Below are 116,821 nucleotides of genomic sequence, written 5' to 3'. Positions count from 1 at the left end.
GCATTGAAGAAGGAAATGGCAACCCACTCCGGTATTCTTGTCTGGAGAATCCCAGGGATGGGGTCGCACAGAGCCGGACACGACTGAAGTGACTTAGCAGCAGCAGCAGCAGGGTCTCAGACATGACCATGTAACCAAGTCTCATGTTTCTCTCCAGAGGTATATTATACATTTACAAACATTCACACATTTCAAAAACAAATATCAGAAAGCACTACATACTCTTCTTCCTGGTCTCCCTGGGTTACACCTTGCTTTTTCATAAACAATATACCATAGAGATTGTTTCATTATCAGATCACAGAGAGCTTCCTTGTTCTTACAGGCTGTGAAAGTAACCAGTCATCTGCTGATGGACAGACAGACTTCCTATTGTTATAAAACCATGCTCCCTGCAGAGATAATCTGCATTATTGCCCAGTTATTGCCCAGTTCTTGCCCAGTTCTCATGATTATTAACTGGTAAAACTTGGGGAAATTACTGATAACCACTTGAGCCTCAGTTTCTTCCTATAAAGGCGTTATAACAGCAAGCAACTTCAAAGGGTTCTTACTACAATGAGAAAAGATAATTCTGATCAAAGGCTGTGTGTTAACAGTAACCTTGCTAGATATCGCTAAATTCCCCTCCATAGTTATATTGATTTGCATATTCACCAGTCTTGCACAAAATTGCCAATTTCCTCATTTCCACCCCGCCCCCGGCCCACTGCCCCACTTAAGGCCACATTGTCCAAACTGGATTTTTGCCTCAGTGTCAATTTAATTTGCTTGTAAATTGAGCCTCTGGGGGATGGGGGGAATGTGAAGCCAGGTGTAGGGAGGATGGGGGATCTAGAGCCCTGAAGAGATGGAGGATTCAGAAGCCCAGAGGGTTGTTTTCCAAAGCCTCCTTGAAGGGGTTAACAGGGACCTCACTCTGATTTCCTGTAAACCATGCTCTTTTCCCGGCCATGCCCCCGTGGGGAGGCATGGAGAAACAACAAACTTGGCCTCTGTCTGATCTGATTGCGACATGCTTTCTTTGGAAGAGGAGGAGGAGGAGAGGGAGGCAAACACTTGCTTACTCTACAGAACTGGGGTTCAACTTCTGAAACTGAGATGTAGCCACCTGCCAGGATCCTCCACTCCCCAATACTTTCTTTATCTTTCTCTCCTGTCCATCGGCCAAAATATTCACCCGGTTTCCTGGTTCCGTTATAGGCTTAAGCCTTAGGGCTCTGTGATTTGTCAAGAAATCAAGAATTTGAGAAGGAATTCCTGCTGACCTCACTCTCCCTGTGAGGTTGCCTGCCCCTCCCTCAGAGCCTCAGTTAGTCCATCTGAACAATAGTATTGATGGCAGTTCCTGCGGCTTTGTTTTTTATTTTTTATTTTGGCCACACCGTGCAGCAGGCAGGTAGGATCTTAGTTCCCCCGATCAGGGATCGAAACTGCCCCCCTGCATTTGAAGCGCAGTCTTAACCACTGGACTGCCAGGGAAGTCCCAGTTCCTGCTTTTTTGACAATTAAGAGAACCCAGATGCTGTGAGACACAAGTTTGATTCCTGGGCTGGGAAGATTCCCCTAGAGGAGGGCATGGCTACCCACTCCAGTATTCTTGCCTGGAGAATCCCATGGACAGGGGAGCCTGGTGGGCTACAGTCCATGGCGTAGCAAAGAGTCGGACACCGAGTGACTGAGTACACACAGATGCCTTGAAGTCCTGGGCTTGGAGGGAAGGCTCATGCCCACAGCGATGGAGGTCTGAGAAGGGTCCTACCCATGACATCCAGGAGGTGACCGGAGGGATGGAGGTGAAAGTGAACCAAGGTCTCCTGGGAGGGAAGGAAACCAGAGGAATTCTTCCAGGCTTTCTTCAGGGGAATGGATATTTGCATCCAGAAGTTTGGGAGGGGGATGATGGGAAAGATAAGCCAACAGGGGAGAAAGAGAAGGAGGCACTCCTGGTGTGGACCCAGGGGGAGCGAGGCTGCCTGGGCAGGTTCCAAGTGGAATATCTAGGAGATTTTTTTTTTTTTTTTTGGCCATGCCATACATCTTGCAGGATCTTAGTTTCCCGACCAGGGAACAAACCCAGAACCCCCTGCACTGGAACCCCAGAGTCCTAACCACTGGACCATCAGGGATGCCCCTCTAGGAGACTCTTACACAAACAGAATATGTTCGCTTGTTGTTGTTTAGTCCCAAAGTTGTGCCAAACTCTTTTGCAACACCATGGATTGTAGCCCACCAGGGCCTTCTGTCCATGGGATTTCCCTGGCAAGAATTCTGGAGTGAGTTGCCATTTCCTTCTCCAGGGGATCTTCTTGGATCAGGGATTGAACCCAAGTCATTTGCACTGGCAGGTGGATCCCTTGCCACTGAGCCACCAGAGAAACCCAAAATATTTGTTATTTATCTGAAATACAGATTTAACTGGGCATCTTGTATTTTGTCTGGCTACCCTAGCTAGGATGCAAATAGAATGGGGGGGCAGAAACGGGCGTCATTTCTGAGTGACGGGAGCCCAGGTGCCCCTCTCCCCTTCAGTCCCCTGCATTTGCCTTAGTATTGTTATCTCCTGGCTGCACCCCACCCCACCCTTTCCCCACACAGGCGTGGCCACATCTGGGAGCAGCGGACATCCATCTTCCTCACCCTTCACTCCCGCCCATTCCAGGATGGGTGCTACACTGCTTTCTGGGAATTTCTCTCCAGGACTCAGAGCCTGGACCCACCTCCACCTCCCCCACCAGGCTCCCCCTTCTCCCCTACTTGTTACTCATTAACTTGGGTTAACCTTGATCTGATGGAACCCATCCATTTGCCCTCTGGCTCCTTTCCCCCACCTACTCATGCATATGCAAGCAGAGACACTAGGGACCCTCTACCTTGGGGGATGCAGGGACCAGGGGTGTTTTGTTTTTTTTTCCCTTGAACGTGCCACTCAGCTTGAAGGATCTTAGTTCCCCAACCAGGGATTGAACCCAGGCCATCAGCAGTGACGGTGGAGTCCTAACCACTGGACCACCAGGGAATTCCAAGCCAGAAGTTTTGACTCCAGCTTTGCCTTCTCTCAGCCTCTGTTACTCATCTTTAAATTAGACATTGCAGCTACTGAACTTCCCTCTGAGTTTTGGGTGACAGCACATATCATCAGGCAAGCTAGTGCTCAGACAGGCGCCCGGCACTTGGTGCATGCAGGATGTACTTGAACTGTATTTTTATTTTTACTAACACCTGCTTCTCCTCTCTCTTGCCTTATTTCAGTGACAGCCCCTCCAGGCCTCCAAACCTGAGTTCCCTCTTCCTCCCTCTCCCTCATCCCCTGTAATCCTCCCTGGGACCCCTTGGTTGTCTCTCCCCATCCATCCTTCTTTCCACCCCTGTGGTCCCTGGCCTCCTTGCTGTAAACTTACCTCTTCCAGGTCATCTAGTCCATAGTAACTGGGGATTTTTTTTTCCTTTGGACTCATGGTACAGCATGTGGGATCTTAGTTTTCTGACCAGGGATTGAACCTGCACCCCTCAAACTGCAAGTGTGGAGTCTTAACCACTGAACCACCAGAGAAGTCCCTGAGGACTTTTTTCTAAAACACACCTTTGCATTCCTTCTACAAAATTATGATGTGTAATACCGGAATGTATGCTAGTGACTGTGAACCTCTCAGTGGCAGCATCTTATTGATTTTATGCATCTTAACTTTGCACATCTTGTTTATTCTGAGTGCCTTAGGTGCTATTGTTGTTGTTTAGTCGCTCAGTCCTGTCTGACGCTTTTGCGACCCCGTGGGCTGTAGCTCACCAGGCTCCTCTGTCCGTGGGATTTCTCAGGCAAAATTTTGGAGTGAGTTGCCAGTTCCTTCTCCAGGGGATCTTCCCGACCCAGGGATCGAACTCAGGTCCCCTGCATTGGCAGGTGGATTCTTTTCCACTGAGCCACCGGGCAAGCCCATTAAGTGCTATTACTATCCCCATTTTACAGATAAAGAAACTGAGGGCTTTGGCCACTTGGTTAAGAGCCTCTAGCTGGTAGCAGCTAAGATTTGAAGCAGGGAGGTGGGCTCCAGAGTTTCTGATTGCTGCTGTAACAGATGATCACAGCTCTGGTGGCTTGAAACAATGTGCTTATTATCCTACAGTTCTGGAGGGCTGAAGTCTGAAATTGAGGTGTCAGGAGGGCTGTGTTTCTTCTGGAAGTTCTAGGGGAGAATCTGTACCAGGGCTATTCTGGCTTCTATGGGCTGCCTGCACTCCTTGGCTCATGGCTTCTTCTATCTTCAAAATGCATGACTCTAGGGACTTCTCAGCAGCCCACTGGCTAAGACTCTGCGCTCCGAATGCAGGGGGCCTGAGTTCCTAGTTGGGGAACTAGATCCCACAGGGAGCAAATAAAAAATCCCGAGTGCCATAACTAAAGATCCCACATGCTGCAACAAAAATTGAAGATCCTGCTTGCTGCAACTAAGACCTGGCACAGCCAAAACCCAAAACAAAACAAAACAAAACTCAACCAAACAAAACACCCCACATCACTTTCCACCATCACACCTCATTCTCTGATCCTGACCCTCCTAGTTTTAGTCACTGAGTCGTGTCCATTTCTTTGCGACCCCATGGACTATAGCCCACTAGGCTCCTCAGTCCATGGGACTCTTCAGGCAAGAATACTGGAGCAGGTTGCCATTTCCTTCTCCAGGGGATATTCCTGACCCAGGAATTGTACCTGGGTCTCCTATTTTGCAGGCAGATTCTTGACCATCTGAGCCACCTGCAAAGTGCCCCCCTCTTACAAGGACTCTTGTAACAACAATGCATCCATCTGAACAATCCAGAATCATTCCTCATTCTAACAGGCTTAATTGAATCACACCTGGAAAGTGCCTCTTGTCATGTAAGGGGACGTAGTCCCAGGCTGTGGGGATTAGGGAGGAGACAACTTTGGAGAGTCATACGTCCTAACACACATGAAGAATAAAACATCATCCCTAGACAACCAAGTCCCTCATTGCTTTAAACTCTTCTTGGCTGCTGTGGGCCCCAGCATAAAGTCCAAGAATGTCTGCCTGTCTTGAGGTTTCTGCCAGTTGCTCTTGTCCGCCCCCTGACTCCCGCCAGACCTGCAGAGGAACTTGCAAATTGTTCTGGGCATCGCCTTACTGCAGAATTTCCTCAGCCTGCAATGCCTTCCCACTTCCTTCTTTGTCTGGCTGGGCTATATATATTCATCCGGGCCCTAGCTGGACCTGTTTCCGCTTGCAGAAAGCCTTGACCCCAGCCTGATTGCCTCCCCCTGGCCCGTCCATGCCTGCGGTCCCCACCGAGGAATATTTCTCAGGGCTCCAGCAGAGGTTCTGAGTGCTCTAGATGAAGGGCGAAGTGGGGCAGAGCAAAATGCATCATGGGCGCCTGCCCACAGGTGTGCACAGGTGCACCTCTAACCTGCACTCCTTGAGGTTGGGGGACATTCCCAGATGGTCAGGCTGTGTTGCAAGGCACTGTGCTGAGCCAGATTCCCATCCTGATGTGTGATACTCAGCTCTCTGGGGTCCCCATTTTACATGAAAGGAAACAGAGAGGTTAAGCTACTTAAGAGGCTGCACAGCAAATGTGGGCAAGGTCAAGAGGCTTGGGGGCAAGAGTCTGGGTGCAGAGCCGGCAGTGCATACCATGCTAAAGGGCAGCTCTGGAACCAGACTGCTGATGTTTTGAGTCTTGAGCCTTCCAACATTTTGCTGTGTTACCTTGGGCAAGTTAAACAGTCTTTCTGTGCTTCATAAGCTTTTCTAGAGTTAAAGACCCTGGAGGCTTTAGACTAGGGTGTGGTACACAGCACTCAGCCTGAGTCACCTCATTTCAGTTCAGTTCAGCCGCTCAGTCGTGTCTGACTCTTTGCAACCCTATGGACTGCAGCATGCTAGGCACCACTGTCCATCATCAACTCCCCAAGCTTGCTCACACTCATGTCCATCGAGTCAGTGATGCCATCCAACCATCTCATCCCTTTTCCTCCTGCTTTCAATATTTCACAGCATCAGGGTCTTTTCAAATGAGTCAGTTCTTTGCATCAGATGGCCAAAGTATTGGAGCTTCAGCTTCAGTATCAGTCCTTCCAATGATTTCCTTTAGGACTGACTGGTTGGATCTCCTTGCAGTCCAAGGGACTCCCAAGAGTCTCCCCCAACACCACAGTTCAAAAGCATCAATTATTCAGCACTCAGCTTTCTTTATAGCCCAACTCTCACATCCATACTTGACTACTGGAAAAACCATAGCTTTGACTAAATGGACCTTTGTTGGCAAAGTAATGTCTCTGCTTTTTAATATGCTGTCTAGGTTGGTCATAGTTTTTCTACCAAGGAGCAAGTGTCTTTTAATTTCATGGCCGCAGTCACCATCTGCAGTGATTTTGGAGCCCCCAAATATAAAGTCTCTCACCATTTCCATTGTGAGAGAAATTTTTTTACAGTATGAAAAGGCAGAAAGATATGCCATTGAGCCACCATTTTTCCCTCCCCTCCAGCCTTTGCACAGGCAGTCCCCTCATCTGGGCCTGTGCATCTCTTCTTCTCTCTGCTCACCTCTGACTCCCCAGGCTGGGTCAGGACCCTGTGCTGGAAGCAGATACTTAAGTGTTGGGATTTGGGGTGGACTGTGGTCACTGCTGTGCCCTGTGTGGGGCGGGCACGCAGTGGTGGCTCAATTGATATTTATTGAATGTGCAAAGTAACGGGTACTGCAACCTCAACTCCTGCCCCCAATCCCACCCGGGGTCTCTCAATTCCAAACAGCCTCTGCATGCGTTCTCCAACCCCCCCCCCCCCCCCAAAAGGCAAGAAACCAGGGTAGCAAAACAAATGGGTTATTATTGTACAGCTGCAAGTGGGGGGGGGGTGGTCCCGGGGTGGGGCCAGGGTGCTCAGCATCTGTGGGGGAAGGGGGCTGTCTGTCGTCTTCTGAATGGGCTCCAGGAACTCTGGTTCCAGGATGCTGGGTGCCCTGTGAGCATCGGCCCCCTCCTCCCCTCACGGTCTTTGGGAGAAGCCGGAGCGGGGAATGTGTGAAGAGACGAGGAGGAAGAAGGACGGACTGTCCGAGGTGGAGACCTGATCACAACAGCTCCCGCCCGCTGGCTGTTTTGTTGACTTTGGACAGGCCTTCCCGGAACCCAGAATCGGTCATTCTACAGGCAGAGTAAGGAGGTGGTCCAGGAGCTGAGGGGAGCCAAGTCTCACCTTCGAAGCTCACCACGCCCACTCCGAGCCTCCCGGCCCCGCCCAGATCCCACCCACCTGTGCTTTCAGCCTGGCCCCACCCCTGCTGCCTAGGCCCACCCACTCAGCCCCACCACATCCACCCCAGAGCCTCCTGGCCCCGCCCACCCAACCCACAGCCCGGCCCCGCCCCCTCGCTGCCGAAGCTCAAAGCCCCACCCACCCCAGCCCTAGGGCTCACACTTGCTCCATCTGCATTTCCTCCTCATCCTCCTGGGGTAGCTGCAGGTACGGGTTATCCCTTGCGGGTTGGAACTTGTAGCCCGTGAGCACGAAGAAGGCGAGAGTGGAGCCCTCCACCAAGAGCTGGGAAGTTTGGGAGGCGGAGGTGGGGGGTGGGTAGGGGGAACCGACGACAGCCGACTCCTGAGCACGGCCACCCTAACCCCTCCATCTGCAGTCCCTTGAAGCCCGGCTCCGGCGCCCTCCACCGATAATTCCCCGGCCCCCACCCTAGGCGTCCCCAGTGGTGCCGGTGGCCTCATCCCCTCAGGGGTGGAGGGGGCGCAGTGGGAGTGTCAGGCACACGCCCCCTGCCTCCCCCGCTGCTGTCCGGCTCAGCCTCCGCCCCTCCCGGGGCCTCTGCGCTCACCTGGTACAACCACTGCCACTGGAAGGGCACGACCACCCGCAGCAGGATGGCGATGATCCGTGTGAAGTAGATGTAGCAGATGACCTGCAGAGACGGGGTGAGACCACCGCACCACTGGGGCTGCCTGGGGCGGAGGGCAGGGGGGCTGGGCGCCAGGGGACTGCGGATGGAGGGGTTAGGGTGCGCCTGCTTGCTACCGAGCTGGCTGTCCCCCACCCCCGGCCCCCCGAATGTCCCGAGTGAGCACAGGATTCCTACCATGACATAGTAATGCCGGAACAGCTTCAGCTTGGCCAGGTTCACTGCCACTGAACGGTGGACACAGAGAGTTGGGGGTCAAGGGAAGGACTCTGGGGGCAGGGGCAGAGGGAGGACATTTGGGGGCAGAATGTGGAGGGGGACGTGCAAGGGAAGGTAAGTGGGAGGAGAAGTGGTCGGAGGCGGGGATGGGAGGAGCATCCGCGGGTCAGCAAGAGGGACCAGCAGCCAGGCCAGGGCCCCGGGCACAGCCTCACCCTTCCCATCAGTGCCAGACGCGTCCTGGAGATGCCGAATGGACCTGGGACGGAGTGAGGGACACAGGGGGCAGTCAGCACTGCCCCCGCCCGTGCCCATGGCAGGAGGGGCCCGGTGGGGGTCCTCACCAGACCACGGGGAAGAGGATGGTGCCACAGCAGATGAGATCCACCAGGAAGAGGATTTCCTTCCAGATACCGTAGTCACTGGCGCCCTCCTCACGGGACTCGATGACAATGTAGGCCACGTTGGCCAGGACCTGCAGGGCGGGGGGCGGGACAGGTGGGCAGGCGGTCTGGGCTTGTATAGCCATGCTCACCGGCTCCGCCCCTGGGGCCTCCCTAGGCACCTGCAGTGGGATCACTATCCCGAAGATCTTCTTCTCCTTGTCCGACAGCACGTACTTGACGAAGGCCCAGCCGGAGCCGATCAAGGCGATGGTGATGAAGAGGAGGGCACCCTTCAGCCTGGTGGAGGGAGGTAGGAGGTGTGGTGAGACGCTGGAGGCCCAGACGCTGGAGGCCCAGCCCTCCCCCGACTGCCTCCCCGCCACCTTGCCCGGCAGAGAGGGGCACTCACAGATGCGTGATGTAGTGCATGACAGCGAGGCCTTCGATGGGGTGGCCCTGGCTGTTGATGAAGTAGTAGTTGATCTGGAGGTGGGTGGACGGATGGACAGTCAGGCAGATGGACAGGGGAATGGGGAGGGTGGATGGATGGTGGTTTGGGAACATGCACAATCACTGTTGGATGGATGACCAGGAAGGGGACAGGAATGGACGGTTCCAATCAGGATGGCGAGTGGAGAGAGAAAGAGACAGTCACAGCCGTGACAATGGAGGGAAGATCATAGTTGGACGGATGGACAGTTAGACAATCGACCTGGTTGACAGTCACAGCTGGACCCACGGACAGTCAGACTGGAAGGTGGGCCATCACAGCTGGACAGAAGGGCTGGATGGAAAGCTGGCCACAGTGATATAATGGATGGATACTCGGATGGACATATGGAACTCTCCAGCCCAGGGTCTGCAGGGATTTGGGGAGTGGCTTGTAGGGGCTTTTTCCTGGCCCCAGAGACTCCAGCCCACCCCGCGCTGTTCCTGGCCCCAGACTCTCACACTGTGGAAGAGAAGAGAGATGCTCTTGGTGAAAGTCAGGGCTGCCATGAGCCAGTGGATCTTGAAGACGTTGTACCTGGTGGGGGAGGGGAGATGAGGGACAGAAGAGAGGGGGCATTGGTCAGGGGCAGGGGTGGGAATGTGGGAAGACAGGAGGTGGGGGACCCCCAGGGTCAAGGGCATTACGTGTTCTTGCAGAGGATGGACACCCAGAAGATGCCAGCGCCCAGGAAGCAGGCGGACATGACCATGTACAGCTTGAAAAGAGGGATTTCCGCCGCTGACAGGTAGCCCTCGGGGTTCTTCTCCCGGATCATTACCTGGCGAGGGAGCAGTGGGGGAAAGGGGGTTGCAGGCTAGCTCCAGATGTGCTGGGCCCTGAATGTGAGTCTCCAGGTTCCGTTCTCTCATTTCTGATCCTCAGATTTCCCGTCTCCCTGATGCACATGGGGTACCTGGCCTGCAGCGAGGGCTCCATGAACCCACTGCCCTCCCCCTCCGCTCACCGTGATGTCAAACGGCTGCTCCCGGCCAGGCACCGAGTTGTCACAGTTGTGGAAGTTGAGGTTGTACTGGCCTTCCTCGGCCCTAGAGCCAATCACTACATGAAACTGAGAGGCAGGGCAGACAGAGGGGAGGGGGGACCTCAGCTTGGGGGCGACCCCACTTTGCGGAGGGGAGGGGCTGCAGGCATGCCCGGACACTCACACTGAAATTGTAGGAGTTGTTGAGGTGGCCCAGGCCCAACACCAGCTCCTGGTCCTTCCCACTGACACCCTGAGGGGGACAGAGTGCCTCCATGGAATATCAGCTGCCACCTATGGGGGCGGGGCCTTCCTCCCTCCTGCCCTGGCTTCCCATACCTGCCTGTCCCCTTGTGACCCTGTGGGTTTCGACTTGGCCTTGTCGGGTGCAGCAGTGGTCCCTGCTGGGGAAACAGGCGAGATCAGAGATGGACAGATAGCAGAATGATGGGGGGATGTGTGGAGCACCCCTGCCCACCCATTCCTCCCAGCCCGACTCACCGTGGTCCACCTTGGGGGTGACCATGTGCTCTGACTTCGGGAGCCCTGGTTCGGAGGGCGATTCTGGGAGGAGCCCGGCAGAGATGAATAGCTTTTTCTGCTCCCCATACTTTCGCACCTGGACCCTGGAGATAATGTGGGGAGGCTGAAGGCTGAGGTCGGGCATACCAGCTGTGCTGAGGGACTCAATGGCCACTCGGGTCCTCAGGGTCTCCTCTCTGGGGGGGCTCTATCAGTGGCCATCAAGTGGCAGCCTTTGGCCACCATCCATCGAGATGGCTGCCACATCCCTGTGTTGCCAGCACCAGGGATTATCTGTCACTTCCCATGACACCGAGTCACTCATCCTACTGAAGTACACCTTATTTAATAAGAAAATGCTGTCAGGCTTCCCTGGTCGTATGTGCATGCTAAGTCACTTCAGTTCTGTCCAACTCTTTGGGACCCTAAGGACTGTAGCCCTCCAGGTTCCTCTGTCCATGGGATTCTCCAGGCAAGAATACTGGAGCGGGTTGCCATTTCCTACTCCAGGGGATCTTTCTAATCCAGAGATCAAATCCACCTCTCCTTCACTGGCAGGTGGCTTTTTATCCACTGTACCCCCAGGGAGGGCTGCCCTGGTGGCTCAGTGGTACAGAATCCACCTGCCAAATGCAGGGGAGATGGGTTCAATCCCTGGTCTGGGAGGATCCCCTAAGCCAGGGAACAGCTAAGCCCATGCACCACAACCACTGAGCCTGCGTTCTAGAGCTCACCTGTCGCAACTACTGAAGCCCAAATGCCCTAGAGCCCGTGCTCTGCAATTAGAGATGCCATAGGAATGAGAAGCCAGAGCATCTTGAGTAGAGAGAGAGTAGCTTCTGCTTGCCACCAGTAGAGAAAGCCTACGCGCAGCAACAGAGACCCAGTGCAGCCAAAAATAAATAAATAAATAAAATTTAACAACAACAAAAGTGAGTGGCTTTCTCCAAAGCCATCAAGGTTCTTTCTGGCTGGTTCTCATTCCACCTGATCAGCTCACATGGGTATCACAACAAGGGACACCCCAGTGATGGATCTTTAGGGTAGACCCCGTACTCACTGCAGATCCTTGGTGTTGATGAGGAAGAGAACCAGGAGGCTGCTACTGTTTTTCCGGAGAGGACACTCATGGGAGTCCCGGTTCTGGAGGGTGGGCAGTAGGGAGCTTTGGTTACCCCCACCCACTGGTCCAGTCCCACCCTGCCTCCCTTCCCATCCCCTCCTCCTTCCCCGGGGCAAAGGTGAGTCTCTCCCTTCCTCTCTGGGAGAGGACAGGGGCCTTTGAGTTTCAGAGGCCGACAGACAACCCTCCCCTTCTGCTGCCTCTGCCCCTCCACCCTCCTCTCCGCACTTCCACCCCTACCACTCACTGAGTAGGAGCGAATGCTGCCAGATCTCACCCGGGTCAGACTGAACCCCACCTGGCAAGTGGAAAGAAGAGACTATGAGGTGAGGGACACCAGCAGGGACCTCTATCAGTGGCAATAGACACATAACCTCGAATTTCCTTAATACTTACTCAGGGGGAGATCCCGCATTCACTGATTTTCCCCACTTGCCCCCAGCACCCCAATCCTCTTCCTTTAACTCCTAACCACTTGACTGGGATGTCATTTCCTCCAAGAGACCTTCGCTGGCTCCTCCCCCCCACTCCCCACAATTTTTAAATGATGATGTAAAAAATAAATAGAATGTTTATGGCTGCCAGCCTTGGGCTCTGGAATCCAACACACTTGGATCTACATCCAAGCTCTGGGACTCTGAGTAAGCCACATACCTCTGAGTCTGTACAAACACCTGAAAAATTCGGTTTACAGGTGTAATATTTTCCCAGGAATCCTGAAAGGTGGCTATGACAGAACAGACTCATGGAAATTGATTTGCAGTGTATGGGTACCCAGCGGGTGTTCAATAACACCAGCCTCTTATTTTGACTGCACGAACTGGGGCTGTCCCATTCACTAGTAGGCTCCCCTCTCGCCAGTTCAGTGCCTAGCACATATAGCCTGAGAAATTATTCCTCAGTTACAGATGAGCAAATAGAAACCAGAGAGACCAAAGGACTTGCCCAAGATCACAAGGGTGAGGCAGAGCTAGGATGTGACTCCAGAATTGGGGGGGAGGGGGGTGGGCTCAGAAACTAGTGCACCTCTCCCTCCTCCAGCAAATTCCCCAAAGCCCCTCACCAGCGGGGCCTTCTCTTCTGTATTTTGGCATCCTAGCCTCAGGAGGCTCAGATCCACCTCCAGGGAGCCGTTGGTGTAGAAACCAAAGCTGTTCAGTTGGATGTCTGCTCGCTTCTCCCCCTGCCGGAGACCAAGGAAACAGAGACAGCTCAGACTTCCCACCAGCCCAGCCCCAGGGCTCTGGCACGAGGTTCCGCCAAGGGCTTCGGCCCTCTTCCCGGTATCTCTGTATTTAGGATAGGTTCAAAGGGTGACAGGAGAGGAAGAGAAGGTCACCCCTGTAGGCCATGACCCCAGACCAACTCCAGGTAAGCAAGAATGGCTCGGCATCCTCTGGCCACCATTCGGAGAGTCCAGGAAGAGAAGGTCTGGGATACGTGGAATTCTCCCTACGAGGTGAGCATAACCCGTAAAGCAGAGTTACGCATCTTGGTGGAGCCTGGCTCTCACTTCTCGGAAAATTTTTAGATTCCAACTGAGTCCCCAAGATCCCAATTAGTACCCCCATTCTAGAACCCTCAGGGACTTCCCTGGGCGGCGTCAAGTGTTCCTAGCAGCCCCAAAGCGATCCCAAGAATTAAAAAGCTTCAGAGTCCTGGGTCCCCAGAGGTGAAGCCCCACCCCCTATGGGCAAGGGACGACCCCAGCGCCGCAGGCCAGGCAACTTCAAAAGAACCACTGAGGGGGATCCTCTGGCGAGACCACTCCAGGCCTGAAGCAGGGGGCGCTGGGCCTCTCCATCCCGCAAAAGGAGCGGGGGAGGTAGGACGAGACCACTCCAAGCTAGGGGCTTCTCCGGGCCAAAGGTGCGCTCCGCACCCCAGACCGCCACGCGGTGGGACTCACCGTCAGCGTCAGCCGGTGAATGCGTCCAGAGGAACCGCCTAACAGCAGCAGGAGAAGTAGCCACGGCCTCCATTCTGTGGGGCTCCCACGACCGAGCCCCCTCCTCTCGCTCACTGCCATCTCTGGAGTCACCGCCTCCCTTGACACCGCCTCTGACGCCCCCAGGCCCGCCTACCGGTAAGCCAATCGCCGCACGGTGGGGGCCGACCCGTCCGCTTTTTGAGCCCTCCCAGCCAGTCACCGATGGCCTCTTTTCGCGCCCGCCCCCTGTCAGACACCAAATAGACAGCACTAGTCCCGAATGGGAATGCTAGTATTGTTTAACCCCGCCTTCACGCCCACCAATCACTAGAAAGATTGTCCCGGATGTAAGTTGATAAACAGTTCATCCAACCAATTGTGATGGATCTGATATCCTACCCTGAAGCGGAATTCCTCCACCCACTCTTAACTGACAGATCCGTTCAGAACTACATTACCCAGAACGCAAGGTTGGAGGGTGTGGGGCAGCAAACAACTCAATGGGGGCATTCAATAAACTACATCTCCCAGTATCCCTAAGGACAGACTTTCCCTTTCCCCCCCTGGGGTTGTGGCTCCCAGCCAAAGTTCAGGCTTTTGGTAAACACTTACATTTACTAAAGTCTGTCTTGTTTTCCTAATCTTGCTGATCCACCGAGAGGCCAAAACCTGGTCCCAAGCTAAATCATGACCCTGGAGTGACCTATGATCCCGGACTGAGTTACCAGGCTTAGGTGGACGCTTCTATCTTGGAGTGAGGCCACTGGATGGAGTCCCATCCCCAGAATCCAGGACAATCTTGATTCAGGCTGAACCCCAACACCAGGCTGAGCGCCTACCTGCAGCTGAGCTCTGACCTCAGCTGAAACGCAGCTCTGCCTTCCCCTTCAACTTTCAGCCTATACTGAGCCTTAATCTCAGGCTGAGTTTACACCTAGACAGATCTCAGATAAAGACTGCCCTGACCTCAGATTAGGACAGACCTGTGGACTTTCGTTTGGGTCCCAGGCCTTCGACTGGTGGCTCACCCCTCTCCTAAACCTCCGATCCCAGTCAGGTCCCATCCCAATTGTGGTGCCCACCTGGGATGAATCCCAATTTCAGTTGAGACCCTAACTCCCAGGCTGAGCCGCTGAGTTCCAGACTCCAGGCTGAGTTTCTGACTCAATCTGACCCTCTAACCTCTGGCATGCATGCTCAGTAACTCAGTCGTGTCCGACTCTTTGTGACCCCATGGACTGTAGCCTGCCAGGTTCCCCTGTCCATGGAATTTCCCAGGCAAGAGTACTGGGGTGGGTTGCCATTTCCTTCTCCATCTAACCTCTGGAGCCCAAGTCTATTTTACAATTTGAAGTTTTCTAACTCGGAAGCCACCAGCAGGTGGGGCCAGGTCCCTGCAGAGCTGTCTGTCCCAGTGTGGGTTACTGGAGCTATCTATACTTCAAGACGTGTTGTGTACTTCTTGTGTCCTGGAAGACCGGGCTCAGAGCCTGACTTGTCAGAGGGTCTAAAGCCCTTAGCCCCAGCAGGGCGACTGTCACCTCTGTAACCAAAGAGAAAGAACCAAAGGCAGGATAGGATGGGAGTGGGGGGAGGCTGCTGTTTGTATCTCTCCTCTTTCATCCCAGTGCCTCAAAGGGATTAACAGTGTTGAACTGACTTTTATGAGAGAGGTGACATACTTCCAAGCCCAAGAGTTCGAGGAGCAGGGGAGTGGTGGAGTAGGAATCCTAGGGTCTGTGCAAATTATTTAAACCTGATTGGGCCTTAATGGATGAGACTGGGAAACGGGCAGGTGCAAGCTCAAACTGTACGGGAGCCGAGGAAAGGCCTGGGCCTGGCGCCCCAAGGACAGACCGTCCTCAGTTTCCCGGCGTAGACTTTAGGGAGGGAGGCAGGATGCGGTGGGGGCGCTAATGGACCCGGCCTTGGCGGAGGCGCGTCCTGGACAGGATCGAAGTCCTCCCATCCGCCCTGTGGCCGGAGGGACCAGACCATTAGTGGGACGAACGTAGACGTCTGGAGCCAGGCCGGCCCTCAAGAGCGGGGTGACCTCAGTTCTCGCTGCTATGGAGTTGGGGGGAAACCTCTTGGGTTGGGGTTTTAGTGTCTTGGCCCTTTAATGAATGGTTGAAAGGAAAGAGGAAAAGAAAAACCGTCCAGGGCGGGGCAGGGATGGGGTGGACAAAAGGGTCCCAGGGGATTTGGAAAGTGGATGGGGGTCCTTTAAGGGGTCCGTCCAGTGGCGTCTGGTGGCGCGCATTCCTTTAAGAAGGGGCGGGGCGTCCGTTGGGCCCCGCCTCCTTGGAGGGGGTCTCGCTTTCAGGGGGCCGCGCTAGGGCTCCCAGAGTGCGGGGGCGTGGCAGAGTGTATGGGGCGTGGCAGAGCCTGAAGTGGGCGGGGCCTTAGCGGGGCGGGGTCGGGCTCCTAGCCCTGGGCTGAGTCTCCCGGCGGCGGCGGGCGGCAGGGACCGGGTGCGGCGGAGGCGTCGGCCGCGGCGGGAGCAGCATGGATTGGGGCACCGAACTGTGGGTGAGTCCGTTCCGCTTGACTCCAACTTCCTCCCTTCCTGGGGTCCAGACCCACGATTTGTCCCTGCAGTACCCCAGCGGGATCTCTGCGCGTTCCCTTCCACCGACCCCTGGAATCCCCTCTCTCCGCGGAGTTTCCCAGGGCGGTTTAGGACGCCCCTGAGTGGAGGGCGACCTTTCAGGAGCCACGTAGGGAAACTGAGGTACGGGGTTCATAGTGAGGAGGGTAGAAGTCCTGGGACCAGGCCTGAGCAGCCGGGAGAGGTCACCTATTTTGAGCGCCCTGACTGGGCCGGCGGCTTATCTTACGGCCCCTGGGTCCCTGCCCGCCGTCCGCCTGTCCGGCTGGGGCGGGGGAGGGGGCCCTCTGGCCACTTCCAACCCCACGTGGGACCTGGAAGTCCAGACCGCCCTCACGTCGCCTCTGATCTACAATTAGGGCTTGGGACGCTGTAGGGGGGAGGGGGCTGCGAGCCTCGGCCTCAGCCACCTCCCCCAGCCCTCCTTAGGTATTGGGAGGGGCCGCCACCAATCGCCTCGAACCTGTGCCCTGTAAGCCCCAGAATTTTTCCCCCCTTTCCTAGCCGGAACCTCTGACCCCGCCTCTTTCTGGGGGCGGTGGCACTCCTGGGTTTCTGGGTGCCCTGGGTTAACTAGATCGTCCCCCCCCCCCCCAACTCTGGGATTTCTTTTGGAGGTAAAGTGGAGTCAGTGAGGAAAACTGAGTCGCCCCTGGGGGGACCCTGGGAAGCGTGGGGACCGGGGGAACCTGATGCCCGCGCTCCGACCATTCTGGGGCCCCCCCAAGCTGCAGGGAACCTTGCCCCTCTGGCCCTGACTCACGCCAGGCCGGCCGGATTTTCCGGAATCTGGGGGGGATTAGGGGACCTGGGGCAGGGGGAGTGGCCTTGCCCCATTCCACACCCCTCCTGGGCGCCTGGAGAGGGGACCCTGTAGTCCGGCTGGGGCCCCGCCCCAGTTCTCTGGCCCTTCCCGGGAAGGGGAGGGGGTTCCCGCCGGTTTCCTGCCTCCCCCCGCGCCGCTCCGGGGCGGGGCCGGGAAGCCACTCCTTCTTGAAGCTCGGAGCCGGGAGGCTCCCCTGCCGCTGGGTTGGCAGCTGTGGGGTCCCCGGGTCCTGACCTTGGTCCTCCTAATCTCCCTGCTAGGATCAGTTTGAGGTACTTGAGAGGCACACGCAGTGGGGTCTGGACCTGTTGGACAGATACGTGAAGTTCGTGAAAGAGAGGACGGAGGTGGAGCAGGCTTATGCAAAGCAGCTGCGGTGAGACCCTAGGGTGGCCGCGCCCTGGGGTTAAGGGGAGCGGTTGGAGGACTGGGGGCTCAGCCTTCCTGCCTCTCTCCGTAGGAGCCTGGTGAAAAAATACATGCCCAAAAGACCTGCCAAAGATGACCCTGAATCCAAGTAAGAACGAACACCGGATGGATACAGGGCTAGATTTGGGAGGACAGGCGGTATGGGACCCACTTCCTCTCTCTCTCAAGCTGGGCTCCCTGCAAACAGATCCCTCACTTCTCAACCCAGTTCCACCTAGAGGCAGGAGCTTGGATGCAGGAACCGAATTACCTGGCTTGGAATTCTAAATCCACTACTTTCCAGCTGAACTGCTTTGGCCACTTGACTTCTTTCTTAGCCTCCGTTTCCCTTGCCTATTAAATGGGAGAGGCTCCCACAGTTATTAAACGAGTGACTCTGGGCCAGTGACTCATGGTGTGAGCCTCGGTTCTCCTCTCCTGTGAGTTGGGGATGACGATGTCCTTGTAGGGGCTCATATGAAGATTAAGATAGTGTGTTAAAACAATGCCTGGCCCATTTCACTTTATTCTAGTTCCAGAAACCCCCAAAGCTCTAGAAAGCAAAAGATTTTCTGGTCGCTTGTTTGGAGGCAATCTCAAGACCTGAACTGACATGAAGTTAATTAAGTTCTTTAGGGTCTTCTTGGATTTTATCTTCTCACTTATGTGAATACTAATGCTTCTTGCAAAAGCATTTATAGTACTTGATTATATGATGCTGCTACTGACCCCACGAGGGTGAAGCAGAAAGATAGTGTAAGCATCGCATCCCCTTTCTAAGACCTCCCCAAATTCTGAGAATTCTGAGTTTCTGTGTCCCCCTCCAGGGTTGGGGGTGTGGGCCAGAATTTATTGTTGCTTCTGGGGTGAATGTCTTGGGGCTCACGCTTTCTCATATGGAGGTGGGTCTGGGGGCATGTGGCTCCTGAGGGTCTTGACCCCCAGCCCCTGTCCCTCCTCCACCCCACCCCAGGTTCAGCCAGCAACAGTCCTTCGTGCAGATTCTGCAGGAGGTGAATGATTTTGCTGGCCAGCGGGAGCTGGTGGCCGAGAACCTCAGCGTGCGTGTATGTCTGGAGCTGGCCAAGTACTCGCAGGAGATGAAACAGGAGAGAAAGATGGTGGGTGATCCCTTCTCTGGGGCTTCCCAAGGGTCCCCTGACATCAGGGTGAGCCTTATCGTCCCCTCTTCCCATAGCACTTCCAAGAAGGTCGTCGGGCCCAGCAGCAGCTGGAAAGTGGCTTCAAGCAGCTGGAGAATGTGAGTCTGTGGGTGTGGAGAAGCAAGGCTCTGGCCCCGAGCAGCTGGGTGAGGGTTGTCGATTCACTTCGTCTGGCTTGGATCCCTCCTCTCCTGTGGGTTTCCAATCTGCCTGTTGTTCCCACCCCGACTCCCAGTTGCTGGGTGACTTCCCCCCAGTCCCTGAAACCATGGCGGGCGGCTCCTTCACTCTGGTTCTGTCCCCAACACAGAGTAAACGTAAATTTGAACGGGACTGCCGGGAGGCTGAGAAAGCAGCCCAGACCGCTGAGAGGCTTGACCAGGATATCAACGCCACCAAGGCTGATGTGGAGAAGGTGCCTGTGGGGTCTGAGACAGGCTTGGGGGTCAGGGGTAGGCAAGGCCAGAACTGGGCTATGACCCTCCCCCACCTCATTATTCCTCAGGCCAAACAACAAGCCCACCTTCGGAGTCACATGGCAGAAGAAAGCAAAAACGAGTATGCAGCCCAACTACAGCGCTTCAACCGTGACCAGTCTCACTTCTATTTTTCCCAGATGCCTCAGATATTTGATGTGAGTGCTACAAACCCCCAGTCCCACCTTCCCTAGAGAACCCCAGAGTTAACCAACTCCTACACATTTGTCAAAACCCCAGCTGTAATGCCCTAATCTTTAAATTGAAAAGGAGTTATAACCAAATAGTCAAAGTGTTCTCCGATTTTATTCAAGCTGTTCTTTCTGCCAGGGATGTCATTCTTTCCTTTTGTAAATCCTACATTCTTCCAAGCCCCAATTCTAACAAACCCTCTGAAAGATCTCAAATTTCCTTTCTGTTTCAGCCCTGTACTCTACTCTATCCCAACCCTGAGACTGGCAGTATCTGTGTTGGGTCTGCTTTTTTCTTGAAATTCCTGGCTCTGTTTTTTACTTAGTATATTTTTAAAATTAATTAATTAGGCTGCACCTTGTCTTAGCTGCAGCATGTGGGATCTAGTTCCCTGACCAGGGACTGAACCTGGACCCCTTGCATTGGGAATGCAGTGCCTTAGCCATTGGACCACCAGGGAAGTCCCTTCCGGCTTCCATTTTCACCTCCTTTGAGAAGCCTTTCCTGACTCCCTAGGCAAAGGGAGGGCCTCAAATTCCTCTCTGACATCTCCCTGGCCTCCGAAATTTCTCCCCTGACCACACTGAGCTGGAAGTCACTGTGTTCAATTCTGTGTTTTCCCTGCTCCTGGGCTTGGGGCTGTGGTCAGTGTGGGGCTCCATCATGTTCAGGAGGGAATCACTCTGCCACCAGCCCCTCGATCAATGCCCCTGAGAACTGTGCCCCGCCCCCCCCCCCCCCCCCCCCCATCTCTACAGAAGCTGCAGGACATGGACGAGCGGCGGGCCACCCACCTGGGGGCTGGTTACGGGCTCCTTTCAGAGACTGAGCTGGAGGTGGTGCCCATCATCGCCAAGTGTTTGGAGGGCATGAAGGTGGCCGCAGAAGCTGTGAATGCCAAGAACGTGGGTGCCTGGGCCTGGTAGTGGACCACGGGGGGCAAGCAGTGGTTGGAGGTGGTGTGCAGAAGTAGGAGTCCGAAGGCTGGGCCCCCAGTCTTACTCCTGATTGCCCCTCACCATCCCCAGGATTCCCAGGTCCTAATTGAGCTGCACAAGTCAGGCTTTGCCCGTCCGGGTGACGTGGAATTCGAAGACTTTAGCCAGCCCATGAACCGAGTGCCCTCGGACAGCAGCCTGGGTACCCCCTCCGATGGACGGCCAGAACTCCGAGGCGCGAGCCGCAGCCGGGCTAAGCGCTGGCCATTCGGCAAGAAGAACAAGGTGGGGGCCGGGGCCCTCAGGGTGGAGGGCTGGGTGTGAGTGGGGACAGCAGGGGCCCACACTGAGTCAGCCCCAGCCGCCGGGACGCTGAGTCCCGGGCAGGAATTTTCCTCTTGGCTGCTGGCCCGGGCTGGAGGGAAGGAAGGCGGCTGGGCCATTGGTCTGGGAGTCCCCTGAGGCTGGGGGGGCGGGGGTGGGGGGAGATTGACGGGGGAGGGCCTGTGGCGTCTGTCTGCTGCTTCTCAGGAGGCTGAGAGAAGAGACCTGCTTTGGGGTTCAGGGCTGGGTAAGGGCTTGGGACACCAGCCCTAGGGACTCCCCTTGAGTCTCTTCAACCCTCTGATGAGTCTTTGGGCCACCTACCCTCAGGCTGGTTTTTCTTGGGATTTTTGGCTTTCAGTGTCAGGCACATACCTGGACACCCTTGGTCTATACCTTTGACAACCCCCTCCTCTGCCCAGTTTATACCTTTGACTCCTGTTTCATACTTTCCATCCTTGTCAACATATACTTTGAATCCCCTAGCTTAAACCCCGGCTATAGCCCTTTTGGTATTTCATGACTTTGACCCTTCTCTTAGCTTGCCCTTGACATCTATGGCCCCATTTTCATCTGAGACCTTGATTTCTGCATGCCTCTCCCTCCACCTTCTAGACTGTGAGCTCAGAAAGCTGGAGGTGGGGGGTGGGGTAGAGAAATATGGGCCTCCCTGTGCCCCCAGGCTCCATTCTAGAAACTGGACATAGGATGCAAGGGAGGTGGGAAGTGTTGTGGGGGAGAGGGGGAGAGGTCTAGCCTTCTGGCTCACAATCTAATGCCCTCCCGCCACCTCCCAGATTTTTGTGTTGCTCTTTGCATGCATTTTCTGTGTGTGTGATTGTGCATCTTAAGTTGTGGTTTTCTTACTTTTTTTTTTCTTTCTCCATTTGGTTTTTTTTTTTTTTTCTTTTTTCTTTATTGCGTCCATCCGCCGTCCATCCGTCCGTCCATCCGTCTTTGTTCTCTACATCCTCCCGACCCTTCTGACCCATGCCCTCCCTGGCCCCTGCCGGTAGCCGTGCCCCCCACCTCTCTCCCCCCTGGGGGGCCCCCTGCCCTCGGCATTACCTAATGGACCCCCGTCCCCCCGCTCCGGCCTCGACCCCTTGGCCATACTGAGCGAGATCAGTAAGTCGGTCAAACCGCGGCTAGCATCCTTCCGCAGCCTTCGAGGCAGCCGTGGGGTAAGTGAGGCCTCTGGGGGAGGAGGAGGGGGCGGCCCCAGCCCGCCCAGCGGCCGGGTGGCGGGACCCTGGGCTCGCTTCCTGCCGCTGGCTGGGCCCCCTCCTTCCAAGGCCCCACCTGGACCTGCTTTGCTCTCTGCATGGCCTTGCCCCCCAAGAACCTTGGGCAGGGAGGAAGGTGGACTCGGTGTGTCTTAGGCCTATCTTAGACCTGGGAACTCAAACTCTGTGTTCCGGAACTCAGTCCTCTTCCACCTTGCAGACAGTGGTGACTGAGGATTTCAGCCACTTGCCCCCGGAGCAGCAGAGAAAGCGACTGCAGCAGCAGCTGGAAGAACGGAACCGTGAACTACAGAAGGAGATGGACCAGAGGTAAGGCGAGGGGCTGAGCAGGTAAGGAACAAGATGAAAGGATAAATGAATCACACTGAAATGGTACCCAAAGATCTCCTCTCTAACAAACCCCAGGCCCCAGTGGGTTTATAGGTGAACTGCAAGAAGGAGAAACAGTTACTTCCCACCTTATAAAAGTCATTCCAGGAAACAGAAAAAGAGTGAAAGGGACTTCCCTGGAGGTCAAGTGGTTAAGACTCTCTGCTGCCAATGCAGGGGGCACAGGTTCAATCCCTGGTCAGAGACTGAAGATCCCACATGCTGCCAAAAAGATTGGAAAAAACAAAAGAGTGAAAGCTGCCAGCTCATTTAGGAGGCTGGTGGAATCTCAGTTCCAAAACCAAGTTAGCAAGAATTCAAGAAAATAAAATTATGGATTTATTTTATTAACTTAACAGTCTTAGATTGCAAAATCCTAGCCAATCCAAGTTCAGCAATGTATTAAGAATAGTATTACATCATGTGGTGATGGTGATTGCCCAACTCCATGAATGAATTTAATGCCACAGAACTGTACACTTAAAAATAGCACAAATGGGAAATTTTATATTTTGTATATACCACAATAAAGAATAATAATAAAAAAAACAAACAAACAAAAATCATGATCAGTGGGGTTAGACCAGTAATGCAAAGATGGTTCAATATCAAAAACATCTATGAGTCTTATTCACTCCATTAATTGGCTAAAAGAAAAAAAGCATGTGGTTTTTTTTCATTTAATAACTCAAAAAACTTAAAATATTAACAATAAAAAAACCTGCCAGATTAAAAAAAAAAAAAGAAAATCTTTACTCACACTTTCCAAGCAGCAAGATTCTCTTCCCAGTCCTCTTACATAATAAGAGTGACGTTTGCCACTTGCAGATAGGCAGCCAAATGATATTTTGCTGTTTTGCACAGAACTCCTTGTACAAAATGGCTTTTATTGGTGTAAAGTTCCATTTGATTTGTTGTTCCTGAGTGTTTCTTTTTTTTTTTTTTTTAATTTTTGGCTGCACCTCGAGTAGCATCCTGGGTCTTCCTGGGTCTTCGTTCCCAACCAGGGATGGACCCCGCACCCCCTGCAGGGGAAGTGCAGACTCTTAGCCACTAGACCACCAGAAAAGTCCCCATTCCTGAGATTTTTATGACATTGGGGTTATGGGTGCATTTTCTGGAGTCCAAATGGACTGGCCTTTGTTCTAGCTCTTTGCAGTTTCCTCATCTGTATGCGCATCAGATATGCACATCAGGTATGCACATCAGATATGTGTGTAACGATCACCATCTGTATGTATAGACATGGAGGAAGCAGGGACGGGGGACTGATGATGATAATAATACCTAGCATTTGTAGAGTTTCTAACTCCTTACATGGATCATTAGAATTCCTATTTTCCTGAGAGACTGTGATACACATAGGAGACAATGTGTATCCTACCTGAGAGGTAGGATCCACATAGTTCTATTTACTGCTGTATTTCTAATGCCTAGAATGGGTTTCTGGTATGCCGTACGCACTCAGTGTGAAAATCTGGAAGTGTTAGTTGCTCAGTCATGTCAGACTCTTTGCGACCCCATGAACTGTAGCCCTCCAGCCTCCTCTGTCCATGGAATTTTCCAGGCAAGAATACTGGAGTGGGTTGCCATTTCCTTCTGCAGGGGATCTTCCTGACCCAGGGATCAAACCCGCATGTCCTGTATCTCTTGCATGGGTGGTTCTTTACCACTAGCACCACCTGGGAAGCCCCCTATATACACTACTACGTATAAAATAGATAACTAACGAGAACCTACTGTACAGCACAGGGATCTCAACTCAATGCACTGTGGTGGACTAAATGGGAAAGAAATCCAAAAAAGAGGGGATATTTGTATACATGTGAGCTGATTCACTTTACTAACGCAACATTGTACAGCAACTATACTCCAGTATAGTTATACTCCGGTAAAGGCACTGCTCTCATCTTCACAACACATATAGATACCATTATTCTCCTTTCACAGACAAGCCTACTGAGACACAGTTTTGGAACAACTAGGAAATGCCCGCTCTGGGATTTGAATCCAGGCTATGAAGCACTGGCTGAGCTCCCTGAAGCAAAGCCCATCTTTTTTTGTTTGTTAAATCACGTGGATTTCTTTCTCCTCCATCTGTCTCACCCTAGGGAGGCCCTGAAGAAAATGAAGGATGTGTATGAAAAGACACCCCAGATGGGAGACCCAGCCAGCTTGGAACCCCGGATCACGGAAACCCTGAACAACATCGAACGGCTGAAACTGGAAGTACAGAAGTATGAGGTCAGGGCAGACCCTGGGGAGAGGCGGGGCCGGCAGGCCTGGCTGAGTCACTGCCTGGTGGGGAGGGGGAGAAAGAGGGACAGGGAGGTGTAGGTGGCGGGGGCTCCAGCTGTTTCTCATCACGGCCTCTGGTGTACATGGGTGATCTCAGGAAACCTCCAGGCCCAGAGTGGGCTGACCCCAGAGCCTGGCCCTGGAGCTGAGTGTGCCGTCCCCTCCTTTCAGGCTTGGCTGGCAGAAGCTGAGAGCCGGGTCCTAAGCAACCGGGGAGACACCCTGGGCCGGCACACCCGGCCTCCAGACCCCCCAGCCAGCGCGCCGCCGGACAGCAGCAGCAACAGCAACAATGGATCGCAAGAGAACAAGGAGAGGTGTGCAGGGAGGCCGGGGTGGGTCTGTCCCCAGACCCCGGACCCTGGTAAGGGGTGCCTGTTCTCACTGCTTTGCCTTCTCCAACCAGCTCTGAAGAGCCCCCCTCCGAGGAGGGTCAGGACGCCCCCATCTACACGGAGTTTGATGAGGAATTTGAGGAGGAACCCGCCTCCCCCATTGGTCACTGTGTGGCCATCTACCACTTTGAAGGTATGGACAGTTTGGGTGGTACCTCGGTGACTTTGGCGGGGGCAGGGGGCAGGGGAGGGTGGCATCTGGGGCTGGGCTCTGTTGAGATCCGCCTCCAGCGGACCTGAGCCCACTGCCGCTCTGTGACAGGGTCCAGCGAGGGCACCATCTCCATGGCTGAGGGCGAGGACCTCAGTCTCATGGAAGAGGACAAAGGCGACGGGTGGACCCGGGTCAGGCGGAAACAGGGAGGTGAGGGCTATGTGCCCACCTCTTACCTCCGCGTCATGCTCAACTGAACCCTGCTGGAAGCGGGAAGAGGGGGGCTGTTGGCTGCTGCTTCTGGGCCACGGGGGGCCCCAGGACCTACGCACTTTATTTCTGCCCCCGTGGCTTTGGCTGAGACCTGTGTAACCTGCTGCCCCCCACCACCACCCCCTCACTCCTCTCCCCAGATGGACCCGCTGTGCCTTCTACCATTGATGTACATACTCATGTTTCGAATCTTTTTTCTTCCTGCCGCTCGGCTAGGGTCATTTTGTTTTATATAAAAAATGATGAAAAACTCTTGGAGTCTGTGGCTTATTAGCAGGTTTGGATACTGGGGCTGGATATTCAAACACCACCCTCCTTAAGGGCCATGCGGGGAATGAGGAAGCAGCAATGAACCTGGGTACACCTTGGACAAACTATGCCCCTTGCTGGGAGTCCAGTGCTTGTCTGTGACTCCGGGAGGGAGGAAGGTGCTGGATGTCACCTCTTTGGTGTTCCCTGCAGCTCACATCTGCTGAGCACCTACTGTGTGCCAGGCATTCTCCACCCAGGAGCTCATTCAAATGTTGAGTTTTCATCCCCATGATAACCTCTAGAAAGTACAGTCTCACTTTTATATTAAAACGGCACAGAGAGGTCAAGTGATCTGATAGAAGTCACACAGGTTTTAAAACACTTGAACTCTGGCTTTATACAGAGAGATCTTCAAGTTATCTTTAACATTAAGAGACACATGTCCACCACTTGTTGGGTAGGGGTGGGGTGGGGGGTGCAGAGCCTCCAGACATCTGGGTCTTCTAGTGTAAGGCAGGAGCTGCCCACTCCCAGGATCCACATGCCTTTTTAGGGTGCAAGGTGGGTTCTTGCAAACCGGTCCTCTCCTTCTGTGCGGCAGGGTGCAGTCCCCACTGCATTTGGCTGGGTGAAGAAACTTGGGCGGCTTCCTAGGTCTCCATCAGGGGTCCCCAGATGCTTGGGTATCCCAGCGTGAGAAGGGGGTTTGTGCTTTCAAGGGTCAGGCTCCAGGCGCTGCGAGAGGACGCTGAGGACGCGTTGGAACTTCTCAAGTCGTGTGGCCCATGGCGCCCCAGCCCCTCGGCTCCCCCAGAGCAATCTCTTCAAGAAGCCAGTGGTCAGGGCCTCTGTCAGCTCCGGGTTGGGCCGGAATCCTGGGGGCAAGACCAGGTGAGCTGGGGGTGGGGCCCAGGCACCTGCCTTGCTCCTCCCACACCTGCCTGGTTCCCTCTGGACTTTGACCCAGGAGGGACTCAGCCCCAGATTATCTTAACAACCGGGCAGGGTTAGCTGGGGAGGGGTCTGCAGGAGTTGGGGTAGGGGGGTGGCTGAAGGGCTTGGTCCATGTGGGCTCTGCCAAGGTGCATGGGGGCCAGTCCGTTCCAGGGGCCACATCAGGGCGCCCCCTACTTTAGGGGTAGAACCTGAAGAAGGAGCTGCCTTGAGGGTGGAATTTGGGGCCACCCTGCGCGACAAACTTGGGAGGAGGAGGTTGGGCCATGTTGGAAGGAGAAGGGTCTTAAGGACCCCCCAGGTGGGGGATTCCGGAGGCAGGGCTGCCCCAGGACAAGAGAGAAGTGTGGTTCTGAGTACAGTGGGGGCGCCATCCTGCCAGAGTGATGGTCTGAGTCATTTTGGAGGGAGCTGCGCATTCCTGCGGAGAACTGAGACCCTCTGGGGGTAGGACCTTCCCATGTGGGAGAGTGGGGGTGGGGCTCTGTGGGCATGGCTCTGAGGGGCAGAGGGCGCTGTGCCCATCAACGCTGCAGGTGGTGGTGGCGTGTGTGGAGGTGAGAACACCCCTGGGACCGGGGCCCGCCCAGTTTGGGTGGGACTCTGGGAGGCGTGACAGGAGTCTAGTCTCTGGCCCGGTGGGTTTGGGGGTTACCGCGCTGGAGCATGCAGGTTGTTTCTAAAGTGGGGATCCTCTGGCAACCCCTCGAATGGGAGGCGCTCACCTCGCAGGCGCCGCGCCGCCGCCTCGCGGAATCTGGGCGCGTCCCGGGCCGTCTGACGCGCCTGGTGCAGGGTGCGCAGCAGCCGCTCGCAGCTCTCGTCCAAGGGCCCCGGGAGTTCCTCACCCTCCAGCAGGCGCGCCGCGGGTGCCACGTGCGGCAGCGCCACCTCGCCGGGATCGCTGGGTCCTGTTGGGGGAAGGGTCTGGGCTGGGCTAGGGGTGGGGTGTGGGTCCTAGCGTGGAGGACCCAACATAAAACGGGGCCAGGGCACCCTAGGACAGGGCAGCGGGCGGGGCTTGGGTCAGACACGCAGGCTCGAGCCGGGACCGGAGGAGGGCAAGGTGTGGCCTAGAGCCGGGGCGGAGCCTAGAACAGGTCCGCCCAGGGATTGGGTCCAGGGCAGAGTCTCGCGTAGAGGGCGGGGGAAAGGGCGCGAAGGGCGGAGCCTCGAGTAAGGGGCGGAGCCTAGGACCGAAAGAGCAGGAGGCTCGAACGACCGAGGTGGAGCCCGGGAGAGAAGTAAGGGTTCGTCGCGAGACCGGGAGGCCAGAGCTTAGCGCATTGCTGGATGTGAGTCAGGGGCCGGGCCTAGGCAGGGGGCGCGGCCTAGGAGAGACCCAGGGGCGCGGACTAAGACACGGGCGGGCGGGGCTTAGGGCTGAATCCAGATTCTGGTTAGGCTTATCACTCCTCGAAAGCCGCCACTCACCGGCGCCCTCATTCAGCGATCGCATCAGCGGCTTCAGCTCTTGCTCAAAGGCCAGCGCAGCCTCCGTGTGGCTCCTTCTCAGGTGGCGCCACGTGCGTTCCAAACGCGACACCTGGAGGAAGAGACCTGAGCCCTATTTCCCTCCACTCTTCCCCATCACCGGCACTCCGGCCTCCTCCCTTGCTTCCCACGCACCTGGGGCATGAGCAAGGCGCCCATCACCGCGGCCAGTCCGGGCAGGTCCCCCACCGCCCCTGGCCGCAGCGCCACGGCCAGCTCCACCAGGCCCCTCAGGGCGCCCGCGCGTTCTTCCAGCGGCCCTGCGCAGCCCAGCACTGCCAGCGCCCCCGCCAACGCCAGCGTCTCGAGCCTGTAGAGGCGAAGGGCAAGGGTCTGGGGGCAGTGGGGAGGTTTGCGATGTCGGGGTGAGGAGGGACAGTCGGCGGCATTGCCCATTTCCCTCCTCCCTGGGGAACCGGGAATGGGAGGAGGTTTGAAGACCCTGGGGATTTCAGGTGGCTGACTCACCTCTCCAGCAATTCCAACCTCAAGAGATGCCCGTGGGGAAGTGTGAGCAGCTCCAGACCTGAGGCGACCCCCATGGCGCCCCGCTGAGCCTTGGTCACTCCTAGGACGCCTGTGGCCTGGCGATGGGGGGCGGGGGTAAGAGTAGGGACGTTAAAGGAGCGGAGTGAGTCTGTGGGTGTGAGGTGGGGTTGGGTCATGCCCTGGCTTCAGGCCCTACCTGGGGAGGGAAGACCTAGTAGGGGACCCACCTGGCAGTCTATCAATAGCAGGTGGAGAGCTGTGCTCCCAGGATGGTGTTCCAGGAACAGGCCACGGAGAGTGTGCAGGACTTCGGGTTCCAGAGGCCGATTCTGGGACCCCAGCAGGCAGGAGGGGGTGTCAGGGAGACAGAAAGAGACCTCAGCTTGCGGTCTTGCAAAACATCTGTCCTCCTCTTTCTCCTCCTCGGCTTCCCACCAGGGCACCTCTGACTCTGGGCAGCTGTGGGCAGGAGGTGGTCCTTGGACCCTGAGCACTCGGGGCACCAGCTCACAGTACGTTGGGGGGCGTCCAGAGGCATCAGGAAGCAGCAGTGAGGGTGTTCGAGGTGGCTTGGTTGGGGCCTTGGCATGAAGCTGCCCATCAGAGGCCCTGAGACTGTCAGCAACAGACCCTAAGGGAACTGGGGTCTTTAGTATCACGGGGTCACTACCTGTCCGAGGCAGGCCAGATGCAGGTACAGTGGAGGCTCCTGGGGGTCATACAAGAGGGGGAGAAAGAGGTACACAGAGAAAATAGCTCGCTGGGGTGATGGCTTCCTGAGCTACCAACTTCCTGGTTCCTGCACTCATTCAGCCAATAGCCAGGTATCCTAAATTACCTTGGTGCAGCTTTGAAGCTGAACAGCTTCACCAACATCAATGCTAGACACCTACCAATGGTCTGAAAATGAAGTTTCTCTGACATGGATGCAGCTCTGCCAATTCTGAATACTACATTTTAAGTCTGAGCTCTTCCTTTTTGCTCCTCTGATTGATGATGGTAAGCACTGACCACACAAAATTAAAATGAAAAAAAAAAATGTCACTCAAAATTCACAAAGTTACATATGCCTCAAAGAAATTGAATTTATCAAACTTTCAAATGACGTCTTCTGTTAAGTTTGTGGTATATTTACTTCTGAGGTTATTAACTTAAAACTGCACACAGACTTTTGGGAGACTATGTCTACTAAACATTTAAGTCGACCCTGTTAAGGGGGTTTAAAACCTCCCTAATGTTCCCATCTCACTCTGAATAAGGACCAAAGTCCTCCTGTTAGCCCTCACAGCTCTCACAATCTGAGCCTGATCTGTCTCCGACTTCCCTCTCACTCCCACTGTTTCTGCTACACTCTCTTCTTTTCGGTTCAGTGAACAGTTCAGACTCTTGTTCTGGTTCTAGTTCCTTTGCACGGACTGTTCTCTCTGACTGGGCCACTCTCACCCCATTATCCACATTGTTTCCTCCCTCCTCTCCTTCAAATATTTCTCCATGAGAAAATTTCCTAACTACTACTAAAAACTGTAATACTCCTTGCTCTGTCCTACTTTTAATTTTTAACCCAAAGCATAATTGATTCCCCTTCATGGATTACAGCCTTGTCACAGCAAAGGATTCACATGGATCACAGCAAAGGGGCTTGCATAACTCAATGAAGCTATGATCCATGCCGTGCAGGCCACCCAAGATAGATGGGTTACAGTGAAGTGGTCCACTGGAGGAGGGAATGGCAAGCCACTCCAGTATTCTTGCCATTAGAACCCTATGAACAGTATGAAAAGGCAAAAAGATATGACATGAGAAGATAAGCCCCTCAGGTCAGAAGGTATCCAATATGCTACTGGGGCAGAGTGGAGGGCAATCACTAATAGCTCCAGAAAGAATGTAACAGCTGGGCCAAAGGGGAAATGGTGCTCTGTTGTGGATGTGCCTGGTGGTGAAAGTAAACTTCAGTGCTGTAAAGAACAATATTGTATAAGAACCTGGAATGTTAGATCCATTTGTTGTTGCTGTTGAGTCGCTAAGGTGTGTCCAACTCTTTGTGACCCTATGAACTGCAGCACACCATGAGTCAAGGTAAATTGGATGTGGTCAAGCAGATGGCAAGAGTAAACATCGACATTTTAGGGATCAGTGAACTAAAATGGACAGGAATAAGCAAATTTAATTCATATGACCATTATATCTACTACTGTGGGCAAGAATCCCTTAGAAGAAATGGAGTAGCCCTCATAGTCAACAAAACATTCTGAAACGTAGTACTTGGGTGCAATCACAAAAATGACAGAATGATCTTGGTTCGTTTCCAAGGCAAACTATTCAACATCGCAGTAATTCAAATCTATGCCCCAACCTCTAATGCTGGAGAAGATGAAGTTGAACCGTTCTATGAAGACCTACAAGACTTTCTAGAACTAACACCAAAAAAGATGTTCTTTCGTCATAGGGGGTTGCAAAAGTAAGAAGTCAAGAGATACCTGGAATAACAAGAAAGTCTGGCCTTGGAGTATAAAATGAAGCAGGGCAAAGGCTAAGAGATTTGTCAAGAGAATATGCTGCTCACAGCAAACACCTTTTCCAACTACACAAGAGAGGACTCTATACACAGACATCACCAAATGGTCAATATGGAAATAAGATTGATTATATTTTTTGCAGCAGAAGATGAAGAAATTCTATACAGTCAGCAAAAACAAGACCTAGATCTCACTGTGGCTCAAATCATCAGCTCCTTATTGCAGATTTCAAGCTTAAATTGGAGAAAGTAGGGGGAAAACAGTAGGCCATTCAGATATGACCTAGATCAAATCATTTATGATTATACAGTGGAAGTGACAAATAGATTCAAGGGATTAAATACGATAGACACGAGTACCTGAAGAGCTATGGACAGAGGTTTGTAACATTGTACAGGAGGCAGTAACCATAACCATCCCAAAGAAAAAGAAATGCAAGAAGGCAAAATGATTGTCTGAGGAGGCTTTACAAACAGTGAGGAAAGAAGAGAAGTGAAAAGCAATGGAGAAAGGGAAAGGTATACCCAACTGAATGCAGAGTTCCAGAGAATAGCAAGGACAGATGAACAATGCAAAGAAATAGAGGAAAACAATAGGATGGGAAAGACTAGAGATCTCTTCAAGAAAATTGAGGTATCAAGGGAACATTTCATGCAAGAATGGACACAATAAAGGAAGGACAGAAATGGTAAGGACCTAAGGGAAGCAGAAGCTATTAAGAAGAGGTGGCAAGAATGCACAGAAGAACTGTACAAAAAAAAAGGTCTTAATGACACGGGTAACCACAATGGTGTGGTTACTCACCTAAAGCTTGACATTCTGGGGTGTGAAGTCAAGTGGGCCTTAGGAAGCATTACTACAAACAAAGCTGGTGGAGGTGATGGAATTCCAACTGAGCTATTTCAAATCCTAAAAGATGATGCTGTTAAAGTGCTGCACTCAATACATAAGCAAATTTGGAAAACTCAGCAGTGGCCACAAGACTGGAAAAGGTTAGTTTTCATTCCAGTCCCAAAGAAGGGCAATGCCAAAGAATGTTCAAAAGTGAAGTCACTCAGTCGTGTCCGACTCTTTGTGACCCCATGGATTGTAGCCTGCCAGGCAAGAATACTAAAGTGGGTTGTTATTTCCTTCTCCAAGAATGTTCAAACTACAATACAATTGCACTCATTTCATATGGTAGTAAGGTTATGCTCAAAACCCTTCAAGCTAGGCTTCAGCAGTGCATGAACTGAGAACTTCTAGATATAAAATCTGAGTTTAGAAAAGGCAGAGGAATCAGAGATTAAATCGCCAACATTCGTTGGGTCATAGAGAAAGCTAGGGAATTCCAGAAAAACATCTACTTCTGCTTTATTGACTATGCTAAAGCCTTTGACTATGTGGAACACAACAAATTATGGAAAGCTCTTTAAAAAACAGGAATACCAGACCACCTTACCTGTCTCCTGAAAAACCTGTATGCTGGACAAGAAGCAACAGTTAGAATCTTACTTGAAAGTGGTTCAAAATTGGGAAAGGAGTGAGACAAGGCTGTATACTGTCACCCTGTTTATTTAACTTATAAACATAGTAAGTACATCATGTGAAATGCTGGGCTGGTTGAATTACACGCTGGAATCAAGATTGCCGGGTAAAATACCAACAACCTCAGATATGCCGATGATGCCATTCTAATGGCAGAAAGTGAAGAGGAACTAAAGAGCCTCTTGATGAGGGTGAAAGAGGAGAGTGAAAAAGTTGAGTTAAAACTCAACTTTCAAAAAACAAACATCATGGAATCTTGTTCCATCACTTCACGGCAAACAGAAGGGGGAAAAGTGGAAGGAGTGACAGATTTTATTTTCTTGGACTCCAAAATCACTGTGGATGGTGACTGCAGCTATGAAATTAAAAGAAGCTTGCTCCTTATAAGGAAAGCTATGACAAATCTAGACAGCATATTAAAAAGCAGAGACATCACTTTGCTGACAAAGGTCTGTATTGTCAAAGCTATGATTTTTCCAGTAATTATGTATGGATGTGAGAGTTGGATCATAAAGAAAGCTGAGTGCCAAATAACTGATGCTTTCAAATTGTGGTGTCGGAGAAGACTCTTGAGAATCCCTTGGACAGTATGAAGATCAAACCAGTCAATCCTAAATGACATCAACCCTGAATAATCATTGGAAGGACTGATGCTAAAGCTGAAGCTCCAATGCTTTGGCCACCTAATGGGAAGAGCCAAATCATTGGAAAAGACTTTGGTGCTGGTAAAGATTGAAAGCAAAAGGAGAAGGGGGTGACAGAGGATGAGATGGTTAGAGAGCATCACTGAATCAATGGACAAAAATTTGAGTAAACTCTGGGAGACAGTGAAGGACAGGAAAGCCTGGTGTGCTGCATCCATGGGATCACAGAGTGGACACAACTTGGCAGCTGAACAACAATAACAAATTGACTCACTTCTGTTGTTCATGGTCCTTCATTCTCTAATAGGATGTGGGCTCCACTTGAGCAGGGATCTTTGTCTTTCTTGTTCATTGATGTATCTCAGCACTTAGTATAGTGTCTGACACACACAGTGAGGGCTCATGTTGAATGGGAGACAACAGGGCAGTCAGGACACAAGGGGAACTCCTCCTTTATGTAGGATGGTCAGGATTAGCTGCTTTGAGGAACTCCTGTTAGATGAGAAACAGTCAGTTAAAGGTTACGGAATGAGCTTTCCAGTGATGAGAACACCAAGTACAAAGGCCCTGAGGCAGGAACGAATGTACAAGGTTCCAGCAGACTGAACAACAACCACCAGCTCCTGAAAGGAAGTCTGTGTGGCCAGAGAGAGGAGGGGATGAGGGATGGAATTATTGGAGAGGTTAGCTATGGTTAGAGCATGGAGGGTTTCTTGGAATCATTGTAAACACATACTTTTAAGCATCTACAAAGTTCCTGTGTGTGTTTCAGTCACTATGACCAAGCTGAAAGCATCACCATCCTTTTCTCCCAGCAGGTTATCACCTGCCCGGTGTCACCTGGATAGTGCATGGCAGAGGAATTTCTGAGCTATGTCCTGTCCTGGTCCAGGGCCTTTACCTGGTCCAGGAGGGTCTTCTGGTGGCCGCCACAGATGCTCCAAACCTGCAGGCTGACTATCACTCCGCTTCCTATCCCTAGGGGACAGAGATAAGGGAGATATGTTGTCCTACTCTGAGCAGATAGTTAGATAGCACATAGCCTCCACCAATGCCCAGAAAACCTTACATCCCAGCACTCAGAACCAGGGGATCCCCCAGGGTGCTTGCTAACCCCAGGGAACACTTGGCAATGTCAGGAAATATATTTTTTCTTGCCACAACTAAGGGGTGGGATGCAGAGCATTCTACTGGCATCTAGTAGATAAGAGACCAGGGGTGCTGTTCAACAGCCTGCAATGCACAGAATGCGACACCGCCCCCCCCCCCCCCCCCCCCCCCCGCCCCACCAAGAATAATCTGGCTACAAATGTCAATAGTGAACAGAGCCGTCCACTATTGGAACACACAGGAACAGTGGTGGAGAACCCTGGGAGGGTGTTGGGTGTCTTCGGGATGTAGAGAGCCTGTGAATACCTGAGCGGCTCTGTGCGAGCCGGGCCATCTGGAAGGATGTCTTCACTAAAGCTGCGTCGAATTGGTCCTTGCCGCGGCACTGGCCTCGAGGCCACAGCCCCTGTGGCTTGGGACAGTGGACGCTGGCCAATCACATAGCTGCGAACCAGGGCAGGCAGGCTGGGGAAACGCTCATCCTCTAGCTGAAAGAGAGCTGTGGGCCGGCCTGGCCGGGGCCTCAGGGCCACACGGAGCACCTCGAAGTGCAGGGCTGAGCCCCGCCAGCGGCAGGAGATCACAGGGTGGCCCCCACGGGACTTGGACGCACGAACTAAGAAGTCACCATCTTGCTGGAGAAGGTCCTCGGCCTTCTGGGGATGGAGGATTGGGGGGCAAGGGGTTTACGCATGAGCACGTATCAGTAACTAATGGACTCTCCCGACCCCTCCCCCCGACGCAAGGAAAGCCACCCCCAGAGACTGGGTAGTTTTGAGCCAAACAATTTCTTCTTGTCTAGTGGACATACTTCTGCACTACATTTCCCAGGCTCCCTTGCGGTTAACCGTCGTGTGACAAGATCTGACAAATGGGATGTGGGAGGAGTGCTGTGGGCAATGGTCAGACCTGGCCCACGAAGTAAGTCTAGCAGAATCCTACAGGTTTCGTCCTGAATCTGTCAGTTGATGCCCTCAGAGCCCTGGGGGATAGCGGAGGCAGAAGACCGAAAGGGCTTGGGTCTGACTCCTTTTGAAGCTGTGCATCCTCTTAGACTGTGACATGAACTAGTCCTTAAATGTTGATGGAGTCATTGACAGCGTGGGGATGTTTGTTACAGCCACTAGCTCATGCTGACTAATGCAAGTTCCAACCCAGTGACATGTGCTGAGCTTGTTATGCAAATGTGGCTTTCAGAAAAGCCATTTGCTAGGTTCTTCCAAACAGATCATGGCCTTGAAATTCACCTTTGTAAAAATAGAGCACTATCATGCCAGCTATGGTGGCTGAAAACAGGGCCTGAGGGCCACAACATCATAGAGGGGCAAAGCAGAGCTGCTGATGGAGGCTGGGAACTGGAAAATACGTGCAAAGGACACTTGTATGGCCTTTATTATGTGCCAGGCACTGTTTTAAGTGTAAAATGCATGAGCTCACTTCATCCTTTACCAAGGATAAGAGGTAGGTACTATTATGCCCATTTTACAGATGGGGAAACAGAGGCCCAGAGACATCAACTACCTTGCTCTAGTTTACATCCAATATAAGTTGTAGGGATAGGATTTGAACTCAGGCTGCTTGTGGCTAAAGTGTGGGATTTTCACCATTAAGCTACACTGCCCATCATGATTTGATTAGATGTCTCAGGTCCTGGGACTCCTGAAGGTGACTCCTAAGTTGGAGATGAGAGTGAGGTGCTTTGAATTGAGAGGGAGATAGGACCCTGGCGGCCACAGGTGGCCTGGAATCCAGAGAGAGACACAGAGACAAGTAGGGCCACAGGGTGGTTTGAGGAGTCATTAGTACCCTTTTCAACTCCTGTCACCTTCTTCAACACCATCCCAAAGGAAGTGATAATTTAAAGATAAGAAGTGACATCCCACATGGACCAAGTTACAAAATAATCCTCAGCCCTCAAGCCACTCTTTCTGATAGATCTTGACCCGAAGACCCTTATCTGGGACCCAGGAGTCCCCAATAAGTCAAAGATGAGTGAGACTCCCCATCAGATGGTATGCGGTCCTGTGGGAGGTACCTGGCGGGACAGGGGGCCGTGGTACCAGGGTTGGCTCACAAAGTCCTCTCCGTCTTGTGGCACCTGCATGGAGCTCTCGGGGGCAGAGGGTGCAGGGGCTGTGCTTTGTACGTCCAAGAGGCCTCAGTCTTCCTCATCTGTAAAACGGGAATAATTATTCTTGCTTCCTGAATGGCTTGGTCAGACCTTTCATGTTCCTCATAGTTTGAAGACAACAGCCCACATCTTATCAAGTCATAAAATGCAATGCTCTCTATATATGTATAAATATATATAATATTTTAATATACAGCATGTTTCTATAATTATATATAAATGTATTTAAATATTTACATATAACATTTGTGTATTTTATATTCTAAATATAAATATATTTAAAATATATGTTAATATATATTTATATTAAGTTAAAGAAGTTACCCATAGTCAGATTATATATTTTTAATTATAAATTATATGAGTTATATTTGATATATATATCAGATTAAATTCAAGCTATGAGTAACTTTGGGGCTTCCCGGATGGCTCAGTGGGTAAAGCAGCCACTTGCAATGCAGGTGACACAGGAGACATGGGTTCGATCCCTGGGTCATGAAGATCCCCTGGAGTAGGAAATGGCCACCCATTCCAATATTCTTGCCTGAAAAATCCCATTGATAGGAGGAGCCAGGAAGACTACAGTCCAAAGGGTTGTAAAGAGTCAGACATGACTGAGTAACTAAGCATGAAATGAATAATTTATCATTTTTAATTAATTTATTTTTCAGTTGTGCCATGCAGCATCTGGGGTCTTAGTTCCCCAACCAGGGATCAAACTGGCACCCCCTGCTTTGGAAGTGAGCAGTCTTAACCACTAGACCACCAGGGAAGTCCCTAACTTTAATTTAGAATAGGCTCTGATTTCATGAAAACAGTCATGCAAATTCACTGGGATTCTTGCGAAGGAAGAAGACAATGATCTCAAATGTGATACAAATTTTAATGCAGATGACATAGTGTTATGTTTTGTAGAAATATAATTAACAAATTGACTCAAAAGAATATTTATGGGGCACCCACTCTGTGCCAGGAGCCCCTTCCAGGCACTAGAGACCTAGCAGTGAACAACATAGACCGAGATTCCTGCCCTTAGGCATCTTCTAGCTGAGAAGACAGAAATTAGGAAAATAAGTGAGTAGAAAAGGAAGCCTAGAATAGATCAGAGAGAACCAAGGGGAAAAATGAAACCAGGTATCGGATATGAAGATTCAAGCAGTGGAGTTAAGATTTTTCTATAGGGTGACCTGGGAAGGTCTTGGGAGTGGGTAAAGGTTGGGAGGATTTTAAGGGACCAAGTCAGGCGATTCTTTTAAAAAAAAAAAATTAATTTATTTATTTGGCTCCATTGAGTCTTAGTTACTACGGCATGAGAACTCTTAGTTCTGGCACTTGGGATCTAGTTCCCTGACCAGGGATGCAACCCAGGCCTCCTGCATTGGGAGAGCAGAGCCACTGGAGCACTGGGGAAGTCTCAAGCCGGGTGGTTCTTGGGGTGAAATAAATTCCAGGCTGGGGAGAATTAAATTTACTAAAACCCATAGCATCTCAGTGATCTGTAGGCACACTCAAGGATTCTTAGATTGTACAAAAAAATCTAACCCAGGCATGGCTTTCCAATAAGGTCATTTTCTGTACTCAGTCACTCAGTGGTGTCTGACTCTTTGCGATCCCATGGATTGTAGCCCGGCAGGCTTCTTTGTCTACGGGATTCTCCAGGCAAGAATACTGGAGTGGGTTGCCATTTTCTCCTCTAAGGGGATCTTCCCCACCCAGGGATCAAACTGTCTCCAACCAGATCCCAGATTACAAGTGAATTCTTTACCACTGAGCCAGTGGGGAAACCCATTTTAAAAGACCATTGAAAGGTCACATTTTTGTAGACAGGTCAGCAAACAGCAAATAGACATCTGCAGGTTTTCATATTTTGGAGCCAATCCACTTCCTTATTACTGTGATCAAACTTAGGACACGGACGCTCTAGGACTCCTTGATCATCGCACAAACCTCAGGCCCCATGTCTCTCAAGCATCTGGTGAAAAAACTGCTCTGGAAGAGAGGGAAGAGGGGAAGAGGGAGTGGGAGGTGGTGGTGGGGAAAGTGTCTTGCCTCCCCTGCACCCAGGGCCTTCTGGGCCTGGCAGGGTCTGCAGGGAAATAGCAGGAGGATTTTTAGGACCTGAGTCAACTGGGCTGAGGGCCTGAAAGGGCCAGGAAGTTCCCAGACTGGTCCGAGGTGACTTAAGGGGAGGTGACTTAAGGGGCGGGAGAGCTGAGCAGAGCTTTGGCTCCAGGCGCCACATACCTGAATACCAGGTGTGTCTCCTGGATACCTGTGCACTTCCTGTTTGTCAGCTGGGCCTGGCCTGGCCTGGCCTTGGTTTTAAGAGTCCCCTGACTCCAGCGTCCTCTGTCTGTCTTACGTGCCCTTTAGTGGGTGTGTAGGTGCATCACTGACTCCGGTTTGTTCAGGGGGAGCTCAGAGTGGTCACAGGACGGCCACAGGCCAATTAAGTCATCCACCTTTCCTGCATTGTTTGGAATAATTTCTGGGTATCTGGGCAGGAGAGAGAGGAAGGGGGCAGAAATCAAGAGAGGAGGTGGGTGAGAGGAAAGTTTGGGGAAAGAAGGGAGGGGATTATTCATTTTCTATAGACCATATACTCCTGCAGGGGGCAACCACTTGCACAAGACAGGGACACAGGTGGACACGGAGACTCAAACATGAGCAAAATACTGACTGGATGAATGGTTACTGTGTGCCAAGGAGAAACAGTGATGAATGAGACCAAGGTCCCTCCGGTGGAGGAGACACACAAAGCAAATAAGTGCACGATGAATGAAGAAGATATGTCTAAGGGTGAACAACGAAGGTGATAAGACAGGGAGATGTAAAGAGAGGCTGGCCGGGGGAGGCTACCTTAAATATGAATAGGTAGTCAGAAGGCTGTCTCCCACGAAGTGAAATGGGAGCTGAGATCTCAGTGACCGGGTGGTGGGCGGGGGTGGAAACAGTTAAGCAAAGATGTGAAGAAAGAGCAGTATAGGTGAGGGGTATACCGGGAGGGCAAAGGTGCAGAGTTTGCTTTTTATATTTTACGTTGTCAAGGAGGCAGGTGTGACAATGCTGTGAGCCACGAGCGAAGTGGAGAGCAGTGAGGTTAGGTAGAGACGATGCAGGAAACTGGCGGACCTCGAATTTTCGTCTCGGTGGGATGGAAGAGGAGCTACGGAAAGGTATGAAGTGAGAGAGGGCATGATCTGGCTTGTGGTTTAAAAAAATTGCTCAGGCATCGAAGCAGGGAAGCTGTCCATGTTGCAGAGAAAATACGCGTGGAGGAGAACGCCCAGGTACACGGACACGCATGATGCACAGTGACTCAATCAGGTGACCCTTTTTACGTTGGCGGGCGCGCATGGACAGACACCCAGATTCTTCCAGAGAGCAGGTGGCCCCACCTGGAAAAGAGAACTCCCTACCCCCACCAAATCTCCCGGTCCTGGCTCTGCTTGGGGCCCCTCACTCACCTGGGCCGGGACCCGCGGAGCTCGCAAGAACTTGGGGCCGGGCGGAAGCCTGAGGCTCTGCGTCTCCCGACCCCTCCCTCCCAGCCCCAGCCAGGTCCAGCCTTCCCCTGCCGCGCCCGAAGGGAACCTAGCGCCATCACCTGGTCCCGCCCACTTTAAACCCCTCCCCTCCAGGCCCCGCCCTTTCTCCTACTGTAACTTCTCGCCCCGCCCCTTGTTATCGCCCCGCCCTCTATAAATTTTCTTTTCGCTAACCACGCCCCCTTGGATGAACCTTCTTCCCGTAGGTCACGTTCCCCGGGGAACTCCTTCCGTCCCTACTAGTGGACCCGCCCCCTTAAACTTGCCCCGCCCCTTCATACTGACCACGCCCACCCATCTAGTCATCCCTCTTTTAGTCTTGCCCTTAGAGTCCTGTCCCTTTTTTCCGCTTAAGGCCACAGGCTGGTCCTAAGAGCCCCTGACCCCTTGCGACGGGGCAAGGGATGTCTCCTAGCCCCTCTGTTCCCGGCAAGGGCGGGGCGGCCCTTACGGGCTGTCTCACACGACCGGGAGTGGTGGCGGCTGTGACGTGGCAGAGTGCGCTTCCTCCAGACTGCCCCCCTGGGTTTCTCGGAAGGAACCCCACATTGGGTGTCGGGTTTGGGGAGAGAGATGCGGGAAAACACGACAGTCTTTCCCAGTAACAGACCGTTGGACTTTATCTAGACTCTGGCGGGACGTAGGGGGCAAACATTCAGGTGGTTTCCTAGGTGGAGGGAAGTAGGGGAAGGGGGCTTCCATCCTGTTGCCTGGAGACAAAGCGTGAGGAAGGTGTGTCTGGGGGATCTGGAACCAGAAATAGGACTCTCTGGCCAAGTTTTTTGAGGGTGCATAGTAATAGTAACAGAACTGAAAGCAGTAGCTGCAGCTAACATTCATTAAGTGCTTACTGTATACTTGTTTGCCCTGCCTCCACAATTCTATTTTTACATAGACCTCTCAATGAGATGGGTCCTATTTTCCATCACCCCATTTTCTAGATGCAGAAACTGAGGCATGGGCAACTAAGCCTAAGTTTGCCCAAGGTTGACTCAGCTTGTGATTGGCCGAGGTGGGATTCAAGCCTGGAGCCCCGGAGCTCTATCCTGTCTTCCTCTCATCTTTGCAGCCCCACAATCTCTGATCCCTACCGTATTTTAAACTGTGAAGTTTACTGTCACTCATGTTACAGATGAGGAAACTGACGCATAGAGAGTCACAGATGCCTAGGGAAGAAAGTTTTGGTGTCTGTAGAATCATAAATCTGGGAATTTCCAGGCTGGGCTTTCCCACCTGCCAATGTGGAAGAGACTTCAGTCTCAGGACAGACTGAGGAGTGTCTTTTCCTTGACCAGCCTGGTTTTGATGCACAGCTCGGTTATACCCAATGACGGTTTCTAGCGCCCCCTGGTGGTTACAATAATTTAAAAATCCCAGGAGTGGTGGGGTGGGGTGGGGGCTTGTAAGATAGAGGGGACTGAGGAGAACACTCCCAGTCTAGTGTGGTGGAGGTGGGGAGAGATCTCGTAGACCACATGATTTCAGGTAATGATAAGGGCTACAAGACAGCAGTTCAGTTCAGTCGCTCAGTATTGTCTGATTCTTAGTTACCCCATGGACTGTAGCTATGCCAGGCCTCCCTGTCACTCACCAACTACTGGAGCTTACTCAAATTCATATTTGTAGAGTCTGTGATGCCATCCAACCATCTCATCCTCTGTCATCCCCTTCTCCTCCCACCTTCAATCTTTCCCAGCATCAAGGTCTTTTCAAATGAGTCAGTTCTTTGCATCAGGTGGCCAAAGTATTGGAGCTTCAGCTTCAGCATCAGTCCTTCCAATGATTATTCAGGACTGATCTCCTTTAGGATGGACTGGTTGGATCTCCTTGCAGTCCAAGGGACTCTCAAGAGTCTCCTCCAACACCACAGTTCAAAGGCATCAATTCTTCGGCACTCAGCTTTCTTTATAGTCCAACTCTCACACCCATACATAACAACTGGAAAAACCATAGCTTTGACAAGACGGACATTTGTTGGCAAAGTAATGTCTCTGCTTTTTAATATGCTGTCTAGGTTGGTCACAACTTTTCTTCCAAGGAGCAAGCGTCTTTTAATTTCATGGCCGCAGTCACCATTTGCAGTGACTTTGGAGCCCCCCAAAATAAAGTCTCTCACTGTTCTCATTTTTTCTGCATCTATTTCCCATGAAGTGATGGGACCGGATGCCATGATCTTAGTTTTCTGAATGTTGAGTTTTAAGCCAACTTTTTTACTCTCCTCTTTCACTTTCATCAAGAGGCTCTTTAGTTCCTCTTTGCTGTCTGCCATAAGGGTGGTGTCATCTGCATATCTGAGGTTATTGATAATTCTCCTGGCAATCTTGATTCCAGCTTGTGTTTCATCCAGCCCAGCATTTCTCATGATGTACTCTGCATAGAAATTAAATAAGCAGGGTGACGATATACAGCCTCGACATACTCCTTTCCTGATTTGGAACCAGTCTATTGTTCCACGTCCAGTTCTAGCTGTCACTTCTTCACCTGCATACAGATTTCTCAGGAGGCAGATCAGGTGGTCTGGTATTCCCATCTCTTTAAGATTTTTCCACAGTTTTCTGTGATCCACACAATCAAGGGCTTTGGAGTAGTCAATAAAACCGAAGTAGATGTTTTTCTGGAACTCTCTTTTTCAATGATCCACTGGATGTTGGCAATTTGATCTCTGGTTCCTCTGCCTTTTCTAAATCCAGCTTGAACATCTGGAAGATCACAGTTCACGTACTGTTGAAGCCTGGCTTGGAGAATTTTGAGCATTACTTTACTAGCATATGAGATGAGTGCAATTGTGTGGTAGTTTGAGCATTCTTTGGCACGGCCTTTCTTTGGGATTGCAAATATTTGCTAAATGAATGAACGACATTATGGACATCTGTAAGATGATGGTGGGCAGAGCCATGGGATAAATGTCAAAGATAGAGCCAATTGAGCTTTGAACTATTCATTCATTCATTCAACAAATACTTGTGGAACATATATATATGCCAGGTGCTGGGGTAGTGGTTTTAACATAGACGCAAATTTCCAAATACACAATGAAAAAGTAAGCATAATAAAATATCAGGTTTCTGGAACAGTAGTGTTGTGAAAAGTGAAAGTCACTCAATTGTGTCCAACTCTTTGTAATCCATGGACTGTAGCCCACCAGGAGCCTCTGTCTTTGAATTCTCCAGGCAAGAATACTGGGATTCAGGGCTTAATGTGGGGGGAGGGAGTGGGACAGGGTGTGATGGGGTGGGGAATAAAGACTGTGATTTGAAATGGAGAGGTTTGGGAAGACTTCATGAGAAGGTGGCCTGGAGCTAAGATTTGTGGAAGATGAGCGAGCTGGCCATGGAGCTGTCTAAGGCAGAGGACCAGCACGTGCAAAGGCCCTGTAGCAGGACTCTAGGGCAAGATTTTGGGGTGACCTCGTGGGTTGGGGGAACATTGAGGAGGCCCTGTTTGACTGGAATAGAGCAAATGAAGGAGAGAGTGGAAGAGGTAAGGAAAGAGCCTTGTGGTGTACAGGCAGGACTTTTACTCCTAATGAGGGTGGGCTGTGGGACACAGTGGCTTGACTGGGGTGTTCATAGGCGCCCTCTGATGGGGCGGGGGTACAGACTGCGGTGGGTGAGAACGGGAGCCTGGGGATGATGTGGAGGAGACTGGTCCAGGTTAGCAAGGAGCAGGGCTGACCACGCAAGGAGGTGAAGGAGGGATGGGTGAGAAGAGGGTGTTTTGAGTATGTTCCTGAGGTGGTACCGCTCCTGGGTTGCATGCAGAGGAAGGCAGCGGGCCTCCGCCTAATGACCCTGTCCCCACGCCCAGATGCCCTGGTGTTAGCTGGTGGGCGAAAGAGAGGCCAGGTCCTGCTTGAAAGGGGGCTGGGCTGGGTCTGGCCGGCAGGTGCTCCCCCCGCCCCCACCCCACGGCTCCTCCCCCTCCACCCCCTCTCAGGGCGACAGTTACAGGCAAAAAAGAGGAAGTGGTAGCTAGCTAGCAGAGGCAGGCAGGCAGGCGGGCGGGCGGCGGGCGGAGGAGGCCGCGAGGGTGCGCGGACCGGCCTGGGGAGGCGGCGGCCATGGAGCTGTGGCGCCAGTGCACCCACTGGCTCATCCAGTGCCGGGTGCTGCCGCCCAGCCACCGTGTGACCTGGGACGGGGCCCAGGTGTGCGAACTGGCGCAGGCCCTCCGGGATGGCGTCCTTCTGTGCCAGCTGCTCAACAACCTGCTGCCCCACGCTATCAACCTGCGGGAAGTCAACCTGCGTCCCCAGATGTCCCAGGTGAGACGGGTCACAGGCGGGTCTGCCGGAGGGTGGGTGGTGGGAGGCACCCCAGGCTGGTACCCAGGAGGGTGATGCACTGCCGCTCTGGGCCAGCAGTGAAGAGAGGAGGCTGGCCCCCACTCTGGGCCTGGCCCGGGGGATATGTGGGGGTCCTAACACTGAAGATTCAGGGGTGCCCCCCTAAGGTTAACAGGAATGGGTTCCCACGTCTAGGCTGAAAACTGGCAAACTTGGGGTTAACCCAAGTCCAAAACCTCAGGCTGACTCCGCTGGAGATCTAGACCCCAAAAGGGACTTGCTAGGGGCCCAGAGGGGGCCCTAGGAATCTCCTGGGTGGCTGATAGGGCACCTGAGGTTTTGGACTCCCTTGACCCCACCACCCCCTGAGATTCTGGCTATGGGGGAAGGGCCTCCTCCTATTCCTTCCCCCACATGCGTCGCCTCCTCCTGGGCCCTGGGCCCCTTCCTTCCCCTCACATCTTCCCCTCGGCTTCCTGCCGGGGCCTGGGGCAGCATGGGAGGGTGGGGGGACTGTGCGTCTGGGACTCTGGTCTTCCTAGCTCTGCCCATCCCAAGAGGTACATTGAGTCAGGACCCAGTCCCAAAGAGCCCTGAGACTGGGTACCTGGGGTTTGGGGAAACCTAGAAATAGCTGCTTTTTCTCTGTAGGGATTTCTGCAAGGGCCCTGGGGTTCAGGGGGTGGTGGATTTGACTTCAACTTCTCTGGTTCAGGAAATATATTCAAATCCCTATTTGAATGCGGTTGGGTGGGGGAGGTCACTGGACTGGATTCTCTCTCTGTTGTACCTTCTGGTTCCCTCTGGCCTCTCGAGTGCTAGATGAAAAGTAATGTCTGCTGATGGTTGGTGGTTGGGGGTGCCCTGCCTGCCCTGGGGGTCTGAGGCAACACTAACCATCCAGCCCTCAGGTCCCATCCCAGGATGAAAGCCTTGTCTGGAGGTGCAGTGGGCTGGTGGTGGGGGACCCTTTCTGGGGATAGATGGGGGGGGCGGCCTGGGGCACTGCCTCTTTTCTGGGTTGAGATGCCACGTGCAGATGGGGGAAGGGCAGTAAGTGATCAGGGAGGGGTCTCTGGGGGTGATTCCTGGGTGACAGGCCCACTCGTGGGAGAGGTGGGTGGTCACCCTCCCTGAGCGGAGGCAGGCTTCCTGAAAGAATGAGGGAACTCCAGAGATCCCCCCACCCTGGCCAGCTGTTGTGGCCACAGGACATCCCAGTTATGCCTACATGTGTTTGCACACAGAAGGAAGTAACCCTTGGATCAGTCAGGCCTCTGACCTGTGGGCAGTCGAGACCCAGAGTGGCTTCAATAGCCGCTAATGGGAAAGTGGTTAGACCTAAGGATGAACTTCCATCCTTGCCTGCATCTTCCCTATAGCTGCTTTCTGATAAAGGGCAGCGAGGTGTGGCATTAACCTCTAGGAGGGCAGCTGCAGGGACTAATGAATCCTGATTTTCTGTGCTGGTCAATGCTGAGGACCCAGGTCTCAGTCTGGCCCTCCCGGAGCTCCCAGGCTGGGGGAGACAGACATTCCCTAGCCCTGTGTTGTCAGGACTGAGACAGAGGGAAAAAAATTCTGGGCTGCGGGCGCTGGAGCAAAGGCAAAACATTGCCTGGGGGAGTTGGGCTTAATGCAAGAGGGGGCATTTGTGCTGGGTTTTGAAGAGTGAGTAGAAGTTTTCTTATTGCTCTGACTCTGGTGCCTAGCTGTGTCAGACCCCGCAGTGGGCAAGGGTATTCCGTGATCCTCTCTGTCTGGGAGCTCTGGGCCTTCCTGCCCTGTGCATTTTATCTCCTTGCGAAGCACAATCCTCTGCCTTGTTCACAGTGGGGCCATGCGCGGGAAGCGAAAAGGTAGTCATTTTAAACCAAAGGGAGGTGCCCCAAGAACAGCCTCTTTAAGTTTGCAAGTTCCTGTCCGTCAACAGGTTTAAGCGAGGGCTATGAACTGCCAGTGAGGTATGGAAGGGCAGAGAGAGAAAAGGGAGTGCTCCTGATGGGGGTGGGATGGGCTGGGGGACACACAATACCATAAATAAAGGTGTGGAGCCTGGAATTAGAATGCTTCTCAGTTTCTCTCGTTTCCTCTTGAGAGTTCCTCTGCTTTTGTGCCACTCTTTCCTGGGTAGACTGGGAAGAGCATATTCGTTCATTCATTCATCCATGGTGCTGAGATAGTAGGATGAAAACACACACAAACCCCTGTTGTCAGGACTTCCCTGGTGGTTCAGTGGTTAAAACTCCACATTTCTACTGCAAGGGGACATGAGTTCGATCCCTGGTCAGGGAACTAAGAGCCCACATGCCGTGCAGCACGATCAAAAATAAATAACTAAAGTACTCCCCGCCCCTCCAAAAAAACACCCTGTGGTCAGAGAGCTGGCGTTCTAATGGGAGACACTGACAGCGGGCAAATAAGGCAACATATACATTGTCAGGAGCGGTAGGTGGTCTGGAAAAAGCGGGACTTGGGAGTGTGGGGCTGCACTTTCACATATGAGGTCTGGGAGGCTTCCCTGACGAGGTGACGTTTGAGCAGAGACCTGGGCAAAGTGAGGGAAGAGCTGGGTGAGTCTAAGGAAACAGAGGTCCTGGCAAAGGCCCCAAGGTGGGAGCAGGTCAGTGGCCACATAGTCGTGGCTCGGGGCAGTAAGTGGGCTGTGTGGGCATAGTTCATGGGTGAGGTCAGATTGAAGTGGCTCTCCATGCTGGATGGCCCCTCTGAGATCTGAGACCCAGAGACAGGACGATGTCATCACCGATGGCCACAGAGGTGGCCAGACACTCTTTGCTGTCTCTGGGAGCCCAAATTCTGGGTGGCAGACATGAAACTTTAAAGCTGAGGAAGTGGAGAGAAAGAGATGAATGTGACCGTCATTGTGGGAAAGATCCTACCAGGATGGGGGAGCTGATTATACTGGGAATGGGAGTGGTCACTAGAGCCAAGATGATGAATCTTTTTCTCAGTTCCTCCGCTGTGTGACCTTAGGCATGTTACTTAACCTCTCTGTGTTTCTGTCCCCAGCCAATAAATCCTGGCACCATCAGTAGAGGCAGGGAAGGGAGAGGGCGGGAGGGTTAGAACAGGAGGGGTGGGCTGATGCTGGAGGTGGTGGTGGTGGCTCGGAAGCGCCAGATCTGGGCTCAGATCCCGGCTGCACCACTTCCTGGTTTCACCTCTCAGAACCTCAGTTTCCCCATCTGTGAACTGTGGCTAAAAATGGCACCTTTGAGGGGAGGACTGTTGTAACATTTCATTACTGTTCAGTGTAGTGTCGACACCTGATGTGCTGTGCTGGGCTCAGTCGCTTCAGTTGGGTCTGACTCTGTGTGACCCCATGGACTGTAACCCACCAGACTTCTCTGTCCATGGGATTGTCCAGGAAAGAACACTGGGGTGGGTTGCCATGCCCTCCTCCAGGGGATCTTCCCGACCCAGGGATCAAATCCACGATAAACTCTCACTAAATATCTTCTTAGGAAAGATGAGGGAAAATGGGAGGGTTGGTAACATAGCATAACTTGTAGGAGCTTGGGTTAGGGTGGTGGTTCTCAAGTGGGATGGTTTTGCCTCCCCAGCAGGGGACCTTCGGCAGGGTCAGTCTGGGTTGTCACTTCTGGGAGCTGCTACTGTTATCCCGTGGATGGAGACTGGGGATGCTGCGCAACATCTGACAATTTCACATACGACAGAGAATTATCCAGCCCCAGTGTCAACAGTGGGATTCCTAGGTGGGGCAGTGGTAAAGAATCCGCCTGCCAGTACAGGAGATGTGGGTTCCATCCCTGGGTTGGGAAGATCCCCTGGAGGAGGAAATGGCAACCTACTCCAGAATTCTTGCCTGGAAAACTCCATGGACATAGTAGGCTGGTGGGCTACATACAGCCCATGGGGTCTCAAAGAGTTGGACAAGCCTGAACATGCATGCACCCAATGTCAACAGGGCTGACTTTGAGAAACCCTGTGCTGGGGGACAGACAGCCTGGTAGAATCTTTAAAATATTTGATTCTTTAGTTAAATAATATGTGTGTATCATTCAAAGTTCAAAACACGTAAAAACTGTGCAGAGAAAAATATAACCTCTGGCCGTCTTTCTCAGATACCCAAGTAAGTGACTACTTTTTTTAAGCTGACTGTATATCCTTATAGAATTTTCTTATGCACATAGAAATTTAGGTTCTTATTAACTATACTCCTCTCTTTCTGTGAAAGACAGAACATAATATCTGTATACCCTGCTTTCATCACTTTAATCATCACCTTGGTTGTCTTTCTAAATCAATTCATACAGTGTTCCCATTCTTTAAAAAAATGACTACAGCATCACTTCTTGGACTTTTGGCTAAGATCAGGTGTGAAAAATCGACTGCAGGATATTCTAGATTGTCCATTTACTAAACAAACTACTTGTATTGGGCTAACCATGTGCCAGGCATTCTTCTGAACTAGGGGCTGGCAAACTGCAACAAGAGAGCTGAATCTGGACCACAGCATGTTTTATAAATAAAGTTTTATTGGCACACACCAATGCCCATTTGTTTATGTATTATCTTTGGCCAATTTCCAGCTACAATTCTACATTTGAGTAACTGACAAAGAGCGTATCTGGCCTACGGTGCTGAAGACATTTACTATCTAGATGTTTGTAGAAAAAGCGAGCTGATCCTTGGTTTAAACACGTTTTACACATTGACTTAATCCGCACACTTCATCTGGGAAAACTGAGACACAGAAGTTAAGTCCCTCGCCCCAGGGTAACCAGCTTGAAAGCGACAAAGTCAGAGATTTGAACCCAGGCAGCCTGGCCCCAGGATCCTTACTCTTTTTTTTCTTTCCTTTTTGGCCGCTCTGTGTTGACACGTGGAACTTCCCCAATCAGGGATTGAATCCATGCCCCCTGCATGGACTCTCAACACCAGATCACCAGGGAAGCCCCTCAGAATCCCTTCTCTCTCTCTCTTTTTTAGAATCTTTACTGTTAACTTACTCTAAACTCAATTCCATGGCCCAGCTGGGCAATGGTGTATTTTACCATCACTCCTATTGCTGGGCACTTGTATTGAACGAGGCTCTTGTTCCTACACACTTACTATGATCAGTAATCTTGTCCATGAACTGTTTTTCGGCTCTTCTACTGTGTGACCTTGGGCATGTTACTTAACTTCTCTGTGCTTCCGTTTCATCTCTAAAATGGAGATAATAAGTCCTTATGTGAAAGTATTGTTGTGAAGGATAAATGAGTTACTGTCAAGAACATAGAAAAGTATCTAGTTATATATAAATGCTGTTATTGCAGCCAGATACATGAGCAAGTATATCCATGGGATGAATTCTCAGAACGGTTTCTTGGCTCAAAGCAGGTGAGTCTGTATTTTTGGTAGATCTTGCCAAATTGTTTTCTGTATGGGGTTGTTCCCATATGCATTGTTCCAGTTACGTTACCTCTAACAGTGAGAATGCTGGTTTCTTCATTGCCTTGCCAACAGTTGTTAAGCTTTTGGAGTCTTGTCAACTTGGGTGATAAACAAAGCTCATTGTGACTTAGTTTACATTTCTCTTAGTCTGAGACTGAGCATTCTTTCTTATCAGTTATTTTTATTTTCTTTCTGCAAACTAATATTTGTTCATATCATTTGCCCATATTTTTCCCTTCTAAGACTATTGCCCACCCCCCACCCCCGCCTTTAAGTTGATTTTTAGGAACTCTTTATATATTGAGCTGTTCTGAATTTCAAGTCAGGTACTTAGTAGCCTTGTGATCTTGGAGAAAAAAATGACTTCATCTGAGCCTTATCTACAAAATGGGGGTGTGGGCAGCATTTTTATCTCAGGGTTGTGTGAGGGTTCAGCATGATAATATAGGCTAAATTCTTATCATGGTGATTGACATATGATTGATATATAGCATGTAAATTAATGGGAGTCATTCTTTTTGCTAATTTGATTTCAGCAGAGAAGGCAATGGCACCCCCCTCCAGTACTCTTGCCTGGAAAATCCCATGGCCTGGTGGGCTGTAGTCCATGGGGTCACTAAGAGTCAGACACGACTGGGCGACTTCACTTTCACTTTTCACTTTCATGCACTGGAGAAGGAAATGGCAACCCACTCCAGTGTTCTTGCCTGGAGAATCCCAGGGACCAGGGAGCCTGGTGGGCTGCCATCTACCGGGTTGCACAGAGTCGGACATGACTGAAGTGACTTCGCAGCAGCTGAGCAGAGCTTGCCTGTAGGATGTGGTATAGGTCAGGGTGCAAAATGTTAGTTGCTGTAATGAACTGTATTTCTTCAGTGAATTGAAAGAATTTCCTTCTGGCTTATATCACAATCTGGTTTGGGTCAACTGGGGGATTACGAAAATATTTCTTCTTTGTATATATATATTTCTTTTATTTATTTCTTTATTTTTTGGCTGTACTAGATCTTAGTTTCTGCGCAGGCTTTTTCTCTGGTTTCGGTAAGCAGGGGCTGTTTATGGTGCGAGGTGGTGCGAGGCCTTCTGATTACTGTGGCCTCTGTTGCTGGAAACTCAAGCTCCGGGGCTTGCACGCTCCGTAGTTGTGGTCCTCAGGCTCTAGAACACAGGCTCGGTAGTTGTGGCGTACCAGCTTCGTTGCTTCAAGGCATGTGGGATCTTCCCGGACTAGAGATCGAACCCATGTCTTCTGCATTGGCAGGTGGATTCTTTACTACTGAGGTACCAGGGAAGCCCAGCCATTCTTTACAAAGTCTCTACAGGACCTGGACTCCTTCTGCCTCACGGCCCCACCCTCCCTGACACCCTTGGAGTCAGAGGGCAAGGAGGGAGTGATGGGGGGGGAACCCTGAGAGGTTTTCACGGACCAGACCCAGAAGTGGCACCATCCCTTCCATCCTTGTTCTGTTGGCCAGAACTTGGTTATGTGGTCCCATCCAACTGCAAGACAGGTTGGGAATGTAGTTTAGCTCTGTGCCAGGAAGGACAAGGAAATGGGTTGGATGGATATAGAGAAGGCAGTGACAGAGGACCCCTGGGTGATGTCTAGCTGACTTCAGCGATGTAGCTTTGGAGGGGGCTGGCTTTGAGGAAACCTCTGTGAGATGAGGAAGGAGGAGGACATGGACTAGAGCCATGGGGAAGGATTCAGCTGGGGACAGAGTGGGACCTGGGTACAAGGAAATCTCAGCCCAGTGGGTTGGCTTGGGTGGAAGACCTCATCTAAACATGCCCATTAGGGCTGGTGAGGATGGACGCCTGAGAGAGTCAATATTTGGTGCCGTGCCTTCTTTCCCATTCCATTCTGTTCTGTTCACTGACTTCCTTTCCGGGCCTAGTACCAGGAAATGTCACCCTTCAGGACTTCATGGAGGATGCTGGGAACCCCTAGCCCTTCCGTTGCTCTCAGCCCTGCCATGCATAGATCCCCTTGGAGCAAAAGGCAAAACCATCAGCATGATCCATAAGAGCCTATGCATTTGGTCTCTGCCCGCCTCTCAGCTCTCATCTCCTCCCTCACCCTACAGCCTGCAGCCACATGGGCCCCCTCACTGTTCTTAGAACTCACCAGGTACAATTCAGCCCCAGGGCCTTTGCACTTGCTGTCTTTCTCCACAAATCACTCTTGCCCTCAGATATATACCCTGGTTGTTCTCTTATCTCCTGAAGATTTCTTATCAGAGAGATTTCTGCTGATTTCTTTATATGAAACTGCATCCCCTGCCATCTGCCACCCCTCCCACCCCCACCACAACACCTTCCATTCTCTTCCCTTTTTAAATTTTCCTCTGTAATACTTAGTGGTCTTCCCAAGTGGCTCAATGGTAAAAGAATCTGCCTGCCAATGCAGGAGATGCAAGCTCGATCCCTGGGCTAGGAAAATCCCCTGGAGGAGGAAGTGGCAACCCACTCCAGTATTCTTGCCTGGAAAATCCTATGGACAGAGGGGCTTGGTAGGCTATAGTCCTTGTGGTTACAAAAGAGTCGGACATGACTTAGTGACTAAAGAACAACAAAGTAGTACTTAGCACTTGCTGACTTACATTGATTTTTTTTTTTTAACTTAAAAATATTATTTACTTATTAGGCTGTGTTGAGTCTTAGTTGTGGCATGCGTTGTGGTGCATGGGCTGACCCAGGGCACCGTGGACTCAGTAGTTGTGGGGCAGGGGATTAGTTGCCCTGCAGCATGTAGGATCTTCCTGGACGAGGGATCACACTTGTGACCCCTGTGTTAGGAGGCAGATTCTTAACCATTGGATCACCAGGGAAGCCCCAGACTTATCATAGTTTTTTAGCTTATTTGATTATTATCTGCTTCCCCCATTGGAATATCAGGGGAAAGCTTTTTGTCTGTTTGGTTCACAATTGTGTCCTCAGTTCCTAGGACAGCACTCAAAGCATAGTAGGTGCTTAGTAAAATTGTTGTTGGTGTTTAGTTGCTGAGTCATGTCTGACTGATTTATGACCCCATGAACTATATAACCTGCCAGGCTCCTCTGTCCATGGGATTTCCCAGGCAAAGAATACTGGAGTGGGTTGCCATTGCCTTCTCCAGGGGATCTTCCTGATCCAGGGATTGAATTCTCATCTCCCCCATTGGCAGGCAGATTCTTTATCACTGAGTCACTGGGGAAGCCCCACTCAGTAAAACATTGATCAGATATTCATTCATTCAGTCATTCAGTACAGGGGTCAGCACCCTGTAAACCGTCAGAGATCTGCCTCTTTTTGTAAGCAAAGTTTAACTGATACAAAGTCTTGCCCACTTGTCGTCACATTGTTTGTGGCTGCTCTGTCTCTGAGACCTACGACAAAGACTCTATGACCTGCAAAGCCAAAAAATACCAAATTAGTGTCTGTCTCTTTACAGAGTTTGCTGATCCATCTCTGATTTAGTAGGTATTTGTTGAGTGCTTATGACTAGTTAGTGGTATTTGGTAACCGGTGATTGAGAATGAATTACCTGAGATCATCCTGCCTTTACTAGTTCCAGGCTACATGACTTCAAGCAGTTGCCTCGGCTTTCTCATGTTTGGTTTCCTCATCCGTAAGATGGGGCAAATGAAGCCGATGATAAGAGCAATAATAGCAAAAATAATAATGGTGATGAGACTGCCACCCACCTCAGAGACATTTCTTTGTACTAGTTCTACTCACTGGGTGATGGAGAGTCTCACAATGAATGAGACACAGACCATATTGCAGCTCATGGAAACAGATGAGGAAGTAGGCAGTTATGACAGTAACACACTCAATGATGGGTGGGTGACACTCAGGGCATTGTGGGAGCAGAGAGAAGGGAAGTCCCAGAAACAATCAGGGTAGGCTTCCTGGAGGAGGTGACATGCCAACTGACTGTGGGAAGTCAGGGTATATTTTCAGGGACCGAAAGAAGTTCTGTTTCTCTCTTCCTAAAACTATTGGTGCCAGGAAGTGGGCAGGACCCGAGGGTATGTTGGATGGGCATATTTGGGTTTCTAACAATCTCACTATATTACATTCTGACGATCTGACTACCTTGCAGAGATGGACTGCCCTCCTCTGATATCAAGGATGGTGTTCTGAGACCTGGACTTTAAGAGGAACATGAAAGTCAGGTCCCTTGGGGGAACAGTGTTCTTTAAGAAATAAGGGATGTTCAGTTGGAGAAGTTTAAGGCTTGAGGAAATTCTGAGCTTAATCTGCAGAAGTTTCGAGCAAGAGTCTTAGATCTTGTGACAGAAAACCAACTGAAACTGGCTTAGTCAAATAATATTTATGACCTCACATAACTGAAAAGCTTGGGAGAGAGGCCTTTAGGTCCAGCTGGATCCAGGGTCTCGGCAATATCTCAGGAACCCTCCTGTCTCTACCCATTGCCCCCCATCTCTTAACTCTGTTTTCTTTGAAGTGTTTTCCTCCATCTTAGTCATTCTTTGCCCTCATGGAGGTAGATACGAGTGTCCAGATGTTCCAAATTTTTATTCCCACAATTCTGAGTCCAGTGGAAAATAAGAGAGTCTATTTAACGGCCCCTCAACCCCAGACCTCTCTTTCACTGGATGTGATCATTTGGGGGAGGGGGTAACATGTCCAATCCTGAACCCACTGCTGGGAGAATGCATGGTCTGCTTGATCAGGCCAGATCACACGCCCATTCCTGGCACTGGCGAGGGAGTCAAGTCTACCCAAAGGAACTAGACTGGGGGACGGGCTGTTTCATCCCGGGGAAATTGAGGGATGGTTACCAGAAAAGCAGGGAGAAGTCAAGAGGCAGTCATTCCATCAATGTTTATCTTGGTATCAAGTGCTAAACTGAGTCCAGAGTTTCTCAGTATCAGTAATGCTGAAATCGGTGTTTCATCCTCTGTCCTGGGAGCTGCCTGTGCATTGTGGGAAGTTGGGTAGCATCCCTGACCTTCACCCACTCTTCCCCCCTAGGGTGGGATCAACAAAATGTCCCTGGCCATTGCAAAATATACCCTGGGGGGCAGAATTGCCCCTGGGAGAACCACTGTTTCGGAGGGAGTGAGCTTCCTGCATCGGAGAGGTGGGAGGTGGGTGGGGGAGGGAGGTGAGTAGGGGAAGGTGGGTGGCGCAGAATCTAAAGAGAAATGAACAATTAATTACTGGCTGGAGTGAAGATGAGATTAAGAGCTTCTTCAAGTTAGATATTCTTTTATTTTATTATCGGGCAACCTGCACTGTGCTGATGACTGGGGTGATGGGAAAAAACACCACAGATTTCCTCTCTGCTCTCCTTGAGTTCGTGGCCTCATGGGAGAGAAGGTTGCCTGTGTTCTGTTTTCTGTGGCCGCTGTAACAAAGTCGCAAAAACTGGGTGGCTTGAAACAGCAGCTATATTGTCTCAGAGTTCGGGAGGGCAGTGGTTGAAAATCAAGGCGTCAGCAGCATCTTGCTCCAACTCCAGGCTATAGGGGAGAATCCCTTATTTGCATCTTCCAGCTTTGACTGGCTCCAGGCATTCCTTGGCCTGGGGCTGTGTTAGTCCAACCTCTGCCTCTATCTTCACAGTGACTGTGTCCTTTATGTCTGTCTGTCTGCATCTCATAATCTGGAATAATCTCCTCACCTTGATATCCTTTATGATGTTTTGCAAAGTCACTATTAGAAAAATTGAATCCACACCCTCTGCATTGGAAGCACAGGGTCTTTTTTTTTTTTAAATTAATTAATTTATTTATGCTATGCTAGATCTTTGTTGCTGCACAGGCTTTTCTCTAGTTATGGCGAGCAGACACTACTCTCTAGTTGTGGTACATGGTCTCCTCGTTGCAATGGGTTCTCTTGTTGGGGAGCATGGGCTCTAGGGTGCATGGGCTTCAGTAGTTGAAGCATGTGGGCTCAGTAGTTGCAGCTTCCAGGCTCTAGAGCACAGGCTAAGTAGTTGTGGGGAACGGGCTTAATTGCTCCGTGGCATGTGGGATCTTCCCAGGTCAGGGCTCAAACTTGTGTCTCCTGCACTGGCAGGCTGATTCTTTGCCACTGAGCAACCGGGGAAGACCACTCCTCCCCACTCCCCTTCCCGGGCCCTCTTTTCCAAATAACATCACATTCACTGGTGCCAGGGACCTGATGTGGATGTATCTGGGGGCTTCCTTTCAACCCCCTGCAAATCAATAAAACACAGTGGTAAGTGTTGCAGATGGAATAAATCGAGGTTCGGGATGCTGAAGAGCAAACAGAACAGGGTGGTCAAGGAAAGCTGAGAGCTGAAGAATGAGGAGCCAGTTCTAGGAAGCATAGGGCAGGGAGGAGAAAGCCTGTGCAATGGCCCTGTGGCAGGCAGATGAGAATGAAGAATCTGCTGACTGAAGAAGGTGAGCCAGTGAAGGGGGCGTGGAGGGAAATGATGCTTGGGAGGAAGGCACTTCACTGGAAAATGCTTTGGGACTGTGTATGGAATTTAAATGGGATCAGAAATCTTCGGAGGGTTTTAAGCTGCTCTATGGTGACCAGACTCTAAAGGCAATAGAGGTGGCAGCAAGGGAACCTGGGAGGAGGAAGCTGATGGAGGGGTTCCAGAGAGAAGTGATGGGGGCTTGGACAAGGAGCTGGGGACAATGCATCTGCCTCCCATTTTGAGGGGTTGGGCTGATCAGACTTGCTGACAGATTGGATGGAGGAGGGCTGGAAATAAATGAAAGGAGGAGGCCAGATGATGTCGGGCAAAGTTTGTAGCTTAGGGACCCACACAAATGGGGGTATCATTTGCTGAGATGGGAAGGCTGGGGGAGTTATAGCTTTTGGGGAGTTCTGATTGGGTCATCTGACCTTGGAGATGGGAGGCAGCCCAGTGTGCTGGTTAGTGCAGTGGTTCCTTTTTTTTTTTTCAGTCCTGACTAGGGATTGAACCTGGGTCACAGAGCAGTTGTTCTTAACTGGGGGTAGAGGTGAAGCAGCTCTGTCCTACCAGGGGACATGTGGCAATGCCTGGAGATGTTTTGGGCTGTCACTACTGGAGGGAGTGGTGTGGTTCTGTGCTGAGGGGTAGAGAACAGAGGTGTAGCTATTTGTCTTCTTGTGCCCAAGGCACAGGTCCGTATAGTCAAAACTATAGTTTTTCTAGTGGTCATGTACGGACGTGATAGCAGGACCATAAAGAATGCTGAGTGCTGAAGAACTGATGCTCTTGAATTGTGGTGCTGGAGAAGACTCTTTTTTTTTTTTTGGAGAAGACTCTTGAGAGGCCCTTGGATTGCAAGGAGATCAAACCAGTCAATTCTAAAGGAAATCAACTCTGAATAGTCATTGGAAAGACTGATGCTGAAGCTGAAGCTCCAAAACTTTGGCCACCTGATGTGAAGAGCAGCCTCATTGGGAAAGACACTGATGCTGGAAAAGATTGAGGGCAAAAGGAGAAGAGGGTGGCAGAGGATGAGATGGTTAGATAGCATCACTGACTCAGTGTACATGAATTTGAGGAGACTCCGGGAGATAGTGAAGGACAGGGAAGCCTAGTGTGCTGCAATCCATGGGGTCACAAAGAATCGGATTCAACTTAGCAACTGATCAATAGCAAGAATGCCCAAGATAGCTGCCCAATTATCAGTTGTGCTAACACCTAGAAACCCTGTTTGAAGGTCATGGACTCTGGTTGCCTGGGTGTCTGGGTGCCAATCCTGACTTTGTGATCTTGGATGAGTTGCTGAACCTCTCTGTGACTTGGTTTCCCCCCTTTGAATTGGGGGTAAGAATAGTACCTACCTTATAAGGTTGTAGTGTCAAGTGACCAGAAGGATGTAATGTCAAGAGACCTAAAGAGGAAAGTGTATTTATATCCAGGTCTTGGTACTTGGAATTTTTTTTTTTTTTTTGGTAAATCTCCATCACCTGTCACTTTGATAGTTTGTTAATTCTCACTAAAGTGTGAATGACTGGTAGTCATAAATTCCTCTTTCCAGGAGAACCTGTATCCTCCTTGGAAGCTGAAACCCTGTTGTAAATTAATTAATTAATGATTTATTTTGGCAGCACCATGTGGCTTGTGGGATCTTAGTTCCCTGACCAAGGGTTGAACCCAGGCCACTAGCAGTGAGAGCGCAGAATCCTAACCGCTGGACCACCAGGGAACTCCCTAGGTTTTGGTACTTTGAAAACAATAATTTTAATGAAGTGGATAGGAATAGATTCAGAAAGTATAATGAATAACAACAGAAACAGGTCTCACTAACTGAGCACTTACTTATTTGCAAGTGTTGTTCTCAGTACTTATGACTTAGGTACATCCGTGTTTCGGTTATCTGTTGCTGTGAAATAGACCAGCCCAAACTAAGTGATGTATGTCAATAACTATGTTATCCTTCTCACAGATTTAGTGAGTCTATGGTTCAGACGGGGCGTGGTGATGATGGTCTGTCAGCTCTGTGAGGAGAAACCTTGAACATTTGGGGGCTGGAAGCACCTGGAACTTTCTTCACTCTCTTGTGGGAGTGCCTCGGCTAGGATGACTTGAAGCTCTGCTCCGCTGGAGCTCTTGCCTGGAAAATTGACATGTGGTCTCTCCATGTGACTTGGGTTTCCTCACAACATGGTGACTGGGCTTTCAAAAAGGAGTGTGGAGAGAGAGCAAGTGTTTCTTAGAAACCAAGGCAGAAGCTGGAAGGTTTCTTCTGACCTAATTAGGAATCCTATGGTACCACTTGGCTGTATTCTTAGTGATAAGCAAGTAGCTGAGATCAGCCTAGATTCAAGGGGGTGGGGACACAAGCTCCACCTCTTGAGGGGGATTTGACAAGTCACACTGCAGAAGAGCATGCTGGATGGTGGTATTTTTGTTGCCGTCTTTGGAAAACACAGTTATTAATAATTTCGCTGAGTCTTGTCCGACTCTTGCGACCCCATGGACTGTAGCCCGCCTGGCTCCTCTTTCCATGGGATTCTCCAGGCAAGAATACTGGAGTAGGTAGACGTTCCTTTCTCCAGGGGATCTTCTCAACCCAGGTTTCCTGCATTACAGGTAGCTTCTTTTACTGCCTGAACCACCAGGGATGCCCGCTACTAAGGTAACCCAGACAGTAGTCACAGACTGAAGGAAAAATAGGAGGAGGCAGTAGGACCAGGACCCTGGGGTCAGAACCACTTAACAGGAGCTAGACCTTCAGGCTTAAGCTCTCTTCAGGGAGCTGAGACCATGGAGGAGATATATTTGCTGCTGGAGAGGCAGAACAAGAGGAGAAATACCCTGGCTTCTCTCTTCCTCCCACCCTCTGGTCTCCTGCCTGGGCCTCGCATTGGCTAGAACTACCTGGAAGGAAGGGTGCAAAGACACCTGGGAAATGCAGTTCCCTTTGATACAGAGCCAAGTCAAGGAAGGACAGGTAGGATCTGAGAGCAAGCAGGCTAATAACCCTCATAGACCCTGAGCAAGTGACTGCCTCTTTGAGCTCAGAGTGTTATCTCAGCTCCAAACCTTTGGCCACCTGATGCAAAAGAGCTGACTCACTGGAAAAGACCCTGATGCTGGGGAAGGTTGAAGGCAAAAGGAGAAAGGGGTGGCAGAGGATGACTCTTAGATAACATCGCCAACTCAATGGACATGAACTTGAGCAAACTTTGGGAGAGAGTGGAGGGCAGAGGAGCCTGGTTTACTACAGTCCTTGAAAGTGAAAGTGAAGTCCTCAGTCAACTCTTTGCGATGCCATGCACTGTAGCCCACCAGGCTCCTCCGTCCATGGGATTTTCCAGGCAAGAATACTGGAGTGGGTTGCCATTTCCTTCTCCAGGGATCTTCCCAACCCAGGGATTGAACCCTGGTCTCCCGCATTGTAGGCAGACGCTTTACAGTCTGAATCACCAGGGAGGTCATTGGGGGGGGTCACAAAAGAGAAATGACTTAGTGACTGGACAGCAACGAAGTGTCTTAGTTAAAGAGAGCTCCTCCTCTTGCTCTTTGCCTGAGAATCAATGATAAGCAATACTTTTCTTTCCAGTGGCAGGGCTCTTCTAAGCTTTAATGGCTCTGCTGCTTTTGGACTTTTGTTCACTCTTAGATCAAACCCAGATCTCGTTTCTTAGGACTCTCCTTATCACATGCCCCCAGATTAATCGTCTTCCTTCAGATAACCCATCAGAGATCTGCCTCTATGATTACTTCTTCAGCTTCCTCAAAGTTCCCTCTCATCGAGGAAGAACACCCACAGTGCTTTCATGACTCCTCAAAGGATGGGGTTTCCAGAACTTCTCCCTGGGGCTGGCTGTCTTGTGCTTATTTGCTTGGGAGACCCAGAGTGACCCCCAGATGTTTGCAGCATCTGAGTAACCCAAGAGATGTAGAGCTGTTGCCTTCAAATCTTAGCTGTGATTGAGTGGGGGACCAGGAGAGAGTTGGAGAAAATGTTTCAAAAGACATCGATTATTTGTACTTGGGACTTCCCTGGTGGTCCAGTGGTTAAGGCTTCACCTTCCAATGCAGGGGGTGTGAGAGGGTTTGATCCCTGGTCGGGGAACTAAGATCCCACATGCCCCAAGGCCGAGAAACCAAGACATAAAATAGAAGCACTGTTGTAACAGATTCAATGAAGACTTAAAAATGGTCCATATCAAAAAAATCTTTTTAAAATGTTAAAAAAACATCATTTGTACTTCCCTCACAGGGACTCTGGGAGATAACGGCAGGATGGTGGGATGCTGCCATGGTAACACTTGCCCCATTTCCCTCACGTGGCCCCAGTTTTGGTAAATCAGCATCGGATACCACCCGTGGCTCACTCCCTCCCACTCCCCCTTTCTCACTCTGCTCCACCCACACTGGTCTCCAACCTCTTCCTTCAAAGCCCCAGGCAGGGTCCAGTCTCAGGGTCTTCGCACTAGCTGTTCCCTCTTGCCTGGAAGGGTTTTCTTCCAGACACCTAACCAGATTATTCCCTCCTTCAAGTCTTTTTTTTTTTTTAATTTAAAAAATTCTTCTTATTTTTGGCTGCTCTGGGTCTTTGTTGCTGTGCGCTGGCTTTCTCCAGTTGCAGCAGGCAGGGGCTCCTCTTCGTTGTGGTGTGTGGGTTTCTCGCTGCGGTGGCCTCTCTTGTTGCAGAGCACGGGCTCTAGGCACGCAGGCTCAGTAGTTGTGGCTGCCCCGAGGCATGTGGGATTCTCCCCGACCAGGGATCAAATCCGCGTCCCCTACATTGGCAAGTGTAATTCTTAAACACTGGACCACTAGGGAAGTCCTCCTACAAGTCTTTATTCAAATGTCACTCTCTCAGTGAGCCTTCTCTGGCCCCTTCATTTAGAATGGCATCCCTTCCTGGCATGCCCTAAACCGTTATCCTACTTACGTTTCTCGCTTAATATTTACCACCTGCTAATAAGCTATATGAACTCCCCAGGTCGTGCAGTGGTAAAGAACCCACCTGCCAATGCTGGAGACACAAGGGACATGGGTTCCATCCCTCGGTCAGGAAGATCCCCTGGAGAAGGGAGTGGCAACCCACTCTAGCATTCTCGCCCAGAGAATCCCCATGGACAGAGGAGCCTGGCGGGCTACAGTCCATGGGGTTGCAGAGAGCAGGACATGACTGAGCACGCATGCACACATACACACACACCCACAAGCTATATACACACTCATGTAACACATTTGTTGTCGGTCTCCTGCCAGAATGTCAGCCTCATGGAGGCAGGGATGTAAATCTTTTTTTTTTTTTTTTCACAACTGTATCCATGGCATTTAAACCAGTGTTTGGAACATAATAGTTGCTCAATAAATATTTCCCTAATCAGTGAATGAGTGACTGAATGATCAGAGATTCCTTTCATGCTATTCCCTTTGCCTGGAACACTTTGCCCCCACCTCACACTCTAAAATAATATTTATAGTGAGTCCCCTACGTACGAACAAGCTCCATTCCCTGTAAGTCTAATTTTTTCATGAGTCCAACAAAGTTAGACCAGATACCCCAAACTAACACAATTTGTTATATAATGCCGTACTGTAATAGGCTTATAATATTTTTACATAAGTAGTCGGGCTTCCCAGGTGGTGCAGTGTTAAAGAATCTGCCTGCCAACGTGGGAGCCACAGAGATGCGGATTCGATCCCTGAGTCGGAGAAGATCCCCTGGAGAAGGGAGTGGCAATCCACTCCAATATTCTTGCCTGGGAAATCCCATGGACAGAGGAGCCTGGTGGGCTACAGTCCACGGGGTCACAAAGAGTCAGACAAGACTGAGCGGCTAAACAATGACAACTGCTTGGTGTCTGCCTCGCTACTAGACTGTAAGCTCTGTAGGAACAAGGTTCTGTCTGTCTGAGCCACCTCCCAGCCCCAGGATTTGGCATACAGTAGGCATTCAATACATGGTTGCTGACTGAAAGTGTGGCCCTGACTGTTGGGTAGGGGATAGAGTGGAGATTCGACTGGTATTTTTATTTCCATGGTGACGATGAGGAAACAGAGGTACCGGGGAAGTGCAGTGACCCATCCAAGGCCCTTCAGGTTGCAGTTGGCTTGGCTGAGAGTCAAACCCTGTTTGTCTGATCCCCTGTACTGGTAGTGAGATGCTGAGTGCCTGCTAGAGTGGGTGGGGAGGGGATGGGGAGAGAGATGCGCTGGAGTAGGGAGGGTTTTGAATGCCAGGAAGAGGCGTTTATACTCAGCACCTCTGCTTGCAGGCTTCGAAAAGGATGCACAGCACGCCCACCCTCTCTGGTCTGCAGGAAGAAGTCTTGCGAGCTCAAGATTAAGGGGCTGCAAGGACTGAATGCTGCGGGGCCTCCCTTTCTCGGTCTCCCCCAGCAAGCCCTGGTAACAGGCATTTCCTGTTTCCGGTCGGCTCCCTGGGGCTGGGGTGGGGGTGGGGGAGCTGGTTTCTGCTTGTTTGTGGGCTCGGCTCTGGCTTCTGACGCTCCTGCCCCATGTACCCTACATCCCGCCGCCCCCATCCCCGGCACCCCACGGGACCTCTATCGCTGCACACACCAGTTCCCCGGAAGAGGGCGGTGAACTGGGCGACCTTTCCAGCTTTCTTTGCCTGGTACAGGGCTGTGATGGTGGGGGACCTGCAGGCAAAGGGGAAGTGCCTGGGTGCTGATTTGCATATGGGCGAGATGCCAGCCCAGCTCTGAGGTTCTGATGGAGGGAGGAGGGGGAACTGAGGGGGTTGCCCCCCACCCCAGGAGGGAGGAAGTACGCCTCCCAGGCCCCTTCTCCACTTATTCAAAGGGCCTCCTGTCCTTTGCTACCTTCGCCCACACTTCCGGCTACCAGGAAGTCCTTCTAGTGGTCTAACCTCAGTCACTCCTGCTGTCGAAGGGAGCCCCTTTCTTCACCTGGACCTACTCCAGCCCAGAGGGCTGATGAGTCATACCCCCTTTCCCCTTTTGAGATGTCACATGACTGGGTGGTGGTGGTGGGGGAAGGCTTAAGGCTCAGCTGATCTTCCTGAGGTCAGCAGAGAACTTCCTCCCTCAGGCCAGACAGGGCCATCTGTTCTGTTGTAGGTCCTGTCTGGACTCATCCCACAAAGGATGCCAGGCTGCAGAGGGGTACATGTGGTTTCCTGTCACATGCTGAGCTGAGCCCCTCAAACCGCTCAGTGGTCTTTCCCGGCATCAGGGTCTTTTCCAGTGAGTCGGCTCTCCACATCAGGTGGCCAAAGGATTGGAGCTGAGATAACACACTGAGCTATAAAAGGCGGTCACTGGCTCAGGCTCTATGAAGGCTATTAGCCTGCTTGCTCTCAGATCCTACCTGCACTTCTTCGCTTTGCTCTGTATCAAAGGGAACTACATTTCCCAGGTGTCTTTGCACCCTGGTTTCCAAGTAGTTCCACCTGCCGTGCGGCAACTTGAAACACGAGGCAACCTGGTGTGGTTTGGAGAGGTCGGGCGAGGACCCCCGCCTCTGGACCTGCAGAGCTGGTATCTGGCTCCCCACTTCTACCTGTGTGGGCTTGGGAAGGGGCTATCTCCTTTCTGAGCCTCAGTTGTCCCATCTGTCAAATGGAGATCCATTCCTTCATCAACGTTTTTTTGAGCACTGACTGTACGCTGGGCCTTGTACTAGCTGTTGAGGCTAGTGAACTAAATACACAGAGAATCCTGCCTTCGTGGTGCTGATGTCCTAGAGTGTTAGTGGGGGCTTGCGTGGGGGAATACAGACAGACAATCACAAAATGAATAAATACCTGAGGACTTCCCTGGCGGTCCAGTGGTTAAGAATCTGCCTGCCAATGCAGGGGACACAAGTTTGATCCCAGGTCCAGGAAGATCCCACATGCTGCAGTGCAACTAAGCCTGAAAGTTGCAACTACTGAAATTCTTGAGCCCTAGAGCCTGTGCTGTGCAACAAGAGAAGCTACTGCGATGGGAAGCCTGCACACTGCAACTGGAGTCTAGCCCTCACTTGCCACAATTAGAGAAAGCCCACGAGCAGCAACAGAAACTCAGGGCAGCCAAAAATAAATAAATACAATTTTTTAAAAAATTGCAAAAGTGAAATATGTGTATGTTACGATTTTACTTTAATTTTTGTCCATGCTTCTCGGTTTGTGGGGTCTTAGTTCCCCAACTAGGGATTAAATTGGGACCCAGAGCAGTGAAAGCGCCAAGTCCTAACCATTGGACCACCAGGGAATTCCCTACAAGTTTAAATCGCGTGGTTGGGAAGGTCACCCTGAGAAATGACATTTCATCAAAGGTCCGAAAGCAACAAGGAAGGGAGGCACCAAATTAATTGGGGGGATGAACAGTCTTCTAGGAAGAGAGTAACCCCGTGCAAAGGTCCTAGGGCTGACTGTTCTAGGAATAGTGAAGAGGGCCAAGTGGGTGAGGGGAGGATGGGGAAGAGCTGAGTGGAGGAAGGTGATGGTGGAAGGTTGCGTGGGTGAGCTGCAGAGAGGATTTGGGTTTGCATCCAGGCGTATTGTCTTGGAGAGTTCTGACGCTCTTACTCAGGTTGCTGTAGGTGCATGTGTGCTAAGTAGCTTCGGCTGTGTCTGACTCTTTGAGACCCTATGGACCATAGCCCGCCAGGCTCCTCTGTCCATGGGTATTCTCCAGGCAAGAATACTGGAGTGGGTTGCCATGCCCTGCTCTAGGGGATCTTCCTGACCCAGGGATTGAACCTGCGTCTCTTGCATCTCCTGCGTTGGCAGGCAGGTTCTTTACCACTACTACCACCTGGAAAGCCCTTCTAGATGGTAGGAGCTGAGAAATATTTGTTATGATCACAAGGGGCATTCAGGCAGAGGGAAAATAGGAACAAGGTGTAAAACATACAATACGTAACATCTAGGGGTGGGGAGGGACATCATACTAAGGGATCCCAGGGTAGGGGAATGAGGGTGAGGACTCTGCTTGGGTGAAGAAATTGGGGGAGGCCTCCTGGAAGAAGAGATATTGGAGGTGAGCCTTGAAGGATGAGCAGAAGTCCACTAAGCAGATGTGAGAGGATCTCTTAGCTCAGGTTCCAGCTGTTTGTTTTATTGCCATGTGTGTAATTAGTGGAACAATTACAAGAAGAGCTAGAGTGGGCAGTCATGGGGCCTCTGAGGATCATTCAAACTGCAGCTGGCTCTGGCCCTTAAGGCTACTGTGTTAGGATAACACTAGCTGCTGCAACAAATAAGCCTTTTCAGTGACTTAATTCAATAGAAATTTATTTCCTGTTCACCTAGTAGTCCAATGTTCCTCCTGGTACCAGGAGGGAGGTTTTTTCTGATGGCATGATTCAGAGACTATTTTCATTTGTGGTTTTGCTATCCCTCTAAGTCTCATTTCTGTCTGTAGACAACAAGAGAAAAGAAAGTTTGCAGAATGCAATTCCGCTTCTTAAATGCAATTCCACTTCTTAAATACATTGCCTTGAAAATGATGCATATAATGAATACTCACATTCCATTGGCTGGAACTAGTCATATGACCACACCCACTTGCAAAAGGGAATGCAAATGTAGTCTCTGGCTGGGCAGTCAACTTTCCAGCAGCAATTCCTTATTATAGAAGAGAAAGCAAGAATTCTCGTGGACTTCCAGTGGCCTCTGCACAGGTAGGCAGCAGGAATAGAACTAAGGCCTAGGAGGTGCTATGAGATAGCCAGCTTGCTTTGTGACCTTGAATAAGTTCTTCCTCTCTGGACATTTTTCCTCTCTCTGGGTGATGAACGTTGGAGACTAGTGGATACCTGAGGTCTTTTCCAGTTCTGAGAATTGATGGGTCGGTGAATGCTTTTGGGCTTTCCAGCTGGAGCTAAGAAGATGATGGTGAATATAATCATAGTGATGATGATGGGGATGATGATGGCAGTGATAGTGATGGTGGTGATGCTGGTGATTGTGGTGGTGGTGACAATGGTGATTATGATGGTGACATTGCTGCTGCTGATGGTTATGATGATGGAGATGAACATGATGATGGTGGTGGTAATAGTGATTATGATGGAGACACTGCTCATGATGACTATGTTGATGTGATGATGGTGATGGTGGTCATATTGATGGCGATGTTGATGGTGGTGGTAGTAATGATTATGATGGTGACATTGATCATGATGATGAAGATGTTAATGGTGATGATGGTGATAGTGATGGTAATGATGATGATGGTGGTAGTGGTGATTATAATGGTGACACTGGTCATGATGATGAAGATGTTGATGGAGATGATGATGGTGGTGGTAGTAGTGATTGTGATAGGGACATTGATCATGATGAAGAAGATGTTAATGGTGATGATGGTGATAGTGATGGTAATGAGAATGATGGTGGTAATTGTGATTATAATGGTGACGTTGGTCATGATGATGAAGATGATGATGACATTGATGGTGATGATTATAAAGATGATTATGGTGGTGGTAATCATAATACTGATGATGTGATTATCATTATGGTGATAACAAGGATGATAGTAAGGATGATAGTGATTATTTTCAGATATTGAGGTCTCATACCATGCTGTACCCTTTACATGGATTATTCTATTGAAGTACAACAACATGCCACAGTGGGCATTATGATGGTCCATTTTATAGGTGAGGAAACAAGTTCAGAGAGGGGAGGTGATTTTCCCAAAGACACACAGGAAATAGGAGAATCTTCTCTTATCCTTCTTTTGGCCACAGCTTGAGTTTTCTGAGATCTTAGTTCTCCAAGCAGGAATTGAGCCTGGGCCCTTGGCAGTGAGAACGTGGAGTCCTAATCACTGGACCGCCACAGAATTTCCTTCTTGTCACCTTTTGGATTAGGGGCACTGTGGGAGTTTATTCTCCATCCTGTTCCCTACCTTACCATCCCAGGATCTCTCCTGGCTCCAGAGATTAAAGATTGTAAGTTTTAAAGAGAGCCCTGGAGTTCAGTGATGGTCACACAAAAGATGTTCAATGAAAAGTCATTCTGGGATTTTAATAGTAATTGCCTTGAATCTATAGCTCAGTTTTGGTGAAGGCTGAAAATTTTAAAATATTGAGTTTTTCTAGATAAGAATTAGTACATATTTCACTCTAGTTATTTAGATGCTCCTTCATACCTTTCCATAAAATTTTATAATTTACTTCATAAAGAATTTGTACTTCGTTTGTTAGGTGTGTTAGATATTAACCAACTTTGTTGTTTGTTTTATATTTTGTTGTTGTTTAGTCACAAAGTTGTGTCTGATTCTTTTGTGACACTATGAACTCTAGCTCATCAGGTTCCTCTGCCCATGGATTTCCCAGTCAAGAATACTGGAGAATATATTACTGACTCCAGGGGATATTCCTGACCCAGGGATTAAACTCGTGTCCCTGAATTGGCAGGCAGTGAGCTTTTACATTTTTTAGGTGATGGGAAATGCTATCCTTTTAAAATCGAATCCGGTTTTCATACAGGGAACTGCTCAGTTCTTCAGCTTATTGTTCAATCAGTTCTAGCAAACACGTACCCTTGTGCAACCCACACCCTTATCAAGACACGGAACTTTTCCATCACTTGCAGCCTTTCTGAGTCAATCTCTTCTACCCTCCCCACCCCAGAAGCAACCACTGATTTGATTTCTATCACCATAGTTTAGCTTGACTTATTCTAATATTTCACTAACGTTATCTTAAACAAAACACATTTTCTGATTGATTGTTGTTGATGTGCCGATATGTGATGTGGTAAGTTGATTTTGTATTTGGTGACATTGCTATATTGATTCCAGTTATTTATGTGTGTGTTCTTTGGGGCTTTCTATGTTGACAATCATATCATATGCAAAACTGAGTATTAATGTCTTTCTTTTCTAATTTTCTTTTCTTTCTTTGTCTTGTCTTACAACACAGGCTAAGATCTTTGGTGCAATATGAATAAGAATGAACAGTGGGCACTCTTGCCTTAGTTCTGATGTCAAAGAAAATTTCTGTAGCATTTCGCTCTTAGGTGTAATGTTTTGCTTTTTACCTAAATTTAAATTTTTAAGAAAGTATTTATTTATTTGGTAGTACCAGATCTTAGTTGTGACATTCAGGATCTTTAGTTGTGGCATGTGGGATCTAGTTCCCTGATCAGGGGTTGAACTCTGGCCTTCTGCATTGGGAGTACGGAGTCCTAACCACTGGACCACCAAGCTAAAATTTTATAACACTATTTACATTATATTGGTTTTACACTGACTTCTGTTTATAGCACTTGATCCTGGTTTTCTTTGAGAGTAGGATGTTCTCGCCTTAAATACATTCAGTTATGTTAAAGTTCATGATCCACATAATATGGCTTGAATAGGCTGTGGATGTGGAAATAATTCAGAAGAAGATACAATCTGAAGATGAAAGTGAGATATAAAGATACAGAGAACAGCGTGTATTGAATTGATTCATAAATGCAGCTGTCTAAGTTTGTACTCCAGCTGTGTCTGTCCCTGCCTGAGTTTTCTTATCTATAAAGTGAGTATAATAATTGTAATTATTTTGTAAGATTATTGCAAGGATTCCATGGTATCTCTCATATAAATATGATTACATATATTTTAAAAATTTATAATAAATTCCCCTTTTCATTATTTTAATCATTTCTGATCTGACTTAAATGTGGCCACATGCATGAGAGCAAAAATATTCACAAATATTGAGGTGGAATAGCCTCCAAAAATCTATGATTTTTAGATACATAGGAATTAATCAGAAGGCAATGGCACCCCGCTCCAGTACTTTTGCCTGGAAAATCCCATGGACGGAGGAGCCTGGTAGGCTGCAGTCCATGGGGTTGCTGAGAGTCGGACGTGATTGAGCGACTTCACTTTCACTTTTCACTTCATGCATTGGAGAAGGAAATGGCAACCCACTCCAGTGTTCTTGCCTGGAGAATCCCAGGGACGGGGGAGCCTGGTGGGCTGCCGTCTATGGGGTCACACAGAGTCGGACACGACTGAAGCGACTTAGCAGCAGCAGCAGCAGGAATTAATGACACTGAAATTGTAATCAGGGTCTTACACTGACATTTTAGAGCCCATAGATGTTGTGTGACTCATTTTTACCTTTTTCAAATGCAGAGAAAAGTTGAGAGTCACTTCAAAAGAACCAAGGATTCAGTATCGGAGATTTGATTAATATAACTCACTATACTAATAGAATCAAGAACAAAATACACTTGCTTGTCTTGTACAGGTCTTTGAAATCACTTAATCAGTCAACATCCATTCCTGATTCAATGAAATGAGCAAATACAAAGACTTTCCAAGAAGCTAGGAATAAAAAGAAACTTATTTAAATGGATAAAAATGTTTCTATAAATAAGAAGTTTGGGATTAACATATATACCCTGCTATATATAAAATAGATGACCAACAAAGATCTATTATAGTCATTATCTTATAACAGCTTATTTTTTATTAAATTTTTTTTTTTTTTTGGCTGCACTGGGTTTTCACTGCTGTGCTGGCTCTCTCTAGTTGCATCCCACGGGGACTACTGTAGTTGTATGTGGGCTTTGCATTGCAGTGGCTTCTCTTGTCACAGAGCACCGGTTCTAGGCTCATGGGCTTCAGCAGTTGCAGCATGTGAGCACAATAGTTTTGGTACAGGGGCTTTGTTACTCCACAGCATGTGTGATCTTCCCTGATCAGGGATTGAACCCGTGTCGCCTACATAGGCAGGCAGATTCTTCACCACTGGACCACCAGGGAAGACCTTGCAAAAACTTATAATGGAAAATAATCCGAAAAAGAATTATCTATCTATGTCTGAATCACTTTGTCGTACACCTGAAACAAAGACAACATTGTAAATCAACTAATACTTCAATTTAAAAAAAAAATAAGAAAAGCATAATTTCTGTTAGGAACCAACAGAGAACATTATAATTAATGGGGATACTCACAGTAGAAGCATTCCTGTTTAATTTTTAAATTCATTTTGATGAGTTGACCTCTCTACACAGAGAGAGTAAAACTTCCAGAAGCAGAGTAGAACCATGGGTACAAGGAGCTGGGGGTAGGGATGGGGAAATTAATGGGCAGACATTGGTTAAAGGGTATTAGGTTGAAGTTACTTAGGAGGAGTCAGTCTGGATCTCTAGGGTACTGTATGACTGTACTTGATAACACTGTATTGAACACCATGACTATGCTATGGGAGCAGATTTCAAGTGCATTCATTACACATGAAAACATGGTGACTACGAGAAGTGTTAATTAGCTTGACTGTAGTAATGCTCTCACTATGAATAAGTATATCAAACCGTCCCGTTGCCTACCTTAGATATATATATATATATATATATTTTTTTTTTTAATTTGAAGATACATAAATTTAAAACAATATATAGAAAGTACTGAGAACGGAGCATGTGGCAGGTGCTCATGGTGACTTCCACTGCATGCAAAGCAATGAAGTTGCAGTCAAGAAAATCGACTCCAGATTCACACCATCTTGGAATCAAATTTCAGCTCTGCCATGAACTTACTTTTGTTTGTTTGTTTTTATTTTGATTTTAAAAAGTTGAAGTATAGTTGATTTGTGCGTGCCAAGTCATATTCAGCTCTTTGTGACCTTATGGACTGTAGCCTGCCAGGCTTCTCTGTCCATGGGGGTTCTCCAGGCAAGAATTTTATGCTGTGGTTAGTTTCAAGTACATAGCAAATATGATCCAGTTATATATGTGTATGTGCTGGGCTTAGCTGCTCAGTCGTGTCTGACTCTTTGCGAACCCATGGACCGTAGCCTGCCAGGCTCCTCTGTCCATGGGGGTTCTTTAGGCAAGAATACTGGAGTGGGTTGCCATATATTCTTTTTCAGATTCTTTTCCATTGTAAGTTATTTCAAGAGTATTGAGTATAGTTGCCTGTGCTATACAGTAGGTCCCTGTTTATTTATTTTATACTCAATAGTGTGTATCTGTAAATCCCCATCTCCTAATTTGTCACCCTCTCAGCCTTTCCCCTTTGATAACCAGAAACGTGTTTTCTATGCCACATGCTTACTCTTTTTCCTTTTTTAAATTGTTACTTGATATTGGAGTATAGTTGATTAACAATGTTATGTTAGTTTCAGGTGTATAGTCCAGTGATTCAGTGATACATATACATGTATCTGTTCTTTTTAAAATTCTTGTCCCATTTAGGTTGTTACATAATGTTGAGCCGAGTTCTCTGTGCATAGAATTTTTTTTTTTGGCCACACCTCTGCGACTTGTGGAGTCTTAATTTCCCGATCAGGGATCAAGCCTGTGGCCCCTGCGCTGGAAGCGCAGAGTCTTAACCACTAGACCACCAGGGAATTCCCAGCCACAGAGTCACTCTTGCTGTTAATAATCTTGGGCAACTTTCCTTCCCTCTTTGAGCCTGCTTCCTTTTAGGTAAAATGGGCGTTAAAACCCCACAGGGTTATCAAGAGAATGGAACAGTTCTGAGTGCCCAACCACACAGAGTAGGCATCCTCAAATACAAATATTGTAGAATCACAGAGTTGTTGTTGCTGTTGTTGTTTAGTTAAGTCATGCCCGACTCTTTTGTGACCCCATGGGTTGTAGCCCCCCAGGCTTCTCTGTCCATGGGATTTTCCCAGGCAAGAATGCTGGAGCGGGTTGCCATTTCCTTCTCCAGGGGATCTTCCCGACCCAGGGATTGAACCTGTGTCTCCTGCATTGCAGGCGGATTCTTTACCACTGAGCCACCAGGGAAGCCCATTATAGGTTATTATAAAATATTAAATATAATTTCCTGTGTTATACAGTAGCAGGGATATTTCATAGAAGTGGAATATCAGAGATATTTCTTATAAATATTACCAAGGATGATTCATATAAATGGAACCACAAAATATGTGACCTTCTGTCTGGCAGCTTTCACAGAACATGTTTTTGGTTATTTGTAGCATGCATCAGTCCTTCACCCCTTTTTGCAGCTGAGTTGTATTCTATTGCTTAGCTGCGCCTCATGTTGTGTACCTAGTATCAATTGATAGACATAGATAAATAAAAGCATAGAGACAGAAAACACACTGGCGGTTGCCAGGGAGAAAGGAAGGGAGAGAGGAATGCAAAGTGCATGCTTCGTGGGTGCAGGATTTCCTTTTGGGTGACAGATTGTCTTGGAACTAGGTGGGGTGATGATGGCACAATACCGTGAATGCATTAAATGCCACTGAGGTGGACATTTTAAAATGGTTAATGGTTATAATGGGTTTCCCTGGTGGTTCAGCGGTAAAGAATCCACGTGCAACGCAGGAGACACAGGTTTGACCCCTGGGTCGGAAAGACCCCCTGGAGAAGGAAATGGCAACCCACTCCAGTATTCTTGTCTGGGAAATTCCATGGACAGAGGAGCCTGGAGGGCTACAGCCCATGGCGTTGCGGAGAGTTTCACATGACTTAGCAACTAAACCACCACCAGTCAGTGGTTATAAAATAGATAACTAATGAGAACCTACAGTGTAGCACGGGGAACTCTGCTCGGGACTCTGTAATGGCAGAGATGACCACAATGTTGTAAAGCAACTATCCTGCAATAAAAAAAATAGGGTATCCCTGTGTCAGATATTTTGTATACAACCTGAAGATCATTTGTACAATAGTATTAGACAACCTTAAATGCTTGCATCTACTATTTCTGAAAATAAAAATATTTTTACATTGCTCTAAAAAAAGACTCTATAATGACCTACATAGGAAAAGAATCTAAAAACGAGTGGGTATATGTATATGTATAAACGAAAAACCTTGTTGGAGAGCAGAAACTAACACAACATTGTAAATCAACTATACCCTGATAAAAATTAATTAAAAAATGAATAAAGTGGTTAATGGTTAAATTTTTTATTGTGGTAAACTATACATATTTATCATTGTCTATAAATAAAATAATTATGCTTTATAAATATAAATAAAATTTTATATGAAAATATACAAATTATATATATATAAAATAAAACAATAATACTTGCCATTTTAACCACTTGCTGTTTTAAAAAAATTTTTTTTTCATTTATTTTTATTAGTTGGAGGCTAATTACTTTACAATATTGTAGTGGCTTTCATCATACATTGACATGAATCAGCCATGGATTTGCATGTATTCCCCATCCCGATCCCCCCTCCCACCTCCCTCTCTACCCGATCCCTCTGGGTCTTCCCAGTGCACCAGGCCCGAGCACTTGTCTCATGCATCCCACCTGGGCTGGCGATCTGTTTCACCATAGATAATATACATGTTTCAATGCTGTTCTCTCGAAACATCTCACCCTTGCCTTCTCCCACAGAGTCCAAAAGTCTGTTCTGTACATCTGTGTCTCTTTTTCTGTCTTGCATATAGGGTTATCATTACCATCTTTCTAAATTCCATATATATGTGTTAGTATACTGTAATGGTCTTTATCTTTCTGGCTTATTTCACTCTGTATAATGGGCTCCAGTTTCATCCATCTCATTAGAACTGATTCAAATGAATTCTTTTTAATGGCTGAGTAATATTCCACGGTGTATATGTACCACAGCTTCCTTATCCATTCGTCTGCTGATGGGCATCTAGGTTGCTTCCGTGTCCTGGCTATTATAAACAGTGCTGCAATGAACATTGGGGTGCACGTGTCTCTTTCAGATCTGGTTTCCTCGGTGTGTATGCCCAGCAGTGGTATTGCTGGTTCATATGGCAGTTCTATTTCCAGTTTTTTAAGAAATCTCCACACTGTTCTCCATAGCGGCTGTATTAGTTTGCATTCCCACCACCAGTGTAAGAGGGTTCCCTTTTCTCCACACCCTCTCCAGCATTTATTGCTTATAGACTTTTGGATAGCAGCCATCCTCTCTGGCGTGTAATGGTACCTCATTGAGGTTTTGATTTGCATTTCTCTGATAATGAGTGATGTTGAGCATCTTTTCATGTGTTTGTTAGCCATCTGTATGTCTTCTTTGGAGAAATGTCTGTTTAGTTCTTTGGCCTATTTTTTGATTGGGTCATTTATTTTTCTGGAATTGAGCTGTAGGAGTTGCTTAAGTATACAATTCAGTGGCATTTGATACATTCATCATGTTGTGTCACCATCACCACTATATCCAAAACTTTTTCATTATCCCGAACAGACACTGTGTGCCCATTAAACACAGACTCCCCATCCCCTCCCCCGGCCTCTGGTACCCCCCCCCCCATCCTAATTTCTGTCTCTAAGGATGTGCCTTTCCTAGGGACCTTATATAGGTGGCATCATACAACTTTCATCTTTCTGTGTTTGGCTTATTTCACTTAGCATAATGTTTTCAAGGTTTATCTGTGATGCAGCATAAATCAAAATTTCATTCCTTTTCAATGGCTGAGTAACATTCCATTGTTTATATACACCAGATTGTTATCTGTTAATGGTTAACTTTGTATCTTATGAGTTTTACCTCAGTAAAAAAAATGCGGGGGTAGAGGTGGCTTCAGGTACAGCCTGATCTTTCTTGAGAGGGGGCTGTGCCTTCTTTTTCCTCTTCTGTGCCAGACCTCAAGCCCAATGGCCAGGAGTGAACTTCTCCCCTGTCCCATTTTGTGTCCTCCAACCTCATTTCTCTTCCCACAGTTCCTCTGCCTTAAGAATATCCGCACCTTCCTGTCTACCTGCTATGAGAAGTTTGGCCTCAAGCGGAGTGAACTCTTCGAGGCCTTCGACCTCTTCGATGTGCAGGATTTTGGCAAGGTACGATGAGGCTGAGCTGCTTGTGAGCTGGACACCTAGAGCCCAAAGGCTGGATTTCAATTTATTTCCATGAATGTCTACACTGGACAAACCAAGCATTGTCAGGGAAGGACTGCTGGGCTAGAACAAGTTTACAGCAGGTGCAAAGAGCCTTGCTTGGAACACGTGGAACCCAGTTTGAGTCCGTGTCCCATCACTTGCTGTGTGACCTCAGATATGTGACCGTGCCTCTCTGAGCCCTAAGTCCTTTGTAACTTGGAAATAAGATCATCCCATTCTGTTTGAGTGGTTATGACAATTGACTAGAACAAAGGGTTCAAGTGGTGGGTGCTCAGTTAAGGGAATGTGGACATGCTGACGTGGGGACATAGGAAGGTGGGAAAATTCTGAATTGGGCTCCCAGGGACATGAAGTCCAACCTTAAGGTCAAGTGCTTGGAGGTTGTGTTCTGGCATGTGGGTGGGCAAGGGGCTTACTGAGCAACCTTGGCCCTTGACACAGGTCATCTACACTCTGTCTGCTCTGTCCTGGACCCCGATTGCCCAGAACAAGGGGATCATGTGAGTAACTATGAGAGCCGACAGCTCTGGACCCCGTTGGGCCCTAATCCTCCTCCTTGAAGCCCCCTGCCCACCTGGCCTCCCTGGGTCTGTGCTCATACCATCTCGGCTCCCCCAGGCCCTTCCCCACTGAGGAGAGTGTGGGTGATGAAGACATCTACAGTGGACTGTCCGACCAGATCGAGTGAGTGTCTGAGGAGACAAGGCCCTGCCATGGGGGGTGGGGGTCGAGGGGACCTGGCCTCTCCCTGGGGTGTCGGAAGGTCCCTGCTCCGGGGGCTTCCCTGGCTCCGCCTGACTCCGCGTCCTGCAGCGACACGGTGGAGGAGGATGAGGACCTGTATGACTGCGTGGAGAACGAGGAGGCGGAGGGCGACGAGGTCTACGAGGACCTCATGCGCTCGGAGCCGGTACCCATGCCGGTGTGTGGGGGCGCAGGGCCGGGTTGGGCAGGCTCATGGGTGGGGCGCGTCCCCGGACACCCCAACATCAGCCTCTCCTCCCCGCTCTCAGCCCAAGATGACAGAGTATGACAAGCGGTGCTGCTGTCTGCGGGAGATCCAGCAGACGGAGGAGAAATACACGGACACGCTGGGCTCCATCCAACAGGTGTGATGCTCCGACCTGGCCCTTGCCAGGCGCGTGCGCAGAGTGGAGAGGCAGTGTCCACGGCACACGGGCTTGGGGATGTTTCCTGTCCTCCCTGCTCCGTATGTCTTGTCTCTCATAGCCTCTGGTCCCCTCGGTGTTGCTCCCTACTTCTCCCTCTGTTTGAATTTCTCTCCTTCTGTATCTCTCTCTCTCTCTTTTTTTTCCTTCTGTGTCTCTTTATCTCTGTCTCCCTCTTTTCCTGTATCCTCATTTGTCCATCTATCTCTATTGCTGTCTCTCACTTTCTACTTCCTCTTTTTCCTTTGGCCATCTCTCGTTCTTGTTTTTTTTTTTTTTTTTTCTTTCTTTCTTTTTTTCCCTGCACTATGTGGCATGTGAGAACTCAGTTCCCTGGATCAGGGATCTAACCCATGCCCCCTGCAGTGGAAGCATGGAGTGTTAAGCATTGGACCACCAGGGAAGTCCCTGGCCATCCCTCTTTTAAGCCTTTTATTGAGATGTAATCAAAATGCCATACAATTCAGCCATTGAACATCTACAATTTAATATTTTCTGGTATATTCACAAGGGTTTGCCACCATCACCACTGTTTATTTAAAAAAAATTTTATTGCAGTATAGTTTATTTACAGTGTTGTATGTGTGCTCAGTCCTGTCCGACTCTTTGTGACTCCATGGACCGCAGCCTGCCAGGCTCCTCTGTCCATGGGATGCTCCAGGCAAGAATACTGGAGTGGGTTGCCATGCCCTCCTCCAGGGGATCTTCCTGACCCAGGGATTGAACCTGTGTCTCCTGCATTGGCAGGCGGGTTCTTTGCTACTAGCGCCACCTGGGAACCCGACAAAGTTGTATACCACTGTTTAATTTGAGAACATTTTCTTTCTTTTTCTGTTGTTTTGGCCTTGCAGCTTGTGAGATTTTAGTTCCTGGGCCAGGAATTGAATCCAGGCTCTCAGCAGTGAGAGCACAGAGTCCTAACCACTGGGCAACTAGGAAATTCCCAATTTTAGAACATTTTCATCATCCCTCAAAGAAACCCCACACCCCTTAACCATCACCCCTTAAACTCCAGTTTTCCCCTAGCCCCTCCCTGGCAACCACTAACCTACTTTCTGTCTCTGTGGCTTTATTTATTCTGGACATTTCATCTAAATGAACTCATTCGCTCTGTGGCCTTCTGTGCCTGACTTCTGTTGCTGAACATCGTGTTTTCAAGGTTCATCCACACTGTAGTGTCAGCGCTTCACTCCTTTTTCTGGGTGGACCACATTTTGTTATTCATTCATCTGTCGATGGACATGTGGGTTGTTTCCACTTTGGGAATTTATGATGATAAATTCTGCATGGAACAGTCCTGTACAGGTTTTTGTGTGGACTTTCTCCATTTCTTTCTCATTTTCTGTTTCCTTGCCTCTGTCTCTTTCTCCCTGCACATCTCTCTCTCTCTCCCAGTCTCTTATGTTTCTATTTGTCCCTCTCCATCTCTGTCTCCTCCTCTCTGTGTCTCTGGGACTGGCCTGGAAGAAGTAGTCTTCCCCTTCTCCATCCTTCTCTCCCCACTCTCCTACAGCATTTTATGAAGCCCTTGCAGCGGTTCCTTAAACCCCAAGACATCGAGATTATCTTCATCAACATTGAGGTGAGCTGACTGATTCCCACCTTCCCAGGCTTCCATCCAGTGGGGATGGTTTGCTGGCTTCACCTGTCCCTGGATTGTGGGGGTTGGGAGATGAACCACGTAGGGTGGGCAGATGCAGATGATCCTTCTCCCACCCAGCATCCCCAGCTCCAGGCTCCCACTCCAACCCTCACCCCTTCCCTCCAAGTAGGACCTGCTTCGTGTGCACACCCATTTCCTAAAGGAGATGAAGGAAGCCCTGGCCAACCCAAGTGCACCCACCCTCTACCAAGTCTTCATCAAATACAAGGAGAGGTGAGACCCAGTCAGCCAGCCCAGACCTCTGGAGGTCACCCTGCCCTGCCCAGGCTGGGCATTCGGGAGACATTGCCTTCATAGACCACCAAACAGCGAAGGCTTTTCTTTCTTTCTTTGTGGGCATAGGACTGCTCATCTCTGGTTAAATTCCCAGCTCTTCCTCTTATGAGCTCTATGGCACTGGAAAGTCATTTAACCACTCTGTGCTTCCACTTCTACATCTCTAAAATCAGTGTGATCCAAGAATGTACCTCTTTGGGGTTGTGGTGAGCATCGAATACATTGATGCCTTTTTTTTTTTTTTTTTAAAGTCTCTCAGTCATGTCCGACTCTTTGTGACCCCATGGACTATACAGTCCATGGAATTCTCCAGGCCAGAATACTGGAGTGCATAGCCATTCCTTTCTCCAGGCGATCTTTCCAACCGAGGGATCAAACCCAGGTCTCCCGCATTGCAGGCAGATTCTTTACCAGCTGAGCCACTAGGGAAGCCCAAGAATACTGGAGTGGGTGGCCTATCCCTTCTCCAGCGGATATTTCTGACCCAGGAATCGAACAGGGTCTCCTGCACTGCAGGCGAATTCTTTACCAGCTGGGCTATCAGGGAATCCTACAGAGCTTAATGTGGAACTTGGCACACAGTACGTGTTCAATAAATTCTTCTTAAATAAATGAACATTAAGCAGAGTTGATATGCCAGGTGCTCCACTAAGAGCTTCTTGTGCATTATCTCATTTAATGCTACAATAACCCATATGTGGGAGGGGCTATTGGTTTTTGTTTGTTTGTTTTTTTATTTTTTATTTTATTTTTTTCGTTTATTTTTATTAGTTGGAGGCTAATTACTTTACAATATTGTAGTGAGTTTTGTCATACACTGACTTGGATCAGCCATGGATTTACATGTATTTCCCATCCCGATCCCCCCTCCCACCTCCCTCTCCACCTGATTCCTCTGGGTCTTCCCAGTGCACCAGGCCTGAGCACTTGTCTCATGCATCCAACCTGGGCTGGTGATCTGTTTCACTATAGATAATATGCATGTTTCAATGCTGTTCTCTGGAAACATCCCACCCTCGCCTTCTCCCACAGAGTCCAAAAGTCTGTTCTGTACATCTGTTTCTCTTTTTCTGTTTTGCATATAGGGTTATCATTACCATCTTTCTAAATTCCATATATATGTGTTAGTAAGCTGTAATGGTCTTTATCTTTCTGGCTTACTTCACTCTGTATAGGGAGGGGCTATTGTTATGCCCATTTTACAGACAGGGAGAGTGAGACTCAGTGTCATCCAGCTGGGAAGAGGCGGGGTTGGGATTGACACCTTGGTGCCAGTGTCATTCCCCGGCCGCCTGCCCTCTTCCTGCAGGTTCCTCATCTATGGCCGCTACTGCAGCCAAGTGGAGTCGGCCAGCAAGCACCTGGACCGCGTGGCCACAGCCCGGGAGGATGTACAAATGAAGCTGGAAGTAGGGGATGGGCTCCATCTTTGCGGGGGGAAGCTCTCTCACTCCTTTCCACTCTCTGTGGGGCAGTAGGGGGGAGACTGAGCTGGAGAGAGCATCTCTTCCTGGTGCAGCCCAGCCAGGGGTCTGCCCGCTGAAGGTTTGGGGAGGGAGGTACTGATCAGCCAAGTGGGAGAAACTGAGCAGGAGGAGATAGACCAGAGTGCTGAGCCCTGACCCCAGCTGAACCCTGTACTCTGCATGGAGCCCTGCTACCAGCCTGGGGTCCTGACACTGACCTGAACCCCAGCCAGAGGCCCAACCCTGGCTGTGCACCAAGTCTGGGCCAAACCCCAGTTCTGGGCTGAGTTTCCACTTCACACAGAGCCCCGATCCCAGCCAAGCCCTGATCCTGGAGGGAGCACGGATCCTGGACTGAATCCCAACCTGGATCCATTTGTCTAGTGGAAGCATAGACAGAGCAGGGATGATGAGGGATGGCCAGTGTCTGCTGTCCATTCAATTTCTCTGGTCTCCATCATGGGGACCCTCCAGGCCTGTCTACCTCCCTCTCTGGAGCCCCCCTCAGCTGAGGAATCCTGGACCTCTACCTCAGGCAGCCTCCAGCTGGTCACCCCTCACCCCGTGGCGTTCTTCCTCATTTCCTTTGGGAACGGGGAGAAGAGGCTTCAGGTCTAGAACAATCCCCACCTGCCTCCACCTCTTCTCACTCACCCCTTTCTCCAACCTCCTAGGAATGTTCTCAGCGCGCGAACAACGGGAGGTTCACCTTAAGGGACCTGTTGATGGTGCCCATGCAGCGAGTGCTCAAATATCACCTCCTTCTCCAGGTGCACAAAGAGGGGAAGGCATGGGCTTCTAGGGGCACATAGATCTCCCTGCAAGGACTCCTGGGGCCTGGGCTTCTGTCTCTGGGAGGGTATCACTGGGGCTGTGCCCCAGCCTCTAGGGACAGCAGGGGGAGGAAGAAGGAGCTGGTGGGCCAGGCTTGTTTGGAAGGCCCCCCAAGGAGGAGGGGGCAGGCCCAGGCAATATGCATCTCTGTGGGTTACACAGGAGCTGGTGAAGCACACACAGGATGCAATGGAGAAGGACAACTTGCGGCTGGCCCTAGATGCCATGAGGGTGAGTGGTCACACACAGGGATGGCAGTGCCACAGAGACACCCATGGGTTTAAGTCAGGGAGTACCACCCAGGCACGGCCACACCCACGGGCCGCCCCCTCCCTCCACAGCAGGGGACACACCTATACCTCGAATGACTTATTCCCAGCATCCCCCTTAGGGACAGTGACATTCTCCTGCTGCCCCCTACTGGAGGTTGACCCTCCATCCCCTGCCAGGTGGGGGATAAGGTTGGCGTGGGGGGGGGGGGGGAGGGCACCCAGGCTCACCCCTGCCCCACCCCCAGGACCTGGCACAGTGTGTAAACGAGGTCAAGCGGGACAATGAGACGTTGCGGCAGATTACCAACTTCCAGCTGTCCATCGAGAACCTGGTGAGGCGGTGGGAGGGGAGGGCCGGGGTGTGGCTACGTGGGGAGGGGTTGTCACCTCCTCCTGAGGGCCCCTTGCCAGACCTCTTGTCTGCTGTGTAGGACCAGTCTCTAGCCCACTACGGCCGACCCAAGATCGATGGTGAGCTGAAGATAACTTCGGTGGAGAGGCGCTCCAAGATGGACAGGTGGGCGGAGCCAATACGGATCTGGGGCGGAGCCTGGACAGGGGTGGGGCCAGGCTACTGGTTAGGCAGGTGGGTGGAGCCAACACAGATCTAGGATGCAGTCTGGGCAAGGGCTTGGTGCTATTTCTAGACAGACAGACTAACTAAAATGTTAGTCGCCCAGGCGTGTCCGACTCGTTGCGATCCCATAGACTGTAGCCCGCCAGGCTCCTCTGTTCTTGGGAATCTCCAGGCAAGAATACTGGAGTGGGTTGCCATTCCCTTCTCCAGGGGATCTTCCCAACCTAGGGATCGAACCTGGGTTTCCCGCATTGCAGGCGGATTCCTTACCATCTGAGGTAGGTGGGTGGGGCCATATGGACCAGTGGGTGGAGCCTAGACTGAGAGGAGAGGCAAAGCCAGCATGGTTGTGTGGGTGGAGCCAAGGACAGGTGGCAGGAACAGCAAGAATCAAATGGGTGAGGTCAAGATAGACAGGTAGGTGTGGCCAAGTTGGCCACTGGGGAGAAGAGAGCCAGAATCCTAGATTGACAGCAGAGTGGGCCCAGAAAGTAGGAGGGGATCAGGTGGAGAGCTGGCTGAACTTAGGGAGGTGGGTGCCTAGGGAGGAGCCAGACAGGGACACTTGACTGCCTCCAGGTATGCCTTCCTGCTTGACAAAGCTCTGCTCATCTGTAAGCGCCGAGGGGACTCCTACGACCTCAAGGACTTTGTGAACCTGCATAGCTTCCAGGTTCGAGATGACTCCTCAGGAGAGAGGGACAATAAGAAGGTAAGGCTCGGAGGTGGTAACTGGGGGACCCCAATGCAGGGGACCCTCAATGCCACTTGAGCTCTCTACTTGGCCCTTGGAATGCCAGTGTGTGTTTGTGTGTGTGAGATTTAGCATCGAAACATGTATGTTACCTTATGTGAAATTGATCACCAGTCCAAGTTCAATGCATGAAACAGGGCACTCAAAGCCGGTGCAGTGGGACAGCCCTGAGGGATGGGATGGGGAGGGCGGTGGGTGGGGGGTTCAGGATGGGGGACACATGTACACCCATGGCTGATTCATGTCAATGTATGGCAAAAATCACTACAATGTTGTAAAGTAATTAGCCTCCAATTAAATAAACTAATTAAAAATTTTTAATTTATTTATTTTGGCCACGTGGCATGTGGGATCTTAGTTCCCCCATCAAGGATCAGACTCACAACCCCTGCAGTGGAAGTATGGAGTCTTAACCACTGGACAGCCATGGAAGTCCCGAGTGTGATTTTGTTTTTTAATTTTTTAAAATTTTTATTTAAATTTGTTTTTCATTGGAGGATAATTGCTTTACAATATTGTGTTGCTTTCTGCCGTAGTCAACGTGAATCAGCCATAAGTAGAAGTATGCGTGTGTATGAATCTAGATTTGTGGATGTGTATTTGCTTCTCCTGGGAAGCCCTTTACATAGCTCTCCTGGGAGCAGACAGGCTGTAGTTGGCTTGACCCCTTCCTCCCCAGAGCAGTAGGGTCAATGGGCTTGTGGTCCCACCCTCCACAGGGTGGGTGCCTTCATTTTGAACCCTGCTTCTCTGCAGTGGACTCACATGTTCCTCCTGATCGAGGACCAAGGTGCCCAGGGCTATGAGCTGTTCTTCAAGACACGGGAGCTAAAGAAGAAGTGGATGGAGCAATTCGAGATGGCCATGTGAGACCCCCTCCTCCATCTTTCCATCCTCAGGGGACGTTAGGCAGTTTTGGACTTTAGTCTCACCCTGCCATGGGGTCACACAGAACCTCAGCTTCTTCCTCTGGGAAATGGGAGGGACAGGCTTTCAAGACAGTCTGCATCCCCAGAATGCCAGGTGGTCACGATTTTCCATTACCAGCCTGGAAATCCTTCCTCCTTGTCTTCCTCCTTCTCTTTCTTGAAATGAAATTCACATAACAAAAACTTGGCGATTTTGAAGTGCACAGTCCTGGGACTTCCCTGGCAGTTCAATGGTTGAAACTCCCCCTTCCAGTGCAGGGGGGTGTGAGTTCAATCCCTGGTCAGGGAACTAAGATCCTACATGCCTTGTGGCAAAAAAACCAAGACATAAAAAATAGAAGCAATATTGTAACACATTCAATGAAGACTTTTAAAATGGTCCACATTAAAAAAAAAACCTTCTAAAAAGTGCACAATTCAGTGGTATTTAGTAAATTCACCCTGTGCGGCCATCACCTCTATCTAGTTCCAAAACATCTTCAAACCACAAGATGAGACCCTGCACTCAAGCAGCGATCACTTCCTGTTTTCCCAACTCCCAGCCCCTGGCACCCACTCACCCACTTTCTGTCTCCACCTATGTTCCCCGCAGCACTATTCACAATAGCAGAATGGTGGTCACAATCCAAATGTCCGTCAGTGGGTGGATGGAGAAACACAATAGGGCATATCCATGCATGGAACAGTATTTAGCCGTAAAAAGGGAAAGAGGTCTTGATCCATCCACGTTGCAGCGTGTCCAGGTGCCTCATTCCCTTTAATGGCTGAATCCTGTTCCACTGCATGGAATTCTCTTCCCTCGCCAGCTCCAACATCTACCCCGAGAACGCCACTGCCAATGGTCATGACTTCCAGATGTTTTCCTTTGAGGAGACAACATCCTGCAAGGCTTGCCAGATGCTGCTGAGGTGGGAGTCTGGGAGGATGGACCTGGATGCTGGGGTGGGTTGTCTCTTCCTCTTTGGTGGGGGGGCTCCCCTGGCCATCATGCCCCTGAGCTGGGAGGGCGGAGGCTCTCCTTTGATTTTCAGCTTCTCCGTCTCTTTTCTGCTCTAAAGAAAACCCAAAGGGGCCCTTTATGTTGTTGGCAAAATGATTGGCTGTGTTTGTTCAGCACCACTGACTCCTTCCTTTATCTCCTCCTTGCATCTCAGAGGCACTTTCTATCAGGGGTACCGCTGTCAACGGTGCCGAGCCCCCGCACATAAGGAGTGTCTTGGGAGGGTCCCTCCTTGTGGTCGACATGGACAAGGTACTAGGGGACTGAACTGGGAGGTGGGTTTCTGCGTGAGAGCTCCCCCCACCCCATTCTAACCAGTATATCCTTTACCCTCCCATAGATTATTCAGGAACTATGAGGAAGGTAAGACCCCCAAGTTCCTTTCTGTGCATGGAAAATTGGGGTAGGAGTCAGGAAGGAAGGATCTGGGAGACTCTATCAGTGGGTGTGGCTCTTGGCTGGATGCCCAGTCGATCCCTGGCTCTAGAAGATCCCCTGGAGTAGGAAATGGCAACCCACTCCACTATTTTTGCCTGGGAAATCCCATGGAAAGAGGAGCCTGGCGAGCTACAGTCCCTGGGGTTGCAAAGAGTCTGACACAACTGAGTGACTGAGCAGGCGCACGCAGGCAGATGAGGGCTGAGGAGCCCCTGGACTGGGTGCAGATAGTCATGCTCGCTTTTTTGGTCTCTCCCTCCAGGATAAGGCGCATCGGCGGGCTCAAGACAAAAAGAGGAATGAGCTGGGTGAGTCAGCAGAGGACACTCTGCAGGACAGAAAGAAATCTAGTCTTTGCCTCAGTGATGCTGACCCAGGGAGAGATCTCAATGATTATGTTAATGACCACATAACATCCTACTTATAATAAGGCATCTGTTCTAGTCCCAGAAACTTGAAAGGAAGTTTTAAATGGTGAAGTCAGTTTGTTATTAGCTTTGCTTAAACACTGTGAAGGGGGTGCTTGGAACATGGCAATTCTTGTTACCATGCTCTTTCCTCCCATTCACTTTTTTATGTACACAGGTGTTTTTTAAAATTGAAGTTTAGTTGATTTACAGTGATTCAGATATACAGCAAAGTGATTTAGTTATACAGATATTTTTCAGATTCTTTTCCATTGTAGGTTATTTTAAGATATTGAATATAGTTCCCTGTATTATAAGTAAGTCCTTGTTGTTTATCTCTTTATATATAGTAGTGTGCATCTGTCCATCTCAAATTCCCAGTTTATTCCTCCACCCCCTCCCATTCACCTTTATTATTCACTGGCCACCCTCCCTTTTTTTGTTTGCTGACAAACTCCATCTGCAGTCTTAGCTGGCTGGGCACACGTCATGCCCTCTCCCCTGGATTCTGTGTCACAGAATCTTATCGTAATAGGGTGGTTTCAGCAAAGCATAGTCTGCCTGAAAGGTAAGGAGCAGGAGATGCAGTTTGACCAAGCCAGAATTTTTTTTAGCCTGGGGGAGGTGGTAGAAAGGCTGGATTCATGTATATGTTAACATTGTCTGTGGGATCACAGTCACGATGAGAAACTTTTATTCAACATCTATTGTATATATCCTCTGAGGTAAACTGGTGACTAAAAACGGGATACTCCCTGTCCCCCCAAAGCTCCCAGGTGCAGAGCGGGAGACAGGGTTTGGCTAAGTTATTCCAGTTGAGGTGATAGGAGTAGAGGGTTTTCCAGAGCATCACAGTGGGAGACCTGATGAATCTGAGCCACCAGGGAACGCTGCTCAGAGGAGGAGGCACGAAAGTGGACACGTGAAAGATGAGGTGGAGTTAGACGGATGAGGTGGCAGGAGTGGTCCAGGCAGAGGGAACAGCACGTGCAAAACCTAGGAAGCTGGGGGTGAGTAGGGCAAGACTTTATTCAAGAACTAGGGGGGACCTCCCAAGTGGTCCAGTGGTTAAGAATTTGCCTTGCAATGAAGGAGGTGTGGATTTGATCCCTGGCCGGGGAGCAAAGATCCTGCATGCTGCACAGTGTGGCCACAAAGTAAAAAAAAGAATTTGGTGTGGCCAAGAAAAATAAACTCTTTGTTCAGAATCAATATAAAGATTCAGTTTCATATCTGTCATTCTGTCTATATCTATATCTGTAGATAGCTATAGTTCTATGTCTATAGCTATAGGTACTTCAGCTTTATTTGTAATAGCTAAAAATTAGAACCAACTCAAATATGGTCAACAGTGGGAATACATATATGATATATGCTATACATGTATATAATGTAATAATATATATGTATAAAATCAACTTTATAAAAAATGTACATATTAGCTTTACTGGTCAAAAACCAGAAACAACCCAGATGTCCTCAGTAGGAGAAAATATATATGAATGTGTGTCTGTGTGTATATATCCACCATATAGATACTTAAACAATATGTATATGTTCACATATATGTTTGCATATATATATATATATATATATATACATACTCTTGCTCATATCTGTTTTACATGGATATATATAATTATTTTCTATTGAGACAGAGACATGTAATTTTCTATAATTTCCTATTGAAATATATATATATATATATAATTTTCTATGAGACAGATATATTTCTTTTGAGATAGAAAATACATACCATAAAGTGTGTAAAATGAATAAATCTTAAGAATATGGCTCACTGAATCTCTACCCATGTAACCACCACTCAGATCAATGTATAGAACACTTCCTTCATCACAGAAAGTTTTATTGGATGGCGCTGGTCATACCCACTGCTAGTCTGTCCTGTCTCCCAGAGGGAGCCACTTTCTGACCTCTATCAGCATAGATTAGTTTTGCCTGCCCTTTAACTTCATACAAATGAAGTTGTATAGCATGGACTCTCACAGAATATTAGTGTATCTGCTTGAAGCAGTCACTCGTTCTTTTTCACTGCTGTATGGTATTCCATGATATGGTTATTTCATGCTGTGTTTATCCATCTTGTTAAAGACATTGGGTATGTTGCCAATTTTTTGGCTCTCGTGAATAGAGCTGCTGTGAACATTCTTCAGCTACGACTCTGGGGACCTGTGTTTCACTTCTCTTGGTGATGTATTCGTGAGTGGAATTAGCTTTAGTGAATAGTGCCCAGCAGTTTTCCAAAGTGGGTTCCTACTAGTCATGCAGAAATGAGCTGTGGAGCCATGGTCACCCTTCCCATTTATACAAAAAAAATTTATTTTAGATGCTTTCTTATTAAAAACTTCTTCAAATTAAAAAAAAAAAAAATCCAGGAATCCAGATGTCTTCCAGTTGCTCCATATCCTTGCCACCACTTGGTATTGTCTGTCTTTTTAACTTAGCCATCCTGCCGGGTGGCGAGACTTGGGTTTGAAAGTCCTGGACTTTCACGGTATCATCCCCTCCCGTCTCCTCCCCTCCAGGCCTGCCCAAGATGGAGGTGTGTCAGGAATACTACGGGCTGCCCCCACCCCCTGGAGCCATTGGACCTTTTCTACGCCTCAACCCGGGAGACATCGTGGAGCTCACTAAGGCTGAAGCCGAACAGAACTGGTGGGAGGTATAGGTTGGGGCCTTGGGAATGACGGGGAAGGACCTGAACGTGGGGTCAGGGTGTAGGTGGCCTTGGGAGTGGGATCATGCTCCCACTGGACTCTGGCAATGGAAGTTTGCTCCGGGCAGGGTGACGTCTACGGGGATTTCTGGCCCTGACCTGGCCTATCTGGGCTGGTGGTATTTCCAGAAGTTGATACTGGTTAGTCCCTCTCTGGGTCATTCCAGGTCATGGAGAGATAGCCAAGCAGAGTGGCTATTGGGTGAAAGATGGATACACACAAGCAGGGTGGCTGCCTGTAACCTCTCTGTCCATCTCTCCCTTCCATCTTTTCAGGGAAGGAATACATCTACCAATGAAGTCGGCTGGTTTCCCTGCAATAGGGTCAAGCCCTATGTGCATGTGAGTGCCTCAGTCTGGTTGGAGTGAGGGCACGGGGGTGCAGAGAGGGTCCTGTGAGGGTGGGCAGCACTGAGGGGAATGCTCCTGAGATCAGGAGGGGCTGTCCATCATGGCATGTCACTCCCTACCTTGCTGACTGAGCCCAGAGAGAGGTTCACCCTGGGAAGGATGGCCAGTCCTTTTCTCCTTGGTTCTTTTTATGTTTTACATTTCAGTTTTTATTACATACACATGAACATATGATTTTTTAAAATTGACCTTTAATTTTGTCTTGGAGTATAGCCAGTGAACAATGTTGTGATAGCTTCCGGTGGGCAGAAAAGGGACTCAGTCATACATATACATGTATCCATTCTCCCCCAAACCCTGCTCCCATCCAGGCTGCCACATGACATTGAGCAGAGTTCCCTGTGCTATACAGCGGATCCTTGTTCGTTATCTATTTTAAATATAGCAGGGTATACATGCCCCTCTCAAAATTCCCAACTCTCCCTTTCTCCCATCCTTTCCTCAGCAACCATAAGTTTATTCTCTAAGTTCCTGTGACTCTGTTTCTGTTTTGTAAATAAGTTCATTTGTATCATGTCTTTTTAGATTTAGCATAAAATGGATGTCATATGATGTCTCTGCTTCTCTGTCTGACTTCTTTCACTCAGTATGGCAAACTCTGTGCTTGGTTGCTCAGTCATGTCTGACTCTTTGTGACCCCATGGACTGTAGCCCGCAGGCTCCTCTGTCCATGGGGATTCTCCAGGCGAGAATACTGGAGTGGGTTGACATGCCCTCCTCCAGGGGCTCTTCCCAACCCAGGAATCGAACCTAGGTCTCCCACATTACAGGTGGATTCTTTACCATCTGAACCACCAGAGAAGCCAATCTCTAGTTCCATCTACATTGCTGACAAGGCATTATTTTATTCTTTTCAATGGCTGGGTAGTATTTCATTTTATGTGCGTATCACATCTTCTTTGTCTGTTCCTCTGACAATGGACATTTAGGCTGCTTCCATGTCCTCGCTATTGTAAACAGTGCAGTGGTAAACATTGGGGCACGTGTATCCGTTTGGACCACGTTTTTGTCTGTATATGTGCCTAGGAGTGGGATTTCAGAGTCATATGGTAGCTGTATTTTTAGTTTTTTAAAGAACCTCCATCCTTGATTCTTCTTGTATGAAGATCTTCTCCATCACCTGGGGAAGGAACAGGGGTTCAGAAGGCTGGCCAACCCCTGCATTCCTTCAGAGGCACCAAATAGAGTCCTCTATGGGGTCACATCCCCTGTGCCTCCTTCTGCAGGGAGCAGACCTGCCCACCCCTCTGCCTGGCGCTTGTCTTTCTTCACCTGTTTCCCACTCTCTTGATTTCCCCATCTTGATAATGACTTCAAATCTTCCCCACTCTCCCCAAACCTCATTCTTCCTCACTACCCCACTGCCCATTTTGTAGCCCTCATAGGAGCCTGCAGAGACAAATGGGAGACAATAGCCTCCCATTTTTTTTGCTTTCATTTTATGTAATTTCAGACTCCCAGAAAAGTCATGAGAATAATGCAAAGAACTCCCATATATCTCTTAGTCAGACCACCAGTTGTTAACATTTTGTCTCATTGGCTCTGTCATCTTTCTCTGAACATTTTATTTATTTAGAAAATGTCTTATTATTTATTTTTTATTGAGACATTTCAAAGTAAGTTTACAGACACATTTCACATTTAATCTCTGAATACCTGCCAAGAACAGGAACCTTCTCTTGTATATTCCTAGTGTGACTTTTGAAAACATGAAATTCAGCATGGATATTCTATTATTATAAATTATCACATATTAGAAATTATAATGTATAAATTATATATTATGTAATTCAGAGTATGTATTTGCACTTTACCAATTTTCCAGAAAATATCTTTTCCTTTTTTTTTCTTTGGCTTGGGGTCCTTTCTCCGCTGTGGAGTTGCATTATGAATTTTTAACTCCATTATTCTTCCTAAGTTATTAGCTGATATTCTATTGTAAAAAGGACTTCCCTGGTGGCTCAGACGGTAAAGTGTCTGCCTACAATGAAGGAGACCTGTGTTCAATCCCAAGGTCAGGAAGATCTCCTGGAGAAGGAAATGGCAACCCACTCCAATATTCTTGCTTGGAAAATCCCATGGACGTAGGAGCCTGTTAGGCTACAGTCCATGGGGTCCCAAAGAGTTGGACAAGACTGAGCAACTTCACTTTCACTTTCACTTATTGTAAAGAACTGTCTCTTCTATGTATCTGTGCATTATGTATGTATGTATCTATCAATCAATCATCTTTGTATCTATGAATCTGTCAGTCACCTGCATATCTATGTATCTGTGTGTCTATCCATCTATCCGTCTGCATCTATGTATCAATTATCTATGGATCTATCTAATAATCATCTATATATTTATCTGTGTATCTATGTAGCAATCATCTGTGTGTCTATGTACTTGTGTATCCATGCATTATCTATGTATCTATCTATATATCCATCTCTGTCTCTATCAGTCATTTATGTATCTAATTATCATCTCTGTATTTATCTATGTATCTGTTAATCATCTATGTGTCTATCTGTGTATCTGTGTGTTATCTATCTCAGGAAATGTTCCTGGATTTTTATTTTAATGTTGTCCTGGCCTGGACCAGTGGGCTTAGGGCTTCCCTGGTGGCTCAGAGAGTAAAGCGTCTGCCTGTAATGCGGGAGGCCTGGGTTTGATCCCTGGGTGGGGAAGGTCCCCTGGAGAAGGAAATGGCAACCCACTCCGGTCCTGTTTCCTGGAAAATTCCATGTATGGAGGAGCCTGGTAGGCTATAGTCCATGGGGTCGCAAAGAGTTGGACATGACTGGGCAACGTCACTGGTTCACTGGACCAGTGGGAGCCCCTTCAGCCTGGCTCCTCTGTCCTTTTGACATAACCTCATTGTTCTCTGAGCCCTTCCTTACTGTTTAGGACAGGAGCAGGCTGCTCTTGTACTTTTTCTGCCCCAATCTTGGAATCAACCATTTTTCCAAGGAGCCAGGATCCTTTCCATGGGACTTGGCATTCACATGTCAAGATCTGAATGTCTTTCCAGTTTCTGCCTACACACGTTGCTGCCTCTTTAAAGCTGATTCATCTGGGAGGGGTGGACTGATCTCTCCCACTGGATTCTGGGGCTGTATTTCCAGAGAAGAGCACAGTGCCTGGCACATAATAGACCCCCAATACATGACAGTGGAATGAATGAATGCAGTGTCCTGAAGTCTGCTGCCACGCTGAACCCTTTTCCCTAAGTCTCCGTCTCTGTTTGTGTCCCCAGGGTCCCCCTCAGGACCTGTCCGTTCATCTCTGGTGAGTAGAACCATCTTTCTTATTTTCAGCTTGGGGTGCTTTGGGGTGGATGTTTGGGCTGGACATTGGGGTGCCACAAGGGGCTGCAAAGAAGTCAGTTATTCATTCTTCAAACTTTGGGCATTAACTACTGGGTCCAGCCCTCCACTGGGGGCTGCTGAGGAGAGAGCACAGACCAAAGAGGGTCCTTGACTTTGGGATATTAGGTTCTAATGGAAAGAAAATGACGGTGACAATATAATGGGAGCTACTTCTCCCTCTCCCCCTGCCTTCTTTTGAGAACCTACTGCTTAGAGCACAGTGAGGGATGGAGGTTTATGCTGTTGCTTCGGAGCCCACTGACTTTGGTTCCAATCCTGACTCTAACATAATCCAGCTGTGTGACCTTTAGCCAGTAACTCAGCTTCTCTGTGCTTCAGCTCTCCTTCCTGGAAAACAGAGTGGTAACAATATCTGATTCATAAGGCTGTTAAGAAGTTTCCATGAGCCTGTAAAGCGCTAAGCTCTATTCCTGACATGCAAAAAGCACTTTATTATCTGTTCTTATTAGCATTAACTGTTATGACCACATTTCATCCATTGTAAAATGCATATTTTACCCTCTTACTGTTTAACGCCTCTGGCATTGGAATGGCTCTTACAATCAGTGGTGTCTCAGTTCTTCTGCCTAATTTTATGGGTGCATGTGCACGCTAAGTTGCTCAGTCGTGTCAGACTCTGTGACCTCATGGACTGTAATCTGCCAGGCTCCTCTGTCCAGGCAAGAATCCTGGAATGGGTAGCCATTCCCTTCTCCGGGCAGATTCTTTACCATCTGAGCCACCAGGGAAACCAGTAATTTTTATTTCGTAATTGCCTGTGAAAGCATGGTGCATTTTACAATGATTGATATCTTAGACTTGACGCACTGTGGTATTGTTTTTATGACCACTGTGTCAGCATTTTAAGGGCAATTCTTGTATTAATGCTTTGAGTGCATACTCTTCTTAATCTCTTTCTGCAACGGAGGAAACCGAGACCCAGACAGCAGCAAGTAACTTGTTCAGTGTCACAAAGCAAGGAAGTCAAAGAGGTGGGATTCGGACCCAAGTCTGCAGGACTTCAAAGCCCAACCTTATTACACAGCCTTATTACAACGCTCCCGTGTGGTGAACACCCACCACGTATGAGGTGCTTCAACTGCGTCTTTGCCTTTTGTCAAAAATGCTCCTCTGTGATGGGCAGTTTTATCTCCTCTTTTCAGAGAAGGCGATTAGGGCTCAGAGGAGCACACTCAGTTCCTGAGGTCACGGGGCAGCTGGGTGGCAGACCCAGGGTTTAAACTCTGCTCACCTGAGGCAGGGTGCTCACTATCCCTGCCCTGTCAGATGTGGTCAGGTGAGGCCACCACGGCCGGACCTGGGGTCAGGAGAGAGAGACCCTGACTTTGGGTGCAACAGGATTGAAGGGGGTGCCCAAAGCTCAAACTTTGAGAGCCATGCTCTTCTTTTTTTGAGAGCCACACTCTTTTAATGTGATGTTTTATCAAACAAAAGCAAAGAATAAAAAAACAACTATGATGGGCAAACTATCAAAACTGTAAATCACTACAGGATATGACAGCGCTGGGAGTAGGGAGAGGTGAATTGTGGTCAGCCAGGCACGTGCAGAGTCAGATCTTGTCCTTATGTAAAGTTTCGGCAGTTTATTCACCATGGATTTTTTAAAATTTAGTTTCAAAATTGAGGTAAAATTCACATGACATAAAACTCACCATTTAAAATGGCATTTATGTTATTATTTACACTTATATTACATATTCACATTTATCAAGATAATTGTATATTGCATAATGTAGCTAGTTATATATTACAAAATATATAATTAATACACATTAGGTTATATGTTTATATTATGGGAAGCCCTGGTGGCTCAGCAGTAAAGAATCTGCCTGCTAATATTTGACAAATGCAGGAGATGTGGGTTTGATCCCTGGGCCAGGAAGGTCCCCTGGAGAAGGAAATGGCAACCCACTTCAGTATTCTTGCCTGGGAAATCCCATGGACAAAGAAGCCTGGCCAGCTGTAGTGCATGGGATTGCAAAGAGTCAGACATGATTAATCGACTTAACAACAACAAAAATGTATGATTAACATATATTATTTATGTTATATTCACACTTAGAGCATATAGGCATATTCACACATATATTATCTGTAATTATGGTATATAATATAAATTGTTATATATTTACATACACATTCATTTTATATATAAAAATAATTCATATTTATATCATAAATGCATTATCTATAGTGTATATTATTTATGTTATATACTAATTCCATATGTAATGTCTATAATTATATAGTATATAATTAATATATATTACTTGTTATATATTAATGTTTATATTTATAGCATAAACACATTGACATCATATTTTATATCACTTATAATTATATGTTATCTATATTAATGTATATTAATGTATATTTAGTGTATATTTAATGCTAATGTATATTTTAATGTTATATTCTTAAATTTATGCTATTAATATATTCATATTCTTGCTGATACATTATATATAATTATATATTAGCTATAATTAATATATATTATTTCTGTTGTATATTTGCACTTACAGCATAAATATATTCATAGTCACATCTTTCTTTATTTTTCACATTTATATTAAATGATATTTAGTACATTCACAATGGTATGCAACCAGCAGCTCTCTCTAGCTCTGAAACATTTTCATTACCCCCAAAAGAAATGCCCCCCTTGTTAACAGGGACCCTCCCCAAGCCCTGACAGCCGTGAACACACTTTCTGTCTCCATGAATTTGCCAGTTCTGGGTGTTTCATATAAATGGAATTTTACACTGTGTGCCCTTTGTGACTGGCTTCTCCCACTCAGCACCACGTTTTCAGGGTTCATTCACCTTATAGCACTTAATCAGTACTTCATTCCTTTGTATGGCTGCTTTTGCGATTTAGAAAATATTGAAGTGCTGCTTATTTTCTTTGTTATTACTTGTTTGTTGTTATTTACCCTGATGACTGAGTTTTTTGGCTTGCCCTTTAATTTTTGTACCTGAGGCTGTGTCTCACTCTCCTCATCCTATTTCCATCCTGGTGACCACAAAGATGGGCAGACAGTGGACACTCAGTAAATACCTTTCCAGAAATGCCAAATTTCAGAGTAAAAGGAAAAAAAACCCACAGCTGTTTTCCTATACTCATATTCTCAATAGTTCTGAAACCAAATGTGTGGTGGTTTTTTTTTTTTTCTCCACACCTAATAATTCTCTAATTCTACAGACACCAGCTTGGGTGTGCTACAATTCAATTCAATTCTGACACTATTTGTCTGGAGTTAGCGACAAATCCCATAGATTAAGGTCTCGGCCTCTAGCTTGGTTTACCTAGCTCACATGGTAAAAAACATCCGTGTGCAGTGCAGGAGACCTGGGTTCAGTCCCTGGATTGGGAAGATCAGCTCGAGAAGGAGATGGCAACCCACTCCAGTATTCTTGCCTGGAGAATCCTGTGGGCCGAGGAGCCTGGTGGGCCACAGTCCACAGAGTTGCAAAGAGTCGGACACGTCTAAGTGACTAACACGCTTCAAGAGATACCCCTCCACTTTAGGTGACAATCACAAGCCTGGGTCACCCAGACTTCTAATCCACCAGCTACAAATGGGGGCTTCCCATAGCCCCCTCCTTGGGTTTGATAATTTGCTAACACAAACTCCAAGAACTTGTAGAAATAGTTTCCTTACTAGACTACCTGTTTATCATCAAAGGATTCCAATCAGGAAGAGTCAGCTGGAAGAGTTGCTTGGGGCAAGGTGCGGGGAAACGGGACGGGGCTTCCATGCTCTCTCTGGCCTTGCAACTGCCCACCCCACCCCCAGTATCTCTCTGTGCTCACCAACCTGGAATCTCTCCAGACACTTTGGTTGGGACTTCCCTGGTAGTCCAGTGGTTAAGACTTTGCACTTCCCATGCAGAGGGCACAGGTTTGATCCCTGGTCAGGGAAGTAGGATCCCATATGACGTGGTGGTGGTTGGGAATCCCCACACCACTCCCCCCACCCCCCGCAAAAAAAAAAATCACAACTATTTGGTTGGAGTTCGGTTGAGGCATCTTCATATAGGCAAGATTGATTAAATTATGGGTCATTGGTGATGGACTCAACCTCCATCTTCGCAGATGTGGCGGTGGGGCAGGGCTGAAAATTTCAAGCCTCTAATCACATGGTTCTTCTGACTACTAACCCTCATCCTGAGGCTATTAAAGAGCCCCCAGGGGCTTCCCTGGTCTAGTGGCTAAGACTCCAAGCTCCCCATGCAAGGGGCCTGAGTTCGATCCCTGGTCAGGGAACTAGATCCCACATGCAGCTACTAATTTGCAAGCTGTGACGAAGACGGATGATCCTACATGCCTCAACTAAGACCCAGGGCAGCCAAGTAAATAAAAGTCAATACTAAAAAAAAGAAGAGCCCCAATCAGCTTATTAGCATACAAAAAGACACTTAATGGGCTTCCCTGGTGGTTCAGAGGTAAAGAACCTGCCTGCCAATGAAGGAGACACGGGTTAGATCCCTGATCTGGGAAGATCCCACCTGCTGTGGAGCAACTAGGCCTGTGTGCCCCAACTCCTGAGCCCCTGTGCCACAGCTAGAGAAAAGTGTACACAGCAACAGAGACCCAACACAGCCAAAAATAGAAATAAACACAAATTTTAAAAAGACATATTGGAGATTGCAAAGGTCTTAGGAGCTATGTGCCAGGAAAGGGTGGAAAGCACAGAGAACAAATATATTTCTTCCTGTATCGCACTGAGACACAGCTACACCCAAAGGATTGTGTTGTCTCCCGCAATCCAGTTGTGAAAGCTTGGGTGTGCCTTACACGTGTCTAATGCCCACTGCCTCCCCTAGGTGTACCCATCAGAGTGATGTGAACCTCTCTTCTTGGTATGTCTTACAGGTACGCTGGCCCCATGGAGCGAGCCGGGGCGGAAAGCATTCTCACCAACCGCTCGGATGGGACATTCTTGGTGCGGCAGAGGGTGAAGGATGCCGCAGAATTTGCCATCAGCATTAAGTAATTTCTTCTTCCCTGGCCCGTTTCCCCTTGTGGGCTGAGCACTTCAGGTGCTTAGGATGTAACCATTCGGGTATTGTGTCCGGGGGCTCTGAAGAGCTCTAGTACCAGTCCTTTATGTCTCAGCGCAGGAAGAGAACTCAGCGAGAGGCAAAGTGAGAGATAAGAAGTGACTTACTAGGATAGGATGCTTGTGAGGTTTACCAACGGGCGGGCCAGAAATGCTGTGCCCTGAGGACTCACCGGCCTACAATTTCATAAGCCAAGGAAAAGTGGGGAGGGGGAAGAGAACTTCTTTGACTTTCTTGAATAGATAGATGTCATGCTTCCAGCATCAGCTCCTCCTCCCCCAGGTTGAGTAGAGGAGTTTCTTGTCCCTGTGTGGTCCGCCAATTATTCTTCTTGTGTGCAGAGAGCATGTCCTAGGATTCATTAACTTACTGAGTTCACGGGGCAGGAGGAGGGGCTCATGTCACCATTTTTTAATTGTTTTGGGGCATGTCCCGAGCCTCTGTTACATGGTTATGTGACTAAGCAAGCCTGCTTGGTTTTGTGGTTAAGCAAATCTTCTTTCTTGAGTAATCATTAACTTACAGGGGTCTCCCATATTTTTCTATTTACAATCCCCTAGTGGGATTGACTGTTTAATCACCTACTTGTCCCTTTATTCTGTCCCTGTCAAGATGATTGACTATTGTACGTTAACAATAGTCACTTTTTATTGAGCTCCTGTAGGGGCCTGTGTGTTTTTAATTTTTGTTTTTTATTTTTTTTTCATTGATTGGTAACCCACAGAAAAAAGATAAGCTTCTTAAGCAAGGCTCTAAGGGGACATTAAGCATATTCTTTGTTGTTCAGTGGCTATGTAGTTTCTGCCTCTTTGTGACCCCATGGACTGCAGCACACCAGGCTTCCCTGCCCTTCACCATCTCTCGGAGTTTGCTCCAACTCATGTCCATTGATTGGTGATGCCCTAAGAGGCAGAAATGCAGTCTGGACCCAAGTCTTGCGGACCCTGGCTGCCCTGCCTTTTTGTTTGTCTTGGGTGCAGCTTCTTTCTTGTGGTGACTCGTTTCCTTGTTGGTTTTTTCATTTTGTCTTGTGATGATAAGTGGGGCTTTCCCCATGGGTATCTTTGCTGCTTGGGTCTCCAGAGATTTTGCATTTGCTTCCGTTGGGAATCACCAACAAGTTTACTTCTTTTTCAGATTGAAATAGTTTTGTTTAATTCCTTAGTTTCCCAGTCTATGCAGGTGGTTTAAGTATAAATGCTAAACCCATAAGAAGGTGAGGTTAAGGTGAGGAATTCTTAAGTGTAACTTTTCTATTTTGAGTGTGAGACAAACAGACTCAAATGGTCCCTGCTGTACTGATGGGTGGAGTTTTTCTAGAACACTTTTTTCCCCCTGAGAATGGAGCTTTTTGACTTGACAGTCCAGCCTTTTGAGATGAGGGTGGGTCTCAGTGCCCAACTCTCTACCCAACAAGGACACAATAACTCATCTCATATTTCTATGTGATCAGGATGTACGCTCTAGGGAATTCCCTGGTGGTCCAGTTGGGGCTGCCCTGCCTGCAATGCGGGAGACCCAGGTTCGATCCCTTGGTCAACAACACCCCCTGGAGAAGGAAATGGCAACTCACTCCAGTATTCTTGCCTGGAGAATTCCGTGGACAGGGGAGCCTGGTGGGCTACAGTCCATGGGGTCACAAAGAGTTGCACACAACTGAGCAGCTAACAGTTTTACTTTCCAATGGTTAGGACTACTGAGGGCCCGAGTTTGATCCCTGGTTGAGGAACTGAGATCCTGGAAGCTGCCTTGTACAGCCAAAATTGAATTGACACATAATTTTAAGTTTCATCCTCATTTTGTCCTTTGGGGGATTTCCCTTCTTTTTTTTTTTAAGAGTTCAGCATTCTTTTCTCAGCATTTCTAGGGGTTTTTAGAAGTAGGAGATTTTTTTTTTTTTTTGGTTATCTAGTTCTTCATGTAGACAGAACCATTCCTGCCAATTCATGTCTCTTCCGGGTCCTTACTAGTCTGTGGTCTGCCATATTGGTGGAAATGAATTCCCCTCTCCTACATCCTTTAGATTCTATGGTCCTTTGTATTGGTGGAAGTGGAGATTTCATCCAATCTGTTCTAGAAGGATGCCTTGCTTACAGAGTCCATTTGATTTCTAAACAACCTTGAGTTAAGGAAGATGATTCCTATTACACAGGGGAAGAAATGAAGGCTTAGAACAAGTCTCCAGGGAAGGGATTCTGTTGGGTTCCAGTGGTCACCCCTTCCCTCCAGTAGCCAAGTACCCTTCTTCCATGGTTGGGGGCGGGTATTGCCTGGGGCTGAGACACGATAGGAAACGGGCCTAAATTTCCCGATTCAGCTCTCAGGGACATCTTGCTTTCTTTCCCTGAATGCAGGTATAATGTTGAAGTCAAGCATATTAAAATCATGACAGCAGAAGGACTGTACCGGATTACAGAGAAGAAAGCTTTCAGGGGGCTTACGGTAAGGGTCAATCTACTCCTAACCCCAATCTTTCAGAGTCTAAGTTGGATCCTTTCTGAGGCTCCACCTTAGGACCCCTTTTCCTCCATCCAAAATAACCGCTCCAAGAGGCACTATGGAGCAACTGGCTTTAAACTTGTTTTTCTAATCACCAACAACAAGAATAATAATAATAACAACAGTAGCTGCAGTGGTCATTTGCAAAGCACTTGTTGAGTGCCAAACATATTATCACTAGGACTGCAGGTCATTTGCTCAGCTCTGAGTTCCCATTTCACAGATGGGGGAAACTGAGGTTTAGTTCTCATCTGGTATCATAGAATGGCAGAGTCTCTGTTTTTGTCAGACATCCAAGAGTAAGTGTCTTTTTGCAAGGCAGAAATAGAGACACAGATATAGAGAACCAATGTATGGACACCAACCTGGGAAAAGGGGAGCGGGATAGGTTGGGAGATTGGGACTGACATGTATACCCTAATATGTGTGAGACAGAAAACTAATGACAGCCTGCTGCATAGCACAGGGCACTCTACTTAATTAATGCTCTGGTGACCTAAATGGGAAGGAAAGCCAAAAAAGAGGGGATATATATATATATATATATATATATATATATATATATATACATACATACATAGAGCTGATTCATATTGCAGTATAGCAGAAATGAACACAACATTGTAAAGCAACTATACCCCAATTTTAAAAGATTTAGCTCTCCTTAATCTGTTTAAGGATCACTTCATGGAGAATCCAGAGGCCTGCAAGTGTTTTTGCTTCTATTTGTTGCCATGCAATTTTGGACTATCTTTTAGACCTCTTAAGCCCATGGATAAGGCTCATGGATCCTACCCGTGGTCTGTGGATCCTTGAGGAGCTTTGAATTGTCTGGAAAAAAATCTAGAATTTTGCATATATCTGTGTTTTTTTTTTTTTTTTTTTTTTGAGGAAGGTGTCTCAAATTCCATTTGAGCTTCAAACAGATCCTTAACTCCTCCAAAGGTTAAGGACTATTCACTCATTCCACATATATTTTTCTTCCCCAAACTTTTTATTCTGAAAATTTTTCCTCCCTCTATTTTTTTATTTCTGAAAAACTGCTGGAATAGCATCATGAATATTTGTGGGCCTTTCACCTGGTTTTACTGATTGGTTGTTAATATTCCTCTTTTGCTTTCTTTCTCTCCCTCTCTGCCTCTACACATGCACACACACACACACACTTATTTTGCACTATTTAGGAGTAATTCGCAGATATCAAGATCCTTCCTATAATTTAGTAAAATGGTACTGATGAACCTATTTGCAGGGCAGTATTAGAGATGAAGACATAGAGAGCAGACTTGTGGACAGAGTGGGGGAAGGAGAGGGTGGGACGAATTGAGAGAGTAGCATGGAAACATACACATTACCACGTGTGTGTGTGCTAAGTCGCTTCAGTCATGTCCAGCTCTTTACAACCCCATGGACTGTAGCCCACCAGGCTCCTCTGTCCATGGGATTCTCCAGGCAAGTATACTGGAGTGGGTTGCCATGCCCTCTTCCAGAACCATGTGGAGAATAGATAGCTAATGGGAAGTTGCTTTATAACACAGGGAGATCAACCCGGTACTCTGCGATGGCCTAGACAGGCGGGAAGGGGTAGAAGGGGCAGGGAGATTCGAGAGGGCGGGGACATATGTACGCTTAGAGCAGATTCACATTGTTATATGGCAGAAACCAGCACACCATTGTAAACAATTATCCTCCAATTAAAAATAACTTTTAAAAATTCTTCCTGTAAGTACTTTAGCATGCGTATCTGAAGAGCCAAGACAATTGTTTTCCCCTCACCACCATTTCATTATCACAGTCAGGGAGTTGAACATTGATACAAAATTATTACCTAATACAGAACATTCTCCAAGCTCCCTCATGGCCCCAGTTATGTTTATTACAGCCTTTTCGTCCCCAGCATGTAATCAGGGGAATCACGCACTGCATTCATCTCCTTCGTGTGTCTCTTAATTTGCGAGAGCTCCCCAGTCTTTTATTTATTTCTTTGGTCTTTCATGACGTTGACGTTTTTTGTCTGTTTGTTTTCCAAGTGAGGGAATGTGTTAATCCAACAAAAATGAAATAAACAACCAGAGTTTTGAGTGTTTTTTCACACTTGTAATGAACTGGAAAAAAGTTTCAATTACATAAAACAACCATATTCTGTAAAAAAAAAAAAAGCCACCCCCAACACCCATGACATTGGCATTTTTTTTTTTAATTTTTTTATTTTTCAGGGGGTTTTGTCATACATTGATATGAATCAGCCATAGAGTTACACGTATTCCCCATCCCACCTCCCTCTCCACCAGATTCCTCTGGGTCTTCCCAGCCCACTAGGCCCGAGCACTTGACTCATGCCTCCCACCTGGGCTGGTGATCTGTTTCACCATAGATAATATACATGCTGTTCTTTCAAAACAACCCACCCTCACCTTCTCCCACAGAGTTCAAAAGTCTGTTCTGTACTTCTGTGTCTCTTTTTCTGTTTTGCATATAGGGTTATCGTTACCATCTTTCTAAATTCTGTATATATGTGTTAGTATACTGTAATGGTCTTTATCTTTCTGGCTTACTTCACTCTGTATAATGGGCTCCAGCTTCATCCATCTCATTAGAACTGATTCAAATGAATTCTTTTTATCGGCTGAGTAATATTCCACGGTGTATATGTACCACAGCTCCCTTATCCATTCATCTGCTGATGGGCATCTAGGTTGCTTCCATGTCCTGGCTATTATAAACGGTGCTGCGATGAACATTGGGGTGCACGTGTCTCTTTCAGATCTGGATTCCTCAGTGTGTATGCCCAGAAGTGGTATTTATTTTTAATTGAAAGATAATTGCTTTATAGTATGGTATTGGTTTCCGCCAAACATCAGGCTTCCCTGATAGCTCAGTTGGTAAAGAATCCGCCTGCAACGCAGAAGGCCCCGGTTCAATTCCTGGCTTGGGAACATCTGTTGGAGAAGGGATAGGCTACCCACTCTAGTGTTCTGGCCTGGAGAATTCCATGAACTGTATAGTCCATTGGGTTGCAAAAAGTCAGACACGACTGAGCAACTTTCACATATTCACAAAGAGACCAGCCTTTGGCTGCTACACTCTATCCCTTATCCTAGGACTGAAATCTGTATCTGTCCTTTTCTAGCTGTATGACCCTGAATGAGCCTTCTCTGTGACTCAGTTTCTCCATCTATAAAATAGGGGACTCATCAATGTATTTACCTCCCATGATTATTAAGAGATTTTAAGAAATATTTATTTTTTAAAACTGAAAAAAAAAAAAAACTGGGGCTGTGTCTTCATTACTGTGTGGGCTTTTCCCTACTTGCCCCAGGCAGGGGCTAGACTCTAGTTGAGGTGCGCAGGCTTCTCCTGGTGGCGGCTTCTCTTGCTGCAGCGCATGGGCTCTCAGGCTCGTGGGCTTCAGTAGTTGTGGCTCATGGGATCAGCACTTGCAGCCCCTGGACTCTAGAGCAGTCTAGAGCTCAGTAGTCATGGCGCAGGGATTTCAGTGGCATGTGGGATCCGCCTGGATCAGGGATGGAACCCATGTCTCCTGCACTGGCAAGCAGACTCTTTACCACTGAGCCACCAGAGAAGCCCCTAAATATTTATTTTTAATTAGTGGATAATTGCTTTACAATGTTGTGTTGGTTTCTGCGATACAATAATGTGAATCAGCCATAAATATACATATATCTCCTCCCCCTTGAGCCTCCCTTCCACCCCTCTAGGTTATTAAGAGATTTTGATGATGTGTGGTTGCACACTGACCAGCACACAGTAGTTGCTTAATAAATAGCATTTATTATTATTACAATTATTTGTAAAAATAGAGCTCTTGACACCCAGAGGGTGGGGTGGGGGGGGTTGGTTTTGGTGAATTGGTTGTCGAGCAAGTTGATTCTTTGGTAAGTTTATCATGAAACAAACTGGATATTAGGAGAACTGTCTTGAGACAATGTGATTTCTTCCCCATAAAATGGTCCTGGCCTCTGGGAAGGGAGTGAGCTCCCTGTGATGGGGAGCTTTCAAGGAGTCTGTTGCCAGGGAGCGCAGAAGTGGGGCCTGTTTCACGCAAGGAGTTGAGTGTGGTTCCTTCCAGCTCTGCCTCCCTCCCTTGCGGGCTGGCCCTCTGGAAGAGCATCTGTCCTGCTGCTCTCTTTCTAGGAGCTGGTTGAATTCTACCAGCAGAACTCTCTGAAGGATTGCTTCAAGTCGCTGGACACCACTCTGCAGTTCCCCTTCAAGGAGCCCGAGAGGAGAGCCATCAGCAAACCAGCAGGTAGGAGGCCTGCAGATGGGGGCCCGCAGTGCCAGCTCCTTCCCGTTGTGGAGGGACCGTGCGGGGATGCGGAGGACATTGCTTCCAGTGGGCGTGGAAAGAACCTGAACTCCTTCCCACTTCCAATTTGTCCCTTTGCTCCTGAGAGATCTGCATATCCATTTGTTTGGATGAAAGGGGTTACTTTCGTATTTGGGAAAATGAGAATACAAGAAACCAGAAGGGTGCTCATCTGTATCTTTTAAGCCTTTAATTTTGTATTAATATCAGGCATTAATCAGTATCGATAACCTTCTCCTGGGCTTCCCTGGTAGCTCAGATGGTGAAGAATCTGCCTGCAATGCAGGAGACCTGGGTTCCATCCCTGGGTTGGGAAGAGCCCCTGGAAAAGGGAATGGCTACCCACTCTAGTATTCTTGTTGGGATAATCCCATTGATAGAGGAGCCTGGCAGGCTACAGTCCATGGGGTCATACAGAGTCGGACACGACTGAGTGACTAAGACAACAATAAACTTTTTCCCACAGAAAGGCGAGATCTTTAGCACGCTCTTACTTCTGTTTTCTTTTGTATAGCTTACTCACCTGGTTTGTTGAAATTTTCTGGACTGTTGGCTATGGTTGAAAACAATCATGCCTTACATTTTAGGAATTCTTTCTTCACCACTGCATTTCAGTTTGCAAAATTGTTATCAAGCATTATTTAAACTGTCTGCATTTCTTATTTTCCATGTTTTCCTTTATTTTTAAAATTCCTTATTCTGATTCAAATTTTATTTTGCTGGAGTGCATTCTGGAGTACATTTAGTGGAAAAGTCACGTGGGTGGTGGAGTTTCTGAATTCTTACCTGTCCAAAAAATTTTTTAAGACGAATTTAAAAATCAATTATTAAAAAATAGATAAATAAATAAAAATAAAAATCAATTATTGTTCAAATGTTTGCCAATAAAATAACAATTCCCCACCGAAAAAACTATATTTTTGACAAAGCAACAGCAGCACAACATTAGGACTCTAAGATGAAAACTGTCATTATTCTCCTCACCCAGTCAGATGTTTCTGTCTGCACATTTCTTATTCGAAAATATATTCAGTCAGCCTAACTGCAGAAATACTGCAAACTAATTCTCTACAATATCACTTAATATTGTACTTTGAGAAGTTTTCCTGTGTCCCTTTTTCCCTTGTTTATCTTTCTCTCTCTTTTTCTTTTCTTGTTTCTTAAAAAAAAAAATACCATTTGTTTATTTATTTGGCTGTGCTGGGTCTTAGTTCGGCACATGGGATCTTCCATCTTCATTGTGACATCCAGGATCTTTTTAGTTGTGACGTGCAGGATCTTGAGTTGTGGCATGCGAACACTTAGTTGTGACATGTGGGATACAGTTCCCTGTCCGAGGATTGAACCTGGGCCCCCTGCATTGGGAGCACAGAATTTTAGCCCCTGGGTCACCAAAGGAAGCCCCTAGGTCACCAAAGAAAGCCCCTGTCCTTCTCTTTTTTTAACCCTTAGACCTCCTTAGTATAATTAATATTATCTAGAATGAAAATTTCCACATCTTTCTTCTGTTTCTCTTACTGTGAATATATGTGTGTTTGTTAGTCGCTCAGTCATGTCCAACTCTTTGTGACCCCATGGATTCTAGCCCAGCAGGCTCCTCTGTCCATGGAATTTTCCAGGCAAGAGTACTGGAGTGGGTTGCCATTTCCTCCTCCAGGGGATCTTCCCGACTCAGGGTCTCCTGCATTGCAAATAGTTCTTTACCATCTGAGCCACCAGGAAAGCATGAATAGACACAAAACATTTAAAAGATCATATAACTATATGGCTGATTCATGTCAATGTATGACAAAACCCACTGAAATGTTGTAAAGTGATTGGCCTCCAACTAATAAAATAATATTAAAAAAAAAAAAAAAAAAAAAGTAAAAAAAAAAAAAAAAAAAAAAAAAAAGATCATATAAGGTATTATCTTCTAAATTTGCATGCTGGTTGGGCTGGAAGAATGATTCTGGGAAGACAGCTGTATTCCCTCAGAACACAGGGCGCCCAACACTCAGTGGAAAGAAGCACCGAGGGGTCCTTTATCCCAGCGATTTCTCCTGAGAGCATTGTCCTCTGCAGGTGGTGGGCGGGCAGGAGGGCTCTAATCGGGGCTATTTCCCACATCTGCTCTCTGCCTTACAGCCGGGAGCACCAAGTACTTTGGCACGGCCAAAGCCCGCTATGACTTCTGCGCCCGGGACCGATCAGAGCTGTCCCTCAAAGAGGGCGACATTATCAAGATCCTTAACAAGAAGGGGCAGCAGGGCTGGTGGCGAGGGGAGATCTACGGCCGGGTGAGTTGGGGCGGGGCTCGGCGGTCACAGTGGGGCTGTCCTGGGTGGTGCACTGGAGACGGTGGGCAGGGGGGAGTCCCTGGTTGGAAAGGAGGAAGGGACAGAGATTTCATGCATGCATCTTGCATTTATTTATTGAGCACCTACTATGTGCCATTCTGCTGGGTGCTGAGGAGGCACTGCCCTATGAAACTCATAGTTTAGTGGGAAGTGTAGAACTGTGAGCATGCCTTCGTAAGAGTGAGTGGGATGGGGATTCATAAGGCACCTTGGGAGCCCCCGGGGAACCCCTGACTCACCCTGGATGAGGTCAGGACACCTTCTGAGAGGCAAGCTGATCGCTGAGGGATGAGTAAAGTTAGCCAGGTAAAAAGGTCACACTGGGGGTGGGGAGGGGGGCCAGTGTGGGAAACTATTGCAAACAAACCATCATGTGCAAAGGCCCTGTGGTGAGAGAGTGAGTGGCATGTTTGGGGGAACCTGAAGGGAGGAGTTTGTCTTATTCACTTCAGTGTCACCAGTGCCTGGAACACAGACTGTCACATAGTAGTTGCTCAATATTTATTAAATGCATGAAGAGGCAGACCAACTCCTTTTGCCTGCTGTGTTCTTTGCTTGCATTTGGACTTTAAGGAGGGAACTCAAATTTTCTCAGAAAACTTTGCTTCTCTTTGCTTTTTATTTTTGTCTCACAAAGGCAGAGAGTCTTCTTTATTTCATCTGCTGATGAATTTCTAGTCTCCAGCATATTGCCCTTACTTGTATTAGTTTCTCAAAAAATACTTGTTGAATGAAGATAAGGACAGCAGTTAGGAGCTTAAATTCTACCAGAGGAAAACATGAAAAGTGACCTCTGGATAATTGCTTAGGAGAACAGTTTTAGGAACCATAGAGGGTAAATTTATTGTGCAATGGAGGACAAATAGGGTGTGAAGGAGCTTTCTGGGGTGTTTAGGAAGGTCTGGGCTATAAAGAATTCATCCACCCATCCATCCATCCATTGTTCTATCCATCCATCCATCCACCCACCCATCCATCCAGCCATCATTTCGTCCATCTGTACATTGTTCACTATTACATCCATCCATCCTTTGTTCATCCATCCATTCATTCTATCCATCCATCTTTCCAGCATCCATCCATCATCCATCCATCATTCCATTCATCCGTCATCCATCCATCTATCTTTTCAATATTTATTAAGTATCTACTGTGTTCCAGGAACTATTCTAGGTTTTTGGAACTCAGTGATGAATAAGACAGACAAAAATCCCTGTCCTGTTGTAGTGAAGGGAGGGGGAACAGAGAACAAGTCCATAAATAAGTAACATATATAATCAATTAGATGGTGAAAAGTGTTATGGAAAGTAGTAAGTGGGGGTAAAGAGTGTCGGGATGGGTGAGGTTTGCCAGCCTTAAATAGGATGGTTACAAGTCCTTACGGATAAGATGACACATGAGTAAAGGACAGGAGGAGGTACAGATGGTCAGCCGAGGGTGTATCTGGAGGAGGTACTTCCTGCTATAGGAGATGTGGCAGGTGCAAAGGCCCCGAGGCAGGAGGAAACCTGGCTGGTGTGTCAAGGAACAGCGGGAGGATGTGCAGAGAGGCCGCCCTGACCGCTTCCCTGTATCTTTCCAGGTTGGCTGGTTCCCCTCCAACTATGTGGAAGAGGACTATTCTGAGTACTGCTGAGTCTTGGCACATTGGCAGAGAGATGAGAGATTCCAGGCTCCAAGCCCAGGATGAACAGGCAGTGGGGCCAGGAGCTGGGACAGATCCTGGCGGGCTGAGAGTCTGCGATGGACTGTGGAGTGCTCGTGTCCAGCTGGCGGGGCTCCAGGGATGATGCCCTGCCATGGTTAATTTATAGCACATGGATTTCCTCTTGGGTCCCTTTGAGAAGGTGGGGCTCCAGGCAACCACTTTCAATAAAATGATGAATGGATGGACGGTGTCAGACCTGCAAGGGGAATGATGGGAGAGGGAGTCGGGAGAGACACAAGCCCCTTCACTGACTCCTGCTTTCCAGCCCTCTCACCTTTCTCTGTCATTTAAAGTAAGACCTCAAAGACTTAGAGAATGAACTTGTGGTTGCCGGTGGGGTGGGATGGTGGAGGGAGGATGGGAGGAAGGGATGGTTAGGGAGTTTGGGATGGATATGTACACACTGCTATATTTTAAATGGATAACCAACAGGGACCTACTGTGTATAGCACATGGAACTCTGCTCCTCAAGGTTACATGGCAGTCTGGATGGGAGGGGAGTTTGGGAGCGAATGGACACATGTGTATATATGGCTGGGTCCCTTCACTATTCACTTGAAATCATCACAACATTGTTTGTTAATTGGCTATACCCAAATAGAAAATTAAAAGTTTAGAATATAAAAACAAATAAAGACTGAAATCTGGAAATGGGACTCCTATGTGGCAGGAAAGAATTTTACATTCACAGATTGTTCAGTGACCCCAGGGACTGCAGTGCGCCAGGCTTCCCTGTCCTTCACCATCTCCTGGAGTTTGCTCAAATTCATGTCCATGGAGTCGGTGATGCTACCCAACCACCTCATGCTCTACTGTCCCCTTCTTCTCCTGCCCTCAATCTTTACAGCATCAGGGGCTTTTCCAATGAGTCAGATCTTCATTACAGAAGGCCAAAGTAATGGAGCTTCAGCTTCAGTATCAGTCCTTCCAGTGAGTATTCAGGGTTGATTTCCTTTAAGATTGACTGGTTTGATCTCCTTGCTGTCCAGAGTCCAAGACTCTTGCTGAAGAATCTTCTCAAGCACCACAATCTGAAAGCAAAAACTCCTCGACACTCAGCCTTCTTTATGATCCGACTCTCACGTCTGTATGTGACTACTGGAAAAACCGCAGCTTTGACCATATGGACCTTTGTCGGCAAAGGTTGCTTTACAATGTTATGTTAATTTCTACTCTACAGCAAAGTGAATCAGCTATGTGTACACACATACCCCCTCTTTTTTTGGATTTCCTTCCCGTTTAGGTCGCCGCAGAGCATCGTGTAGAGTTCCGGGTGCTGTCCAGCAGGTTCTCATTAGTTACCTATTTTATACACAGTATTGACAGCGTATATATGTGAGTCCCAGTCTCCCAGTTCATCCCGCCCTCCCTCCTTTCCCCCTTGGTGTTCACACGTCTCTTCTCTGCATCTGTGTCTTTGTTTCTGTTTTGGGACTATGTTCATCTATACCATCTTTCTGGATCCCACATAAATGTGTTAATACACAGTATTTATTTTTCTCTGTCTGACTTACTTCACTCTGTATAGAGAGTGAAGGGCTCCAGGTCCAGCCACGTCAAACAGATGGGACACTTGACAAATTTGCTGTCATCCTTGCACAGGGGCTGTTCCAATTTTAATATATGTGCAGCCGAAGTGAGCACCAGAATCTTTCCTTAGGCTTTTGAAAGCCCGGAAGTCACATCTTTGGTAGATTTCCTGAAGGAATTAAAAAAAAATCTGTTACCTTAGCCTGAGTGTTGCTGCTGTTAACAAATGATTTCTCATCTCAACATTGCATAATTCTTTCATGCACTGGCCTCAACTCTGCTGAAGAAGAAGCTTCTGGAAGGAGAAGGCACTGCAGCCTTGGGATGTACCAGGCTTGCGGCAGGAGTGAAAGAGAAATGACTGGACCACCCAGTGGTTTCCTCATATTTCTTCTTGAGAATGAAAAGAAGACATCTCATTGGCCAGAGCAACATCAGTTGGCAAAGATTTACTCCTCAACCAGGGAGAAGCAGTGACTACTTGGAATAAAATCAGAACCTGCCAGAAAGCCCTTTCTATCATTCATTCATTGATTTATTCACTCACTTTTGTGATAAGAAGGAATCCATGATGCTGACTATATTTGAAGATGGGTTCTTTAAAGAGCTAATTAAGTTAAAGTGATGTCATTAGGGTGGACCTTAAGTCAATGTGACTAGTGTCTTTCTGAGGATTGGGGCGCACCATCAATCCCATCAACAGATGAAAGGCTAAAGACGTGTACACACACACACACACTGGAATACTACTCAGCCATAATACAAAAGAAATATTGTCATCTGCAGCAGTGGATGGACCTAAAGATTATCATACTAAGCAAAGTGAATCAGAAAAAGACAAATACTGTATGATGTCACTTATCCTTGGAAACTAAAAAAAACAACAACAACATACAATTATTTATTTACAGAATAGAAACAGACTCATAGATTTTAAAGACCTGTGGCTACCAAAAGGGAAAGGCGGGAGGGTGAGATAAATTAGGAGTACGAGATTCATGTCTCCACACTATACAAAAGAGGCGAACAATAAGCACCTACTCTATAGTATAGGCAACTATGCTCAATATCTTGTAACAATCTATATGGGAAGAAATCTGGAAAAAAAAGGATGCATAACTGAATCGCTTTGTTGTACCCCTGGAACTAACACAATACTGTAAATCAGCTATACTTCAATTTGAAAAAAAGAAAAATGGCGTGGGTTTAGGGGAAAGAGAAATGAACGTGAGCCTTGTAGGTTCTGAAAATTACCAGGAGTTTACTGTGCTAGAAGGGGAGGGAGAGAGTGAGGCGCTGGAGAAGCGGTTGGAGTTGCCTTGTTACGGACGCCGAGACAGACAGCAGCTGAAGGAGGCCACTTCTGACCGGGGGCGGAGGTGAGGCGTGGTCTCAGGTGTGCCCTGGCGTGGCCTGCAGATGGTTGTGGAGTTGGGCTCCAGGGAACAGCTGTCACCCAAATGTATTGGCATAGACAGGTTCCGAGGACACAGGGCAGGGACTTCCCTCGGGGTCCAGTGGTTAAGAATCTGCCTGCCAACGCAAGGGACAAGGTTCAACCCCTGTTCTGGGAGAATCCCAAACGTCGGGGAGCAACTAAGCCCCTGCGCCACAACCACCGAAGCCAGCCCTCTGGGACCCATGATCCTCAACAAGAGAAGCCACTGCAGTGAGAAGCCCACGCACCACAACAGAGAGTCGCTCTGCTCGCTGCAAGTAGAGAAAGTCCGTGTGCAGCAACAAAGACCCAGCGCACCCCATAAACAAACAAGTAGAACGCGGCACAGTCCCACGTTGCCCCGACCAGGAACTCCCCAGGCCCTGGCTGTCAGTCACATCCAGCTGCCTGGGATGCACGCACACAAACACACTGTGTTGGTTAGCTCAGGGCGCTGCAACTGAGTACCACAGACGGAGAGGCCTGATTGTTGTTGTTGCTCGGTCACCAAGTCATGTCTGACTCTGCAACCCCAGGGATTGCAGCACTCCAGGCTTCCCTGTCCCTCACCATCTCCCAGAGTTTGCCCAAGTTCATGTCCTTTGAATTGGTGATGCCACCCAACGATCTCATCCTCTGTCGTCCTCTTCTCCTCCCGCCTTCAATCTTGCCCAGCATCAGGGTCTTTTCTGATGAATTGACTCTTTGCATGAAGTGCCCAAAGTATTGGAGCTCCAGCTTCAGCATCAGTCCTTCCAATGAATATTCAGGACTGATTTCCTTTAGGATGGACTGATTTGATCTCCTTGCAGTCCAAGGGACTCTTAAGTTCAAAAGCATCAGTTCTTTGGTGCTCAACCTTTATGGTCCAACTCTCACATCTGCCCAGGACTACTGGAAAAACCATAGCCTTGACTATACGGACCTTTGTTAGCAAACTGATGTCTTTGCTTTCGAACACACTGAGTTTGTCATAGCTTTCCTGCCATGAATAGCTTAATTAAACCACACAAATGGATTGTCTCACAGTTCTGGGGACCAGACGTTCAAGATCAAGGTGTCAGTGGGGGGCTGTTGTCCCTCTGAAGATGGTGGAGAGAAATCTGTTTCAGGCATCTCTCTCTCTCCCCCCTTCTTGCCTTGTGGGAGCACAACCCCAGTGTTCACACAGCATCCTACTCGTGCGCATGTGTCCAATCTCTCCCTCGTGGGGAATTCCCTGGTGGTCCAGTGGTTAGGACTCCATGCTTTCACTGCCAAGGACCAGAGTTTGATCCTCAGTTTGGAAAGTAAGATTCTGCAAGCCATGAGGTGAAAACAAGAACAAAAACAAAAAATTTCTCCCTTCTATAAGGACACTGGCTTCCCTGTGGCTCAGTTGGTAAAGAATCCGCCTGCAATGCAAGAAACATGGGTTCTATTCCTGGGTCGGGAAGATCCCCAGGAGAAGGAAATGGCAACCCACTCCAGGATTCTTGCCTGGGAAATCCCATGGACAGAGGAGCCTGCAGCCCTACAGGAGAGCTATAGTCCATGGGGTCACAAAAGAGTCAGACATGACTTAGCAACTAAACCACCATAAGGACACCAACCTAACTGGATTAAGGGCCCCCCTTACTCCAGTGTGGCCTCAAATTAACTCATCATATCTGCCAAGATCCTATTTCTAGATAAGGTCACACTCTGAGATCCTGGGTGTTAGGTCTCTATTTGGGGGGGGGGCGGTCAATGCAAATGGCAACCCACTCCAGTGTTCTTGCCTGGAGAATCCCAGGGACGGCAGAGCCTGGTGGGCTGCCATCTATGGGGTCACACAGAGTCGGACACGACTGAAGCAATTTGGCAGCAGCAGCAATGCAATTTAACCCATAACACACGTGATGGATATAAAGGCCCTTGTGATGGATATAAAGGCCCTTGTGATGGAACAGACATGTAACAGGCCAAGCAGGTGCGCTGACTGTCATGAAGAAACACAGCCCCCCGAATACACACAGACAGGCAAATACAGCAAATAGACTGGAAAGCAGGCATGCAGGTGGACACAGAAAGGAACTGCCCACATCTGATGGCAAGCTGACATCTCTAGGGATGCACACAGATATCCTCCCCTCGTTGCACCAGGCCAACAGATCTCAGACCCCAAATACTCCCCTCCCCAAATACCAAAACTGACTGAAATAAGATCAGAAACGCCCACACAGAGGTGCAAAAATACTGACACCCACTTTCAACTGGCAATTCAGAGGTGCACCTGTCAAACTGATAAAGATAGGTGCGGAGACATATGTCTACTCAGCCAGGTGCAGAAACACACCCCAAGCACACATCAGATGGTACCCGAAACAAGCAGACAGACTGACAGACACAACACCCTCAAACAATACACCCTGCCCTGGGAACTTACTCAGATGAAGACATCCACAGGTGAAATTCGTGAGCAGACTTCAAACATAATCAGACATATATCCATTGGATCAAACAAGTACATTTATAAAGATCACAAAATATGGCCAACAAGCACATGAAAAGATATTCACTATCACTAATTATTAGAGAAATGCAAATCAAAACTACAGTGAGGCATCACCTCACACTGATCAGAATGCATGTGTGCTAAGTAGCTTCAATCAGGTCCAACTCTTTGCATCCCTATGGACCGCAGACCTCCAGGCTCCTCTGTCCATGGGATTTCCCAGGCAAGAATACTGGAATGGGCTGCCATTTCCTCCTCCAGGGGATCTTTCTGATCAGACCCAAGGATCCAACCTTCGTCTCTTATGTCTCCTGCAGTGGCAGGTGGGTTCTTTACCGCTAGCGCCACTTGGGAAACCCAAAGCCATCCGGTCAGAATGGCCATCATCCAAAGGGAAAAACAAAACAGAACAAAACCTGTAAATACTACACACACACACACACACACACACACACACACACACACACACACACATTGCGAATGCAGATAGCCCCAAATTAAGCCACGAACCTGTAAATACTACACACACACACACACACACACACACACACACACACACACACACACACACACATTGCGAATGCAGATAGCCCCAAATTAAGCCACGCCTGCCCTCTGGTGGACATTGGGAATAGTGCACCAAGCTCCTTGAGAGAGAACTTGGCTTGGGGAAGCAGAGAGCAGGGTGTGTGTATGCGTGTGTCTGTATATGTGTGTATGTGTGCACGCGCTTGTTCACAAGCCTGCTTATATGAGCCCAGGTTTGAACAACAGAAATAGCCCTTGATACTTTTGGCCCTGCGGCATCTTTACACTGCCCAGAGGTACCCCTAATCCCACCCTCAACTCATTCACCCAGAAGTATAGGGACGGGATCCATAGAGGTCTCATGTCAGAGTCGTTGGACATGAATACTCACAGCTTCACGTGGCCAGGTTGGGGCAAGAGGGAGAAACACAGAGTCGGAGGAGCCTAGAGGAATGAGTTTCCCAGAAGGAGAGGTTGGATCTATGTCTTCGGAGGATAAGCCTGTGTTTAAGGGCTTCCCAAGTGGCTCAGATGATAAAGAATTTGCCTGCAATGCAGAAGACCTAGGTATGATCCCAGGGTGGGGAAGAGCCCCTGGAGAACGAAATGGGAACCCACTCCAGTATTCTTGCCTGGAGAATTCCATGGACAGAGGAGACTGGCAGGCTACAGTCCATGGAGTTGCAAAGAGTTGGACACAACTGAGCCACTAACTCTTACTAATTATACTGTTGAAAAGGCACCTACTGTAGGTGCAGTGGGCTCTGCCCAGAACCTTTTACTCTGACACAAAGGTTCTTCCTAATTCTTTAATCCCTTCCAGGGCTCAGCTTGTGCTGTTGAGTTAGTACCCTGTATCTCTTGGAAGAGAAATTTTAAAGCCAAAGAAATGAATTTCTAATGGTGGAATGCCAATGAAGTCAGGCACAAGGCATTTTTTCTTTCGTTTTGAACCTAGTTTATTGAGGTATGATTGACATATTAATATAAAAATTGTACACATTGAGTGTATACATAGCAATGAGTTTGGGGATACACATCCACTCTGGTAGCTCAGATGGTAAAGAATCTGCCTGCAATGCAGGAGACCTGAGTTTGATCCATGGGTAGGGAAGATGCCCTCGAGAAGTAAATGACAACCCACTCCAGTATTCTTGCCTGGAAAATCCCATGGACAGAGGAGCCTGGCAGGCTATAGTCCATGGGGGTCGCAAAGAGTCAGACACAGACCGAGTGACTTAACACACACTCTCTCTTTCATCCTCCTACAAATACACCACCACTATCTAGCCATAAACATCTTCATCACCTCCCAAAATTGGCTCCTGAGGTGGATTTCCATGTTGGGTTCCTATCACATTTCATGGGGACTGTTGACTTGATGAAAGCCTGTCCTCGCTCGGCGACTCAGGACAACGTTTGAGAGGAAGCAGGAACGGCTCAGGCCCGGCGAAATCTTTTTGCGCTGTGTCCCAGCTTCACCGATTTGAAGCCGTGTGCTTCCCTCTAGTGGCCATGGCGGATTCTAAACTTTCTACTTCTGTGACCAGGCTGGAAGGGCGGACTCTACACCAGGCTTACAAGTTTGAGCTTTGGGACTTCCCTGCTGGTACGTGCAAAGGGCTTCCCTGCGGGCTCAGACGGCAAAGAATCTGCCTGCAATGCGGGAGACCTGAGTTCGATCCCTCGGTTGGGAAGATCCCCTGGAGAAGGGAATGGCAACCCACTCCAGTATTCTTGCCTGGAGAATTCCGTGGACAGAGGAACCTGGCGGGCTACAGTCCACGGGGTCACAAAGAGTCGGACTCGACTGAGGCACTAACATACAGTGCATAGGAATCCTCTAGCCAGTGCAAGGGTCACAGTTTCGATCCCTAGTCCAGGAATATTCCACATACTGTGGGGTAACCAAGCCTGGAAGCTACAACTACTGAACCTGCAGGTAGCAACTACTGAAGCCGGCTCTCTGGAGTCGGTGAACTGCGTAAGAGAAGCCACTGCAATGAGAAGCCCATCCACAACATCTAGAGAGTAAACCCTGCTTGCCACGACAAGAGTGCCCCCACAGCAATAAAGAGCTGGTGGACCACATTAAAAAAAAAAAAAAAAAATACCCAACTCAGCCAAAAAATGTTGTAAAAAAGTTTGAGCTTCAAGCTGCAGGAGGACTAAGCCATGGAGAAAGGGAATTTATTCAGTGGATGCTGGTATGGCATTTTATGCTTGCCACAGCTTATTTCAAGTCGTTAGTATCATCATGTTCTTTGACTTTTGTAAAGGTCTCCCCAATTTCCAATCCATTCTGCAAAAGCACAATCAATATCATATAACTCAGGCACCAAACTGAATCCTTAGGATGAGCCATTGGACCTTATGTAATTTCCATTTTTCTTCTTGTTCTGGCCACACTGACCTCTGTAAGCTGGAAGGGGCAGGAGATAAGGCTGAGCAAAGATGTGACCTCAGCTTGAGTTTACTTAGAAACTAGCTTCATGGAGGAAAAGGATGTGGAGTCTCAGGGCAGAGAGTGTCTTGATGGTGCTGGGTGGTTATTATCGATCAGACAGCAGGGAAGTCATCTCAGACTTTTGAACTGAGACCCCACATGAATGGAGAGAGTGCACCATGGAAAAGCAAGGAGGAAAAAAATGTGTGTTTTAAACAGAGGAAATGAAAAGTGAAAAGACTCTGAGGAGACTGTTGAGTCAGTACCCTGTATTTCCTGGATGAGAAATGCGTTTAGCCAAAGGAATTACTCTCTAACAGTGGAATTTCAGGCAATGAAGTCAGATGTAAGACAGAATTTCTTCTTCTTCTACTTTTTTTTTTTTTTTTTTTAAATAAAACCACTTTATGGAGGTATGAAGAATGAGTTTGGTGAAATCAAGAACTAGTAATAAGGCCAAAGTGGCTGAAATAGAGAAAAGAGAGAAGTAAGAGGTTGGCAGAGACAGACCATGATGGAAACTTGGCATTTTTTTCTAACCTTGATGGGAAGCTGGTGTTTCTACATATATTTGTGTTCTGTACAAAAGTGCTTTGTTAAGGGGACAAGGGGAGATCGAAACTCATCCTCAGTTAAGCTTCAAGTTTGAAGATTTATAAAAATTTATAATATTTTATTGTGGTAAATATACATAATACATTCACACCATGGCTTGGATCCAAGTTTGGTTGGGTAACAGGTTGTGGTTGTTGTTCTTTGGTTGCTAAGTTGGGTCTGACTCTTCGCGACCCCATGGACTGCAGCACCCAGGCTTTCCTGTCCTTCACTATCCCCCAGAGTTTTCTCAAACTCATGTCCTTTGAGTCGGTGATGCCATCCAGCTTTCTCACTCTCTATCGCCCCCCTTCTTTTGCCTTCAGTCTTTCCCAGCATCCGGGTCTGATGCTGAAGCTGTAATACTTTGGCCACTCAAGGTGAAGAGCTGATCTGTTATTACGTAACAGATAGATATAGCATATTTTGCATATCCACCCATCTGTTGACAGATATTTGGGCTATTTCCACCTTTTAGCTTTCGGGAACAGTGCTTCTATGAGTGTTTTTTACATTTAAATGGATGAAGAGGGAATTCTCTGGCAGTCCAGCAGTTAGTACTCAGCACTTTCACTGCAGGGGGCGTGGATTCGATGCCTGAGAGGGGAACTAAGATCCCACAAGCCACGTGGTTCAGCCAAAAAGTAAAAAATTGGTTGAAGAAAATCAAAACAAGAACAGTATTTCACGACATGTGAAAAATCTCTGTCCATGGGATTTCCCAGGCAAGAATACTAGAATGGG

At 48.5% G+C, this 116,821-nt stretch overlaps 4 protein-coding genes and 1 non-coding gene across 13 annotated transcripts; 3 read left to right on the top strand and 2 right to left on the bottom strand.

Annotated features, from left to right (window-relative positions):
* Positions 1–6,845: 6,845 nt before the first annotated feature.
* GPR108 (G protein-coupled receptor 108) lies at positions 6,846–13,722 on the bottom strand. 3 transcript variants are annotated; one of them, XM_065933403.1, is made up of 18 exons: positions 13,564–13,722; positions 12,718–12,837; positions 11,902–11,952; positions 11,592–11,674; positions 10,511–10,635; positions 10,349–10,410; positions 10,194–10,262; positions 9,992–10,096; positions 9,672–9,805; positions 9,486–9,561; positions 8,944–9,017; positions 8,714–8,831; positions 8,493–8,623; positions 8,364–8,407; positions 8,107–8,156; positions 7,849–7,932; positions 7,440–7,562; positions 6,846–7,165 (listed from the first exon to the last, which is right to left on the bottom strand). In XM_065933403.1, the coding sequence occupies exons 1-18, from the start codon at positions 13,681–13,683 to the stop codon at positions 6,902–6,904; spliced, it is 1,833 nt and encodes a 610-aa protein (XP_065789475.1). In that variant the 5' UTR covers positions 13,684–13,722; the 3' UTR covers positions 6,846–6,901. The 3 variants fall into 3 exon arrangements, with proteins under 3 accessions (XP_065789475.1, XP_065789486.1, XP_065789497.1); XM_065933414.1 differs by having other exon boundaries at positions 6,952–7,165; positions 7,438–7,562; positions 10,349–10,413; XM_065933425.1 differs by having other exon boundaries at positions 7,063–7,196; positions 7,438–7,562; positions 10,349–10,413.
* Positions 13,723–16,002: 2,280 nt separating this feature from the next.
* Positions 16,003–25,510, top strand: TRIP10 (thyroid hormone receptor interactor 10). 2 transcript variants are annotated; one of them, XM_065917915.1, is made up of 15 exons: positions 16,003–16,116; positions 17,282–17,397; positions 17,482–17,538; positions 18,403–18,550; positions 18,628–18,690; positions 18,903–19,007; positions 19,098–19,226; positions 20,019–20,165; positions 20,289–20,483; positions 21,539–21,706; positions 21,969–22,078; positions 24,250–24,382; positions 24,608–24,753; positions 24,843–24,964; positions 25,094–25,510. In XM_065917915.1, the coding sequence occupies exons 1-15, from the start codon at positions 16,093–16,095 to the stop codon at positions 25,240–25,242; spliced, it is 1,812 nt and encodes a 603-aa protein (XP_065773987.1). In that variant the 5' UTR covers positions 16,003–16,092; the 3' UTR covers positions 25,243–25,510. The 2 variants fall into 2 exon arrangements, with proteins under 2 accessions (XP_065773987.1, XP_065773988.1); XM_065917916.1 differs by lacking the exon at positions 21,539–21,706.
* A 369-nt stretch (positions 25,511–25,879) lies between these two features.
* Positions 25,880–39,980, bottom strand: SH2D3A (SH2 domain containing 3A). 6 transcript variants are annotated; one of them, XM_065917910.1, is made up of 11 exons: positions 39,843–39,980; positions 38,620–38,871; positions 36,280–36,416; positions 34,551–34,900; positions 34,036–34,112; positions 28,675–29,156; positions 28,427–28,542; positions 28,094–28,268; positions 27,899–28,010; positions 27,190–27,375; positions 25,880–26,385 (listed from the first exon to the last, which is right to left on the bottom strand). In XM_065917910.1, exons 3-11 carry the CDS (start codon positions 36,346–36,348, stop codon positions 26,225–26,227), a joined length of 1,728 nt encoding a protein of 575 aa, XP_065773982.1. In that variant the 5' UTR covers positions 36,349–36,416; positions 38,620–38,871; positions 39,843–39,980; the 3' UTR covers positions 25,880–26,224. The 6 variants fall into 6 exon arrangements, with proteins under 6 accessions (XP_065773982.1, XP_065773985.1, XP_065773981.1 ...); XM_065917913.1 differs by lacking the exon at positions 38,620–38,871 and having other exon boundaries at positions 28,094–28,291; positions 28,675–28,776; positions 29,118–29,156; XM_065917909.1 differs by lacking the exon at positions 38,620–38,871.
* A 3,912-nt stretch (positions 39,981–43,892) lies between these two features.
* VAV1 (vav guanine nucleotide exchange factor 1) lies at positions 43,893–107,690 on the top strand. Its single transcript, XM_065933389.1, has 27 exons — positions 43,893–44,187; positions 74,636–74,752; positions 75,254–75,312; positions 75,431–75,496; positions 75,626–75,734; positions 75,826–75,921; positions 77,495–77,563; positions 77,754–77,857; positions 79,230–79,329; positions 80,061–80,156; positions 80,383–80,451; positions 80,738–80,824; positions 80,924–81,009; positions 81,649–81,781; positions 82,580–82,689; positions 83,559–83,660; positions 83,907–84,004; positions 84,093–84,115; positions 84,453–84,498; positions 87,144–87,280; positions 87,611–87,676; positions 90,990–91,021; positions 96,002–96,118; positions 98,544–98,631; positions 102,844–102,958; positions 105,146–105,297; positions 106,940–107,690. The coding sequence occupies exons 1-27, from the start codon at positions 43,984–43,986 to the stop codon at positions 106,991–106,993; spliced, it is 2,535 nt and encodes an 844-aa protein (XP_065789461.1). The 5' UTR covers positions 43,893–43,983; the 3' UTR covers positions 106,994–107,690.
* TRNAG-UCC (transfer RNA glycine (anticodon UCC)) lies at positions 94,976–95,048 on the top strand. The gene has a single exon. It is a non-coding gene; the product is annotated as a tRNA-Gly (tRNA).
* Positions 107,691–116,821: the final 9,131 nt, after the last annotated feature.

This window comes from Muntiacus reevesi, chromosome 1, assembly GCF_963930625.1.
Source record: "Muntiacus reevesi chromosome 1, mMunRee1.1, whole genome shotgun sequence".
NCBI classification, from domain to species: domain Eukaryota; kingdom Metazoa; phylum Chordata; class Mammalia; order Artiodactyla; family Cervidae; genus Muntiacus; species Muntiacus reevesi.
The sequence above is the reverse complement of the archived record's forward strand: the minus strand, read 5'-3'. Positions and strand labels throughout refer to the sequence as shown.

Coding starts and splice junctions, on each gene's coding strand:
- GPR108 (XM_065933403.1), bottom strand. CDS start 13,683: ATGGCAGTGAGCGAGAGGAGGGGGCTCGGTCGTGGGAGCCCCACAGAA. Junction 10,636..11,591: donor ATCAACACCAAGGATCTGCA/GTGAGTACGGGG, acceptor CATTATCTCCAG/GGTCCAGGTGCGAAAGTATG. Junction 7,166..7,439: donor AGGAAATGCAGATGGAGCAA/GTGTGAGCCCTA, acceptor CTCTGCCTGTAG/AATGACCGATTCTGGGTTCC.
- TRIP10 (XM_065917915.1), top strand. CDS start 16,093: ATGGATTGGGGCACCGAACTGTGG. Junction 17,398..17,481: donor GCTTATGCAAAGCAGCTGCG/GTGAGACCCTAG, acceptor CTCTCTCCGTAG/GAGCCTGGTGAAAAAATACA. Junction 24,754..24,842: donor TCGCAAGAGAACAAGGAGAG/GTGTGCAGGGAG, acceptor TTCTCCAACCAG/CTCTGAAGAGCCCCCCTCCG.
- SH2D3A (XM_065917910.1), bottom strand. CDS start 36,348: ATGCAGGTGCCACAAGACGGAGAGGACTTTGTGAGCCAACCCTGGTAC. Junction 34,901..36,279: donor ACGGCCCCCTGTCCCGCCAG/GTACCTCCCACA, acceptor CTCCATCCCCAG/AAGGCCGAGGACCTTCTCCA. Junction 34,113..34,550: donor GCTCGCACAGAGCCGCTCAG/GTATTCACAGGC, acceptor TCTGTCCCCTAG/GGATAGGAAGCGGAGTGATA.
- VAV1 (XM_065933389.1), top strand. CDS start 43,984: ATGGAGCTGTGGCGCCAGTGCACCCACTGGCTCATCCAGTGCCGGGTG. Junction 75,922..77,494: donor CGCTGGGCTCCATCCAACAG/GTGTGATGCTCC, acceptor ACTCTCCTACAG/CATTTTATGAAGCCCTTGCA. Junction 84,116..84,452: donor ATTCAGGAACTATGAGGAAG/GTAAGACCCCCA, acceptor CTCTCCCTCCAG/GATAAGGCGCATCGGCGGGC.